The sequence below is a fragment of the Plecotus auritus genome (assembly GCF_963455305.1).
Source record: "Plecotus auritus genome assembly, chromosome: 2".
Lineage (NCBI taxonomy): Eukaryota > Metazoa > Chordata > Mammalia > Chiroptera > Vespertilionidae > Plecotus > Plecotus auritus.
Genome location: NC_137771.1, coordinates 88765954 through 88910132, shown reverse-complemented (window position 1 = coordinate 88910132; position 144179 = coordinate 88765954). Strand labels below are relative to the sequence as shown.

Here is a 144179-nt window from a genome sequence, read left to right as displayed (position 1 = left end):
GTTATATTCATCATAGTCTGTGATTTTGGGAAAAGGGCAGATTATGTTTTCAGCTAGAGGACATTGTGTCCTTTCATTTATATCTTTGCTCTCATTCCTCCAGAATGTCACTAGCCAGTCATTCAGATATTGCGCAACTTTTCTTTCCAGCGACTTACACCAAGGGCCAGCAAACTTTTTCTATAATGGACCCAATAATAAATATTTAAAGTTTTACAAGCCACATAGGGTCTGTTGTATAGTCTTTTTCTTTTTTAAATGTTAAAATTTACATGTAAAATGTTTTAAAAGTGTAAAATGCAAAAACCAGTTACCTTGCTGGCAATACAAAATAGGTCACAGGCTGATCTGGCATCTGGACCATGATTGCTGACCCTTGCTCTGATTCTACAATCATTGCTCTAACCTGGGACAAATGCCTCTCTTTCCTGTTGCTTAACATAAGTGGAGGATGAAAGAGAAGACTGAATTATCAGGTTTTTCATAGTTTATTTTTCCAACCAATTACTCTGGCATTTTCCCAGGGCTCCATCTTCTTGTGAGCCTTCCTTCTGCTTTGTAGCTTAATACAATCCCTGAACCCTTTCTACTCTAATCAGAATGCATTGATTCTATAAGCTTTAAACTTGGATTACACTCTTTTTTTTAATATATGTTTATTGATTTTAGAGAGGAAGGGAGAAGAAGAGAGAGATAGAAACATCAATGATAAGAGAGACTCATTGATTAGCTGCCTCCTGCATACTCCTTACTGGGATAGAGCCCACAACCCGGGCATGTACCCTTGACTGAAATCGAACCCTGGACCCTTCAGTCCACAGGCTGATGACTATCCACTGAGCCAAACCAGGTAGGGCTGGACTTATACTCTTAACACTGCTCCATCTGCTCTCTATCTTCCAAAGGACCATATAATATTACTCTTTCTTATTTTCCAGTGTTATAAATTATTAATTACTAGTGGCCCCGTGCACGGATTTGTGCACATTGAAAGGAAATAAATTAGAAGAAATATTTTAATATTGCTTTCGCCCTTTATAATAGAAGTATCAACCAAATTCATGATCAACAATGACAGATCGAAACACACACGTGCAATTGGTGCCAGCGAGAGAGCTTTATATGTATCACGCATGAGCAAGTCAACTTAGCCTTTTATATACATAGACTAGAGGTCTGGTACATGAAATTCATGCATGGGGGGATGTCCCTCAGCCAGCCTGCACCCTCTCCAATCTGGGACCCCTTGAGGGATATCCAACTGCCTGTTTAGGCCTGATCCCATTGGACATCCCTCTCACAATCCAGAACTGCTGGCTCCCAACAACTCACCTGCCTGCCTGCCTGATTGTCCCCTACCCACTCCCCTGCCAGCCCGATTACCCCTAACTGCCCTCCCCTGCAGGCCTGGTCACTCCTAACTGCCCTCCCCTGCTGGCCTGGTCCCCCCAACTGCCCTCCTATGCAGGCCTGGTCTCCCCCAACTGTCCTCCCCTACAGGCCTAGTCACCCCCAACTGCCCTCCTCAGCCAGCCCGATCACCCCTAACTGCCCTCCCCTGCAGGCCTGACCGCCCCCAACTGCCCTCCCCTGCTAGCCATCTTGTGGCGGCCATCTTGTGTCCACATGGAGGTGGCCATCTTGTATATTGGAGTTATGGTCAATTTGCATATTACCTCTTTATCATATAGGATAAACTTGTTTAATTAGACCTGCTTTCTGATTCAGCTAACTTTTTCCAACCCAGTGAAGCACCCCAACTTCTCTTTCAGGTAATTGTCAGCAACACAGCTGTAATATCAATATGAAGCAGATTATTATTGTATATCATGCAGAAAGAACAAAGAGTGAAATATTTAACTTCAGAAGTGTTTGACTATATTCTGTGCAGTGAGGAAACCTGAAGTCATTTTCAAGGTCCACCATTTCTTACTTCTTTTCAGTTGGGTGAAGTTTCTAAACTTTCTAAATCTTTGTTTTCCAGGTTAATGAAAAGAAACTAGGATTCTACCAAGTCTCCTATCTACCTACTCCAGACTTCTGTGAGGATCAAATGAGATGAGGCAAGTGAAAACGCTTCACAGACAATTGGATAAAGTGTAAAATGTTTGCACCTGGCTATAAAGCAAGTCGTGTTCCTGGGCTGAAGAAACTGCAAGGAGGCTAGTCACTAGGGAGAGGAAGCTAGGTGTTGCTACATGATGTCATTACCCAGCACCCACAGCCACCATTTCTGGGCTGGGCTGTGGGCCGCATTTTGCGCCATGGGGTCTTGGCAGCATTGGCTGCAATTTGGTGGGGTATCGCTCTGGGGTGGTGGCAGGGCCTGTGTCCCACTTGGGGGAAGCCTAGTGTTGCTTTGTGGGCGCCAGGTCCATGGTGCCATTTCTTTGTAAATGCCAGTGCACATCACAACAGCTCCTGCGTTAAGCGTCTGGCCCCTGATGATCAGTGCACGACATAGCGACCAGTCAGAAGGTCGGAGGGACACTTAGCATATTAGCCTTTTATATATATAGATGTCTAAAATCATATCTTCTCTAAGAGATAGATTTTTTTTTCTGTCACAGGTAGAAATTAGGGCAGAAGGGAGAATATCTCTACCTGTATTTTTAAAAATATTTTTTAATTGATTTCAGAGAGGAAGGGAGAGGGACAGAGAGACAGAAACATCGATGAGAGAGAATTATTGATTGGCTGCTTCCTGCATGCCCCCTACTCAGGAATGAGCCCACAATCCGGGCATGTGCCCTTGACCAGAATCTAACCTGGGACTCTTCAGTCTGCAGGCCAAACTAGCTAGGGCTCTACCTCTATTTTTTTTAAATATATTTTATTGATTTTTTACAGAGAGGAAGGGAGAGAGATAGAAAGTTAGAACCATTGATGAGAGAGAAACATTGATCAGCTGCCTCCTGCACACCCCCCACTGGGGATGTGCCCGCAACCAAGGTACATGCCCTTGACCGGAATCGAACCTGGGACCCCTCAGTCCACAGGCGGACGCTCTATCCACTGAGCCAAACCGGTCAGGACTCTACCTCTATTTTTGAGGAAAATTTTCTTCACAATTATCATGAGCCTCAAAGCTATGTAATCAACAAATACTTAAGAATTAACTATGAGGTTAACTTATTTCTGTTTGCTATTTTTCATTGCATTCCACTTCTCTCTTTCTTAGATAAATATTTTATGGAGTTGGAGTACATTCTTGAGTAATTATTTAATGGGTGTTCTGAAAGTGGTATAAACTATTTGCATTCTTGCATTTGATTTCACTCTCTGATAGATTATTTTTATCTTCTATTTTTCAATTATAGTTAACATACAATATTATATTAATTTCAGGTGTACAACATAATGATTAGACATTCATATAAATTAGAAAGTGATCACCCCAATAAAACTACACCCATTTTACACCATACTTAGTTAGCATAATATTATTGACTCTACTCTCTATTCTGTATTCATTTTTATTTATATGCCCTTCTATAATTATCATTTTAGAACCATGATTATCAAATAGTCCCTGTGCGTTATGTAAGTATTATGAGCTACTTCCCACTTTTCTTCAATGGAATCACTTGTGACTGTGTTGTCTGATTCTTGTTCTTTAGAGCTTCCCATCACTTGGAATCATCTTTCCTTTGAGAGCTAGGGGTCATATAGTTATATCTTTCTTGTTTTTCCTGAACTTTCTGAAATTTTCTTTTCTAAAGTCATGCCCCAGGGTCCTTCCTTCACTGTTAAGGACAGCTGTTTGCTAAAAGGCTCCTGACACTGCAAGTTCCTGGGGGAGGGGAGTGTCAGAACCACCACCAGCAGCATCACCTAGGAACTTTTTAGAATTGAAAATCTTCAGGACCCAAACATCATACTCAATGGGCAAAAACTAAAACCATTTCCCCTAAGAACAGAAATGAGACAGGGATGCCCACTTTTGTCACTCCTATTTGACATAGTACTGGAAGTGCTAGCCATAGCAATCAGACAAGAAGAAATAAAAGGCATCAAACTGGTAAAGAAGAAGTAAAATTGTCATTATTTTCAGATGACATGATATTGTACATAGAAAACCCCAAAGATTCCATCAAAAAACTACTAGACTTAATAAATTAAGCAAGTAGCAGAATACAAAATAAACACCCAGAAATCTATGGCTTTATTATACACCAATAATGAACTCACAGAAAGAGAAACTAAAAAAGAAAAATACCATTTACTACTGCAACAAAAAAAATTAAGATACCTACGTAAAGACCTATACTTAGAAAACTACAGGACATTGAAAAAAAGGGACAGAGAAAGACATAAACAAATGGAAGAATATACTGTGTTCATGGATTGGTAGAATCAACATCATTTAAATGTCCATACTACCCAAGGCAATCTATAGATTCAATGCAATCCCCATTAAAGTACCAATGGCATATTTACAAACCTAGGACAAACTCTCCAAAAATTCATATGGAATTAAAAAAAGACCTCAAATAGCCACAGCAATCCTGAGAAAGAATAACAAAGTTGGAGGGATGACGATACCGGATATCAAGCTATATTACAAAGCCACTGTTCCCAAAACTTCCTGGTACTAGCACAAGAACAGACATATGGAACAGAACAGAGAACCCAGAAATCGACCCAAGCCGTTATGTCAATTAATATTTGACAAGGGAGGCAAGAGCATACAATGGAGTCAAGATAGTCTCTTCGATAAAAGGTGTTGGGAAAATTGGACAGATACATGTAAAAAAATGAAACTAGACCACCAGCTTACACCATACACAAAAATACACTCAAAATGGATAAAGGACTTAAACATAAGATGGGAAACCATAAAAATCTTAGAAGAATCCATAGGCAGCAAAATATCAGACATATGTTGTAGCAATATCTTTACCGATACAGCTCCTAGGACAATGGAAACTAAGGAGAAAATAAACAAATGGGACTACATCAAAATAAAAAGCTTCTGCACAGCAAAAGAAACCATCAACAAAATAACAAGAAAGCCCACTGCATGGAAGAACATATTGGCCAAATGTTATAGCTGATAAGGGTTTAATTGCCAAAATTTACAGGTAACTCATACAACTTAACAAAAGGAAGATAAACAACCCAATCAAAAAATGGGCAAAGGACCTAAATAGACACTTTTTGAAAGAGGACATATAGAAGGCCAAGAGGGGCCCAGTGCACGAATTTGTGCACCTTGAAAGGAACGGTGGGCCACGAGGCTGTGGTGGGTACAGGGGTGGGTCTCGGCCATCTTCTGTGCCCTTCCCACCACGGCCCCCAGTCCCATATGCTGGCAGACCCATTCCTGCCACCGGCGCTCCCACACGCTAACAGCACCGGCCCTGCTCACACCCACTGACAGTGCGGAGCGATTAGGGCCGATGCCAGCAGCAGGTGCGAGCAGGGCCAGCGCTGTCAGCAGGTGTGAGTGGTGGCTGCCCTGATCACTCCTCAGGAGCAGGGGAAGATGGAGAAGCCCTCAGGGGCAATCAGGGCCAGCAGGCACTACTTGCACCCACTGATGGCGCCGAGCAATCAGGGCCAGCACTGGGCGCCAGCAGCGGGTCCAAGTGGCAGCTCTGGCACTGGCCACAGGTGTGAGCGGGGCTGGCGCTGGCAGCATGTGTGCGCTCTGGGTGGGACCGTGATGTGCAGGAGCAAAGAATTTTCAGTAATCACCAGAGGATCGGGCCTAAACCGGCAGTCGGACATCCCTCTTACAATCCGGGACTGCTGGCTCCTAACAATTCGCCTGCCTGCCTGCCTGATTGTCCCTAACCACTCCCCTGCCAGCCTGATTGACACCTAACCACTCCCCTGCTGGCATGATTTATGCTTAACTGCTCCCCTGCTGGCCTGATCGCTCCTAACTGCCCTCCCCCGAAGGCCTGGTCTTCCCCAACTGCCCTCTCCTGCCAGCCATCTTGTGACAATGTGGGGGTGGCCATCTTGTAATGACATGGGGGTGGCCATCTTGTGGTGGCCATCTTGTTACAAATTGGGGGAGGCCATCTTGTGGTGGCCATCTTGTTACAAATTGGGGGCGGCCATCTTGTGACAACATGGGGGTGGTCCCCAAAACACATGGATCTAGGAGGAGAGTGGATACAGGCATTATGGGGTGACCCGCAAGAGACGATCACCAGAGACAGAGATCAAAATTTATGAGCCTTTATTAAGCTGGCCAGCGACTACAGTTGCAGCACTTCACCGCGGTAAAGGCCGAACTGCAGTGCAGTCCACAGGTGTTACAGCAAATTTATACACGGGAACCACAAGAGGGAGTTAGGATAGTTACAATGACAACCCAAAGGTTACAAAAGCCATTTCAGCTGTTTCTAAGAAACTCAGGGCACAGGTGCAACGCCTGGGCACGCTTGGCCGGAGCGTGAACCACTGCCTCCCTCCAAACTCCAACTGACCCATTGTTCGGTGACCTGCTCCCTCTCCCTCTGTATCCTGCCCCCAGGCAACGGAGGAGCTGTGCAATGTTTGCAGCCCAGAACATTCCCTACTGGTCTTTACGGTGAATCAAATTGTTGATTCAGATTCCTCCCCTCCTTCCCCAGGGATTCACTGGTAATGGGTGTAATTTTGTCCCCATGGGACACTTGACAATGTTAGAGACATTTTGGATGTTACAACTTGAATGTAGAGGCTACTGGCATGCAGTGTAGAGGTCAGGACAATACACAGACAGTCCCCACAACAAAGAAGTATCTGGCCCAAAATGTCAACAGTGCCTGTGTTGAGAAACTCTGTCCTCTGCTATGAGGCACAGCAAGCTCCTTTAGAGCGGCTGCAGCCACCTGGCTCTCCACATTGCATTTAGCTCTTTGAACTTAGTTGGGACAAGGATTAGCATGTTTTAACCACTTGCAGAGCAGGAGAGAGTCTGACCAACTCTTCTAAGTAACAAGTCTTCAGGCCTTCAAGTCACCCAGATCAGTCCCAGGGGTCTCACTTAGTTATTTATCTCTGACAAAGCAATAAACATGACAATGTTTATCTTCAGGACAAAAAAAAGAGAACATCTTATATGATAAAAGCCTAATATGCAAATTGTCCCCTCAGGTGGTCATTTGACCAGGAGTTCAACCACTCACTATGATGTGCGCTGACCAACAGGGGGCAGCGCAGAACATGGTGGGCATCAGCGACACGGCGCTGGCAGCGGCGGCAGTAGAAGAGCTGCTTGCCCCAATGGGCCCCGATGAGAGCAGGACTGCAGTGGCATGGTGGAGCAGGTGAGCGGGTGGTGCCAGGTCAAGGCAGGCGCGAGCGGGGGACCCAATCGCCCCACAGATTGCCCTGCAGACAGCGACCAGTGTCGGCAGGAGGCGGGGCCGCCGCCTGGCTCCCAGGCGCTGATGGAGCCGGGCAGGGGACCTGGCCCCGATCAATCACCCCGCAGGCGGGATGGTGGAGCAGGTGAAGGGGCAGCACCAGGCCATGACAGGGTGCCAGGCAGGGAGCCAGGTGAAGCTGCAAGGCTGGGGGCGCAAGCTGGGCCTGATCTCCACAGGCCACCCCAAGGGACCCACCAATGCACGAAGTTGTGCACAGGGCTTCTAGTATTGTATAAAAGGCACAGTTAATACATACATTGAAGTTTCAGAAATGGCCTTTATGGGGGCCCAATTCCTCTCTTAGAAGACTGATAGGCAAACTTTTTCCATGCTTAGGAATTATTCTGTTCAATTGAAATGAGTGAGTCTCCACTGTCTGAGGGTCAGAAAATGGAGATCAAACATCCAAGTTCTGATCTACATTTCCTATACAAGATGCAGGCAAGAAACCTTGCATCTCTGTGCATATAAGAGTTTAACTTTAGAGGAAAGTAGCAAAGGCCAAATCAGTTCAGATCAGACCTATCACATATCTATTTTCAAATGTCTCACAGTGCAGCTTGTTCTACCATTACTTCATGTGGCACATCTCCTATATAACAAAAGCCTAACATGCTAAGTGTCCAACTGTTCATTCAACTGTTCGACCAGTCGCTATGACATGCACTGACCACCAGGGGGCAGACACTCCGACTGGTAGGTTAGCTTGCTGCTGAGGTCCAGCCAATCGGGACTGGGTGAGAGGGGCCGGACACGCCCTGGAGCCTTCCCGCGGTCCCTCCCCAGCCCTGATTGTGCACTGGTGGGGTCCCTTGGCCTGGCCTGAGCCTTCTAGCAATTTGGGACCCCTTGGGGGATATTGGAGAGCCAGTTTTGGCCCAATCGCTGCAGGCCAGGCCAAGGGACCCCACCGGTGCACGAATCCATGCACCAGGCCTCTAGTCTATATATATAAAAGGCTAATATGCTAAGTGTCCAATCATCCAACCAGTCACATACACTGACCACCAGGGGGCAGATGCTCAATGCAGGAGCTGCCATGACATGCACTGACCATTTACAGAGAAACAGCACAGTGGACCTGGCACCCACAAAGCAACACTCAGCTTTCCCCAAGTGGGACACAGGCCCCGCCACCACCCTGAAGTGACACCCCACCAAAATGCAGACAAGACCCCATGGTGCAAAATGCGGCTCACAGCCCAGCCCAGCTCAGAAATGGTGGCTGTGGGTGCCAGGTAATGACGTCACATAGCAACACCCAGCTTCCTCTCCCTAGCAAGTAGCCTCCTAGCAGTTTCTTCAGCCCAGGAACATGACTTGCTTTATACCCAGGTGCATTTTATACTTTAACCAAATGTCTGTGAAGCATTTTCCCATGCCTCATCTCATTTGATCCTCACAGAAGTCCTGGAGTAGGTAGATAGGAGACTCAGTGGAATCCTATTTTTTCATTAGCTGGGAAACGGAGATTTAGAAAGCTTAGAAACTTGACCCGACTGAAAAGAAATGGTGGACCTTGAAAATGACTTCAGGTTTTCTCACTGTGCAGAATATAGTCAAACACTGCTACAGTTAAATATTTTACCCTTTTTTCTCCCTGCATGATCTACAATAATAATCTGCTTCGTGTTGATATTTACTGCTGTGTTGCTGACAATTACCTGAAAGAGAAGTTGGGGTGCTTCACTGGGCTGGAAAAAGTTTATAGCTAAATCAGAAAGCATGTCTAATTAAGAAAGTTTATTCTATATCTATAAAAGGCTAAATATACAGGGAGATATTAGATTACATTTAATCAATTTATCAGTCATTGTTTTTATCAATGTTGTTTTTGTATCATTTTTAAAATATTTTTTATTGATTTTTTTACAGAGAGGAAGGGAGAGGGATAGAGAGTTAGAAACATCGATGGGAGAGAAACATCGATCAGCTGCCTCCTGCACACTCCCTTGTAGGTATGTGCCCATAACCAAGGTACATGCCCTTGACCAGAATCGAACCTGGGACCCTTCAGTCCACAGGCCGACGCTCTCTCCACTGAGCCAAACTGGTTAGGGCTTTATATCATGTTTTTGTTTTTATATCTTGTTTTTATATGTTTTTGTTTTCATATGTCTTTGTTGTTATATCATGTTATTTATTTATTTATAATTTTCATGTACATTTTACTAATTTTCTTTCATCTCTGACACTTCTATTATAGAGGAAGGGCGAATAGCAGTATTAAAATATTTCTTCTAATTAATTTCCTTTCAATGTGCATGAATCTGTGCACCGGGCCACTAGTCTAATATAACACACTTGCAGAAATGGATGTGGTGGTAAAGTTTATTTACATTATGTTCTGTTATTTCAATCACATTTGAGTCCTGGGAATTTGTATTTACATACAGAACCCAGTATATTCCTGGGAGAATTTTATTTTTTTGAAAAACAAAAACAGAACAGGATATAGTTTACATAATAATTGGGTAGCTTAATGAACATCTAGTTTCTGTGAGGTCTCATCTGGGATTTTAGAGTAAACTGTATCCAGAGGCTGCCAGTGGCAATTCATGAGAGAATCGTAAAGTTCTTCACTTTTCACCATAAATTCCTTGTTTAATTCCTCAATATTCAAATGAAGATTGGGATCTGTGGAAGCCAATAATGCATATGAAAAAAAAGAAAGTTTGACAAGACATATATCAGAAATAGTTTACAGTTTTTAAAAAACATTAGCAGGAAGTATTAAAGGCAATTAATGTTAACATTTTTAAAATGTGTGTTCCTTTCAATAAGGCTTAAAAATAGAAATTGAAGCCAAAAAAGGAGTAGTGCAACCAGACTCAACGAGCATCTGGATGGTGAATGAAAATGAAGAAATGGACAGAATCAAGAGAGGTTTTGGAGATAAGTAGGCAACATTTGGAGGTGGAGTCAATTTGGGGTAAAGGAGAAAGGGAGGGTCGCGGTTGACACCCGAGTTTCTGGCAGGAGCACTTGGGTAGATATGGTGCCAAACAGTGAGCCAGAACCAAGTCCTGGCTGGGACTTCGAAAAAATAACCATGCTGCTTTACCTGCTTAGTTAACAGACTGGTATGTGAATAAATTATATATATATATATATATATATATATATATATATATATATATATATATATATATATAACTAATTTAGAAAAAGAGAGGAGCCTGACCTTCCTTCTCTGAAACCTGAAACCCTGTGATAAGATGTGGTGTCATGTTATCATGAAAACATCAGAGCTAGATGTTCAGTTCAAGTTGCCAGGTTTCCAAGATCACCGACTTTTTAAATATAGTCCATTTTTTCTCCTCGTATTGAATGTAATTGAAGAAGCCTTTTCTGTTTTCCTTTATAACTTTTGCAAACCTTAGTTCATTTAGGGGCCATAATGTGCTTCCTAATATTCACATGTGTTCATGCTATTCACTCATATTTATTTACTAGAGTCCAGGTGCTGGCGCCCTGTCGAAGTCTGGGAGCCCTCAGGTAATGTCCGACTGCCTAAGCCTTCAGTTGGACATCCTTAGCGCTGCCATAGAGGCGGGAGAGGCTCCCGCCACTGCTGCTGCGCTCACCAGCCGTGAGCCCAGCTTCTGGCTGAGCGGCCCTCACCCTATGGGAGCCCACTGACCATCAGGAGGCAGCTCCTGTGTTGAGTGTCTGCCTCCTGGTGGTCAATGTGCATCATAGTAACCAGTAATTCCACCATTCGGTTGATTTGCATATTAGCCTTTTATTATATAGAATATGCCTGTTACAGACAGTTTGTGCCTCCCTGCCCCCCAAATTCACATGTTGAAACTCTTACTTCCAATTTGATGCTATTTGGAGATGGATGAGATGAGATTGTAAGGATAAAACCCTAGATCCATGGGCTTAGTGCCTTAAAAAAAGGACAGCAGAGCTCTAGAGCTCTCTTCCCTACCACATGAGGATATGAGAAGGTGGCCATCTACAGCCAGGAAGAGAGTCCTCACCAGAAACTGAATCAGCAGCACCTAATCTTGGACTTTTCACTGTCCAGAACCACAAAAAATAAATTTGCTGTTAAAGCTACCCAGTCTGCAATATTTTGTTATAGCAGCCTGAACTCACTAATGCAATGTCTTTTTGTATTTATCACTTTAGAACCAAGATCATCCAATAGCCCCTGCCCATCATATAGGTTTCATGAGCTACTTCTTATTTTTCTGCACTGGAGTCATTTGTTACTGTGTTGTCAGATTCTTGTTTGCTGGAGGCTAATTCCAGCATGTCATAAATGCAAGAAGTTTCATCAAAAGGTTGATGGAACCTTGAGGCTTTAGCAGGGCTGAAGATACATATTATTGTCTGCTGGAATAGCTGAAAGCATTTCCCCAAACCTGAAAATCTACACATTATTACCTGCTGCTGGCCAAACAGCTGTAGACATTTCCCCAAACCTGAAGATACATATGATTGCCTGCTGCCAGACAGCTGAGGGCAGTTCCCCCAACATGACAAGGTGTACTGTATACCAAACTTTACCTTTTGATATGTATATCTGCTTTGCTATAGGCCAAAATGTGGGAATAAAAATCCCTGGGTCCGGAGATAGAGAGAACTTGGTTACTATAGCTAAGTCTCCTCTGGCTCCCCCAAGTAATCCAAATTTATATTTCTAATCTCTTTATTAATTTACACGCAGCCCCTTCTCCAGATTCCTGAACCCTTTTAGATGCTGAGAAAGACCCCGGCACTTGTTCTTTAGAGTTTTTATCCCTTGGAACCATCTTTCCTTTGAGAGCTTCTAGTCATAAAATTAGATGTTTCTATTTTTCCCTGAATGTTCTGAAGTTTTTTTCCCTAAAGTCATGTCCTAGGTCCTTTACCTCTTTGTCTTGAGCAGTTGTTTGCTAAAAGGCTCCTGACTCTGCATGTTCCTGGTCAGGGGAGAGGTGTCAGGAGCGCATGCTTATGAGCACTCTCTCTTGTAACTGTGGTCTAGAAAACAAACGTCAGCTAGGAACCTAGATTAATGATCTAGGCCCTTCCAGTGATGCTGGCCATAGGGGCAATAGAAGCCTATAAAAGTCAAACTCATTATATCTTTCCTAAACCTGTGGGCCTTCTAGACTTATGTTGCAGCCACTAGCCAAGGGTGGGCAAACTTTTTGACTCGAGGGCCACAATGGGTTCTTAAACTGGACCGGAGGGCCGGAACAAAAGCATGGATGGAGTGTTTGTGTGAACTAATATAAATTCAAAGTAAAGGAGCGGAGGGGAGAGCAAGAGAACCGGATAGAACAGCCGGATCCGGCCCGCAGGCCGTAGTTTGCCCAAGGCTGCACTAGCCACATGTGGCTATCAAGCATTTGAAATGTGGCTAATCCTAGGTGAAATGTAATGTAAACATACATTGCATTGTGAAAACTTGGTATTAAAATTTTTTATGTCTCACTAAATGTTTATATTGATTACATGTTGAAATAATATTCTGACTATATTAGATTAAGGTTAAAAAATTTAAATTAATTTTCCCTGTCTCTTTTTGTTTCTTGAATTTGGGTAGATTTGTGTCTCCCATACATTTCTACTGGACAGAGCTGCTCCAGATCTGTGAATAGCTAACCCTCGGGTTATTATTATGTGCCCAAACCTGTTAAAACACTTTAGAGCTACTGCCCTCATTTCATAGGAGGTAGGTTTTAAATCCCATTTTACAGGTGGGAACACCAATGCACTGAAGATTACTTAATGTGGGATTACAGGGCCAGTAAGAGAGATCTGAACTCTGGCAGTCTGGCTCCAGAAAGCACAATCTTATTGTATGTCTTTCTCTGTTCTTTTTATAGACTGTTTCTGAAGAACTGATAAAAGCAGGGAGAATAGACACACTTTAGTCAGAATAAAATCTCCCCCTCTTTTCCCCAGAACTACAATATGCACCTGTTATTCATATTCCAATCAAGTACTACAAACTAGAACTGCCCCTAGTTTTCTTTTAAACATCAATTTCATTCCATTTACTAGTAAACACTGAACACCAACTAACAGGCAGACTTTGTATTGGTTCCTGGGACTACAAAGATGGATGCTCCCAGATTTGATAAAATTACAAAGGCAGTGGATTGTAGGGATGAGGTGAGGGTAGGGGAAGAGCCCAGATGGGCATGTGATAAGACAGACATTTGATAAGGAAACAGGCAAAAGTGTTCTGTGCATTTTGTTTCTATTCCTCTTTCCCATAACTTAAAATAAATAAAAGAAGCCAAATGTTTTCTTTTTTTCCTCGAATAAGACACATTCAGAAACAGGGTTCTTCTCCGGGCAGATACACTTTGCTCTTTTCAAAACAGATCAAGAACTACATGAAAAAACACCTGATTCTACAGAGGGGGCCTGCTGGGCCCCCCAGGAACCAATAACCCTAAGGGGAGTCAGGAAGCCAAGGTCACAGCAAGTGCCTCATGCTTTTCTCCTTAAAAATCTAAATTAAAACATAATTAATCCCCAAGTCTAAACTTATGGAGGAAACAAGATCTTAAAATCAACTGATCATCTTATTTTTTGGAAATGCCCCCATTTCCCAGTCCTTCATAAAGACCCAGAGAGGAGGTTTCACTAAAGCTGTTCCTACAGAGGCAATTTCCAAAAAGTAGATGAATTGTTAAAGAAAATGGCTTAGACAACCTATGCTGGTATTTTCCAGTAGGACCTTTCAGTTTCTAGCCATTGTTAAGTTTTGTTTTTAAGTACTGAAACACAAGGTTTATGTTACCTTCTAGTAGGTTTTCATCTTGGTTTCCTGCCAGAGCTGTGGTTTCCTACAATGAAAATCAGTATTTTAAGAAAAAAATAACTTCATTTAAAGGTTTACTATCACACAGGTTTTCTTAGAAAAATCTAGCTCTCACAAATAATATCTAAAACACTAAACTCTATTTAGGTTAAATTTATTTTTGAACTTTGATTAGAAGAATCTTTAAATGATATATTACAATTATGAAATGAATGAACTATATCAACAGAAGAAACCCCACAAAAAAGGAGCAAGCCCAACTAAGGCCTCTGGCCTCTCTGAAGCTTCTGAGAACGGGCATCCTAGGGCCTGCGATAAGCGTCTGACACAGGAATGTTGGCGTCCAGCTGCCATAGCCCCTGTACTAGAAAGAAGCCCAACTCTCTACCTGGAGCTCAGCCCTTCTTTCCACATGACAATCTGCAAAGTCTCCACATGCATATCCCCCACCAGGGCCTTCTAATCACACCACCAAATCCATGGCTCAGCCGAGGATGGGGAAGTAGGTGCTTAAGGAAATGCAGAGGGTACAGAAAAACCAATCAACCATCGCCTTACATACTGAGAGAAGTAAATTCCAGAAGTATTCCCCAAATAAATCTTGGCTGGTTAACCCAGACAGTTTGCTCTTTGGGGGCATAAGTTCCTGACTCTTCTTTATAAGCACCTGTTGGAAACCTGTTTTTGTTAAGGATGTACAGCTGTTCCAAGCAATCAGCCCATCCAGGAAGGCTGAGTTAGCTGGAGGCACTAATGACTTTAATTAAGCCTCCCCTGCTAATAAGGACATATTGCATTGAAAGCCAAAGATCCACTACCTCAGTGGTCAGCAAACTGCGGCTCGCGAGCCGCCGCGGTTTGCCGCTCTGTTGACTAACGAGTTTGCCGACCACTGGGATAGGGGCTTAATCACAAGGAACAACAACAGCCTGTCATTATTGGAATTGAGAGTCTAGGTCAGTGGTCGGCAAACTCATTAGTCAACAGAGTGGCAAACCGCGGCTCGAGAGCTGCATGTGGCTTGCGAGCAGCAGTTTGCCGACCACTGCACTACCTATTCTCTTCAATCTATCGGAAAGTATGCCTTCCTTTTGCTCTGAAATAGGTCCTGATTTGCAAAATAAATTATATGGTTACCATAAATGTAATCACACCACTGATTTTTTTTTTCCATTTAGAAATGACTAAAAAGCCAGAATCTGTGCTTAAATGAGGCTTTCTTTCTTTTTGTGTGTGTTTTCTAATCCTCACCTGAAGATATTTTTTCCATTGATTTCTAGAGAGAGTGGAAGGTAGGGAGGGGGGAGAGAAACATTGACATGAGAGAGACACATTGATTGGTTGCCTCTTGCACATGCCCCTACTAGGGCTGGGGAACATGCAACCGAGGTATGTGCCCTTGACCCTTTGGTCTGCAGGCCGACATTCTAACCATTGAGCCAAACTGGCCCAAACGATGAGACCTTTCTTTTAATACAACGTCCAAAGAACCTCACATTTCCTCCTTTTCCATGTGTACTCTGGTAAATGTGGATCCTGAATTAGGAGGATGTAGGGAGCAGGAGCTGTCTGGAGACAGAGCATTACAGAACGAGGTTCACCTGGAGAGTGTATGCTGCTGGTTGTCCTTAAAGAAGGGCACATCTATAAATGGTTTTCCTCTGTTAGAGGTAGTTTGGGCAAGTTGTGTTGATGGACACCCAAAGACCTATGAATCATCTTGAAGACATCCAGTTCCTGTAATCTTAAGCAGGACACAATGCCAAAATGGAGAGGCTAAACCCTTAATTTGGGGAGACAAGGGCTAGGGCTTCAGATGTGCTATAGTGGGGGAAGTGGGCAATAAAATTATGACATCTCATGGAGGGCGTACCTTATTAGGGAAGACTCAAGTGAAGATGTGTGAGTGAAAGACTCATTGGAGAGCCTTACGGTCTTGAGTTTTGCTGACCAAAACTCCCACCAACTTTCCTAACCGGGAACTCCCACCAAGAGAGCAGGCAGGTGGCACAAGTATGGTAACCACAGCCATGAAAGAGAATCCTATCCTATCTAATAAAGAGGGAATATGCTAATTGACCATCACTCTGTCACAAAGATGGCTGCACCCACAGCTGAGGTCAAGTTCCCTTAAGGCAGTGGTCGGCAAACTCATTAGTCAACAGAGCGGCAAACTGCGGCTTGTGAGGCAAACTGCGGCTTGTGAGCTGAATGTGGCTTGAGAGCCGCAGTTTGCCGACCACTGCCTTAAGGAGCCTTAACAAGCAATCAGCAGGGACCTGAGGCTACGCCCTCCCCTGCCCCTGTGGGGCTTGACAGGGGACCTCAGGCTGCACCCCCACCCGGCAGGGTTTGACAGAGGACCTCAAGGTGCACTTCCCGTTCTGGTGCTGGACTAGGGGACCTCAGGCTGCTCCCCCTGCCCCAGCGCCAGGCTGGGGGACCTCAGGCCATACCCCCTACCAGGTGGGGATTGACAGGGGACTTCAGGCCCCACCCCCCACCACGGCACCAAGCCAGGGGACCTCAGGCCGCACCCCCCACCCAGCGGGGCTTGACAGGGGACCTCAGGCCACATCCCCCACCCCAGCACTGGGCCTGGGGACCTGAGGCTACGCCCCCCCTGCCTGGCTGGGCTTGACAGAGGACCTCAGGCTGTGCCCCCCATCCAGCGGGGCTTGACAGGGGACCTCAAGGTGCACGCCCAGTGCTGGGTCGGGGGAACTCAGGCCGCACCCCTGCCCAGCGGGGCTTGAGGGGGGACCTGAGGCTGCGCCCCCCTCCCCGTGCTGGGCTGGGGGACCTGAGGCTGTGCGCCCCTGCCTGGCGGGGCTTGACGGGGGACCTCAGGCCATGCCCCCCACCCAGCGGGGCTTGACAGCGGATCTCAGGCTCTGTCCCCCACCAGGTGGGGCTTGATGGAGGACCTCAAGGCATGCCCCCACCCCGGTCTGGGCTGGGGGACCTCAGGCCATGTCCCCCATCCTGGCACTGGGCCAGGAGACCTGAGGCTACGCGCCCTGCCTGGCAGGTCTTGACAAGGGTGGGACTGGCTGGGTCTGGATCTAGCTCAATAGTGGGGGGGGCCGCCGTGTCTGGGTCTCATGTGATTTTGAGGTGCATGTGGGTGGGCGGGGACTTGACTCTGGGTCCCGTGGTGATGCCCCGAACTCTGACAGGAGGAAGGTTTTCATATACATTTTACTAATTTTCTTTCATCTCTGACACTTCTATTATAGAGAAAGGGCAAATAGTAATATTAAATTATTTCCTCTAATTAATCCCCTTTTAATGTGCATGAATTTCATGTACCGGGTCACTAGTGTATATATAACTCTTGAAGGAAAAACTGCATGTTATAATAAAAATTTGACTAGAGAATGAAATATTAAATATTAAATGTGTCAACACAAATGGGGAGAAAAAAGAAGGGAAGGGGTGGCAAGGAGAGAAAAAAAGTGTTAATTTCTTATTTATTCATGAGTGGAGAGATAAATAGTTTCATTTCTGGAGTTGGTAATATACTCAAACTGATACTTCTCTATTTAAGGATCTAAAGATAGCCACTAGAAGTCAGACCATCTATCTCTCAAAAAAATAAAAATAAAAAGAGGGTAAAAGAAAAAAAATGTGTTAAAATCTCAGGCAATGTAGCAAGATTTTTAAAAAATATATAATACTAGAGGCCCGTTGCACAACGTTCGGTACTGGGGGAAGTGGGGGAGGGGGTGGCCCTCAGCCTGACCTGTGCCTTCTTGCAGTCTGGGAGCTCTTGGGGGATGTCCGCCTGCTGGCAGTCAGACATCCCCCAGGGGTCCTTAGTGCTGCCATGGAGGCAGGAGAAGGAGAGGCTTCTGGCTGAGCAGCACTCCCCCTGTGGGAGCACACTGACCACCAGGAGCAACTCCTGCGTTGGCCGTCTGCCCCCTGCTGGTCAATGCACGTCACAGTGACCGGTAGAACAGCCATTGGGTCGATTTGCATATTACCCTTTTATTATATAGGAGGAGGAGGATGAAGCATCTGCTAAAAGGGTACAATCCAGGTTGGGTTTAAAAGAAAAAAATAGTGTGAAGTCTAACAGGATATTTTCTCTAAGAGGCACACCTGAAACAGACTTGCAAAACTGAAAATGAAAGTTTGGGCAAAAAAATTGCCAAGCAAATACAAGTTTTAAAAACAGGGCTTAGCTGTTCAATTCAACTCTGGTGTTAAGGCCAAGGCCATCACACAAAGTGACACTGTGCACATCAGGAAATAAACTGGGGAGAAAAACCTGTGACACTTTGACTGCAAAGGGCTAATTTCCCTAATATGTAAATACCTTATACCAGTGGTCGGCAAACTGCGGCTTGTGAGCCACATGCGGCTCTTTGGCCCCTTGAGTGTGGCTCTTCCACAAAATACCACGGCCTGGGCGAGTCTATTTTGAAGAAGTGGCGTTACAAGAAGTTTAAAAAATTTGGCTCTCAAAAGAAATTTCAGTCGTTGTACTGTTGATATTTGGCTCTGTTGACTAACGAGTTTGCCGACCACTGCCTTACACAGTCAAGAAAAAGGGGCACAACTCAACAGAAGGTAGGCAAAAAACGTCAACTAAGTCAGAAACGAATACCAATAAATACCTGAAAAAATATTTGCCCTCAATAATAGACAAATGGAGGAGAAACCAAGATGGCGGCATAGGTAAACACCTAAACTGCTGCCTCACACAACAATTTCAAAACTACAACTAAAAGACAAAACAGACATCATCCAGAACCACAGGAAGGATGGCTGAGTGGAAATTCTACAACTAGAAGGAAAGAGAAAAGCACACTGAGACTCAGAAGAGCTGCAGGAGGCAGAGGTACTGAGACGTGCGCATGGAGAGGACTGGCAACTGAGTGCGCGGCTGGCTTTCTCAGGCGGGAGGGAGACAAAAGCTCCCGACTGCACTGAACTCCAGTTCCAGGCGAGACTCTGGGGACCCAGACTCATATGGGGAGAAAATGGACTGTCTGACAGCGGGCAGAACTTGAGGGCGGCTTTCTCTCAGAGGTGCTTTCAGCGATTACCACGGGACACTGAGACACAGGGGCCAATTAGGGCAGAGCTGACAGGAAACAAATGCTGTCTGCTCCGCCCTGAGACTCCGCCCCATCCAAGCTGAGCACAGAGGCTTTTGCAAGTCTTATCTCATAAGGGTGTCTCCAGCACAGAAGTTCTCCCAGCATAGACACAGCTGATCCTCACAGCCAATTGGCCTGGAGGTCAATTCCTCCCAGTGATACCAACAACAATGAAAACTTAACTACAATAAGACTGTGCACACAGCCTACAGAAGGGTGCACCAAGAGTGTCCACCTCAGGTAATTGGGGAGTCTGAGCCACTGGACCCTATAGGACACCTAGCACACAGAGCCACTCTATCAACTCAGGGAAGCAGCCAAAATGCAGAGGCAAAAATGAAAGAAATGGAGGAAAGCAAACGACTGGATATAGAGTTCAAAACCACGGTTATAAGGTTTTTCAAGAATTTTCTAGAAAAGGCTGATAAATTTAGCGAGACCCTTGAGGATATGAAAAAGGACCAACTAGAAATTAAGCATACACTGACTGAAATAAAAAATATTATACAGAGATCTAACAGCAGACTAGAGGATCGCAAGAATTAAGTCAAAGATTTGAAATACAAAGAAGCAAAAAACAACCAGAAAAGCAAAAAGAATCCAAAAGTATGAAGATAGTGTAAGGAGCCTCTGGGACAACTTCAAGCATACCAACATCTGAATTATGGGGGTGCCAGAAGAAGAGAGAGAGCAAGAAACTGAAAACCTATTTGAAGAAATAATGACAGAAAACTTCCCCCACCTAGTGAAAGAAATAGACTTACAAGTCCAGGAAGCGCACAGAACCCCAAACAAAAGGAATCAAAGAGGACCACACCAAGACACATCATAACTAAAATGCGAAGAGCAAAAGACAAAGAGAGAATATTAAAAGCAGCAAGAAAAAAACAGTTACCTACAAGGGAGCACATACGACTGTCAGCTGATTTCTCAACAGAAACTATGCAGGCCAGACGGGAGTGGCAAGAAATATTCCATGTGATGAATAGCAAGAACCTACAACCAAGATTACTCTACCCAGCAAAGCTATCATTCAGAATTGAAGGGCAGATAAAGAGCTTCACAGATAAGAAAAAGCTAAAGGAGTTCATCACCACCAAACCAGTATTATATGAAATGCTGAAAGGTATTCTTTAAGAAGAAGAAGAAGAAGAAAAAGATAAAGATAAAAATTATGAACAACAAATACATATCAACAAGTGAATCTAAAAATCAAGGGAATAAAAAAATCTGAAGAACAGAATAAACTGGTGACTATAATAGAATCAGGGGCATAGAAAGTGAGTGGACTGACAATCCTCGGGAGGAAAGGGGTGTGGGGTGCGCGGGAAGAGACTGGACAAAAATCGTACACCTATGGATGAGGACAGTGGTGGGAGGTAAGGGCAGAGGGTGGGGTGGGAACCGGGTAGAGGGGAGCTATGGGGGAAAAAAGAGGAACAATTTTAATGATCTGAACAATAAAGATTAAATTTAAAAAAAAAAATAGACAAATGCCTTCCTCACTTGTCCAATTGGCTAATCACACAGAAAAAGAACAAAAAAAACAGAAGCAAGCACACCTACAAACAATAGTGGAAAGCGCAAACTGAGGCAGGATTTTGGTAAGTTGCTGTTTAAAATTTTAAATGATACATCCTTTAATCCAGATCTTCCATTTCCAGAGTTTGTTCTTAGCCAAAAAATAACAACACTCAAATGCCTGAAGATAAATAAGTAAAAGGAAGTTTGTTAAGGCACTAGAACATTTAAAATGTTAGTCAATAGTGGTGAGCTAAACTCACAGCACAATCAAATGGGCAGCTTTAAAGAAAGTTCTCCAGATGCAATCTATAAGCAGAAGCAAACAAGAAGCAAACAAGCATATATCACACAGTCCATTCCTGCCCAAGGTGCTCCCAACTCCCCAAACAGAAACAAAGTCCTATCACACTGAGTTAACAAGAGGACAGGGGAAAAGTCTAGAGGACAAGATCAACTTCAACAGCGTTCTCTTGAAAGTGGGGAGGGGAAGGGGAAGTGGGAGTGGGGGAGGTTTTCAGAAATAGGTTACTTTGAGTTACTTGATTAATCAAAATATTAAAGTATCTTTTTAAAAGTGTGTTGTTTACTGCTGTATCAAAACAATACAAAAAAAAACCTACCTCCTGTGCTATTTTAAGTGTTTAAGAGTAACATCTACTGAAAGATAATAATCTAAAATGTAGTAACAAGAAATTAGGCACAAGACCCCATCAGCCTGTTATTTTGTTTTTGGAAGAGAGTGGGGACTTACATCGTCTGCAAGTCAAAATTTCTGGGGTCATCAGTTTGTTGCTCTCTGGTGTTAAAATAGGGAGCCATGGCAGGATGTAGAGGTGTGAAGATAGGAAAAAGGTGTTTCACCTTGGGCACACCAACCGACGCAGGATTCATTTAGAGAGTGATACCTCAGGTGTAACGGGAGCGCCAGCCTGGTGTCCAGAGGTCCCACACGCAGAAAGGGTGTGCTCATTCCCAGCCACTTCAGGACCACAGCTGTAGCCAGAAAGAAGACAATAGCTGTGCTGCTGCTCATGCCCGTTGCCAAAGGGGTCCCTCTGGTGGAACTGGAATTTAGGGTTCACTCTAATAGTAGAGGGGAGACAATAGGAATTGCATCACCAACCAAGGCAGTCATCCAAAACCAGAGCTTTCTCCTTTCTCAAAAGTTACAAGTAAGTATGACTTCTGCTTTAACTCTTTAAGAACACCAATTTTCAAAGCAATCGTTTGTAAATTGCCCCCAAAATATGTACAAAATAGAACCTTCATTTTCACTCAGAGTAGGAAGAAACACCTCACCTTTGCCAGTACCAGTAATAATTATTTTGTTGAACTCTGTCAAAACCTGCAAAACTCTTCTGTCCAGCCATTTATCCAGAAACTTGATAAAAAGAGACAAAGAATCCAGAGTTTTTACTTCTGAGTCAAAAATTCCAGCTCCTGAGCTAAAACCTCTCAACCGGACAAACAGCTCTCACAACTGCCTTAATCCCTGCCTGGCAATTAACTGCTTGATTTTCAAGACAACGGGGTTAAGGCATGGGAGTCACCTGAAGGCCCTGCAGCAACTATTCAGCTGGCTTTGAGAGCCTCCAGCCCCTCTCCCAACTGTCAGGCCTGGGGAAGTTGTCCTGGGCGACAGAGAGGGAGTGTGTGTTGGGCAACTGCATCGGACCCTCTAGTCTCCACCCCACCTCCTATGTAAGAGTCACTTTTATTAATTAAAACTTTTAAGACAAGTACAATTTGATGTTCTCTTCTCAGTTATCTGCAAATAGAACCAGCACCTAGTGGACATTTTTCCTGCAGGTTGAAATCATCCCAACCAGCTGGTGGGAAGCACTGGTACATCACACACACACACACACACACACACACACACACACACACACCCCTACCTTAATTCGAGTGCAACACACACACACACACACACACACACACACACACACACACCCCTACCTTAATTCGAGTGCAACACACACACACACACACACACACACACACACACAGCTTAATTCGAGTGCAACACACACACACACACACACCCTACCTTAATTCGAGTGCAGAAAAAAAAAAATTCAAGTGCAGGGAAATCTGTGGTTCAGTGTATTTTTTTAAAGCATAATAAAGCTCCCAAAATTTTAATGCACATTCGCACTACCTGGGCATGTTGTTTAAAATGTAGGTTCTGATTCAATAGATTTGGAGTGGAGCCTCAGATTCTGCCCTTTCTAGCCAGCTCCGTGTACTTTAAGTAGCAAGGCTACACAAAGTGTCAAAATTTAAGAAGATAACTTGTGAGTCTAAGAAGGAACAGTTAGGGCCCAGTGGGAGTGGCTCACTTGGTTGAGCATTGTCCTGTGCATGGAAAGGTTGCTGGTTTGATTCCAGGTCAGGGCACATACATGGGTTGCAGGTTTGATCCCCAGGTCGGGGCAACTGATATGTTTTTCTCTCTTTCTTTCTTCCTTTCTCTCTTCTCTCCCTCCCCCTCCCTCCCCTGCTCCTCTCTCTCTCTCCCTCTTTCCCTTCCTCTCTCTAAGCATGTTCTCTGATGCCCTCGGGTGAGGATTAAAAACAAAACAAAACACATACTATGCTCTCAATAAACATTAACTATAATTACTATTTAAAAAAGAAACAGGGTTTGGCAATTTCCCTGAAGCTTTTTAATAACTAACAAGCTTATTAATTAATATTCCACTATTAATGAACTATTCCACTATTCAAGTGCTTGATGTATTCTATATGTATCTGTCTATATGTGCCTGTAATGAGAAAAATAACAATCATGATTAAATTAAATCTTTCACCCATTATTTACTGTCCCTACAAGGCAGATGGATGATTGGCACTGGTGATATAGTGGAACTTATACTAGTGGATTTCCCATGTCTTCAAGGGAGAGATCATTGATTAGCTGCTGTGGCACACATTGCAAAGTGCCACTCAATATTGATTCCTTTCATTTTCTTCCTTAATAAAAGAACCCTGATTTAATCTGGGGAAAGCAACAGGCCTCCCTAAAAGACTACATTTCCTGGCTTTCCCCTTGCAGGGAGATGTGGCCAGGTGACCAAAGGCTGGCTAATAAGATGTAAATAAGAACTATTATAAGGGGATTGAGGAAAGCTGTGTAGACAAAGGGAGCTTGCTTAGCTGGAAGGCCTCCTGGTCCTCCACCCTTTCCCCAAACCTAATGCTGAGATTACAGATATGATAGGCTGGAGCCAAAATAACTGGGCACCTATCTTGGCCTATGGGATGATATCAAGGAATAAGTCACACAAATACAGGATTGGAAATAAAGAACAGGTTTGGGTCCCAATGACTACGGACTGACCCGCTATACCAGCACTAGATTGGCCTACCTCCAGATTTCTTTTAAGAAATAAATGTCTTGTTTAAGCCACTATTGTTTTAAGTTATATGAAGTTAAACACAATTCTTAATAACTACAACAGCTTAGACATCAAATAAAACATCAGTTAGGGATTTTCTTTTTGTAAAAACTTTAATACCGGGTTTTTTTCCCCTCTATTTTGGGACTTTTTTTTTTTTTTTTTTTTTAGTAAAAAGAAAATCAGAATTTTGGCTATGAGGGTAAGAAAGACCACTGTAGCTGTGAAGGAGTTTGGGAGTTGAACACTGTAAGGATGGGAAAGGCCAATGTAGCATGTTAAAACCACCTGGGAAGCCCTGACTGGTTTGGCTCAGTGGATAGAGCGTCGGCCTGCGGACTCAAGGGTCCCAGGTTCGATTCCGGTCAAGGGCATGTGCCTTAGTTGCGGGCACATCCCCAGTGGGGAGGGTGCAGGGTGCAGCTGATAGATGTTTCTCTCTTATTGATGTTTCTTACTCTCTATCCCTCTCCCTTCCTCTCCGTAAAAAATCAATAAAATATATTTTTTTAAAAAAACCCACCTGGGAAAATGGCAGGAGTGACACACAAAGCACCTTGAGCAAGGCTCCAGAGATGAAGATAGACATTCAAGGGTTTTGTTGATGACAGTGACAAGGAAGAGTTCCTTTTCTGGACCTATTTCAGCATTTATGACCTTAGACTCCATTAATGTATTATAACTTCAATTAGGCCCTCTTAAAATACACACACACACACACACACACACACATATATATATAATTATTGATTTCAGAGAGAGAGGAAGGGAGAGGGAGAGAGAGAGAGAAACATCAAGCCCACAACCGGGGCATGTGCCCTGACCAGGAATCAAATAGTGATCTCAACCACTGAACCACACCAGCCAGGCCACAAATATTGTTTTACTTTTTAGGCATGTGGCCTGCTGGCTGTGAGTTTGACATGCTTGTTCTAAAAGCCTCAGGTCCAAGCTTCTCATATTTCACTTGGATTAGTCCCATGAAGCAGGTGAAGCAAATTTATATCAGGATAGACTATTGGCCAGTGTCCAGGTGAAAGAGCCCACTCTCTCAGCTTCCCTCAGCTTTATGTGCAAAAACCAAAGTCTTCTGGGAATACAAGTACATGCAACCGCTGTAGTCCTAAAATTTAACAGACTTGCTACCTGTTACACTGAGAAAGGAGGATAATTGGTCAGGAATATTAGACACATGATATTTCTAACAGGGCTGATTTTTCTCCACTGTCTCCATCTTTTAGCCCAGTATATCCACTTTGTCACTACCCCTAGCACCCCCAAAAGAAAAACTGGCTGTTTTTTCTTTAGCAAAACAAAGCAAGGCACTCAATAAATATCTATTGAAAGAATGAATAAATAGAAGCATTGCTTAAATGTAAAAAGTTTTCAACTTAATTTGAAAGCAAAACTAAAAATCCTGTTTTAGTGTTAATTAACTCTGAACAGTTGGTTGTTTCTTAGCAACTGTAGTTTTTACAAGAATGAGATTAAATGGCTTCTTACATCCTGTGTTTGGGAAAGAGAACAGGAGGTTTTGCAAGAAGTATGTTCCATTTGAATCCAGTTGAACAGGTATATAATTTTGTAGTTTTTCTTTAGACCAGGGGTGGGGAACATCTGGCCAGTAATCATTTGGTCTAGCCCTGCCAAGGCATTAGGGGTGAGTTAATGAAATGTTTGACCAAATATAACCAGCCAATTTTTAAGTTGATAACTTTGTATGGCCCTCGAATGATGTTATAAATATCCAAATGGCCCTTGGCAGAAAAAATGTTCCCCACCCCTTGCTTTAGACAGTGAAAAACCACTGTTCTTCTGTTAAAGAGAATGCCCAAGCCCAAGGAAACAGAAAAAGCAGCAGCAGCACTAGGTCTACTGTTACTTAGCTGTGTGGTTTGAAGAGTTCCTTTTCTGGACCTATTTCAGCATTTATGACCTTAGACTCCATTAATGTATTATAACCTCAATTAGGCCCTAATCTTTTAAAAAATGTAACAAAATTTTATCAATGCTCTCCTCCAAAAATGTACATACACAATTTTGCATATAATTTCAGGAATTCAAAACCTCCAAACCAATCTATGAACTCCCTAGTATTAACATCTGAACTAGATGCTAAGATCATCCGAGCTCTCTAATTGGTTCCACTAATTTCTAACAGTAAAAAAAAAAAAAAAAAAAAGTAAACCACTTTGAGTTATGTTTATGTTGCTTACACTACGGTTTTCATTCTAGAACCAACTATATTCTAAAGGATTGAAGCAAAATACTTTTTCAAGTTACAAGGTTCTTCTCTAAAATGTGTCAGCAGAACAGAGAACCCAGAAATTGGCCCAAGCCATTATGCTCAATTAGTATTTGATAAAGGAGGCAAGAGCATAAAATGGATTAAAAAAAAACACACCTATGATACATTTATGTGATGAAATACTATGCAGCTGTAAAAAAGAAGGATCTCTTACCCTTTGAGAAAGCATGGAGAGACCAAGAGAGTATTATACTAAGTGAAATAAATCAGTCAGAGAAAGACAAGTACCATGTGATCTCACTCAAATGTGGCATCTAATGAACAAAATAAACTAACAAAATAGGTCCAGAGACATGGAATCATGCAACAGACTGAGGATCTTCAGAGGGAGAGGGGGGAAGGGCGAGGGAAGAGATCAACTAAAGAACTTACATGCATATTAGTGGCCTGGTGCACAAAATTCATGCCCAGGGGGGGGGTGTCCCTCAGCCCGCCTGCACCCTCTCCAATCTGGGACCCCTCAAAGGATGCCGGTTTACAGGGATCAGGCCTAAACCAGCAATCTGGGACTGCTGGCTCCTAACCACTCACCTGCCTGCCTGATTGCCCCTAACCACTCTGCCTGCCAGCCTGCTTGCCCCCAAATGCCCCCCGCCGCCAGCCTGCTCGCCCTCAAATGCCCCCCCTCACCAGCCTGATCACGCCCAACTGCCCTCCATGCCAGCATGATCACCCCCAACTGCCCCCCCTGCTGGTCTGCTCACTCCCAACTGCCCCCCCCCCCACTGGCCTGATCACCCACAACTGCCATCCCCTCTTGGCTTCTAACCGCCTCTACCTCAGCCCCACCACCATGGCTTTGTCCAGAAGAACGTCGGAAGGTCTCCTGGAAGATCTCCCAGTCTAATTAGCATATTACCCTTTTATTAGTATAGATAGAGGCCTGGTGCACGGGTGGGGGCCAGCTGGTTTGCCCTGAAGGGTGTCCCGGATCAGGGTGGGGGTTCCCACTGGGGTGCCTGGCCAGCCTGGACGCGGGGCCTGTGGTGGTTTGCAGGCCACCCACACCCCCATGGGGTGAGGGTCCCCGCTGGGGGGGCATGGCCAGCCTGGGTGAGGGGCTGAGGGCTGTTTTCAGGCTGGCCACACCCCCTTCAGGGTGCGGGGGGGTCCCGCTGGTGCCTGGCCAGCTTGGGTGAGGGGCTGATGGCTGTTTGCAGGCTGGCCACACCCCCCAGAGGGGACTCTTACTACATGGGGGCCAGCCCGGGTAAGGGGCTGAGGGCCATTTTCAGACTGGCCACATCCCCTTCAGGGTGGGGGGTCCCCGCTGGGGTGCCTCACCAACCTGGGTGAGGGGCTGAGGGCCGTTTTCAGGCTGGTCACACCCCCTTCAGGGTGGGGGTCCCCAATGGGGTGCATGGCCAGCCTGGTTGAGGGACTGATGGCTGTTTGCAAGCTGGGCATGCCCCCCAGTGGGGACTCTTACTCCATGGGGGCGTGGCCAGCCTGGGTAAGGGGCTGAGGGCCGTTTTCAGGCTGGCCACACTCCCTGGCAACCCAGGCCCCCAGCCACTCCTTCAGTGGCAGCCAGGGAGGGCGGGAAGCTTGGCTTCCTCCGTCGCCAGGGGCAACCCAAGCCTCCTGTTCACTGCAGCTCCGTGGCCACCACCATCTTTGTTGGGTTAATTTGCATACTCGCTCCTTATTGGCTGGTGGGCATAGCAGAGGGACAGTCAATTTGCATGTTTCTCTTTTATTGGTGTAGATATGCATAACCCATGGACAGAGACAACAGTGGGGTGAAGGCCTGGGAAGGGGGACATCTATAATACTTTCAACAATAAAGATAAATTAAAAAATAAGTAAATAAATATGGACTTTCTTCAAGTTCCTAAAAAAATAAAATAAATGTGTCAAATACTTAAGCAGGTAAAAGTGTGACAATCTGGTAATAGATGCTGAATATAGCAATTATCCTGTTATTGTGATGTTAAAATACATTTAAAAAATATTTTAATTGATTTTTTAGAGAGAAACACTGAAGTGAGAAACATCTATCGGTTGACTCCTGTAGGCACCCCAACAAGGGACCAAAGCCACAACCTGCGTATGTGCCCCAACCAGGAATCAAACCAGCAACCTTTTGGTGCATGGGCTGACACTCAACCAACTGAGTCACACCAGCCATGGCTAAAATTAATTTTTAAAAATATTAAATAGATACTAATTCTTTTTAAAATATATTTTTATTGATTTCAGAGAGGAAGGGAGATAGAAACATAAATGATAAGAAACATTAATTGGCTGCATCCTGCGTGCCCCCTACTGGGGATCGAGCCCACAACATGGGCATGGGTCCTTGACCAGAATCAAACCAGAGACCCTCCAGTCCACAGGCTGAAGCTCTACCCACTGAGCCCAACCGGCCAGGGCAGTGAGTACTAATTCTTAAACAGCAGTTGAGATTTCCCTGGGGTAATGAGGCAGGGCACCAGGGGCATTCCAGAAGCAACAGGCTATACAAAGCACAGAATTTTCAAACAGTTTTATTCAAACATTTTTTTTTTCTTTTTGGATGAGAGAATACTACTTTCACATTAAAATAAACAGATATGTCATGGAGTAAAATGCAAAAAGACAGATTTTTTAAGATAAAATATGAGACTTCAAAGTAATGTCCTACTTACTCGTTCTTTCCCTTTTTAAATTTTTACCTACTGATATTTTAAAGAGAGGAAGGGAGTGAGAGAGAGAAACATTAATTTGTTGTTCCACTTATTTATGCATTCTTTGGTTGATTCTTGTATGTGCCCTAACTGGGGATCGAACCACAACCTTGGCCTATAGGTAGGATGCTCTAACCAACTGAGCTATCTGGCCAGGATCCTGCTTATTCCTTCTTTGTCCCATGCCCAGGGGACACACATTCAAGCAATTTACACTCCTCTGACCTTAGTGGTTCTTGGGAAGTAACAGTCAAGAAACAGTAAATAGGAAATAACTGAAATAGTAAAATAAATTCTGGCTTTTTGTAACATAAAAAGTAACTAGCTCAAAGCAAAGAAGTTACTACAAAACAGTGAATGACTACGCTGGTTTCCCAGAGACTGAGAATTAATTTACAGCATTTTTCAGTACCTGCGGTCTGTTTACATGGGGAGTCGCTCAAGTGCACAGAAGACAAGGCTCCTTGCGCTACAATGACAACCAAAGCAGCCCAAGTGAAGGCATTTCTACAAACCAAACACCCATGAAAACAAACCCAAGTTAAATACAAATATGTACGGACAACTCAGAACACCAGAGAGCATGTCCTTGGAAACAGAAGGGTGTGCTACAGAAGTAGCACTAAATGGGGTTTGAAGAATCGACATCTACCTCCTGCTGGTCAAATCCAGGTGCTATGACGTTTATGAGACGAGTTACACTCCAAGGTTTACTCTATTGGAAGTTGGTGCAAAGATGTAATTTCTAACACATCCCTGAAACTCCAAACCTCATGAAAATTTCAAATGTAAATGAAGGTCATCTTCCTTTTACTAATGTTTGGCTTTGCACCTAACCTGCGGAGGTGGTGGAACTTTGAGATTTTACTTCTGGAACGCTCATCAAGGATGGCTGCGCCTTTCTTCCTCAAGTAGTCTGTTTTCACACTTTCAGGCCAAGCGTTCTGCTCCCTCCCCAAGATTTGCCACAAAGCTGGCCAACTGCAGTCCCCGGGTAGGAAAGGTGTGCAGGGCGGGTTACCTGGCCGGAAGGCGGGGAGCTAATTTTCTGGCCTCAGACTCTCCCGCCTGCTGTTAACCGCGAACCCCAAATCCCACCTCCTCTTTGCCCTACTGTGAGAAAATGTGAGGGGAAAAAAGGCTCATTCCAGTGCTTCCAGCACAAAAAGGAAACCTACCACCCCGTCTGTCACAGGGCGCAGCAGAGAAGCGTCACAGACTAACATCACCTTATTGCCAGAAGTCCCGCCCAGGTCGGAAGCTGGCCAGCCCCTTCCTTAGACGTCCCGGAAATAAGGGGCTTCCGCCAAGGATGTCCCGCCCACTCCCCTAGGACGGCCTACTACACAGCTTCCTAGAATATGCCTGCTTATCCCAATTTTTTCCTCAGAGCAATAAGAAAATCTTCATGTGGCGTTCTTCCTTATTCTTCGCTTGTATGTCTCGCGTGATCTTCGAGCGCTGAAACCGTTTCACGGATGCAGGCGCTTTGGCAGCCCTGCGGTCTTGACGTCTATTTGCGCGCCGACAGCGGAAGGAAGGACCCCCTCCTCCTGCATGCACTTTAGGCTCCTCCCCGTACGCGGCTCGCAGATTGCAGAAGAGGCACATGTCCTACTGAATGGAGCTGGTCGCTGGTTGTTACGAGCAGGTCCTTTTTGGATTCTCTGTACACCCGGAGCCCAAGGCGAGCGGCGACCACCAGGTAAAAGCCGAGGGACCCCGAGAGGTGTGGGCGGGGGAAGGTCAGGTCTTGGTTCCTGCACGGCCTAGGTAAACACAAAACCAGAGGTGAACACACCGTCTGATTTCTTAGGAATTAATTGACGAATCAAACTCAGGAGACCTAAGTATAGGTTAGCTTTAAAAATCATGGAGTAGGCATTTCATAAAACGAGACTCTGTTTGGTAGATATTTCTTTTTACCACGGTACACAAAGAAAGCAGGCATTTCTGCAAACGGGCAAATGAATCGTAGATTATAGATTTAAGGGTCGCTCTCATAAATTCACAGCCAGTTTAGGTGTCCTCTTTCATTGAATTTCTGTCCTGGAGTTTTACATAATATTAGAGCTGGATCAGGATGAAACTAACTCATTATTATTGGATCTTTACTGTGGGGCCATTGCTTGCAGTGAAGGTGCAAAGAAGCCAAGGGTATGGATCCTGCACCAGAGACCTTCCCGACATAAGCGGGACAGGACTGGGAGACAAATGTATGGAGAGAAATTACAACAAAATATAAGTATTTTACTAGATGTATGAATAAAAAGTTAAGTAAATTGCCTGTAGTCTAACAGGTAATTGTGATATACCCAGGAGTAAAAAGAAGATCTTTTAGTCCAGCACTGTTTTTCCCCCTAATCACTCCTAAGTATCTCTTCAAAACCTGTTTCATTGAGTGGTTGGGTTTTGTTTTTTTTTTTAATCTTTACTGTTGAAAGTATTACCTATACCGCCCCCCGCCCATTGACCTCTCCTAGCCTGTCTCACCTCCCATCCCAGGCCTTCACCACACGATTGTCTACTGGTATGTCCATGGGTTAAGTACACACAAGTTCTTTGGTTGATTTCTTCCCACCCACCTGTACCGGCTTTCCCTCTGAGATTCCACAGTCCGTTCCATGCTTCTGTGTCTCTGAATCTATTTTGTTCATCAGTTTATTTTGTTCATTAGGTTCCACATATGAGTGAGATCATGTGATATTTGTCTTTCTCTGGTTTATTTTGCTTAGCATAATACTCTCCAGATCCCTCCATGCTGTCTCAAAGGGTAAGAGATCCTTCTTTTATACTGCTGCATAGTATTCCAGGGTGTAAATGTACCACAGCTTTTTCATCCACTCGTCTACTGACGGGCACTTTGGTTGTTTCCAAATCTTAGCTGTTGTAAATTGTGCTGCTGTGAACATAGGAGTGCATACATTCTTTCTGATTGGTGTTTCTCATTTTTGAGGATATAGTTCTAGAAGTGGGGTCACTGGGTCAAATGGCAGTTCCATACTTAATTTTTTGAGGAAACTCCATACTGTTTTCCATAATGGCTGCACCATTCTATATACCCACCAGCAGTGCACTAGGGTTCCTTTTTCTCCACACCCTCACCAGCACTTGTCATTTGTTGATTTGATGATGGTAGCCATTCTGACAAGTGTGAGGTGATACCTCATTGTCATTTTAATTTCCATCTCTGATGATCAGTGACTTTGAACCTTTTTTCATGTCTCTCCAATCTGTATGTCCACTTTGGAGAAGTGTCTATTTAGGTCCTTTGCCCATTTTTTTAATTGGATTGTTGGTCTTCCTTTTGTTAAATTGTATGAGTTCCATATACATTTTGGATATTAATCCTTTATCAGGTGTATCCTTGTCAATTATGTTCTCCTATACAGTGGGCTCCCCTTTCATTTTGTTGACGGTGTCTTTTGCTGTGCAGAAGCTCTTTATTTTGATGTAGTGCACTTGTTTATTTTCTCCTTAGTTTCCTTTGCCCTAGGACAGTGGTCGGCAAACTCATTAGTCAACAGAGCGAAATATCAACAGTACAATGATTGAAATTTCTTTTGAGAGCCAAATTTTTTAAACTTAAACTTCTTGTAATACCACTTCTTCAAAATAGACTCGCCCAGGCCATGGTATTTTGTGGAAGAGCCACACTCAAGGGGCCAAAGAGCTGCATGTGGCTCGCGAGCCACAGTTTGCCGACCGCTGCCCTAGGAGATGTATTGGTAATCATTGAGTACTTCTTAATGGAGAAGTCAAAGTGTCAGTCTTGAATTAACCAGAAAATTCGAAGTATGTGACTCGACTAATTGCTTTTGTTTACTTTGTTTTCTATTCTGGTTATTAATCTGTCTTTGGCTGAGAGGCGAAATGTTTGAATATTTAAAGATGGTGCTACTGATTGTGTTCTCTTTGTAATAATATTGCTTACCATGTTCCAGACAATCTTCTGAGGCTCACAGCAATCCTCTGAGGCAGATAGAGTATACCCATGTTCCAGATGAGGAACCTGACATTGAGATGATTAAGTGACTTGCTCAAGGTCACACAGTAGCCTGGGACTTAAATCCCCAGCTGTCTCTGATACTTGAAGCTCTTAACCATTACCCATACTGCTTCCACACCTAGACAGACAATAACATTTCTTCTGTAATACGACTGGCAAAGGTTATTCTTTTATTTATGGCCACAGTAGCCTCCCCAGGAATGTGTGTCCTTACTCAAAAGAGGCTCCCTGGTTTTTTATTGATGGAAGGACTATCGCTGTAGTTACTTAAGATTTAATTTGCAATAACACATTATAAATATATTCAAAGAAATTTGGTGGGGTTTTTTTTTCCCTTCCTTGGTTTGTTTTAGTAATACTTCTTGATGAGTCTTCTTTAATTTGAGAAGTGTGTGTGGATGTATTTAAGTGTAGAGTTCTTGAAATCTCATCATTGGTCAATCTCTAGGGCTTATTTTAGTACTAATGGAAACATACTATTAATCTTTTTTATTTTTTCTTTATAGGACTTGTGATTATAGTTATCTCTGTGCAACATTTTATTAGTTTGTTTCTCCCACAGGAATGGCAGCTCCATTAGAAAAAGGACTTTCATTTCTTGTGTTCACTGCTATATATCAACTGTCTAAAATGATGCCAGGCACATAGTAGTCACTTAGTTTTTGAGTGAATAAATTCAAAATTGAACATTTGAATGAATGAGCAGTATTTATTTAAATATATGTAAATTTAATAACGAGTTAAGGATTTAGCTGGGAACTTAAAGTTCCTGTAGTACACTCTTCATAACTGTTTTGGAATCATGATACTCATCATTACAGTCCTATCTTCTTATTTTATCTTCCTTATTCAATTATCAGGTTCTTTGTTTTAATCTACATATCATTGCATAGTTTTTTCTCCATTTGTAAGAGCTGTTGGTAGTTTTCAAGGAATGTGGAACCACTTATCTGTTTCTAGAGAACTATGATGAGATTGTGACATTGCTTGATTGTATGCATGTTTTACTCTTCAGCAGAAATGGACTCCTGTGGCTGATTTCACGCACCATGCCCACACGGCCTCTTTGTCAGCAGTGGCCTCAAATAGTCGTTTCGTAGTCACTGGGAGCAAAGATGAAACAATTCATATTTATGACATGAAAAAGAAGATAGACCATGGGGCTCTAGTGCATCACAATGGTAAGAAATTATATCCTTCAAGATAATAATGTTGAGGTATTATTACTTTACAGTTTTTTAGTTGCGCAATTCATTAAACAGATTCTGTGCTAGGAAATACAGAAATGAAAAAAAAGTGGTTCTTTGTCCTTAAGTTGTTCACAGTCTGTATTGAGAGACAGAAGGGAAGCGGTTAGCTCATTTCTGGTGGGGGAGAGGGGAGTGAAGGGAAGGAGGAAATGAATTTCCACTGAAAACTCCTTAAAAGAGAAATCTCAGTTGTTAGCCAGGTGGAGTTTGCAAAGAAAGAGGCATTCCTGCAGAGCAGGCAGCATTGAGGAGCACAAGTAGCAGCATCATGTAGATAGCTAACTTTACTGAAGGGGTAGCATGCACCCAGCAGTGTGCCTCCAAGGTACAGCCCTATTTTCAGTTTATAGAGGAGAAAACCTTGGTTCAAACATGTTACATGACTTGCCCAAGGTCACAATACAGTGGAACTAGAAGTTGAACCTTGTTCTAGAGCCCACGTTTTTAATCACTAGTGTGCATGGGAAACTGCAAGCAGGTCAGTATTAAAAGAAGGATAAAGTGAAGGTTGGGGTGGCTGGAGAAGTAGATGTGGCCAGATCCTGGTGGTCCTTGAGAGGAGGAGGTTATGGATTGAATGGGAGGGAGGAGTGATCTCGGTTTGAGGAAAGTGCTGGCAGTTGGGATATGAAAGAGGTGCTGACTAAGAACAAGCAAAAGGACTGATGAGAGCCGCCCAGTTGAATTCTGAGGCTGTGATTTGGTAACATCACTGCAGTAAGCTACAGGCATTTCTGTAGAGCAAGGCAAGTTATTTGGTTTGTGCAATGGAAGGACTAAGTTACAGGGGAATTGATTTTGGTGAAAGGATAGTTTAGGTTTTCAGCTTAGGGAAAATGGGTTGTTAAAGGTCTGCAGATCTCTGAACTAAGAAAGCAGGCAGAGTGTGAGTGATGGAAGGCATGAAAGGGCTGGGAAGATGTGAGTTGCGGTCTGAGAATAGTCTTAGAGTTCAAGAGTTCTGATGTGGAGCAGCTCTAGGTGGCAGCAGTGTTCAGGCTGTGGGTGTGAGAGACTAAAATACAGAGAAGGCAAAGGTCACTAAACTTGAAGAAGTCATGGTTGGGTTTTCCACACAGATGGTGCAATTGCTCAGGATAGTGGCAAGATCAAGCAATAGAAAGACTGAACAGGTTATTTTTTTTCTCAGTATTGAACATTGCACTGAGTGGCCAGATTATTATGATCTCTGAACGCATAATAATTTGGCCACTCAGTGTATACACACATATATATATATATATATATATATATATATATATATATATATATATATATATATATATATTTTAAAGGCCCAGTGCATGAATTCGTGCATGGGTGGGGTCGGCCAGCCTGGCCAGGGGGAGGGGACATAGGTGGTTGGCCGGCCTGCCTGCTGATCGAACTCCTGGTCAAGGGGACAATTTGCATATTAGCCTTTTATTATATAGGATATACACTGAGTGGCCAGATCATTATGTGTTCAGAGATCATAATAATCTGGCCACTCAGTGTATATTCTATTTTCATTGCATTTTCCCAGAAGACAAGGAATGATGGGTTCAACATGTATTCAAGAAAAGGGAATGGAAAAGAAGAATTCAAATTAATAGAATCAGTTGATATGTACTTAGTTTAAGGAAACTCAGCCAAGGAAGTTGGTTTCCTGCAATTAAGATAGGTACCCTTTTCCTATCCTGTCTTCATATATTTTAGAAGTTCCACCAAAGCATTGGAATCTAGTAATAAATTTGGAGAGATCAATTTCTGTCTTAAATTAGGTAGGCCTTAGCTACTTTGACAAGTGTCTTTTCAGTAGAAGCTAGGCTTTGAGCCCCTGAACACTGCTGCCACCTAGAGCTGCTCCACATCAGAACTCTTGAACTCTAAGACTATTCTCAGACCGCAACTCACATCTTCCCAGCCCTTTCATGCCTTCCATCACTCACACTCTGCCTGCTTTCTTAGTTCAGAGATCTGCAGACCCTTAACAGCCCATTTTCCCTAAGCTGAAAACCTAAACTATCCTTTCACCAAAATCAATTCCCCTGTAACTTAGTCCTTCCATTGCACAAACCAAATAACTTGCCTTGCTCTACAGAAATGCCTGTAGCTTACTGCAGTGATGTTACCAAATCACAGCCTCAGAATTCAACTGGGCGGCTCTCATCAGTCCTTTTGCTTGTTCTTAGTCAGCACCTCTTTCATATCCCAACTGCCAGCACTTTCCTCAAACCGAGATCACTCCTCCCTCCCATTCAATCCATAACCTCCTCCTCTCAAGGACCACCAGGATCTGGCCCCATCTACTTCTCTGTCTTATAAAGCCAGGTTATATAAGGAAGGCTTCTCTCTTTCTAAGCTTGGAAGAAGTAATTTAAACAAAACTCGTCTGTCCAAACCATCGGTACAGGTGTTCAACAATAAGAAAAGGACTTCCTTAGGTGAATGAAGTAGGGCCCCTAGTTTCCTATTTTCCTCATATGAATTCTGGTTTGCTCCCAGTTGATAATAGATAAGTTCTTTACCAGGGAGCAGAAGGAGTAGAAGATGTGGGAAAGCAAAATATCCAGAGTAAGAAATAGGATAATAGAGAAACAGGAAAACACTGGCAAAGATAGCTAAAGCCTCCCACTTTGAGAAGGTGGTGTGTGAGCCCATGTAGTCTTAGTGCAGGAAGGTGGGGTGGTGGTACAGAATTATTCCTCAGAGACTTTTGGCACTTTCTATCTTAGGGCAACGTGCAGGATTGACCAAGAAATGTGCAGATGAACAATAGTGGCCCAGGGGTTCACATTCTCATTCCATAAATGACAAAGCAGTAAATATTTAGGCTTGTGGCCATATGGTATTTGTTACAATTACTCACCTCTGCCGTTGTAGTGCCAAAGCAGCCGTAGGTGTCTTATAGCAGAATAAGTAAGGCTGTATTCCAGTAAAACTGCATTTACTCAAACTCTTCCGGCCAGATTTGGGCTGCTGACCCCTGAGCTATAGGGAAGTTAAGCTGGCTGACACAAGCTTCAAAGGATAGGGAATTTTACTTGAGGGTAAATGTATAATGGCCTGAACTGCTTTGAGGAGCTAGACTCTAGCTGCTAGAGGAATGTTGGATTATTCTATCAATTCACCTCCTTCAGCCTTTTGATATTTAAACTATGGGAGGATATAGAGGGCATAGTGGAGGAGTGTAACATTTAAGTTCTTTTTTTTTTTTTTTTAAATATATTTTATTGATTTTTTACAGAGAGGAAGGGAGAGGGATAGAAAGTTAGAAACATTGATGGGAGAGAAACATCGATCAGCTGCCTCCTACTGGGGATGTGCCCGCAACCAAGGTACATGCCCTTGACCAGAATTGAACCTGGGACTCCTCAGTCCACAGGCCGATGCTCTATCCCAGGGGTGGGCAAACTTTTTGACTCGAGGGCCACAATGGGTTCTTAAACTGGACCAGAGGGCCGGAACAAAAGCATGGATGGAGTGTTTGTGTGAACTAATATAAATTCAAAGTAAAGGAGCGGAGGGGAGAGCAAGAGAACCCTCCGCGGGCCGGATAGAACAGCCGAACGGGCCGGATCCGGCCCACAGGCCGTAGTTTGCCCACGGCTGCTCTATCCACTGAGCCAAACTGGTTAGGGCCATTAAGTTCTTATCATAGTGAATGAGAACTGTACAGAAGTCAGTTCAGAAACAACTCTGCAATGATAATAGGATTGTGGATGATTGGGTAGCTGACAGTTTAGCAACTAGAAGTCATATGCTGTATTAGTATATCTCAGCTTGTTCCCCCAGGTTAGCTGTTAGCTGGTTAATTTTGTTTGACTCCTCAAACATTCTTACCAGCTATGTTCTAAATTTATGATTATGGGAATGTAAAGCAAAAAAGTGAACTGGTCAGTTCAAATCTACTAGTATATCTAAAACTAGAAAAACTCTGCTGGAAATATTTGCATAGGCTTGAAACTATTATATTAAAAAAATTAATTTTTCCACAAGTCATTATGGTTTAATTCAGTAATACTTACATTGGATGTTTTACTTACCACAATACGGCCTTCAAACCAGAAGTGGATTTGCATTCAAAATATTAATTTTGAATATTAATTTTGCCTATTTTGTTTTTCCACAGGCACAATAACTTGCCTAAAATTCTACGGCAACAGGCACTTAATTAGTGGGGCAGAAGACGGACTCATTTGTGTCTGGGATGCAAAGAAATGGGAGTGCCTGAAGTCGATTAAGGCACACAAGTGAGTCCTGCCCTTTCTGGTTGGTGGTCTCCAGGTGCCAGTCAAGTTGGGGGCTAACTGTTGGTTTCCTTTTAGAGGACATGTGACCTTTCTTTCTATTCACCCATCTGGCAAGTTGGCCCTCTCTGTGGGGACAGATAAGACATTAAGGTAAGTCATTAATGCCCAAGAGCATCTCTACTTAGTTGTGGTCTTTGATCTCCAAGTACAACAGGAACCCAAAAAATATTGTGATATAAGGAAAGGTTGAAAGCTAGGGAACCTTTTCATAATGGGAGGGAAAAGTGACAAGCTCTGTGTTCAAACATATACATTACCTTTCAGTCATTGTAGGCTGAAGTAAAGAGCGTGGTCCTGAAAAGAAATGTTTTAGGAGGTGAAACCTTTTGAAACTATATTAAAGGGATGTAGGAATACCCCTTTGCTATAGGAAAGATGGCTATTCTTCTGAATAGCCACATATTTAGTAAATTGTCATTTGAGTAAGTCTTCATTATGCTTACCTTTATATTTAGTAAAAGTTAGTGATCATGCCATAAGTGAGCTTCTTGTTTTACAGAACATGGAATCTTGTGGAAGGAAGATCGGCGTTCATAAAAAATATAAAACAGAGTGAGTATTTTTGTTTGGAATGTGGAATGTGAATACACACACACATTAGTCTTTGCCTGCTTGATGGTGGTTACCTCTGAGAGCAAATGCTTTGGGTTATTTGCCCGAAACCTGGGCATGTGCCCTTGACTGGAATCGAACCCAGGACCCTTCAGTCCGCAGGCCAATTGCTCTATCCAAACCGGCTAGGGCTGCTTTCTTCATTTTAGATTGAGATTCCTGTGGCTCTGCCACCTACCAGCTCTCTAACCTTTAATGATTCTTTGAACTGAGTTCATTGTCTAAATTTGAACCCTCAAAATATGTATCATAAGTTAGTTGTGAGTGTTCAGCAGCATAATGGATGTGAAAATGTGCATTATAAATATTTGCTACTTTTATTATTACTCTGATCATTTTATTTTTTACTTATGAAATGAAAAGGTTTTGTTTTTTAACTTATAGATGCTCACATCGTAGAATGGTCCCCAAGAGGAGAGAAATATGTAGTTGTCATACTGAATAAAATAGACATCTATCACCTTGACACAGCAGCTGTTAGTGGCACCATCACAAACGAAAAGAGAGTATCTTCTGTTACGTTTCTTTCAGTAAGTAATCAGAAATCAGTGGTGGACGTTCAGTATGTATGTGATGGTCTGAATTGTTTGATATTCTGGATATTATTCTTTTTCTCTCTCTTAGGAGTCTGTCCTTGCAGTGGCTGGAGATGAAGAAGTTGTAAGGTTTTTTGACACTAATTCGTTAATGTGCCTCTGTGAATTTAAAGCTCATGAAAACAGGTATTTTTTTTAACCAATTTATTGTGTGTATGTGTACAGCCTCAACAAATACTATATGCAGTAGTTTCATAAAGCAGCATATATGTTTTATGAACAATTGCAGAGATATATGTATCTGTGTGTATGTGTGTGTATATATATATATATGACATCCAGAGTCTGAGAGAATGATGGAAGTGTCTTCGTGGCCTTAGTAAATGCAAAAGTGGTGAAATTGTGGCTAGGGTCGCCGAAGGAGGGACACACGAGGCCAAAGTGGTAAGGGATTATAAATTTATTAGCGCATGGGCTGAGCCCCAAAATGGCGCCAGCCCCCAAAGACGGTGGGTGAGTCAGAGGGTTTTAAAGGACCCTAGGCGGGCTTTTTCTGGGCAGAGAATTCTCTGTCCAGGTGTGGATTCTGGGAAACTCCGGAGGGGAGAGAGAATGGTCTTAGCAAGTGGAATGTCCATTGTGAAGTCCCAGGGGAGGGGTATTGATTCTATTATTTGATCAGACCTAACAATTGACATCAGGACTAGTCACTCTCACAAGATATTTTTTCAATAATTTAATTAGTCTTGGTGCCTGAAATCAACCATATTTGAACAGGGAAAAGTAATTAAACAATCTTGAGCTTTGCCCCTGACCACTCTTACCTTTGTACTTTATTCCCCTTGTCCACATCTTCCCTCTTTATACCCCAGTTGTTTTTCCTTCAGAAGAAATACTGGGCATTATAGACTTCTGTTTTGTGTCAGTCTCTTACCTCATACTGCTCACTGTATTTCTAGGGGTAGACTCTGAGTCTCAGAGTAAATAGTTAAGTGACTTTGCTATTACTCTTGGGGCCTGAAATCAACCATATTTTCACTGTTAGCTACTGGAGGTGGGATCCAAACCCGGTTCTATCTGACTCTGTCCCTGCTTTTCCCATTATAATTTTGAAAAAGCTGATAATGTAAAGAGTTATACTTTAATATGCTTCATTTGCATGTTCTACATCTTAAGTAAGTCTTAGTTCTTATTTTCAGAGTAATAGGTTTTAAGAGATCTCTCTTTGTAAATATAGTACTCAGAATACTGTGATCACTATACAGGCCTAGTTAACATAATCAGGAAAGGGGGAGTGGGACCCTAGGGATGAAAAAGGAACTGTTTTTTTAAATATATTTTTATTGACTTCAGAGAGGAAGGGAGAGGGAGAGAGAGAGAGAAACATCAATGATGAGAGAGAATCGTTGATCGCCTGCCTCCTGCACACCCCACACTGGGGATCCAGCCCACAACCCAGGCATGTCCCTCTGACCAGAACCAAATCCTGAACCCTTCAGTCTGCAGGTCGACACTCTATCCACAGAGCCAAACCGGCTAGGGCAGGAACTGTTTTTAAAAACAGGAAAGAACTGCTGTCACCGTGGTTGAGTGGGGAAAGAGCCTGGTGTAGTTCAGGAACAGATAGAAGGCCCGTGTTATTAGATCAGAGTGAGACAAATGGTACACGGCATTGGAGGACGTTGGGAAGATTTTGAATTTTATATTAAATGCCTTTTAGATTTTGTTGTGTTTATTTCTTATTATGGAAAAATTTAAAGGCAGATAAACCAGTTTAAGGAAGCAGCCCCTATAGACTGACCACCCAGCTTCAGCAGTTGTCAGTCTTGCTTCCTAAATATCCCCAACAATTTCCTCCTTTCCTGTGTTATTTTAATGCAGATCTTAGCTTTGTAGAATTTTAAGCCTGGGAGTAACATGATTTGATTTCATTTTTAAAAATTGTTAGGGGGACCTGGCCAGTGTTGCTCAGTGGTTGAGCATTGACCTATGAGCCAGGTCATGGTTTGATTCCCGGTCGGCACATGCCTGGGTTGTGGGCTTGGTCCCCTGTGGGGGGCATGTAGGAGGCAGCCGATCAGTGATTTGCATCATTGATGTTTCTGTCTCCCTCTCCCTTCTTCTCTGAAATCAATAAAAATATGTGGGTTTTTTTGGTTTGTTTGTTTTCTTTCTTTATTGTTCAGATTATTACAGTTGTTCCTCTTTTTTCCCCCCATAGCTCCCCTCCACCCGGTTCCCAACCCACCCCATGCCCTTACCACCCCCCGACCACTGTCCTCATCCATAGGTATCTCTTCGTCAGATTTTTTATTCACTTGATTTTTAGATTCACTTGTTGATAGATATGTATTTGTTTTTTTACCTTTTTCTTCTTCTTCCTCTTCTTAAAGAATACCTTTCAGCATTTCATATAATACTGGTTTGGAGGTGATGAACTCCTTTAGCTTTTTCTTATCTATGAAGCTCTTTATCTGCCCTTCAATTCTGAATGATAGCTTTTCTGGGTAAAGTAATCTTGGTTGTAGGTTCTTGCTATTCATCACTTTGAATATTTCTTGCCACTCCCGTCTGGCCTGCATAGTTTCTGTTAGAAATCAGCTGACAGTCGTATGGGTGCTCCCTTGTAGGTAACTGTTTTTCTCTTGCTGCTTTTAATATTCTCTCTTTGTCCTTTGTTCTTGGCATTTGAATTATGATGTGTCTTGGTGTGGTCCTCTTTGGATTCCTTTTGTTTGGGGTTCTCTGCGCTGCCTGAACTTGTAAGTCTATTTCTTTCACTGGGTGGGGGAAGTTTTCTGTCATTATTTCTTCAAATAGGTTTTCAGTATCTTGCTCTCTCTCTTCTTCTGGCACCCCCATAATTCGGATGTTGGTACGCTTGAAGTTGTACCAGAGGCTCCTTACACTATCTTCATATTTTTGGATTCTTTTTTCTTTTTGCTTTTCCGGTTGGGTGTTTTTTGCTTCTTTGTATTTCAAATCTTTGACTTGATTCTTGCAATCCTCTAGTCTGCTGTTGGGTCTCTGTATATTATTTTTTATTTCAGTCAGTGTATGCTTAATTTCTAGTTGGTCCTTTTTCATATCCTCGAGGGTCTCACTAAATTTTTCAGCCTTTTCTAGAAAATTCTTGAAAAACCTTATAACCATGGTTTTGAACTCTATATCCAGTCGTTTGCTTTCCTCCATTTCTTTTTTTTTTTTTTTTTTTTTTAAAATATATTTTATTGATATTTTACAGAGAGGAAGGGAGAGGGATAGAGAGCCAGAAACATCGATGAGAGAGAAACATCGATCAGCTGCCTCCTGCACACCTCCCACTGGGGATGTGCCCGCAACCAAGGTACATGCCCTTGACCGGAATCGAACCCGGGACCCTTCAGTCCGCAGGCCGACGCTCTATCCACTGAGCCAAACCGGTTTCGGCTGCTTTCCTCCATTTCTTTCATTTGTGATCTTTGTCTCCGCATTTTGGCTGCTTCCCTGAGTTGATAGAGTGGCTTTGTGTGCTAGGTGTCCTGTAGGGCCCAGTGGCTCAGACTCCCCAGTTACCTGAGGTGGACACTCTTGGTGCACCCCTTTGTGGGCTGTGTGCACAGTCTTGTAGTTAAGCCTTGATTGTTGTTGGTATCACTGGGAGGAATTGACCTCCAGGCCAATTGGCTGTGAGGATCAGCTGTGTCTGCGATGGGAGAACTTCTGTGCTGGAGACACCCTTATGGGGCAAGACTTGCTTCAGTGGGGCTTTGGTGCTCACTGAGTCTGCCCCCTGAGTGTGTCCCTTATGGATCTGAGGAGTTGTAATCTGGATGGTCCTACTCTGACCCCTGGGTACACAAGCTCTTGGATCTCTAAGGAGGTGCTAATTTAGCCTCTGCCTAAGGCCACCCAGCAGGAGGTACAGAGAGATCTGCAGATTCCTCTTCTTTGTTTGGGTTTTGGAGGTGGCCAGATGAGGCCCAGCTGTGAAGCAATGCAAGCTGCTGTGGGGCCTTGGGCCTTCTTTTGGATGTTCTGGGTCTCTCTGACTCAGCTACATTTTGTTAGGTAAGTTTAGATTTCAAAGGAACAGGCCATTCATATGCAAAAGCCTCTGCGCACAGCTTGGATGGGGCGGAGTCTCAGGGCAGAGCAAACAGCAATGGCTGACCGTCAGCCTTGCCCTAAGAGGACCCTGGGTCTCAGTGTCCCGTGGTAATTGCTGCAAGCACCTCTGAGAGAAAGTCACCCTCGAGTTCCGCCTGCTGCCAGACAGTCCAGTTTCTCCCCGTATGAGTCTGGGTCTCCAGGGTCTCATCCGGAACTGGAGTTCAGAGCAGTCGGGAGCTTGTGTCTCCCTGCAGATTGAAAAAGCCAGCCGCGTACTCAGTTGCCAGCCCTCTCTGCGCGCGCGTCTCCGTACCTCTGGACTTTACTTCCGCACCTCCTGTGAGTCTCAGTGTGCTTTTCTCTTCCCTTCTAGTTGTAGAATTTCCACTTAGCCAGCCTTCCTGTGGTTCTGGATTATGTCTGTTTTGTCTTTTAGTTGTAATTTTAAAGTGGTTGTGCGAGGCAGCAAGTTCAGGTGTTTACCTATGTCACCATCTTGGTTCCTCCCTGAAATCAATAAAAATACGTTTTAAAAAAAATTGTTAGGTGGCAAAAATGAAAGCAGAGAGGCCAACTAGGCTACTTCATAATTCAGGAAAAAAAGATAGTACCTTTAATTAATAGGGGATTTCTATGTTTTAATTAGCTGGGCAGTTGTGAAATACCTGAGGCCACCAGAGGAATCCCTCCTGTTTTGGCAAATTATTATTTTTTTTAATATATTTTATTGATATTTTACAGAGAGGAAGGGAGAGGGATAGAGAGCTAGAAACATCGATGAGAGAGAAACATCGATCAGCTGCCTCCTGCACACCCTCTACTGGGATGTGCCCGCAACCAAGGTACATGCCCTTGACCGGAATCGAACCCGGGACCCCTCAGTCCGACGCTCTATCCACTGAGCCAAACCGGTTTCGGCTGTTTTGGCAAATTAGATGAGGGATGGTGGCACTGGAATGACAGGAATGGATATACAGGAGGAAGTTTTGATTCATCTTTTTGTCTTACTTTTCTCTTTGTACTGAACCTGTAGTTTCTTGAGGAGAGGGGCTTTAATATTTTTATCTCCTTTGTGATAACCTGATTAAAGTTCTTTTTTCAACTTTTAAAGATATAATTAACCATCAGTTTTTTCTTAGAATTTAGACCCTGAAAAATGACTCACCGACTCATGGGAAGTAAAGTACAGTTCTTGAAAAATCAAGAGCCTGTGTGTGTAGAAGCTTATAACAGTACTAGAGGCCCAGTGCACGAAATTCGTGCACGGATGGGTGTTGTTCCTCAGCCCAGCCTGCACCCTCTCCAATCTGGGACCCCTCGAGGGATGTGCGACTGTCTGTTTAGGCCCGATCCCAGGCAGTTGCACATACCTCACAATCCAGGACTGCTGGCTCCCAACCACTCGCCTCTGCCTGCCTGATTGCCCCTAACTGCTTCTGCCTGCCAGCCTGATCACCCCCTAACCGCTCCCCTGCCAGCCTGATCGATGCCTAACTGCCCTCCCCTGCTGGCCCAATTGCCCCAACTGCCCTCCCCTGCCGGCCTGGACCCCTAACTGCACTCCCCTGCAGGCCTGGTCTCCCCCCAACTGCCCTCCCCTGCTGCCCTGGTCACCCCTAACTGTCCTCCCCTGCAGGCCTGATTGCCTCCAACTGCCCTCCCCTGCTCGCCCGGTCACCCCTAACTGCCCTCCCTTGCCAGCCTGGTCGCCCCCAACTGCCCTCCCCTGCCGGCCTGGTCCCCCCTAACTGCCCTCGCCTGCCAGCCTGGTTCCCCCCCAACTGCCCTCCCCTTTAGGCCTGGTTCCCCCCAACTGCCCTCCCCTGCAGGCCTGATCCCCCCGCAACTGCCCTCCCCTGCAGTCCTGATTCCCCCCCAACTGCCCTCCTCTGCCGGCCATCTTGTGTCCACATGGGGACAGCCATCTTTGACCACATGGGGGCGGCCATCTTGTGTGTTGGAGTGATGGTCAATTTGCATATTACCTCTTTATTATATAGGTTCGCACTATTTGAAGAAAGGATCATTTATGGTGTTAATGTTTCTATTCTAGGGTAAAAGACATGTTCAGTTTTGAAATTCCGGAGCATCATGTTATTGTTACGGCATCAAGTGATGGTTTCATCAAAATGTGGAGGCTTGCACAGGATAAGGTCCGTGCCGCAGCACACTATACATGCACTTTAATGCAAGTCTTACTGTCCGTGTGCCTGGAGTTAAATGAGAGAGAATTTTTCCTTAAGGGTCATAGAGTTCTTTAAGCTTTCTAAATCTCTTCCAGGCATGGGTGATATTCATGGTTTTAAAGTTAGGGTTCCACAGAGCTGCCTCGGGGAGGGCACTGGTGAGTCTGAGCTGGCAGGATCCCAGAACTCCTGCTTTTTCAAAGAAGTGTGCTTTCTTCTTTTTTGTATATTGATTTTTCTTTGTAAAATTTCATTAGATAAAATACTGCTGTTACTGGGTGGTGGGGGGGGAGGGGGAATTCCTGATTAATGATGGAACCAATAGTAGTTTTACATATATATATATATAATTTCAGAAAGGAAGGGAGAGAGAGAGAGAAAGAGATAGAAACATCAATGATGAGAGAGAATCATTGATCGGCTGCCTCCTGCACGTCCCTCACTGGGGATCAAATCTACAGCCAGGCATGTGCCCTTGACCAGAATTGAACCTGAGACCCTTCAGTCCACAGGCTGATGCTCTATCCACTGAGCCAAACCAGCTAGGGCCCAATAGTAGTTTTGAATCAGATACTTGGAAAATTAAATTCCCTTCAATGGTCTCCCTCTCAGAGACAGTCTTGGTTCTGTGAATATGGTCTGTTAAGTGCCTACTTGGTACAGAGTTATTTGTTAAAACCTAGAAATGAACAAGAGATGGTCCTGGCCCGTTCCTCGGTGAACTTACAGTTTCTGAGTTGTCACAGTTGCCTCTGGGAATGCATAGTCAAGCCAGTCATGAATCCAGATAATAGATTTCTTCTAAACAGCATATTTTATTATCCAAGAAAATACAATGTTTTAAGTTAAGGAGTTGATTATGGAAAAAGAAAAGTAATTATTTAAAATTCCCCTATGTTACAAATTTTTCTTGCTTGTTTCAGAAAGTTCCCCCATCTTTACTTTGTGAAGTAAATACTAACGCCAGGCTGACATGCCTTGGAGTGTGGCTAGACAGTGTGACAGACACGAAAGAAAGCCTCCCTCCCACTGCAGCGCCTTCTGCTGGTAAATGAAATTGTTCATTTTTTAAAAATGGATAATCTGTTACCTTTGAATTATTGAAGTGAAGGAGATCAGATAACTTCACTTTATTGTCAGCCTGTGATTTTTCCGAAAGGGGATAAACAATCTTAAATGCATTATCTCTTGTGTTTTAGTAAGTAAAGAACAACCCAAAGGCAGCAAAAAGAAATCGGGTGATGCAGTGCAGGAAGAAGCAAGGCAGTCAAAACCTAACACGAAGAAACGTGGTTTAACTCGTGTCAGTGAGGAGCCAACCAAAGGAAGTGGCCTGGTGGCAGCCAAGAAGAGGAGAGTGGGGGAAGTGTTGGAAAAGAAGAGAAAAAAGAAGAAAATAAGAGTAATGCAGTGAATCCCAAGTTTCTCCTAAGAGAAAAACTTTTTAGATGGACTCGTTCTTTTCCTATGTACCTAATCCCTCCCCTCCCCCCTCTTGCAAAAACTAGGAATGTCCTCTTTTGGAGAAAATGTACAGCTCTAAAATAAAATCACTAAAACTCAGTTTTTTGTTGTTGGGTTTAAAAAGAGTGTCAAAACATTTTCGTAGGAAATATATATCATGATATATATTATGTTAATGTGGAATATAATTTTTACTTTTGTGCAAAGCAAATAAAGATCTTTCTCAAAATAATGTAGCTTAAAATAACACAAAATCTTGAATGCATTCTTTACTGGAGTTAGATACAAGAGTTGTTTTTTAGATTGGTCACTTAAATTGGGAGAGAACGAAAACACTGCCTTATTTCAAATGGTTCTAGAAATTTTGATGTAGATTTTGTTCATTTTAGAGCAGAAAAGTGACATTTTCAGGTGGGGTTTTTTTGTCCTATTTCAGGCCATCAAAAAAATTCATCTAATTCAGCTAATCTAAGAAGTAGTTTTAAATTCAGCCTTTAATTATGTCATAATCTTTTCTTTCCTCATAGATTACTGGATAGTTTGAAGACACATTAATAGGGGATCTCTGTGTTTTAATTAGCTGGGCAGTTGTGAAATACCTGAGGCCACCAGAGGAATCCCTCCTGATTTGGCAAAATAAGATATTTGGACACTTGGACCCTGGAAGTGCCATTCCATCGGAGGAAATCTAGGAAATGAGCCAGTTGGGTGTCTGACATTTCAGTCTACCTCTGTTAACTTATTTTAGGCCTATAAACAAAGAGGAATATAATAAGAACAATTTTAGGGTTATACATTTGAGAGGAAGGTACAGATATTTCCCAATACCCCTGCCTACACACATGCATAGCCTCCATCATTACCAGCATCACTCACATAAATAGTATAATTTTTACTAAGGATTAATCTATGTTGACACATCATAATCAAGTTTTAACTTGGGGATCACTCTTGGTGTACATTCTGTGGGCTTGGACAAATACATAATAGCATATCAAAATTTACAAAGTATTTCACTGCCCTAAAACAACTGTCCCACCTAGTCATCTATCACCTCTGATAATCACTGGTATTTTATGTCTCAAGAGTTTTGCCTTTCCCATAATGTCATAGTTAGAATCATACAGTATTGTAGCCTTTTCAGATTGGCTTCTTCCATCTATATAACCTATATAATAAAAGGGTAATATGCAAATAGACCAAATGGCAGAACAACTGAACAACTAATCAAAGCATAATATGCTAATGATATGCTAAAACTGCTCAACAGCTTGCTATGACACGCACTGACCACGAGGGGGCAGTCAACTGGTGGACCAGTCGCTATGATGTGCACTCACTGACCACCAGGGGGCAGGTGCTCCAACCAGTAGGTTAGCTTGCTGCTGGGGTCCAGTCGATCAGGACTGAGTAACATGGGCCGGACACACCCTGGAGCCCTCTCGCAGTCCCTCCCGGGCTGGCCGACACTGATTGGCCCTGATCAGGACTGGGCAAGATGGGGCCGGACACGCCCTGGAGCCTTCCTGTGGCCCCTCCCTGGCCCGATCATGCACCGATGGGGTCCCTCAGCCTGGCCTGTGCCCTCTCGCAATCCAGGACCCCTCGGGGGATGTTGGAGAGCTGGTTTCAGCCCTATCCCGCAGGCCACTTCCCTTGGGAGGGCGCCAGACTGGTAGGGCTCATGGCTGGTGAGTGCTCGGGACTGATGGAGCATGAGCCTGCGGCAGGCACAGTGGGGCCGAGATAAGTGGGAGCGGCAGGTAGGAGCTGCAGGCAGCGTTGGACTGCGGGTTTCGGCCCAATCCCCGCAGGCCACCCAGAAGGACCCCACCTGTGCACGAATTTGTGCACCAAGCCTCTAGTATATATATATATATATATAAAAAGGCAGTGACCGTGATGACCGATTGACCGGTTGCTCAATGCAGGAGCTGCCCCCTGGTGGTCAGTGCATGGCCCTCCCACAGTGGTAGCAGCTGCTCAGAGGGCAGGTCCACAGCCACTGGGCTAACCGGGATGAATGGCGCTCCCACAGCAGGCTGATCCCCACAGGCTGCCCCTCACCAGTGCACAAATCACAGCACTAAAAGCTGGCGGTTACTAAGCACCGTCCTTGCGGCTGATGAAGGCCAAATACTCTCCACAGAATCTCAGATAATCCCAGAACCTGCCTCACAGGGTTGATCTAAGGGTTTCTATTCATAGCTTCCAGAATGGAATGAGATTTTCAGCTTTTAAGTAGTTGAGCGAAACACTCACTGCTCCTTTTTCATTCTCCCTCCTGCCTTCTTGCAAGAAAAGGAACAACTGTCTCCCAAGGCCCCGCCCTGAGCACTGTTAGGAGAGCTCACGGCCCTCGGCTCCCAGTGAGTCTGCCTTCCAATGGCCTTTACACCTAACACCGCTGCCTGAGTACCTCACTCAACCCATATCACCGACTGAGCACCCGCCGTGTCCTAGGCGGTGCCCGGGTGCTCACAGAGCAGCAGGGAGCCAGCCGCCCTGTCCTACAGAGCATGCGTTCAGTCAGGAGAGGACAGGGGTGTGGGGAGGAAACAGCCTCGGACAGACTTGAGGTGCAGCTGTCAGGGGGCACGGGCACCAGGAAAACATGGGAATGAAGCCACATAGGGGCTCCGCGAGGGAGGGGGAAAGGGAGGCTCCCTGGGGGAAACTGGACTGATGGAGGAGAGCCAGGCGGATGCCTGGAGAAGGGCATCGGGCAGAGGGGACAGCCTATGGAGGGGCAGAGGGGACAGCCTATGGAGGAGCAGAGGGGACAGCCTATGGATGAGCGGCAGGACGAGCAAGAGGCCGAATGGAAGGGGGTCAAGGCTGGGTCAGGGGGCACATCCTGCAGGGATTGAGGGCCCGTGAGAACCTGGCGTCCCCTGAGTGCAGGGGAGGCACCGGGGCTGTAGGTGAGGACCCGCTGGCTTCTGTGTCAGGAGCAGATGGAGGGGGAAGAGGAAGCAGGGAGACAGCAGGAGGTGACAGCACCCTCCCCGAGGGCGATGCGAGACAGTGGAAACTGGCAGCTGAGGTGGCGGCTTTGGGGTGTGCTGGAGGGAAGCCAGAGTGTGAGGAATGATTTGGGCAGGGGGTGGGAGGGCTGGAGGGGGGAGGAGGCCTCATGCTCCGCTCAGCCCCTGGGAAGGCAGGGTCTCCGGCAGCTGCTGGCAGGGGGCCGTCTGTTTTGAGGGTTTGACTGTAAAACCCAGACCTTAGTTTGAGCTCCACACAAGGGACGTGGAATGTTCAGGACCAGCCTCCCACCCTGAGGTCCAGGAGGCGGGTCATTCCCGGCTGGCTGCCCTAATCCCTCCACGCCCCGCCCCCTAGCTTTCTTCAGTGATGACAAGTACTTATTGGAAACAAGCAAATGTTTTCATTTTTGGTAAAAAACAAATAACAAAACAGAATGTACAGTATTATGGAAAGCAAACGTTGAAAACTAGGAAAATGAAGCTCCCTTTTGGACATGCAGATCAGCTGTGCCCAGAACGGGTCACGGGTGACACAAAAGGTCTCAGGTCCAATGCAAAGGGCTTGCCCAGGTGGTCTGACTCCGATCCCCGACTCCAGTTTCCAGAACAGAGAGGATCCCGCACCACAGAACAGAATGGCGGAGACCAGCCGCAAGTCCCGTGGCCAAAGGCAATGCTTGCGGTGCTTCCGGAGAGAGAAACGCTCCTGAGACACTGGCACTGGGCGATCAGCATGCAGATCACTGCCTCTAACTCCCACCCGGGGTCTGTGGTGCTCCCAGCTCTGCCCCTCCCTCCCTCTCCCACCCCCCACCCAGGTGAACCACAGATGGCCCTTCCCATCCCCCACCCTCTTCACTCTGATGGCGGGTAGGGAGAGTGGTGCGTCATGTGGGGAATCTGAGGACCTTGAGGAAGTGCTGCTTGAAGAGCAAGAGATAGTGTCTGTCCACCCGCCGCCCTGGATGAACCCATTAACACAGAGGCCTCATGAGTGTGTGTTTAGAACCGGTCCCCCTCCCTTCCTCCAACTCTGTCACTGCAAAACTTGGCTGTTTTAGGCAAGTCGACCTCTGGAGTGTTAATTCTCTGTCCTTTAAAATAAGAACAAGAGCCCAGTGGGTGTGGCTAAGTGGTTGAAAGTAGACCTATGACTCAGGAGGTCAAGGTTTGACTCCCTGTCAGGGCACATGCCGAGGTTGTGGTCTTGATTCCCAGTGTTGGGCATGCAGGAGGCAGCTGATCCATGAATCTCTCTTTGATGTTTCTCTCTCTCTCTCTCCCTCTATAATAAAATATTATATCCTATATAATAAAAGCCTAATATGCATATTGTCTCCTCAACCAGGAGTTCGACCACTCGCTATGATGTGTGCTGACCACCAGGCGGCGGCGCAGAACATGGTGGGCGTTGGCGACAAGGCACTGGCAGCAGACAGCAGTGGAGGTGCTGTCGGCCCCAATGGGCTTCCAAGACCGCAGGGGCCGGTCAGGCTCACCATGGGTTCGCGCAGGAGCCTGTCTGTAGAAGCCAGCTGGGAGAGAGCGTGCTGCCCACCTGGCTTCCATGCAGCGACACTGGACGACCCAGAGGCCCATGCTGCACCCTGGCCCACGGTGTCTAGCCACGCTTACCACATCTCCGCATGGGGACTCAGGCGCCATGACTCAGGCAGAGGGGGGAAAGAGGGGTCCAGGGGCCCTGGTGCTGCCCAGGGCCCAGAGGTCAGCTGGGACCTGCCCTTCCATGCCAGATACTCACGCTTCAATCGCCAGCCAGGCCTAGGGACTGTACCTGTGCACGATTTCATGCACCAGGCCTCTAGTACTAGTATAAAAGCCTAAGTGACTGTTCAACTGGTCACTATGACGTGCACTAACCACCAGGGGGCAGATGCTCAATGCAGGAGTTGCCCCCTGGTGGTCAGTGCGCTCCCACAGGGGGAGCACCGCTCAGCTGACTGATGGGCACCAGACAGAGCAGCTGCGGGTGGTGCGAGCCTCTCCCGCGGACATTCCCCCTGCACACACCTCCCCCATCCGGACTGGGACCAGGACCGGCATCGGACTGACTGGGCATGAGCTCGTGGCTGCTTCTTGGTCATGGGCGCGCTGGTATCACGCTAGGATGGGTGCGCAGAGACTGCAGGGGAGCAGCAGCGAGCCTACCGAGTGGTGGCGGTGGTGGCAGCAGGCGCAGCGGGGCTGGATGAGTGGGAGCGTCACGGCACCCGGGCTCTGCATACTACTATATCCCTCTGGGGTTGTTGGATTGCCTGTTTCGGCCGGATCCCTGCAGCCCACCCCAAGGGATTCCACCGGTGCGTGAATCCATGCACCAGGTCTCTAGTTTAGTAATGTGCATGTAAGCTTCCTCCACATATTTTCATTGCTTGATAGTACATCTCTTTTCAGTGCTTAATAATATTCCACTGTCTACATTCTACAGTTTACCATTAACTTACTGGAGAACATCTGGATTGCTTCCAAGTGTTGGCAATTATGAATAAAGTTACTAAATTCATTCGTGTGCAGGTTTTTGGGTGGACATGAGTTTTCATCTACTTTGGGGAAATAGTAAGGAATGTTTTTGCTGGACTATATGGTAAGAGTATGTTACGTTTTTGTAAGAAACTGCCAAACCATCTTCTAAAGCACTGTACCATTTTTTATTCCCAACAGCAATGTGAGAGTGATTGTTGCTCCACATCCTCACCAGTGTTAGGTGTTGTCAATGTTCCAGATTTTGGCCAATCAGTGAGTAGCAATGGTATCTCATTGTTTTAATTTGCACTTCCATGATGACATGATGTGGAACATCTTTTCATATGCTTACTTGCTAGCTGTGTATCTTCTGTGTAAGGTGTCTAAAGGTCTTTGGCCCAGCCCTAACCGGTTTGGCTCAGTGGATAGAGCATCGGCCTGCGGACTAAAGAGTCCCAGGTTTGATTCCTGTCAAGGGATGTACCTTAGTTGCGGGCATATCCCCAGTGGGGAGTGTGCAGGAGGCAGCTGATCGATGTTTCTCTCTCATCCTCATTGATGTTTCTAACTCTCTATCCCTCTCCCTTCCTCTCTGTAAAAAATCAATAAAATATATTTTAAAAAATAAATAAATTAAGGTCTTTGGCCCATTTTTTAATGTGATTGTTTTCTTACTGAACTTTCAAAGTTCTTTCTATATATAGGATAATGACCCTTTATCAACTGTGCCTTGAAGCTATTTTTCCCTGTCTGTGGCTTGTCTTGAGAGCATAAGTGTTTAGCTTTAATAAACTCCAGCTTATTTCTTTCATGGATTATGTCTTTAGTGTATCTAACAAAACAAGCTTCACCTTACCCAAGGTCATCTAGGTTTTCTCCTATGTTACCTTCTAGGAGTTTTATAGTTTTGCATTTACATTGAAACCTAAAATCCATTTTGAGTTAATTTTTGTAAAAGATTTAAGGTTTGAGTATGGATACATTTTTTGCATGTTTCTCTCACCATTTGTCACAAAGAGATTCTTTGCTTCATTTCGTTGCCTTTGTCCAAGATCAGTTGACTATATTTGTGGTGTTCTACTAACTGCTCCACTGATCTATTTTTTTGCCAAAACGACACTATCTTGATTACTATAGCTTTACAGCAAGTCGACATGAGGTGGCATCAGTTCTTCAACTTTGTTCTTCAATGTTGTGTTTGCTGTTCTGGGACTTAGGCCTCTCCATATAAACTTCACAGTCAGATTGTCGCTATACATAAGATAACTTGGGATTTACTTATTTTTTGTTCATCCTTACCCTAGGATATTTTGTCCATTGATTTTTAGAGTGAGTGCAAGGGAGGGAGGGAAGGACAGAGAAAAACATTGATGTGAGAGAGACACATCGATTGGTTACCTCCCACATGCACCTGACTGGGGCCAGGGATCCAACCTGCGACCCAGGTACGTGCCCTTGAGGAGGAATCAAACCCATCACCGTTCGGTGTGCAGGCCAATGCTCTAACTGGAAGCCACACCGGCCAGGGCTAATTAAGATTTTGATTGGGATTGTATTGAATCTATAGATCAATTTGGGAAGAACTGACTTCTTGACAATGTTGAGTCTTCCTATCCATAAATGTAGAATATCTCTCCATTTATTTGGTTCTTTTATTTCATTCATCAGAGTTTTTTAGTTTCCTCATACAGGTTTTGACAAATTTTGTTAAGATACCTGAGTATTTTATGGTGGGGGGTGCTAATGTAAATGGTATTATGTTTATAATATCAAATTCCACTTGTTGGTCTATAGGAAAGCAATTGACTGCATATTAACCTTGTATCCTGCAACCATTTAGCTTCAGTTTTTATGTCCATTCTTTCGATCATGTCATCGGTGAACAAAGACAGTTTTGTCTTCCCAATGTGTATACCTTTTATTTCCTTGCCTTGCCTTTTTGCATTAGCAGGGACTCCTTGAAAAGAAGTAGTGGATTTGGTTCTTTTTAAAATTCAACTTTTTATTCTGAGATCATTGTAGATTCACATGCAGTTGTAAGAAGTAATACGTAGAAATCCCATGTACGCTTTACCCAGTTACCCTCAATGGTAACATCTTAGAAACTATAGTGAAATACTACTAGTATATCTGGGATGTAGGAAATGATACAAGTAAGATGCAGAACATTCTATCATCACAGGGCTCCCTCACGTGGCCCTCCTATAGCTGCTTCCCTTCTGTACTTTTACTGCTACTCCCACCCGCTCCTCAACTCTTGGCAACTGCTAATCTGTTCTTCATCTCTGTAATTTTGACACAATACATGGGATTAAACGTTTTGTGGAGGTGAATTTTTTCACTCAGCATAATTCGCAAGGGTCCTCAAACTTTTTAAACAGGGGGCCAGTTCACTGTCCCTCAGACCGTTGGAGGGCCGGACTATAGTTTAAAAAAAAAAAACTATGAACAAATTCCTATGCGCACTTCGGGCCCATGACGAGTTGGCTGCTAAGCAGGACAGGCAGTGGCACCCGGCGGGCTGGATAAATGTCTTTGGCGGGCCGCATGTGGCCCGCGGGCTGTAGTTTGAGAACCCCTGTTAGAGTATTGATTCAGGTTATTGCATATTCTACGTTATGGTATGGATGTACCACAGTTACATATTAACCATCTGTTGAAGGACATCTGGTTATTTCCAGTTTTTAGAAATGGTGAATAAAGCCACTATACTAGGTGTACCGGTTAATAATGGCGGATTTTGTAATCAAAGAAAACACGATAATTTCAAGAGAAACATCAAAAGTGCTTTATTCAAAGTAATGTCCATTGCTAGTACACATTTCCCCCATCTTTGGGTAATTTGTGGATACCGTCCCAATAGAACTTTTCTTGTTTTGAGGCAAACCATTCAGAGACCCAATTTTCCACTTCTTTGTATGTTTTGAAGTGCTGCTCAGAAAGTGCGTGTGCCATCGATCAGAACAAGTGGTAATCTGAAGGAGCAAGGTCTGGTGAATACAGCGGGTGGGTTAATACTTCCCAGGCAAGATCTTTTAATGTGTCTTTAACTGGTTTTGAAGTGTGTGATGTTGCATCATCATGAAGCAAAATTACTTTGCCGTGTCTTCTGACACATTCTGGTTGTTTCACGATCAAATTATAGTTCAAATTGATTATTTGTTGTCAATAGCAATCAGTATTAATGGGTTCACCTGGTATTAGAAGCTCATAATACACCACACCTTCCTGATCCCACCAGATGCAGAGCATTGTCTTCTTTCCAAAGCGATTTGGCCTTGCAATCAATGTTGATGGTTGACCTGGATCAACCCATGATTTTGTGCATTTGGGATTCTCAAAATAAGTCCACTTTTCATTGCCAGTCACAAGTCGATGCAAAAAAGCCTTTCTTTAATGCCATTGAAGCAACATTTTACTGATGACTTTTCGGTTTTCCATTTGTCTTTCGTTCAGTTGATGTGGCACCCATTTTCCTTCCTTTAAAACCTTTCCCATTGCTTGTAAACAATCGGAAATTGTTTGCTGAGCAATGTTTAATCTTTCTGCAAGTTGTTTTTGAGTTTGACACACATCTTCATCCAATAATGCTTGTAATTGTTGGTCTTCAAACTGTTTTGGTTGCTCTGGACGTTCTTTGTCTTTCACATCGAAATCATCACTTTAAAGCATTTAAACCAGCATTCACAAGTATCTTGAGATGGAGCATGTTCACCATAAGCTTCCCGAAGTATTCAGCAGCACTTTTCTTCAAAATAATGAATTAAAAACTTCCCGCAAATGCTTTTTTTTTTGCACAAAATTTGACATTTAAAAAATATATATATATTTTATTGAGCTTTTACAGAGAGGAAGGGAGAGGGATAGAGAGTTAGAAACATCAGTGAAAGAGAAACATCGATCAGCTGCCTCTTGCACACCTCCTACTGGGGATGTGCCCGCAACCAAGGTACATGCCCATGACCAGAATCGAACCTGGGACCCTCCAGTCCGCAGGCCGACGCTCTATCCACTGAGCCAAACCAGTTAGGGCAAATTTGACATTTTTAAGTGTAAAAATATATATGATGTTAACTCCTTCAGAAATTTTGACACATGGAGTTTTGAAGCCTGTTGTCAATACAAAATAGCATACATATCAAATTGCATATATATCAACATACGTGTAACTCCATCTATTGAAAAAAGTCCGCATTATTAACCGGTACACCTAGTACATATTCCTGTTTAGGTTTAGGAGAGCTTTGCTGCTGGGAAGGGTCTCCTCTGAAGGGTCTCCACTGACACTGGTGGAGAGGGGACTTGTTATCAGCCAGTGGGGATGAGAGAATGAGCTCCTTACCTGGTCTTTTCTGACACCACCCAGCAAGAGTGTTGGACACATTACAGCCTCTTGAGAGAAAGTCGAGGCTCCCTCTAGGACTTTGTTGGCATGGAGTGGAGGGGGCTGGAGTTTTTTTCCTGGCTGTTTGGTTGGAATGGTTATTGTCTAAAAATGTTCTGTCTTGCAAGGCTGCAGGCTGCCCCTTTTGTGGTCCTGTGCCTAGAAAGAGCTGGATTTTTTTTGCAGCTTTTTTTTTTTTTTTTTTTTTTTTTTTTTATCTGCATTGTTGGCATTTTCAGGCTGCCAGTTTCTTTAGCTGAGACAATTTAGGGAATTCACTACCATATTGTTCCTCTGGTTCTGAGGTCATTAGTCGATTTGTTTTCTCTCAGCCTTACTGAATCTTGTATGTGATCTATATTTGATATCCATCATCTGGGTGTCCTCACAAAAAATAGGGGAAATTATATCTACCCCATCTTCCCAGAAATGGACATTCCCCGAAGAGAGTTTTTAGATTGAAAATGGATACAAATAATTTCCATTATGCCATTCTCTCCGGAATAATGCTGTGGGATTAGATTATAAAGAAGTTACTTGATGAAGCTTTCATATATTTAATTCCAGTGTCTAGGTAGAAAATGCACAATATTAGGACTGAGAATAATGCTAACATTCCCATCAGCTGTTAAACATTATTGGTGGGGCATGCTTCATTTTCGCCAAAGGCTGTGTTTCCCCGGGTGGAATTACAACATTAAAACTATCTTGTGGGACCAGAAGCTGGCTCAGTGGTTGGAGCAAAGCTGTCTCACCAAAGAGGGCTGAACTGCAACACGGAGGCCAGGGCCACCTCGCCCCAGGGCTGCCTCCACCTCTTTCCTGGTGCAGAGAAATGAGATGCACCTTCTATCTGACTCATTTATTTAGGAGATCCTTTGGTTCCAGGTTTCCAGAATCTTGGTACTCTCAGCCATCATCATATCCATCCTGGCAAAAAGGGGTGGTCTAGCTAGAAATGAGGTGCTAGTGATAAAGGTATATGAGATTGCTCTAAAAATAGAAAGGAGTTCAAGGCTCAGTGGAGGATGTTAAAGCCTAAAGAGTAAGGCTTCTTTCCAGCACTGATTTTGAACACTGCAGAAAGGAAAGATGGGGAGACAGTAAGTAGCGGAGGGAAGAGAGAAATGATCCTCCCCTTTTTAAAATCCTCACCCAGTCTACCCAAGGACATGTTTTTATTGATTTTAGGGAGAGAGAGAAAGGCAGGGAAGAGAGAGAAATATCGACGTGAAAGAGAAACATCAATGGGTTGCCTCATGTATGTGCCCCAACTGGGGGTTAAACCCGAAACCTAAATATGTGCCCTGACCAGGAATCGAACCTGTAACCTTTTGGTGTGCAGGAAGATGCTCCAACCAACTGAGCCACTGTTTTCCACAGTGGCTACACCATTTTACCTTCCCATCAGCAAAGCACAGGATTTCAATTTCTCAACACCTTCACTAACACTTATTTCTTATTATATCCATCCTAGGTGTGTAGTATATCATTGTACTTTTGATTTGTGTTTTTCTAATGACTGATGTCACACATCTTCATATATAGCACATTTATGTGCTTATTGGCCATATCATCTTTGGAGAAATGTCTATTTAAGTCCTTTGTCCATATTGTAGCTGGGTTGTTTGCCTTTTGTTGCCGAGTTGTAGGAGTTCTTTATATATTCTGGATGTTAAAATCTTATCAGATATCCTTTGCAAAAATTTCCCCCTATCATATGTTTTTAAAAAATGTATATTTTGATTAATGTTAGAGAGGAAGGAGAGGGAGAGAGAGAGAGAAACATCAATGATGAGAGAGAATCATTGATTGGCTGCCTCCTGCACACCCCTACTGGGGATCAAGCCCGAAACCTGGGCATGTGCTCCTGACTGGAATGGAACCTGGGACCCTTTAGTCCGCAGGCTGATGCTCTATCCAAACCAGTTAGGGCTCCTATCATATGCTTTTAATGCAACTCATTTATAAACTACTAGAGGCCCGGTGCACAAAATTCGTGCATGGGGGGGGGGGTGTCCCTCAGCCCAGCCTGCACCCTCTCCAATCTGGGACCCCTTGAGGGATGTCCAACTGCCCGTTTAGGAATCGGGCCTAAATGGGCAGTCGGACATCCCTCTCACAATCCAGGACTGCTGGCTCCCAACTGCTTGCCTGCCTCTGCCTGATTGCCCCTCACTGCTTCTGCCTGCCAGCCTGATCACCCCCTAACCACTCCACTGCCAGCCTGATCGATGCCAACTGCTCCCTGGCTGACCCGATTGCCCCTAACTGCCCTCCCCTGCAGGCCTGGTCACCCCTAACTGCCCTCCCCTACTGGCCTGGTTACCCCTAACTGTCCTCCCCTGCAGGCTTGCCTCCCAACCAACTGCCCTCCCCTGCAGGCCTGGTCTCCCCCAACTGCACTCCCCTGCTGGCCTGGTCTCCCCCAACTGCACTCCCCTGCTGGCCTGGTCTCCCCCAACTGCCCTCCTCTGCTGGCCCAGTCACCCCTAACTGCCCTCCCCTGCTGGCCTGGTCCCCCCACTGCCCTCCCCTGTAGGCCTGGGTCCCCCTCAACTGTCCTCCACTGCAGGCCTGGTCCCTCCCCAACTGCCCTCCCCTGCAGACTTGGTCTCCCCCAACTGCCCTCCTCTGCTGGCCTGGTCACCCCTAACTGCCCTGCCTGCTGGCCTGGTCACCCCCAACTGCCCTCCCCTGCTGGCCATCTTGTGGTGGCCATCTTGTGTCCACATGGGGTCAGCCATCTTGTGTCTTGGAGTGACGGTCAATTTGCATATTACTCTTTTATTAGATAGGATTGGGTTCTTTTTGACACTTCTTTCCCATGATAGCACCATTGCTTTTGCCTTCCTCTCTCATGCCTTCAATTGTGTGGCTCATGGTTGGTCTAAGGAAACCTGTTCTTCCTTTCAGTAGCAGCATGAGGGGCAGGACCAGGGTATCCTCCTGGGTGGAAGGTGATGTCAACACCTCACCTTCTATTTCAAGCCACTAGAATGTGCAAAGCCGTCACTAAATGTATTTGTTTTTTCTCACTTGAATGCCTTTACTAGGAATTCGGTTTTGCTCCAGAGTAAGTGTTTGATGGTCTAATGAAGAGGCTCGGATAGCCTCTAACTTTGACTATGGCAAAGGTAGCAGGGGTTTTTTTGTGGCATTGAAAAAAAATACAGTTGGAGTGGACATTTGCTTTTGAAGATATTTGAGTCTATTAAAGAAGATTACAGCATTTGTAAACCAGAGGAAAGCTTTTAGGATGAAAGTATAAATACGTAGTTAGTAAGCAGAGTTTGTTAAACATAGACAGAATTCATAAGATGGGTTAAGTAGTTAGTAAACAGAACATGTATTAAAGAAGGATAGAAAGGAATGGAAGGCCTAAGCTACCCAGTTTCCTATGACATATGAACACTAAATATTCCCAATACATGAACGACACGATTAGGCAGTAAAACCCGGCTCTTTTGCAGGCCACAGGCAAAGTCAGCTACTGACCAGGCTTACTTGTGCCTGCCTCTCTTCGCCGGGGCAAGTGTTTTTCATGGCTTGGGTGGTGGTGGGGTTCCCTCTGTAGCTCTGCTTGCTCAAACCTCTGGTCTTCAGAACCATCAGGAGGAAGGCTAATGTTGAGGAGAGGAGTCGGGGACATGAACACTGTGATGCATGGTTCTTGCACCTGGCTTGGAGCCTCTCCTATGGTATTTATCCCATCTCTTTCCCAATGCTTCTCCCATTGTTTTAAATTTAATTAATCATGTGATTAGAACATTTAAATTATGGTCTGTGAACTTTTCTGCTTCGTAACCTCTGGCAGATCTTGCTCGGTAATGTACGTGAAGGCCATTGCATTTCCCCCATGCTAACAGTTACCACTGAAATATGCAATTCATTATGGGAGAAGCAGGGGGATTTGTTTCCTGTTTCCTCCTAGGAATGTATTGTTTGCATATAGTCTTAACCATCTTAGGTATTGAATTATCTACTTTGATAATTCAATATGTATAAACAGATTCTCATTACAAATTCACTTATCAATATTTAGAATACCCTATATGCCACTCATATCTTCCCCTCATTTGTTTATTCGATAGCCATCTATTGAGGCTCACCATGTGCCAGGTACTATCCTGAACCGCATCCAGCATGGCCAGGGGTGAACCTGAGGAGGAGTGGTGAAGGATTAAAGAAAACAGATAAGAGAATACAGTTGGGACTAGATGGGACACTGTTCTCGGATGGAGAGAGTGCCACAGCCTGTAAGCCAAAGCTTTATTTTATAATCAGATCATACAAAGCAAAACAAGGGCAAAATGTTTACAGTGTTCTTGCAAATTTCAAATCTGCTTCTTTCCTGTTGTTGCCATTCTCTGAACTCTATCAAGGTTTGTTTAGGCAGCACCCCCACCCCTCACAGCTCACATCCCTTAGCTACCTAGGACTGCAGGGTCGGACTATAAGGTCAAGCCTACAACCACAGCCTTTTGGTTATAATTGTGCTGGGAAGGCTTTGCCCTCCAAGCTGGGACTTGTATGTGGCTTTGCCACAAGTCAGTCCGAGGCTTGAACCTGTCCAAACGCTATAGCCGCTCTCCACACTATCCCAGATTCTGGGAGCTAAAAGGAAAAAATACGATCCCTGCCCAAAGGACAAAAACTTTGTAAATAACTTATTGCATGCACTAATGACTTGAGGACTTCAGAAAAAGATGAGATTGAGTTTTTGAACAAGGACAAAAAGGCATTTCTGGCAGAATGAACAGAGTGCTGTCTTGATATCTCAATTAAGAAAGACTCTTCACTGCAAAATACAAAAACTAACTCTGGCTATCCAGAGAGGGTGGACTTATGACAAGAACACAGATATCTGACAGGAGCCAGGGCAGGAAGAGAACCAGAACTCTGAAGGGAAGGGTGTAGCCATGGCAACCTCTTCCTCTTATCTCCTACTCTTGCATGTTATCTTCATTCTCAACCCTCTGCAGACCAGCCTCTCACCACCCCACATCTACTCATCCATTTAGCTACTCATCCATTATGTGCAAGGCACTGTTCTAGGTGCTGCATAAAAACCCTCATTCTCAGGAATTTACCTTCTAGAGTGGGGAGGTGACATTTAGTAAATTATATAGCATATATCAGGAGGTAAGTGGCATGGAGAAAAGTGAGCTGTGGAGGGAAATGCAGATGAGCTGAAGTTTTAAATAAGATGATTCAGGAAGGCATGGTTGAAGTGATATAAAGACTTAAGGCCATGAGGGATTCGGCCAGGGGTGATCTGGGGAGAGGGCTTCTGGCAGATGAAGCAGCACATGCGGGTGCTTGAGTGCTTGCAGGTGGGAGCAAGGAGGCTGCAGCGTGAGCAAAGAGGCAGGAACGGGGGCTGAAACTAGGTGTGCAGGGCTTTGGGAGCCCCGCTGGAGGGTTCTGAGCGGAGGAAGGACACAATCGGACTTGTACCAGGGCTATTCTGGTCACCGTGTTGGGAAGAGACTAAGGAGTTAGGGCAGCTCTGCCATGTTAGACAACCTTCTTTTCCCTTCATTTCCTCGAAGTGTAAAAGCAGGAGGTAATAGTCTTTGTTGACAGGGTGGGTATGAGGAGTAAATGAGTTCGTCTATGTAAAGCACTTCACTCAGTGTCTGGCATATGATAAGCACACTGCATGTGTTTGCTAATATTATTATGGCTCTAACATGTGAAGTCCTAGAAACATGTGGCATATAGGACAGTTAGAAAAAGTAGGATTTTTTCCCATAATTTCACTTATTAATTTCTTGGAGAAAGGTTCATTGAATGGATGATATCATTCTTTAAACAAAATTACTCCTAAAAACCTAAAATTGTAAATGGAACTCATTTCCTCACACAATCTTGGTCACACCCCATTGACACATTTGTGGTTCAGGGTTCCAGTAATTCAGTGGGCTTCTAATTAAGAGCTTACATCACACTAAAAGGTTTTTGCACAATGAAGGAAACCATCTACAAAACAAAAATACAACCTACTGAATGGGAAAAGATAATCACAAATGATATCTATCTACATATATAAAAGCCTAAGCGACCGAATGACTGGTCGACCGGTCACTATGATGTGCACTGACCATCGGGACAGACGCTCAATGCACAGGATCGGGCTCCCTCTTTTCTGATCGGGCCTGCAGGAATCGGGCCAAAACCGGCTACCCGACATCCCCTGAGGGGTCCCAGATTGGGAGAGGGCACAGGCCAGGCCGAGGGACGCCCACCAGTGCAGAAATCCGTGCACTGGGCCTCTAGTCTTCATTAAGTGGTTAACATCCAAACTATATAAGGAACTTATACAACTCAACACCCCTCCCCCTCAAAAAAAAACAAAAAACCCAAACCCCAATCTAATTAAAAAATGGGGCCCTAGCTGGTTTGGTTCATTGGATAGAGTGTCGGCCTGCAGACTGAAGGGTTCCAGGTTTGATTCTGGTTAAAGGCACATACCCGAGTTGCAGGCTCAATCTCTGGCCTTAGTCGGGGCACATGGGGAGACAACCAATCAATGTGTCTCTCCCTCTCCCTTCCACTCTCTCTAAAATATCAATGGAAAAATATCCTCGGGTGAGGATTAACAACAACAAAAATAAAGTTAAAAATAAATAAATAAAAATAATTTTTTAAAAATGGGCAGAGGAACTGAATAGACATTTATTCAAAGAGAACATACAGATGGCCAACAGACATATGAAAAGGTGCTTAACATCACTAATCATCAGGGAAATGCAAATCAAAACACAATTGAGATTTTGCTCACAGGCATTTGTCCTCATTTTGGCTCAAATAAATTCTTATAAAAATGAAAAACAAAACAACAAAAAAACTCCATGAGATACCATCTCACACCTGTCAGAATGGCTATCACTAAAAAAAAAAAAAAATCAAGTGCTGGCCCTAGCCGGTTTTGCTCAGTGGATAGAGCTTCTGCCTGCAGACTGGAGAGTCCCAGGTTTGATTCTGCTCAAGGGCACATGTTGTGGGCTCCATCCCAAGTAGGGGGCGTGCAGGAGGCAGCCAGTCAATGATTCTCTCTCATCATTGATGCTTCTCTCTCTCTCTCTCTCTCTCTCTCTCTCTCTCTCTCTCTCTCTCTCTCTCTCTCTCCCTCTCCTTTCCTCTCTGAAATCAATAAAAATATATTTTAAAAAAATATCAAGTGCTGGCAAGGATGTGGACAAAAGGGAACCCCTGTGTACTGTGGTGGATTGTAAATTGGTGCAACCACTATGGAAAATAGTATGGAGATTCCTTGAAAAATTAAAAATGAAACTGCCGTCTGACCCAGCAATAGCACTTCTGGGTATTTATATGAAGAAAACAAAAACACTAATTTGAAAAGATATATGCAGCCCTATGTTCACTGCAGTGTTAGTTAGAAACAAGATATAGAAGCAACCTAGGTGTCCATTGATAGATACAGAGAACAAGCTGATGGTTGCCAAAGAGGAGGGGTAGGATGGTTGGAAAAAAATGCTGAGCTTCTTTTAAAATATATTAATGCCATTAGAAGCATTACTAAACACAAATCATTGTGTGGAACTAGTAGAAATAGAGCAGAAACCAGTTCTTTATTTATGATTTAAAAAAAACAACTTATGTGTGAGATATGGAATAAATTATATGGCAAGGTGAGTATAATGTGATTAGTCCAAATTGGACAGAATATGAGAAAGTTGTGGGAGATATCTTATACAATTCTTTTGGCTGCAATTCAGAGACCCTATTTTATATTTTATGATGGACTGCACACACACAGAAAAGCGTTGTGGTTTGGTTAAGGAATGACACAATAAGAGGCAGTGTAACATAGACATCCACACCTGAAACCTATATGTTTATGTTGACCAATGTCAACCCAATAAATTTAATTTTTAAGAAGAGGTAGCATAATGTAGAATTAAGGGTGTATGACACCTTATTTCAAATAACAGATCTACTAAGGACTAAGATTGTAGGAAATTCACTTAATTTTCTGTGGTTCAATTTCTTTAAGCCTAAAGGGCAGGGGCTGATCATGGGGGATAACTTAAGGTTTGAAACCTGCACCTGCATAGAGAGAAATGAATCTCTAAATCCATCCAGCTAGTTAAAACAAGTCCTGTCTTTGGTTTGTGACAACATGGATGGACCTAGAGATCCTAAGCTTTTCAGGGGAGTCTTCCATTAAGTTGATGAGGGTCTGGCAATTGCAGTAGGAACTGCTCAGAGTTCTCAGTCATTATCAGCTGCGGCTGTTTTAGAATCAGCTAATGGTAAACAAGCTAGATAGGAGCTGCTGCAAGTGGAAAGTTTTTCTTTAAAATTAGAGTACGTATGTGTTTCAATTTCCTTTTCACTGAAGATTGTATTTATAAGATTTATTCATGTTGATACTTGTAGGGGATGAAGAAGAGACATCACGGATGACATCCAGATTTTGGTGTACAGCAACTGAGTGAATGGTGCGGGAAAGGCAAGGAAGAGAAGCAGATCTGCAGTGGGAGTGGAGATAATGACTTGTGGGCAGTGGGACATAGCAGAGGAAGTTGTAAATTACATTTAACTTACCCTCTCTCCCCCTTTAAGGTGCTTCTCAAGTAGCCTCACTCTCGAAAACAAACAGCGAAGTGAGGCAATTATCTAGGTGGCCACCAAATTCTCTGCAGGTGAAAAGGAGTCCCTGTAGTAGGCAAACAACATGATCAGGCTCCTCCTGGATGGCCAGCAGCTAGCGTACACCTAGTCGCGTGCCCCTCCATTAATGGGGTCCTTGGGATCCAGCAGCAGACGTCTTCCTCCAGCTTCGGTGGCCTCCACTACCGGCCTGATCCATTCATTCCATCTCTTGCAAGACCCGACTCAAACTCTGGGTTTTCGGCTTCTAGCCACGCAGGTTGCTGGCTGGGACCTGCGCGGGAGGGAACTGTCCGCGGCCCGGCGGGACTCAGGGTCTTGCGCCACTCCCCTTCTCAAGCACCGTCCGCCCCGCCCCCCCGCGCGCCGCCCCGCCCCCCCGCGCGCCGCCCCGCCCCCCCGCGCGCCGCCCCGCCCCACCGCGCGCCGCCCCGCCCCACCGCGCGCCGCCCCGCCCCACCGCGCGCCGCCCCGCCCCTCCCACCGGGCGCCGGCCCCGCCTGCTTCCGCGACACCGAGCGCGCGTTGTGACATTTCCGGCGCCGGAGTCTCCGCCCACGGCTTGCTCGTCCTCCACCAGCGCAGACCTCTGGGAAAGCGGTTCGGTACTTGGCAATTATTTTTATGAACCTGTTGTGACTTGGGGATTATGAAGGGGGCTTTGCTGCCCGTGCTCTGCGTCCCCTGGATCCAGGCGGGGCTTTGGGCTGCGTCGCGGTTGCTTTTCTAGTCGCGCATTTTCTGCTTTCTTCAAAATAGGTTGTGAATCTTGTGGAAGCATTGAGTTCTTGAGGCAAATAGCGTAGTGCTGTTTAGTTTCCTGGAGGTTTTATTGCGTCCTCTCCTTAAAAATCTAGGTAACGCAGTGCCGCTTTGAATTAATGACCGGGCGGGACTCCACGCCCCCTCCTTTTATGCACACTGAATGGACCAAAGGTGGGGTGGGTGTTGCTTTCGGTCTTAGCCTCACTGGATGTCAGATGCATTTCTTTAAGAAATTAGGAGCTGCTTTAACAAGAGTGTATGTAATGTAATTATGACTTGAATTTTCCTATATTTTATCCTCCCTCTCCACCTATTGAGAACTGAGTCAGTAGCAAAAGTAAATAATCGTTTAAAAGTTTTACAAACGTTAAATATTGGAATAGTTTGGTTCTTGGAGCAAAGAAAAGCAGCACTCTTCCACCCTAAAAGGGACAACTTAAAATATTTGCTTTCCGTTTTAGTAATACATAACTTGATTAAGTGTTGAAAGGTTAACTCAGCCTGTGCAGAGCTGGCCAGTGAATTTTGTTCACTTTCCTGTGGGCCTATGTTATTAGAATTGAGGTTATTACAAAAATGATTGGTTCAGCACTTTTACTTATTATGCCAATTAATGCCCAGAGCAGCCCCAATAAATTTGTGCAGTTGTTATCCTCATGGGACAGTGAAGGAAACGGAATTTTAGGGAGGTTGGGTACTTGCCCACTACTTATTAGCTGCTAGGGGTGGAGCTGGGACTTGGACTCCCTTATTCCTGACTGGTAGAGTTGTGCTAGTCACTACCTCTGATCCAGACCCTCCTCTGCAGGTGCTGGCCGGTGTAGTCTCTTTTCTGGACAGAGCGAAAGAGAACAATGCAGAAGGACTCCGGCCCACTGTAAGTGCACAGTGAATGGGGGTGGAATAGCCAGGAGCTTCTCAAACCGTGTTTTTATCCCCATCTGGAAAGGGCTCTAACAGTAGACTGCTGGGGCAGAACTGGGTGCAGGAGGATGGACATACAGGTCACAGTTTGAGTCCCATCTCTGCCACTGACGAGTTGTGTGACTTTAGGTTAGTCATCTAACCTCTGGGCTTGGTTTTCATTTCTACAGTGACAGGATTATTCTGTAATGAAGACCTTTTCAGTCCCCGTCTATGATTGTGGGTCTTTGTTTTTTTAAAACATGGTTGGCACTGATTTCTTATTCTTGTTTTCAGAGTGCCTTTACATTGGATTGGCTTTGGCTATGCAGCACTGGTTGCTTCTGGCGGGATCATTGGCTATGCAAAAGCAGGTATGGTTTCTAGTTATTAACCTCTTAGGATCTTCACATTGTTCCTGATGAAGAGTGAGTCCCCAGGGTCCCCAAAGTGCAGTCTTATTTGAATGAGGCTTGCTTTAGGCCCTCTAGCTTGAGTTCAGGCTTATTGTCAGTCCTGTAGCAATTCCTGTGGTGGCTGCTCCTGCACTTGCCTTTGGGTTATCTGGCTGAGCTAAGCCAGGCTTCTTATCGAATCACTTGTTTTTGCCTCTTTGTCTAAAGGTGCTGGGCAGGAGTGGTAGCAGATTGTTATTATCATCAGCTACCATACATCAGCTTTGACCCCCGAGTGCCATCTCTGTACTCTTTTCTTTAAGTAGCAGGAAACTTCTAGTCTTCACATACTCAATTTTTGAAGTCTCCTTATTAAATTTGGCAAGGGTGTGTCAGAGAGCCCGCATATTTCTACACACACACACACACACACACACACACACACACACACACACACACCAGAATTCTTACTCTCCAAATATTTTTTTAATTTACTAACCCTGTTTCCTTCTCCTTTTGGGATTTCCCCAAGGTCCTGTCCATGGACAGTTTCAGTCCTTGATGGATTAATCAGGCCTGTTTAAGAGCCCTTCTTATTTTCCTTTCCTTTTTTTTTTTTTTTTTAGATCAAAATGTTTTTATTTGAGACAGAAAAATGCAAAATTGCTAAGATACTAAACATATTTTCTCACATGTTACAATACTGCCACTATGTACAAAAGATCTGATGATAAATGTGCACACATAAAAATACAGTATGCGTGGATAGTACATGTGTAAAATGTATGGCATTCAAACATGATATGGAATTGATTTCAGGGGTGCAAACAGCAAATACAAATACATGGACCCCAAATTGCCATTATTTTTTGTTTCTTAAATGGGTGCTTTAATAAGAAGTAGGAGCCTTTCTTATTAGGTGAAAGTACCCTCCCTACTAGAGGAGAGAGGAGTGGTATGGTGTGGTGTGTAATACGGTATGATCTGAGCCTTACTTCTCTGGTAATTTTACTTGAACTCTTTTAGCAAACTCCCTAAAACATTTTCATGCTTGAGAACTCGGTTGTGAACTGTGTTGGTAGTTTTCTTGCTATTTTCCTTCGTCAGAAAGGGAAGTCTGGTGGATTCTGTCAATGAATGAGGGTCTGACACTACAATATGACGTGTGTTTGCTTTCCTCCAGGTAGTGTCCCATCCCTGGCTGCTGGGCTCCTCTTCGGTGGCTTAGCAGGCCTGGGTGCTTATCAGCTGTCTCAGGATCCAAGGAACATTTGGGTTTTCCTAGGTATGTCAGCTTCACTCTCCCCAGTCAGTTATCTGTCCAGAATACTCTACCACAGGCCCTAGTTTGGTGGGATGTGTCAGGTTCCTCACATTAAGACAGTTTCACTGCTTCTGCCCAGTCCAAGGGAGGTTTTTAAATGGGGGGTGGGGAAGGGCATGGTTATGCTTGTTTCTGCTTTTATGTACAGAATGTGGAAAGGTTTTCATACCTCATGAATTTAGATTTACCCAGTGAAATTAGTATTAAACTTGTATAAGGCAAGTATATGTCTCTTAATCATTGTGATTGCCCATTAAAGACTGAGCATCACTAAAGGGTCACATGTCTGGGTTAAGTTTTATCAATATTGCATTTTCCCCATTTTCAAATCATTAGCCCTTTGCCGGTAAGCTAACCATGTAAGACATAGGCCTTGCCTTCAAGGAGCCTGTACATAAAAAGTGACTCTGTGGGGCTGTTGATATGCCCTGTGAGTAGCACAGACAGTGAGGAGTACAGGGAAGGGAAGATTACTTCCTATCAGGGTGGCTTTTGGTACCGTTTTATTGAGCTCCACCCATGTGTCTGACAGGCTGCTAGGAGTGTGGGTTCCTCACTGTCTCCACAAACCCATAGTATGAGAGAACATGCAGCTCTAACTCCCTTACAAGTGTGGTGGAGAACAAGCACGTTAACAGAGTGGTTTGTACAACTCTGCCTGGGTTGGGAAGGGAAGGCAACGATGGCTGGTGTGTGGTGCGCTGGGGAAGGAGGAGGTGCCCAGCTCTCAGCTCTGCCTAGCAGCTCCCTCACTCAAGCCCCAGAATGATTTGCAGACCTATTTTCCCAGTTGTGAGCCCACATCACTCTAGCAAATGACCATCATTGCCTACTTGAAGAAACAATAGCAGTCATCACATGGGGACTCTGAGTTTCATGCCATTAACCTCCACTCCTTCCCTGGCGCTATTTCTCTCCTCTCCAAGGCCAGTCCCTTCATCCTGGCTTTGGGTTTCTTCTGCCATACCTTCTTGGAACTTTACACTGTCACTGATGCCATCTCTTACTTGCATTTCACCTTGCAGTTGGATTCCTCTTATTAATGTATAAATGTGCTCATCTCACCCATTTTTTTAAAAAAGGACCTTTCGTGAACCTACTTCCTTTTTCAGTTGCTGCCATTCTTCTTCCCCTTCAGAAACTTCTCTAGAAAAAGTTGTTATACTTCCTGTCTTCATTTCCACACCTCTCATACTAGTACCTACTTGATCCACTTCAGTCTCCATTTCTGTCCCTTTTGTCCATGGAAATACGTAACTCTCTCTGAGGATGCCAGTGACCTGTATTTTTCAAAATCCAGTGTATATTTATTAGTCATTTTATTTGGCCTGTTAGCTGCTCTCAATACAGTATACCAATCCAATCCATTTTTCACTCTCCTGGTCTTCCTTTGTATTTTCTCATTCTCTTTTGTTGACACCCCCCCCCCTTTTTTTTTTCTTTCTTTCTTTCTTTTTCTTTTTTTTTTTTTTTGCCACTATGTATTAAAGTACTTAAGGCCTGGGCCTTTTTTAAATCTTCTTTATACTTTCTTGCTTGACAATGTCATTGAAGCCCAGGCCTTAAATTACACCAATATACAGTAACTCACAAATTTATCTCTCCTCCAAGTTTGACTCTTTAAAAAAAAAATTTTTTTTATTGATTTCAGAGAGAAAGGGAGAGGTAGATAGAGAAAGAAGCATCGTTGATGAGAGAGAACATTGATTGGCTGCCCCTGCATGCCCCCTTACCGGGGATTGAGCCCACAACCCGGCATGCATGTGCCCTTGACCAGAATCAAACCTGAAACCCCTGAGTCTGCAGGCCGAAGCTCTATCCACTGAGCAAAACTGGCTAGGGCCAAGCTTGACTCATATATGTACAGTTGTCTGCTTGAAATCTAGATGTCACATTGTGTCTTCTGATGTTCTCCCTCCATCCAGGTGTTGATTGCATTCTTCCCCTCCGTCTTATCAACACTACTTGCAACACATATCCCAGATTATCTCCTCTATCTCCATGGCCACTCTCCTCATCTCGGTCATCCCTCTCTTTCCCTGCATTCCTGAGGAAGTTTCTTAATTGATATCCCTACATGCTCCAGTTTCCTTGCAGTTTGCTCTCCATGGTATAGGTTGGCTGGGCCCGGACTGTGAGGGTCTTACCAGTATATCTAGTATTTGTGCTTAGTCTCTCAGGACGTGGGTATTGAAGCTCCCCAACTTGAGAGGTCTGAGATGAGGTCTGGCCCTTGAAAGAAGGGTGAGACTTTGTCACTTATTTTAGTTCTCCCAAATACAAGATGTAGTGATCTTTGCCTCTTTTTCTTTCCCATCAGTTACATCTGGAACCTTGGCTGGCATTATGGGAATGAGATTCTACCACTCTGGAAAATTTATGCCTGCGGGCTTAATTGCAGGTGCCAGGTACTTTCTGTTCTATTGCTGTTCTTCACCCAAATAGATTTTAGTTTAATGCTCATAATACTTTGTACACCCTCAGATTTACTTGTTTCAGTATACCTGATGCTGGGCATCAACTAAAATGATTTAATTTATTCACAAATAGGAGAAGCTGCGAAAATAGTAGCTGATTTAATGGCAAAGTGAAATATAGTCATTCATTATGGAAACAGTTTTGCTTTCACATTTGCTCTCTGGTCCATCCTGGCTCCTCCCTACAGAGGAAGAAGCCTCAGTGCTAAGCCATAACGGCAGCTCATTCAGTGTGTGTTCATATGTCTTAGTTGTATGGATGCCCTTTATTATAAAAAATTTTGCTAAAAGGGAATTTTTATTGACTCCTATTTTCTAATTAACTGATTATAAAATCCAAACCAGATTTTTTTAATGTAGTCCTAAGCATAATAAAGAGACACTGAAGATTAGGGGAATTTTTAAAACTCTGTTTTGGGAAAGGATTACTTACAGCTATGATTTTGGTTGTAGTTATAATGCTGTCAAGCAAAATGTGTTGTAGTCAGTGCAGACCGAGGTTGAGAGCAGTAAAGTAGGAGGCTGCAGATCCACCATTAGCTAGTTCTGTGACTGTGGGGCGGCCTTGGTTTTCCCAGCCTCCAGTTTTCTCATCTCTGAATTATTGGCAGTGAGATTAGGATCGCCAGCTGTACGTACTGTTTTAAGGCCTCAGCACAAGACTGCCCGCGGCATGTTTTTTCCTTGGTGCCCCCAGGGATGGAAGTTCCATCTCTGCCTGCTTGGTACCTGCTCACTGTGTGGTGAGAGACCCACAGAATCCTAATCCTTTAAAAAAATAGTCAAGGGCATGTTCTGTTCTTTACCTAACATTTTTGCTTTGTGTTGTTGTTTTTTAACAGTTTGCTGATGGTCGCCAAACTTGGAATTAGTGTGTTCAGCAGACCCCATTAGTCATAGTCATGTGCCAGCTTGGCCTCATGAAGAATTTAAGAACTTCTACTATTTTTAGTCTATTAGGAGAAATAAATGCAGCATTTTCACATATACTGACATTTTACTTAAAAAAAGAAAAGATACTGATCTCTGCAGGAGAAAATATTAGTCATTATTATTACAGCCCTAAAGAGGAGGGTATCCTACAACATAAACGCTTATTGTTATAATACCCTCATATAATTTGATTCTTGTATGTTGACATTATTCCTTCTTTTTGTATTTTTACATAAAGTCTCAAGGGGTAAATGTTAGGTGTCAACATTGGGGGCCCTGAAACCCCATACCCTACTTAGAGAAACTGTGTATCTGTTCTTTTGTTCATCTTAGAGCACAGACCTAACTTTGAAATTATGTTAAATGAAATATCAATGAAAATAAAATTTACTATAAATAATATTTTCTATTGTGTCTTCATTGCCAGGGCTGCCTGGAACATAAAGTGAGATGTGAATAGTAGGAAGATAGAGGAAAATGAAAATTTTAAAAATATCTTACTTAGGGGTTACCGTTTTAAAAAATTGAAGGACCAAGGGAAATAATTACTTGATTATACATTGCTTTGAAGCTGGTTTTAAAAATGAACTGTAGTAAGAATTTCTAAGATTAGGGCTGTGTAAACAAAAGAAAAAAATGAAAATTTGGTTAGCTAGTAATCTATAAATGTGAAACTAAAAGACTCATCTGGAACTTGAATTACCTAGGTGGGTCGCTGCTTTGGACATACTAACTGTATACTGGCACATCTTCAGTTCACTTTCTTTTTCAGCATTGAGAATTAACTCATTCTGGACTCCTTATTTTAGTTTCCCTCTCTTTAAAGAGGAGGGCATATTTGCTACTTACCTCCAACCTAACTGGTATTGGTTGGATTTAGAGTATAATTTAGTCATCTGTTAATTTTATGTATTTGCTTAAACTCCTTGAAGGGCGTCTTAGTTTTCTCTTCTTCATTTTATGTGACATGTCTGCCAGGGCCCATTCTTTTTTTTTTTTTTTTTTTTTTTCAAATTTTTATTAAGGTATTATATGTGTACATATCTTACCATTGCCCCCCACCCCCACCCAGCCAGGGCCCATTCTTACAGTATAGTGCCCAGGGCTGTACACAAGGGGTGTGACAAGAGCACTGTATTTTAGACCATTTCTGTTAATGCAACCAGGATCAAAATAAGGTTTTTGGACAGCCCCGTTTCAGCAATGACTCATTGAGCTTTGGTCTACTGAGACCCCAGTTCTTTTTCTCGAATACTGCTGCTAATGACTAATCATAGATCGTGAAAGGATTAGTGCCTGATGTCACATACTTGCAAACACTTAAAAAATTTTTTTTGCCATAATTCCTGGCATAGTGATTATATTTTATCATATAACTAGTGGCCTGGTGCATGAAATTTGTGCATGGAGGGGGTGGTTCCCTCAGCCCAGGCTGCACCCTCTCCAATCAGGGACCCCTTGGGGGACATCCCTATTGCAATCTGGGACTGCTGGCTCCTAACCACTCACCTGCCTGATCCCCTAACTGCCTCTGTCTGCCTGCCTGATTGCCCCTAACCCAGGGGTGGGCAAACTTTTTGACTCGAGGGCCACAATGGGTTCTTAAACTGGACCGGAGGGCCGGAACAAAAGCATGGATGGAGTGTTTGTGTGAACTAATATAAATTCAAAGTAAAGGAGCGGAGGGGAGAGCAAGAGAACCAGATAGAACAGCCGAATCCGGCTCGCGGGCCGTAGTTTGCCCAAGGCTGCCCTAACCCCTCTGCCTGCCTGCCTGATCACCCCTAACTGCCTCTGCCTGCCTACCTGATCACCCCTAATTGCCCTCCCCTGCTGGCCTGATCTTGCCCCCAACTGCCCTCTGCCGGCCAATTTGGTTCTGATTGGTCGGTTTCTATGCCAGTCAGCGTCAAAAGATCCACCTCCTAGCAACCATTGGCTCATCACAGTTGACCCAGATTTGGTTCTTTTTTTTTAAATTTTTTTTTTTTAGGGGGGAGGGTGGGCTGTTTATTAAGTGGTTATAACAGGGGTCAGACCACATAAGTTGTGCCAGCCCCGGGGAATGTGACCTCTCAATGTTGATCACAAAGGCCCGAAGGCTGGTCCTGGTGAGCCCCAAGGTAAGAAATGAAACTGAAAGGCCTCGGTCACATGCTGCTTCCAGGTGTCCAGGCTGGGCAGCAGGGAGATGCCCATGACGTGCCAGGTCTCCCCATCGGACACTACTGAGGTCTGGTAGGACAGCAGCTGCACACTTGCCTCTGCCATGAGCCCAATCATGGTAGGCAGCATGGCAGGGTTGGAGGGCTGAGCCCGGAACAGGAGCAGGGGCAGACCCCTGTGGAGAGGTACTTCTGGTCTGAAGGCAGCTCCACTGAGTGCCTGCAGTACAGGTCTGGTGCCCTGGACAAAGCCCACAGCATGGTAGCGGGTACCTGCCAGTGCCACACTCAGGAGGCCTTCCCCACATCCTTGCTCTCCTGGCACAGTGGGGTTATGGGAGGTGGTTACAATTGAGGCCAGCCTCCTTCACCAGCAGCTTGGCGTTCACCAAGTTCACATCCGCATGATTAGAAGTGTCTTTGAGGAGGCCGACAATGACTGAGGGGCTCAGGCAGTTCTCGGCATTCTTCAGGGTTAAGCCCTGCGTTACCACCTGGATGGTCCCTTTGGGGGACCCTGCCCAGGCTCACATCAGAGTCCCTAGAGCTTCTGCCAGACGGGTCCAAGGTTTGGTGTGTGGAGAGAAGGTGCTGGTAAGGGCCTGGGCATTCACGACCCCTGTGAGGGCTCTCCCCTTCACCATGTCCACAAACTGGACAGCGATCTCCCTGCAGCGGCTCTGGGCCTCCTTGGTGCTGGCGCCCAGGTGGGGGCAGCTGATGACATTCTCATGTCTACCAAGGCACGGTCCTGAGGCGGCTCCTCCGTGAACACGTCCAGCACTGCGCCCGCGCACTGCCCCGACTGCAGGGCCGGGAGCAGGGTTCCCTCATCCATGATCCCTCCGCGGGCACAGTTCACCATGCACATGCCCTTTTTGCACAGGGCGAAGGTGCTATCGTTCAGCAGGCCTGTGGTGGAGGGCAGGAGAGGGGTGTGCACAGTGATGAAGTCACAGAGGGGCCAGATCTCCTCCAGGGGGACGGCCACCTCTCTCTCAATCCTCCACTGGCCAAGAATTCCCAGGGTCTTTCCATTCAACTCAGTTCCCATGAACTTCTTTCGGTCCCATTTGCCATCCTTCATCGAAACCGTCGCCTGGGGAATCTGCCTGGCCAGACACATGATCATCCCACAGGTGAGCTCCACAGCACTAAAACTGTTCCCATTGGGAGTGTTCACGACCATGATGCCCTTCCTCGTGGTGGCCTCCAGATCCACATTGTCCATGCCGGTGCCAGCCCTGCCTACCACCTGGAGCTTCTCTGCTGCGTTGATGACATCCGGGGTCACCTTGGTGGCCAAGCAGAGGATAAGGCCTTCGCAGTCCTGCACCTCGGCTATCAGCTCCTTTTTGTTCAGGTTCTGCTTCTCCACCACCTGCAACCCTCCATCTTGCAGGATCTTCCAGCAGCAAGGGTCCAGGCTGTCACTGATGAGCACTTTCTGTAGATTTGCGAAGGTCATTGCTGGAGCCGGCCTCAGGATCAACCACTCTCCCTGGACAGAAACACCTCTAAGCCCCCAAATTTGGTTCTGATTGGTCAGTTTCTATGCCAGTCAGCATCAAAAGCTCCGCTTCCTAGGCAGCCATTGTTGGTTCCTCACACTTCACCCAGATTTGGTTCTGATTGGTCAGTTTCTATGCCAGTCAGCGTCTCTGGGCCTATCAATGGGGTCTGATCAGAAAGGCAGGGCTGATCTGCAGCCCTGGTGGAGTCCTGGAGAGAAATGGAGGCATGGTTGCTGGCCATGAAAGAGAGAAAGAGAGAGGCAAGTGCTGGTCAAAAGCTGCCACAGAGGTAACGGGTCAGTCCCTGCTTCTCTCTTCAGGCCTCTCTCTGGCCCTGATTCACAAACCCCTCAGCAGTCAGTGCTGGGGCACAGCATCTGCAGCCGAAGCAGTCAGCTCTGAGTTGCCACAGCAACCCAGCACTGAATTCCGGTCTGATTGAGCTTCGGTCCTAACGGTGTTACACCCTAGCTCTTTATTATAGAGACTAGGGACCTGGTGCACAAAATTCGTGCACATTAAAAGGGGATTAATTAGAGGAAATAATTTAATATTGCTATTTGCCCTTTCTCTGTAATAGAAGTGTCAGAGATTAAAGAAAATTAGTAAAATGTATATGAAAACCTTCCTCCTGTCAGAGTCTGGGGCACACCATGGGACCCAGAGTCAAGTCCCCGCCCACCACATGCACCTCAAAATCACGTGAGACCCAGACCCAGCCGGCCCCCTCCCCCCATTGGTCTAGATCCAGACACAGCCAGTCCCATCCTTGTCAAGCCCTGCCAGGCAGGGGGCATAGCCTTAGGTCCCCTGACCCGGCGCCAGGATGGGGGGCAATAGCCTGAGGTCCCCCAGCCCAGACCGGGGTGAGGGGCGTGCCTTGAGGTCCTCCATCAAGCCCTGCCAGGTGGGGGACATGGCCTGAGATCCTCTGTCAAGCCCCGCTGGGTGGGGGGCATGGCCTGAGGTCCCCCGTCAAGCCCCGCCAGGTGGGGGGGCGCAGCCTCAGGTCCCCTGTCAAGCCCTGCTGGACGGGGGTGTGGCCTGAGTTCCCCTGACCCAGCACTGGGGGTACACCTTGACATCCCCCGTCAAGCCCTGCTGGGGCAGGGGCGTGGCCTGAGGTCCCCTGTCAAGCCCTACCTTGTGCGGGGCACATGGCCTGAGGTCCCCCAGCCTGGTGCTGGGGCGGGGGGAGCAGCCTGAGGTCCCCTAGCCCAGCACCAGGACGGGAAGTGCACCTTGAGGAACCCCGTCAAGCCCCGCCGGGTGGGAGGCGTGGCCTGAGATACCCTGTCAAGCCCTGCTGGGTGGGGAATGTGGCCTGAGGTCCTCTGTCAAGCCCCACGGGGGGCGCAGGGAGGAGGGCATAGCCTCAGGTCCCTGCTGATTGCTTGTTAAGGCTCCTTATGGAAACTTGGCCTCAGCTGTGGGTGCAGCCATCTTTGTGATGGAGTGATGTTCAATTAGCATATTCCCTCTTTATTAATGTATTTAATAATCCTTGTCAATATTTTATATCCTTCAAACCTAGCCACATGTGCATGTATGCCTGTGACATGTGCATGTATGCATGTGTACACACACTAATCCTTGGCTGTTGACAATTAAGGGGACTTGTATTGTGATGATATAAGCATCAGAAGACCATAGACCAGGGGTGGGCAAACTTTTTGACTCAAGGGCCACAATGGGTTCTTAAACTGGACCGGAGGGCCGGAACAAAAGCATGGATGGAGTGTTTGTGTGAACTAATATAAATTCAAAGTAAAGGAGCGGAGGGGAGAGCAAGAGAACCCTCTGCTCTTTCGGCTCTGTGGGCCAGATAGAACAGCTGAACGGGCCGGATCCGGCCCGCGGGCCGTAGTTTGCCCACGGCTGCCATAGACCATCTAAAGCTACCATCCTTCCATAGATATTTTGAATCATGATGTTGCCCTGGTTTTTCATATGGCTGGAGTGTTTCCAGAGGGCATCAGTTTTGGCCTTCTATTCTAGGGGAGGGACACTAACATTAGACTGACAAGATTCCCTGAAGGTGGCATTAGGTTAGATCTAAAGTAGGTCACTACTGGTCAGTTCTGACAGTTCTAAGGTTGCTCACAGATTGGGATGGCGGGGCAGGGGACTGTGTGTGGGGAGGGGAGCATCATTGCCAGGCAGCCCTGACAATGCCCTTGCCAAGTGCCTCCCCTCTTCCTCAGCAACGTGTCCTGAGTACTTACTGTCCTGAGATTGTGCTGGGTCCTAGAAGGAAAAGATCAACATAGCTTGCATTCACGGAATCTAGTGGAGAAGACTGACATCTAAACAAAGTAATCTATATATATATATATATATATATAGAACCAGTGCATGAAATTCGTGCACAGGGGTTGTGTCCCTCAGCCCAGCCTGCACCCTCTCGCCAATCTGGGACCCCTCGAGGGATGTCCAACTGCCCGTTTAGGCCCGATCCAGGTAGGGAAAGTCCAATCGGGCTTTCCCTGGATCGGGCCTAAATGGGCAGTCGGACATCCCTCTCACAATCCAGGACTGCTGGCTCCCAACTGCTTGCTTGCCTGCCTTCCTGATTGCCCCTAACCATTCTGCCTGCCAGCCTGATCACCCCCTAACCACTCCCCTGCCAGCTTGATTGATGCCTAACTGCTCCCCTGCCAGCCTGTTTGCCCCTAACTGCCCTCCCCTGCAGGCCTGGTCACCCCTAACTGCCCTCCCCTGCAGGCCTGGTCACTGCTAACTGCCCTCCCCTTCAGGCCTGGTCACCCCTAACTGCCCTCCCCTGCAGGCCTGGTCACCCCTAACTGCCCTTCCCTGTAGGCCTGGTCCCCCCCAACTGCTCTCCCCTGCAGGCCTGGGTCCCCACCAACTGTCCTTCCCTGCAGGCCCGGTCGCCCCCAACTTCCCTTCCCTGCCGGCCTGGTTCCCCCCAACTGTCCTCCCCTTTAGGCCTGGTTCCCCCCAATTGCCCTCCCCTTTAGGCCTGGTTCCCCCCAATTGCCCTCCCCTTTAGGCCTGGTTCCCCCCAATTGCCCTCCCCTGCAGGCCATCCTGTGGCGGCCATCTTGTGTCCACATGGGGGCAGCCATCTTTGACCACATGGGGGTGGCCATCTTGTGTGTTGGAGTGACGGTCAACTTGCATATTATTCTTTTATTAGATAGGATAAAAAGCCAGCGACTGTAACAGCCATAACAACCTTAATGACCGGTCATTATGACGCCCACTGTGGCCAGCTAACCGGCTAGATCAGGGGGTGGGGCCGGCGGGCCAACCTCGCAGCCCTTTCCCCCTGCTGGCCTGCTCCTAATTGGACTTTTCCACCCCGATCAAGAGCAGGCCGGCAGGGAGAAACCAAGATGGCGGCATAGGTAAACACCTAAACTGCTGCCTCGCACAACAATTTCAAAACTACAACTAAAAGACAGAACGGACACCATCCAGAACCACAGGAAAGCTGGCTGAGTGGAAATTCTACAACTAGAAGGAAAGAGAAAAGCTCACAGAGAACTGGAGTTCAAGCGATATGTTAGTAAACTTGGAAGCAAGAGTACAGTTTTCAAAAAGAAGCATCAGATAATAGCTGAATTTAAAGCTGAGTTCGGTCTCTTACAGAGGACAGAAGAACTCCTTAAACAACATCTTGAAAATATTCAGCATCAACTGCAAACCACTGAGGAGAAAAAGGGTATATCTGGATATAGTTACACCCAAGAAGAGCTGGAGAGAGTGTCTGCACTGAAGAGTGAGTGAGGTTGGCGAAATGAAAGGACGGACCCTGGATGACATGTCTGAAATGGTAAGAAAACTGAATTCACTGGTATCTGAAAAGAAGTCAGCTCTAGCCCCAGTTATAAAAGAACTGCAACAACTGCGTCAAAAATGTCAAGAACTAACCCAGGAGTGTGATGAAAAGAAATCTCAGCATGATAGCCGTGCAGCAGGCCTCGAAAGCAATCGATCCAAATTGGAACCGGAAGTCAGAGGACTCCGTGAAGAATGTCTTCAAGAAGAAAGTAAATACCATTATACAAATTGTCTGATTAAGAACCTGGAAGTTCAACTTCATCGTGCTATTGATGAGATGAAGGCATATGTCTCTTCTGACCAACAAGAAAAAAGAAAGGCAATTAGGGAACAGTATACCAAAAATATTGCTGAACAAGAAAATCTTGGAAAGAAACTTCGGGAGAAACAAAAAGCTGTCCGAGAAAGTCACGGTCCAAATATGAAACAAGTGAAAATGTGGCGTGATTTTGAACAATTGATGGAATGTAAGAAACAGTGCTTTCTGAAGCAACAAAACCAAACTTCCATTGGTCAGGTAATTCAGGAGGGAGGAGAGGATCGGCTGATAACTCTGAATTCATGTGTCGTCCCTCGGGGTTTTAGCTGACACCACTTCTATAAGCATACTCCCGTGGTGTATTTCTTTTCTTGAAAGTGGTTTGTGCAACATATTGCTTTCGGATTAGCCATTCCCTATTAAGCTTTTTTGGAAAATAATGTTAAGACACATTTAGGTTTTAAAGTATTTAATATGAAAAAAAGCCTTTTATTTTTGCTTAGTTTAGACATCAGGGGAGTCTTCTGAGTTTTATGAGATGGGGGAAGAAGTTTACTATATGTAAATGTAAACATATGTCCATTAAGAAACATGTAGTTTTTTTCAAATGTAGTAACCCAATGGCTTAATGTTTTTCTTAATCTTTTTTTTAACTTTAGAAGAATCTTTTAGGAACTAATATCTCTTGTTTTGAAGAAACATTTATCTGAAGTTCAGCAATTCCTACAGTTTCACTTCAGTTTCTTTTTCTTCTATCAAATTCAAGAAAATTTAACATTTTGAGTAACATATTCATATTACTTAAAGGCAAATAAAATTTGGTGTACATATCATGGCTATTTATTTAAAAATTACATAGTGTCAAAATTTATTTTTTAAGTAACAGTTATAGTATGTATTAAATTTAAGGACTATCACTTATTTTCATTAAAAATCTAAAATAGTAAAAAAAAAAAAAGAGCAGGCCGGTAGGCCAAACGTCCTCTTTCTTCCCCCCCAGCCAGCCCCGCCTCCATCAGCCCGGCCCCCCCACGATAGGCCCGCAGCCCCTCTCCCCAACTGACCCAATAGGGGGTGGGGCCGGGCAGCCAACCTCCTGCAGTCCCTCCCCCTGGCCGCCCCACCCCTGATCGCACCCCCCACCCCAATAGGGGGTGGGGCTGGCCAGCCAACCTTTTGCAGCCCCTCCCCCAGCCAGTCACACCCCTAATGGGCCCCCACCACTCTGATCGGCCCACAGCCCCTCCCCTGGCTGGCCCTGCCCCTGATCACCCCCCCACCCCAATAGGGGGGAGGCTGCCTGCCAACCTCCTGAAGTCCCTTCCCCCACCTGGCCCCACCCCAAATCGGCCCCCCACCCCATCAGGGGCAGGGCCAGTTGGCCAACCATCCATGCGCCCCTCCCCCAGGCTGCTTGCTCCAATCCGCACGCCCTACCCCATTTTGGGGTGGAGCTGGCTGGCCCACCACACATAGTCCCTCCCCATGGCCGGCCCCACCCCCAATCAGCCCCCCAACCCCAATCGGGAGTGGGGCCCGCTGGCCAGTCACCCGCAGCCCCTTCCCCCAGCCAGCCCTGATCAGGCCCCGATCAGGCCCCCATCAGGGCAGACCAGCCAGCCAACCTCCCACTATCTCCTCCTCCTGACAGGCCCAGCCCCAATCTGCCCTGATTGGGGCCCGGCCGGCCAGACCCCACCTGTGCACAAATTCGTGCACTGGGCCTCTAGTGTAGAAATAAATGCATAACAGAGAAATATATACATTACCATGGGGCACAAAAAATGAGTGGTAAATTCTGTTTAGGGCAGTGATTTCCAACCTTTTTCATATCATGGCACACATAAATGAATTACTAAAATTCTGTGGCACACCAGAAAATTTATTTTTTGCCATTGTGACAAAAAAAGTAGGTATAATTTTGATTCATTCACATCATTGATTTAAATCTATCATCTATCTATCTATCTATAGATAGACTAGTGGCCTGGTGCATGAAATTCATGCATGGGGGGGGGGTGTCCCTCAGCCCAGCCTGCACCCTCTCCAATCTTGGACCCTTTGGGGGATGTCTGTCTGCCGGTTTAGGCCTGATCCTGGGATGTCCGACTGCCGGTTTGTCGTACATCCCTCTCACAATCCAGGACCACTTGCTCCCAACTGCTCACCTGACTGCCTTCCTGATTGCCCCTAACCGCTTCTGCCTGCCAGCCTGATCACCCCATAACCACTCCCCTGCCAGCCTGATTGCCCCTAACAGCTCCCCTGCCAGCCTGATTGCTCCCAACTGCCCTCCCCTGCTGGCCTGATCACCCCCAAGGCTTTTATTGGTATAGATATGACCATCACAGAAAATTTCACTAACCCTGCTTTACAACAAGGGCTTGACGATTGAATCATTGGGGCCAGACACTAAGATCTTCTTTCTTTGAATAGTGGAGGGAATAATTATCATGTCTTTAAGTTGCCCTGAACATCAAATGAGATAATGACTTAGAAAGTATAAAAGCACCATATAAAGACAACTGTCTTTTTCATGTACTGAAAAGACAATGAAGTGGTAAAATGAAAAACACTATTTTTATTTTCCCCCTCCTTCCTTTACAGCCTTTATTTAAACTTTGAAATTTACAAAAATTTCACTCCTATTTTCATTTCTTTACATTCAATATTATTTTGTATTAGTTTCAGGTTTTATATTAGTTACAGAATAGTGGTTAGACAATCATATACTTTACAAAGTGTTCCCCGATATTTCCAGTACCCACCTGCCATCATACCATCATTACAACACTATTGACTATATTCCTTATTTAAGTGACAATAGGTTTACAGGTTCCTTCCAATCTTTCTTTTGTGTTGCTTGCCCTTCCTTTTCTTTCTCACTTCCTCCCTCATTTTCTTTATATAGTATTTCAATTGGCCCTCAAAGCTCAGCGAAAGCACTGGGACAGGCTTAATCCATTTTACAAACCAGGAAACCGAGGCCAATTCCAGTTGGCTGAGGAGTGGACTCAGCACGCAGGGAGCCCTCAGAGCCATGCTCTCCGCCCTTCCAAGGGACATCCGTGGGGCAAACAGAACAAACCTCCCAGGAGGCTTCTGAGCCTTGTTCTCAAGCACCTCTTCATCGTGGATGCTCCATATTCTTTCCTCTCCCCCTCTCCCCACCCCCATTCTTTACTGCCCCCCCTCTGGGGAGCAGGGGGTAGGTTTCGCACTCACCGTGCAGGCGCGTGCCCCCGTGGGGCGGGGCGGGAATTGGGGGCGGGCGGGCGCAGGCTTGCTTTTGGGCCAAGGTGGGAGCAGGAGTCCAGGCCTCTCAAGTGCGCAGGCTGCAGCAAGGCCCGGTTTGCGCCGGGAGCGTCACCGAACCGCCGCAGTGGGGTACCTGGCAGTGCAGCGCCCCTAAACCCCTGCCGCAGGGCTATGGGTCCGCGCCCCTCAGCGCCGGCGTCCTTCCACGCCGGCAGTCATCGCCTCTTGTTTCCCGCCGGGCCGACCCACTGCAGAACCTCACACTCCGTGGGCGAGGCAGATCCCCGCCCGCCAGCACCCTGCCCCGGCCGAGCTCCCTCCAGTGCACCCCGCCTCGGGGCCGCTCTGCGCCCCTTGGGCTGCCCGCCTCCTGGCCGGCCACTTCGCCGAAGCCGCGGCGCTCGCCCAGGAGCTGCCCCTTAGGCGGAGGCCTGTCCGCGCCTGCGGCTCCTAGGAGGCCGGCCGGCCGCTTTGCCGAAGCTCCCTCTTCCTTCAGGCGCTCTCCTCAGACCCCCGGGAGCTTGTTTCCCGCGGCCCAGCCCCTCTGTGGCTCCCTGTAGCCCCCACTCTACTCGGCTCTCACGGGCCTGTCAGGACGCAGGGCGCCCTGCCGCTGGCAGCGCGGTCCCAGGCCAAGGTGTTGGGGTGTGGGGAGCAGCTCCAGTAGTTCAGTAAACCCCAGGTAGGTGATGGGATCCCTTGCGGGCTGTGGGGGAGTCTGCCTGGGCGGGACGAAATCAGCCACACCCACCCTGTGAACAGTTGTAATGTGATGGCATACTGGACAAATTTACATATTCCTCCATTATATATGTAGATAGATATATAAATATAGATAGATATATTTATATATACAGACAGTCCTCAGGTTACATGGTTACATCGCCATCTCCCATTTATTTATAAAAAAAAAAGTTCTGTCATTTTGAGGTATGTACATATGTGCTTTATGTTTTTTATTATTTATTTACCACAAGTAAAGGTCAGGAATTGTTATCTTTTAAATTTTTTTTACTGTTTTATTTAATTACCGCTGTGTATGTGCTCCATATGAGTGACATAGGTGCTTATGGGTTCCGACTTACGGGAAAATCGCGTTAGGAGGCGCCGTAGGAACGGATCTCCGACATAACCCGAAGACCTACTGTATATATAGATATATATATAGATATCAGAGAGGAAGGGAGAGGAAGAGATAGAAACATCAATGATAGGAGAGAATCTTTGATTGGCTGCCTCCTGCATGCACCACATTGGGGATCGAGCCCACACGCAAGCTGGGTATGGGCCCTGACTGGTAATCGAACCATCACCTCTTGGTTCATAGGTCAACACTCAACCACTGAGCCACACTGGCCGGGCCTGTGTTCTTTACTAATGCTATGTCATTCTTCGTGATTACTATATCTTATGCTGTTGAGTATCTTTGTCATCATTATTCTGAACTCTGTATCTGACAAATTTCTTATCTCCATTTCAATTATTTCTTCTTCTGGAGAATTCTCTTGTTCTTTCATTTGGGGCGTGTTTTTTGTCTCCCCATTTTGGCTGCCTGTTTGGGTTTGTGTCTATATATTAGGTAGATCTGCTAACGCTTTTAATCTCTAGTGCAGGACGATGTTTCTGACTGGCCCTGAGTACCCTGTTTGGAGCTATCAGCAAGTCACAGCTTGTGGCTCCCTCTGCTGGGGCTGGGTGTCTCTGCAAGGGACCAAGATGAGCATGCACCAAGGTCTGCTTTTCCTAGCCACAGGCCCAGAGATCAGGCAAAGACTCTCTTATTTCTTATTTTATACTTTTATCTTTAATTATTTTTTTTATTACTATTTTTTTCTAATTTTGTAAGCTAACTGGTCAAATTCAGCATATTTTCAGTGTTCCTTGGTTTTTTCCGTAAGTGGATCAAGTGTATACTTTTTCTCAGATCTATTTTGGCTGAATTTGACAAGTTTAAATACAGAAGTCTATCATTGTTCATTTCTAAGGGGTGTCTTTCATTTTTTATTTTGACTTTTCTTTTGGGAAGGTTTTGATTACTTATTCAGCCTTCTTTTTTTAAAAAAATATATATTTTATTGATTTCAGAGAGGAAGGGAGAGGGAGAGAGAGAAACATCAATGATGAGAGAGAAAATTCATTGATTGGCTGCCTCCTGTATGCACCTCCCCCCCCCCCACTGGGGATCGAGCCCACAACCCCGGGGATGTGCCCTTGACCAGAATTGAACCCAGGACCCTTTGGTCCACAGACTTATGCTCTATCCACTGAGCCAAACCAGCTAGGGTTTATTCAGCCTTCTTATTCATTATTGGTCTGTTTAGATTTTCTATTTCTTTCTGATTCAGTCTTGGAAGGTGTCTAGACATGTTTCCAGGAATTTATCCATTCTGTCTAGGTTGTCTAATTTGTTGGCATCCAGTTATTCATATAAATGGCTTTCTTATTCTTCTTTTCCTTGTTTATTCCTGTTCCACTAGACCCTCGGATAATAACATATTTATTCAACACAATTATGTATGCATCCAGCTTGGAGAGCAGGGCTGACCATTCTGACGCCCTGGCTACCCTAGGCCCCTCCTCCCAGTCATGGTCCCATACCAGGGGTGGGCAAACTTTTTGACTCGAGGGCCACAATGGGTTCTTAAACTGGACCGGAGGGCCGGAACAAAAGCATGGATGGAGTGTTTGTGTGAACTAATATAAATTCAAAGTAAAGGAGCGGAGGGGAGAGCAAGAGAACCCTCCGCTCTTTTGGCTCCGTGGGCCGGATAGAACAGCCGAACGGGCCGGATCTGGCCCGAGGGCCGTAGTTTGCCCACGGCTGCTAACCTTTGCTTTTAGATTATTAGATTTCGTCTTTGCTCTTGTATATCATCTGCGTTGCTTTTCCCAATTGATAGTTCTGTCGTAATGTAATAGTGTTTGAGAAGAAAGCCTCTATACTAAGATTATCTGGGCTCAACTTCCAGCTCTGCTGTCCGCTGAGATCTCTTCATCTTCATTCCCTCCTCTGAAAAAGGAAGAAACAGTAGTTTTCTAGGTATTGTGAAATGTAAATGAGATAAAATAGTGTCTCTAATGGCCAGAAGAGATTGGGGTTGGGGGCGGGTGTGGGGTGGGGCTGTTATTTAGGGCAGGAAGGGGATCTTTTGAAATTGTTTTAAAGCCTCTTTGGCTGTGCCCTCCTCTGTGCAGGTGAGTTCCATGATCACTCTTGACTGCAGCATACTGCAGGGGAACAGTGGACTATTATCCTATCTAATAAAGAGGGAATATGCTAATTGACCATCACTCCATCACAAAGATGGCTTCACCCACAGCTGAGGCCAAGTTCCCTTAAGGAGTCTTAACGAGCAATCAGTAGGGACCTGAGGCTACAACCTCCCCCGCCCCCGTGGGGCTTGACGGGGGACCTCAGGCCTCGCCCCCTGCCCCAGCACCAGGCTGGGGGACCTCAAGCCATGACCCCCGCCCCGGCGCCAGGCCAGGGGACCCAAGGCCATGCCCCCCCCACCCGGCGGAGCTTGATGGGGGACCTCAAGGTGCGCTTCCCATCCTGGTGCTGGGCTAGGGGACCTCAGGCTGATACCCCCGCCCCAGCGCCAGGCCGGGGGACCTCAGGCTGTGCCCCCCACCAGGTGGGGCTTGACAGAGGACTTCAGGCCAAGCCCGCACCCTGGCACCATGCTGGGGGACCTCAGGCTGCACCCCCCACCCCAGCACCGGGCCAGGGGAGCTGAGGCTGCGCCCCTCTGCCTGGCGCGGCTTAACAGGGGACCTCAGGCCATGCTCCCCACCCAGCGGGGCTTGACGGGGGACCTCAAGGTGCACCCCCAGTGCTGGGTCGGGGGAACTCAGGCCATGCCCCCCTGCCCAGCGGGGCTTGACGGGGGACCTGAGGCTGTGCCCCCCTGCCAGTGGGGCTTGACGGGGGCCTGAGGCTGCGCCCCCTGCCCAGCAGGGCTTGACAAGAATGGGACTGGCTGGGTCTGGATCTAGCCCAATGGGGGGGGGGTGGCCAGGTCTGGGTCTCACACAATTTTGAGGCGCATGTGGGTGGGCGGGGACTTGACTCTGGGTCCCCCTTTTAATGTGCACGAATTTCGTGCACCAGGCCACTAGTTTAGTGATAAACAGAAATGAGATATCAAGCCAAGAAAAGACATGGAGGAAACTTAAATGTATATTAATTGAAAGAAGCCAATCTGAAAAGGCTACATAGTGCATGATTCCAACTATATGGTATTGTAGATAAAGAGAAACTATAAAGGCAAATAAAAGGATCAGTGGTTGCCAGAGGTTTGAGTTGGGGAGGGAAGGATGAATGGGTAGAGCACCAGGGGTTTTTAAGGCAGTGAAACTATTCTGTATAGTACTATAATGGTGGATACATGTCATTATACATTTTTGTCAAAACCCATAGAATATACCACACAAAGCATTCACCCTAATGTAAGCTCTGGGCTTTAGTTAATAATGTATAAATATTGATTCATTGGTTATAACAAATGTCACCCACTAATGCAAGATGTTAATAATACGGGAAATTTGAGGAGGGGTTGATGAAGGAGTATATATGGAAACTCTGTACTTCCCAATCAATTTTTTTATAAACTTAAAACTGCTAAAAAAACCCCCAACACTTTACAGTTAGCTAACTAAAACAATAAATAGGCCTCAAAATATAAGTATGAAGTTTAAAAATGTAAAGAAAAGACACTAGTTAATCATATTAATTTTAATATCTTTTAAGAGTTTAAACAGTCCCAGCAAAATAATTTTTTAGCTTTGAGACAGTAATTAAAACTGTACAAATGTATATAACCCTTACCACCAACATAAATTATTCTTTAGATTTTAATATTTTTCAACAAGGAGAGCTGAGTCTTCTGTATAAAAATACCACATTATTACTATAATGTGCCTTTGGATAATGTTCACAAGATGATACGGATTACGTTAACATTTACTACAAAGTCATAAAATACATAAAATTATTAGCAGTTGATAACATTACTCTTTTAAAAGAATATACAGTACTAATATCCAGTCCATAAAATGGCAGGTTTAAATAAAGTTGTCATAAGTTCAAAATGTCTATTTTAAAAACCAATTTAGAAATAAAACTAAGACAAAAAATGGACTAAGTGAAAGCACTGCTATAGCAGCAGCTGAATGCATTTGCTCTTTAGAGCACATGTGAGTGCTATGAGTTAGTGCTGAGTCAATGATCAGCAGTGAGAGTTTGCTTTGGGGAACCAGCTGACATCCTATCACCCTTATGTCCAATAGGAACTCAGAAACAAACATATTTTGTAAGTCTGATGAACACACATCACAGTTTTATGAACTTTCTTGATGTGAACATGGGAGAACCTTGACTTGGTTCATTTGGGAATCGTCAAGCCATTGGGTTTGATAGTTACCATGAATTCATAGCAATTGTATTGGTCAAAATTAAATAATAGGCTCTTTTCCCACGAAAATCAGATGGCATAATTTTGAAATCTCTATGTTAAAGATAAATTTATTTCTAAGAAATACATTCTGCTCAAGATTGGCATTATCTTTGCTTCTGTAATTTCAAAGTAGAAAAACAAATGATAAGTTACCATGTTCCTGCCATTGTCGAAGTGGTAGGGTAGAGCCTTGGCCAAGTAAGAACTATAGCTGGCAGCCCACAGCACTACCTAATTGCTATAAAAAAACAAAAACACAACAAACCTCTGAGGCCAAATGATGAAATATTAAGTCGTTTAGGCAAATATACAACACATGAAAACTAAACACTTCTGGAGGCATTTTCAAAAAAGCTTCTTGTACTTAGTATCTATTAATTTGTATATCAAGTACTTGATACTTTGGCAAATAGTTTATTCAATACTTTGTAAAGTCCTACCCATATATCAGTCCTACCCATATATGGGCAACAAAGCCAAGAAAATGCATTTCATTTTTAGGAAAGAAAATAGGAGATGATTTTTGCTCTTCAAAGTACCACTATTACATAGTTCTTCCAGAACTCAGTAGAAGTAGACATCTGTAGACACTTCCCAGGGTCCGAGGACTCTGGGACAATGCTATGGGGCTTCACAGCGGCTCCTACCGGTGGCCTCCATACTTGGCCACCCAGTCTGTCCTCCCATGCACTGAGGGAACTGGCTGTGCACGGTTCACAATATTTATGTTCTTGGCTGTAGGATTGTAAGTAGGTCCTGAAAATTGCCCCCGGCCAGTTGTGTTCCAGGTATATTCTGAAAGAAATCAGAATTAGAAATTAGAATTTTTATTTGATAATTAAATTCAAAATAAAGTGATCATCCTCTCATTTTGTGGGGACATTTTGAAATTATCTTTAAAAGATTAATTTGGTGGTCTCTAAGGGTTTTTTAAATATTAAAACTAGAAATTCTAATGTAGTATTTTGTTGACACCAGTTGGAATTTTCAGTGGGTTCAGAGCTATTACTCCTGGTTTACAGTTCTGATACTGCTGCTCTTTCTGACTTGAGTTGCGACTGCCCATCACGTTTAGATAGGGAACACCCAACTAAGATGACCAAGTTCAAGTTCAATGAGCAGTATGCATAGTGTTAGTGGTTTCATAAAATTGCACTGTGGTAACATCTAGGTAATCTTCAAACACAGTATGACAGAAAATGTTTTCAGAATTGTTAATCCTGTAAAGTACTGGCTTCATGCAGTTACAAATAGATTTCTTTTTAAACATTAAAATGTAGTTTTTAGAGTCAAACTTAATTTTTTATTGGCTAAGGGATGGATGATAACAGAATCCCTCTAAAAGGTGAGCCATTCCTAGGATTCCAAACCTTTCATCACAAGGTTTGTTATACATTTGGCTGAGTAAAATTTTGTGAAACTTTATATTGTTGAACATTTGTTATCTGAACAATTTGTTAAAGTTGCTTGAACATCTCAAATGACAAAGCAGTAAGTCACTTTACAGGGAACTTCAGTATCTTCAGTCCCTCCTTCACCTCCTCCTCACTTCAAACTACGAGCTAGGTAGGTGTCAGGTATTCTCTCTAAGGAGGGTTGTTTGATCTTTCCATTTGGGATTTAAATCTCTTTTCACACTGTGTGGCTGCTGTCATTTTGGATTAAACTCTGAGTCTATTTTGAAGGGAGTCTGACCATTCTGTATACCTGACATAAATAGGTATACTCTACCTGTGCGGTGTCCCTGGTTTTTCTTTATTTCACTGTAAAATTTGGAATGTAGGAGGGACTTATGGAGCATGTGGGTCCTGATGTGCTGCTAACAGTTTAAAGGGGACAAAACATTAAGTGAGGAACCACCCTGGTGACAATTACTGTCTGCTGTGTAGTCTGGTTGGGACAGAGAGTCCAAGAGCCCTCCCCTTGGTGGTCGGACAGATCATTTCATTCTACTCTTAACTCGTTTTAAAATCCTCAAAGGTGAAGCCAATAAAAGCGACCTCACAAAGGCAGGGACAAGGTATCTAGAAGGCAGTTAAATACATCCTGGTGTCCAGGCCAGCCCTTTAGTTCGGACCCCCTAACAGCATCAGTTTGTTCATTCATCGAGCTGGTACCCCCGGCAGAGGAGAGAGCGAGCTGAGGGGATGGGAGTGGAGGGAGGAGGGAAAAAGAGGCCATGAGCCCAGGTGATTCAGAGAAGGGGAAAGGGGACCCATTCTTAAGTTAACATTGGTGGGAAGTGAGGGGCTTGGGGAATGAAAATCAGACAAGCTTTTTCCCAGGTCCTGACAGCCAAAGTTGGGTCCTCAGTGCATTTGAAGGAAACTGTGTCCAGGCAGAGATTTGTAACTGTCAAAAAAGGAATCATTTTGCCAAGAAGGCAAATGCTGACATTTAGGATTCCTTTCCAAGAAGTAATAGTTTTAAGACTCAAGTACCTTTGGTCAAGAACTAGTCACTGACAAAGGAGGCCAGATCACACGACAGGGAAAGAAATGTTTTTTGTGCCTTAGCTGGACCACGCTCTGCATGGCACCCCTCCTGGCAGGGGCACAGTCAGCCCCCTAATCCTTGTTGTGCATTTACTTTAAAAACTGCACGTGTCCTATTAAGGGCATTTCACTTCCTGTACACAATGTCTGCTGGAGGAAAAGTTGGCTACCTCTAGTTAAGGATTTAATCAGTGCCACTACTATATAACTTTTAACAAGACTAAAAAAAACCCTCTAAAATGGAGATCATACAGGGTAAGGGAAAAGCAGGTTTACAGTTGTTCGTATGGAAAATAATACAAGAATAAATAATATAAGAATAAACTCTGTGCTTTTTGTACTCATGACTATAAACCTACTTTTGCCCCACCCTGTAGTACCTTCTGTAACGGAGTCATTGGGAGGGTTAAATGAGGTGATATACTAGTATAGAGCTCTTAGAGCAGGGCCCTACAGGGTGGCTCTATATGAAAGAAATCACCCCTCAAGTCTGTGTTACTGTCAAGGCAGGGGGTGAGGAGGTTTTAGCAAGTTTGTGATGAGAGATTACATGGGGAGGAAGAAAGAAATTTGACTTTTTTCTCTCTCAAAATTTGAGAGTAAGGAAGAGAAACAGCAGAAAAGGAGACTATGAGAGGAATAGTTGAGTAAACATGGTAATGACCTGTTTGTTTTCCCGGGGAAACTGTGACACAGGTGGGAGGGCTGGAGGACACAGCTTACAGAACAGTGTTTCCTAAGGATCTGCACTGACCACTTGAGAATGATTAGTATTTACTTCTTTTTGTCCCTTTCCTCCTATCACCACCTGTAGGAAAATCTGATAAGCAGAGTAAATAAAGAGATGAAAAGTTACGAGGAAGCATTTACTTTAAAAATGAAAACAGGAATATGCATGCTAATCTGACAAAATAATTCACATAAAAAGGTCTTCAGTATCCTATAAAAATATGTTTAAAATACCCATTTTCATCCTCTAAAAGCAGGTACTCAGGTAACAAAATTAATTGTAACCTTAAGACTTTCTGCTTTTACATTAAAAATTGCTACTGCCTGGCTGGTGTGGCTCAATGATTGGGCATTGACCTATGAACCAGGAGGTCACAGTTCGATTCCTGGTCAGGGCACATGCCCAGGTTGCGGGCTCAATTCCCATTAGGGGGCATGCAGGAGGCAGCTGATCAAGGATTCTCTCTCATCATAATGCTTCTATCTCTCCTTCTCCCTTTCTCTCTGAAATCAATAAAAATATATTTTAAAAAATTTGCTACTAAGCCATGGCTAATAACTCATTATAAGGCTGGCTTAAAAATTTGAGGCTTCATAAAAATTATTGCTGTATATAAGATGTTTATATATTTTGTTTCAGCAGAGAGGTAATGAGGCAGTTCTTTCCACAGCTAAGGTAACTGAGTACTGTTTAAGCAGCTGTGATAAGAAATAAAAAATTACAAAAGTTCAATGCTTTTTACAATTTTAGCTCCATTAGTGTAAACTTTTAAGATTGGCAACTCCTACTGGAGTTTTCATATGAGATCCTGGTTAGGATAGGATGTGAGAATACTTGTGGAGTCAACTTTTAAACTAAACTACAACTAGTACTAGTATCTTACCAAACTTCTGATTATCCACCTTAGTGTTTATTTTAGGTGCTTTAATGTGGATATCTACTTTAGATGACCATAATTTAGAGAAAATTTTTAGTCAAATCTGGTCAGCTCAGTACAAAATCATCACCCCAATTTCATGAGCGTCCCCTGACTGTGGCTGTCACATGCCACACCACTGCAGAGCAGGTGACCTGGGAAGTCATACACACCCTGTCACCACCCGCAAAGCGAAAGCCAGTGAAAGCTCTGCCACAGTTCAGTTCCGGGCTCCCAAATGGGACCACAGAGGATGGCCTGTTAACGGATATGTAACAGACGCTCGGCATTCATTAAGCTTCCACGCTGGGCGGGCAGCTCTGAAAAATGCATCTTCTCACGTCTCATGATGCAGCACAGCACACTCTGTGGAATCAGACAGTTTCTACCCGGGCTCCATCACTCACTAGCTGTGTGGCCTCAGGTAAATTACTTAATGTCAATTCATTCCCTGGTCTGCAAAAGATCTACCACCAGGTCCTTATGAGGGTTGCATGGTACAGCCTGTGCATCTGGCTGAGTAACCACTTAATCAGAGGGAGCTCTTATGTATTGGACTCTCAAACCACAGCTTTGGGTAAAAAACAGGACATTTTGCCAAAAACAATTAGAGCTGTTGTTAATAAAGTGAGACCAGATTAAACGTCTTCACTAGGGAAAAGTGACTGTGGGAACATTGAAAAGCTGTCTGAGCATAATCCTCACACACACACCCGAAGCCATTCTTACCTGGAGCCACTGTGCTGAGAGGCGCTAAGTGTATCCTCTGGCCAGCTGACCCCACTTCTTTCTTGAGAAAGGAAGGAGCGTATCCTGACTGACCATAAGTAGCGTAACTTCCAGGATTTCCTAGTGATATGTCATAAAGTTTCACTGTCAGAAGGTGAATATTTTAAAGCACCAGAGAGCGTAACTTTGAATACTACCCCTACTAATTCTACATTCTATCTTTGAGCATCTGCTAGATTCCAGGCACAGCACTATCCTATTCAGTCCATATAACAACCCTCTTAGATGCTTATTATTATCCATACCTGCAGCTCTTAGACTTCGCCGAAGTTCTCACAGTTGACAAATGACCAAGCTAGAATCTTAACCAGAGGCTGAGTTCCCCTGAACATACCAGGTTTTTAGGCTCCAGTTCTTAACACGGGGATGTCTCCGGCCAGAAGCCCCTTCCCTGCGGTTCCCTGTGCTCCTCTTCATTTTGTAAAATCTCTGTGACAGTGAACTATCCTCGGGTTGTTGTAGGGACTGAATGAGATGCATGCAAAGCACTGAGCACAGAATCTGTGTTCAGCAAGTGTCAGCTGTCCTCTTCCTCCTCCTCAGCACTATTAGTGAATGACCAATCGAGGGGCAGCATAGGGATGGGTTGAAAGGGGAAAATCTAAGGCAGGAGACCAATTAGGAGGGCAATGCTAGAGCTGAAAGGGGAGATTACGAAGGTCTGAACTAACGCAGTCACAGAGGGGACGGAGAGGCAACTGAGTGGGTATATGGGGTGGGAGGGGAAGAGAGAAATATAAATGTCTGACATTTTGGTGACTAAGGCCAACAATATGAGGAGAATCAGGTGTTGGGGAAGATACGGGGCCTGTGGGGTATTCAAGTCGCAGAGATAGAGCAGGTGGGAGGTTTGGAGTGACCAAGTAAGGCGGTTATGGAGCTGCGGGCATGGAGGAGTCATCTCAGAAGGACTGCAAGAGGAGCCAAGACCCAGGGTAGAACCCCAGGGAGCACTAGCATTAGGGGAAGGAAGGGGCCCGGTGGAAGGGAGAGAATAAAAAAGGCAGATGGTAAGAAGAGCAGGCTCTGAAAACTCAAGAGAACACAGCGTGTGAAGACAGGAGGAGTTACAGACTAGGTGCAGAGGTCTGGAGGGACAGAACTGCCCACCGGATCTGGCCACCAGGATAATGTGGGAGCTGCTTCAGGAGCCTGAGGATAAACTCCAGGGAGTCCTGAGGATAAACTCCAGGAAGCTGAGCAACCTGAGAATATGAGGAAAAATGAACAGAGCTGCTCTTTTAAGGAGCATAGCTGTGCTGGACAGGAGACCTGGCAGAGAAAAGGTGAGTCTGTGCTCACAGCTTTGGGGCTTCAAAGAGCTGTTCATGTGGTAGCTACCACGGGAACACGCTTTACATGGTGTGATCTGTTCACCAGTCTGGACTCCGACCTTCCATGTCCCTGACGTCTGCCACGGGGCTGTAGGTTCGCAATAAGTGTTTGCTCTTGAACCAACAAATGTCAAACAACAATGCTACTTCTCAGACCCTAAAGGATTTTACACAGTAAAATCAGTTGATACAATTTTTAACAATACTGAATTTGGCATAAGCACCGCAGTCTTACTGGACATTTATTTGCCCTCCAGTACTCATTTTAAATCACAAGTCAGTCCTTTACTTCAAAAGACTTTTTGTAAGGAAGTTCAAGGCAGTGGTCACATTTAGTAGCAACTTCAGAACATCTCTCTTGCTTTTATCCTCATCGCCAGAGCAAACACTTATTAAACACTGTTTGACAAAAATCCTAGGAATGGCTATATAATAATACCTGGGTAAATACTATTTCCTCCATTTTATAGATGGGGACACTGATGTAGGGACCCTACGTAACTCGTCCAAAATGGCAAGGCTGGTGAGTAACAGAATGATGTGTGTCAGACTCTAACAGCTACACACTGAACATCCCAGGAGGCTTCTGCCTACTGGAGGAAGAAGTTGCTCAGGAAAAATGCATACAAAATGACCTAAACAGAAGTCTTCTTAAATTATTTTGGCTTATCACGTGACGTACCTTGTGAGCTGCCAATTTTCAGGTTGGTGCCAACAGTCACTACTGTTTAAAGCAGCAACACCGACTCTCTACAAAATGCACCATCTCTATTAACCTGGGCAACCTTTTCTTTTTAATGATTGTTAATGCTTAAGAAATAAGTTTCAGAACTTTAAAAAATACAGGAATATCTATTACAAAATTAGCAAATATCTTTTTCAGTAGGCTTACTTAATTTGTACAAATTGTCATAATTTAAGAAGACAAGCATAGAGCTTCAGAGCTCCAACTACTGCAGAGAGGTGTTCCTGATGTGGAATGTGTCCCTTCTCCACCTGATCTGGCTCCGAGAGCAGGAGACCTTGCCCTTCACAATGGCCTTTTATGACAAGATTTGGGGTAAATGTTGAGAAGAAAATTGAACAAGAGGTTCAAAGAACAAGTTGCACTCATCTATAATGCCCAGAATTTACCTTGTGGGTCCTCTAATTTCTCAGGGAAGCTTTCATTGCATGATAGTTTTTCAATGGGTTTAATTATGCTTTCTTCTACAGAGAAGGCAGATGGAAAGAAAGAATAATAAGGAAAATGTTTTAAGAAAAGTAGAGAAAAATGGATTAGATGATTAATAAAAGATCCATAAAGAACCCTTACTATGAAAAAAATCTTCTCATATGTTATCATAGCTTTCATTTGATGGCAAAGTTGCAGTGCTGTCATTTGCGCTGATTTGTATTTAAGTGGTTGGTTCAGTAAGTAGTATTTTTTTTTAAAACTGAGAAAAAAATAAGTAAGTTACAGTGCTGCAATGTTGACACCTGAGCACATGTTACATGGGGAACCTGAGTCTTCAAAGTGTCTGGAAAACTATAAAATGCCCAAAGTGAATTGATGTTGTATCGGAACTACTGAATTGCTACACAGTGATCCCCAAACTTTTTGATCCAAAACCACCTACTTTTTTAAAAAAGGATTCTTTACTTATTCACACACTTTAAGCTGATATCTAAAATTTTTCACCCTAAGTTTTAGTTTCAAAAGATGTAATTTATGGCATATTATACTTATAGACATTTAAAAATAAAACTATTACATCTCTTTAAATATAACCAAAGGAGTCTAAATATCATAGTGATTTTTATGCCTATCAATACTGACTTAAGAAACACATGAACAGGTTTTATTTCTAGAGGCTGGAAATTTCATAATAATCCCTTTTCTCTCTAGAGTTTTACTTTGATTCATAACTCCCAAATTTTACCCAAATAATTATTTTAGGCTTAAGAGCCTTTAAGTTGTAAATTGAAATCTTTAAAAACTTTCTTGAAACCATAAGCATATTAAAATACTTTTTTCTGCATTAAGTTAGTAATAATGCTTTACTGCATATAATTAACAAAAAGATTAATATCTAAATTTTGATTACTACACATGAAAAGTAATTTTTGGGGAAATTAATCTATTAACTTCCCCCCAAAATTAAGAGAGAAATATGGGACCTTTTTTAAGTCTTCATGTATCCACAAATGAATACTACTTATTGCTAAAATCAGACAGCATTCAATATCAATTCTATTGTTTTTTTTTTAATTTTGGGGGATGGAAGTCCTAAAAAACTATATTGTAAACCAATAGTTGGGAACGAAAGGTGTTTTATTACAGCTTTATCACTGTAGTCTTTGAATTTATTAAAGTTATAGACCAAAAGTCATATAGTGATCTCATAAAAAGTGATTTTTACTTACCTGTGAGCTAATAACTCATTTAGGTTCTCCTTCAATTTTTTGAAAGTTAAGAATTGGAAACCACTTGACTTAACAAGGCTTTGTTCCCCAATCATGTTCTCAACACTGACACCAATACATCAAACTATCCCTTTCATAGCCACCCCAGATATTTTTACACTTTGGGGAAATAGGAAACACACCATAGTAGACAGTGAGAAGTCTTCTTTTCTTTTGTAAAGTAGGAGAACAGAAACACTTGCTCAGGCAGATTCATTTTAGGAAAGAATCCATATGGAAGTTGAGATCTGGCAAAGGATTCCCTTAAAACTATCTGTGCTCAAGCACCAGGTGGAAACCCTTTGTGTTCCCCCAAGGGTATCTTGGTTGGAAGGAGGCAGCTGCAATATATTTAAAAGTAAATATCTGCAGAAGAAAAACAATGAAAATTTATACTTTAAATGTATTCTTGCTTTACCTGCGTTACTCCTTTTGAAAGCAAGTTCTGCCCCAATGGGTCCCAATGACTTAGGAAATAATTGATTACTCCAAGTATATGGATTTATATCCTTTCCACTGGCTATCAAGGACACGTTCTTAGGATTTACACCTTAGAAGAACAAAATAGTCATTTCAAAGTTTAGAGTGTGATCATAAACTTGAAGGAAAAAATACATTATACATACAAAGATTAGAAATAACTTGGGGGAAGAGAATGGAAATAACTTTTGTTTACAGTATCACAAATACTTGCTTTTTTCTGAGTCTTAACATGATCCTAAGCCCTAATAAGCACAATCACCTGAAATCCTCACAGTTTGTTTCATAAACATATTTTCTAAAACACAATAATTAAACTTTGGATTTTTTTTTTTTTTTTTTTTTTTTTTTTTTACTAAAATGTCTGGTAAAAATTACAGTGGTACAAAAATTTTCTTCAAAAAGATATTTCCAAGTCATCACTTATTTTGAGTGTGTGCTCTGTGCCAGACCCTCAAGGACGAGAGTGTGGCTGGGAAAACAGACACATGGCCAAGAACGCTGGGAGCCTGGAAGTTCAGAATAGACATGTAAAGATTTGTCTGTGAAGCTTGCTTGTATATTAGAATAAAATCTAAACAGTTAAATTATTTCTGATTTTCTGAAATCTGAAATGTGGAGTCAACCTCAGGCTTTGGTACCAGTGATCAAAAGGTGTTATTTTAACCCACTTTTAAGAGATTGAAACCTTCTTGACTTGCTTTCTTTTTACTGACAATTAAATTGGACAAATAAGTAGGAGGCACTAGAGACATAACACAATCTAAAGCTCTGGGACACACCTGTGGCGTTTCCTTTAGCTAGCACCGTGGTCAGCAAACTCATTAGTCAACAGAGCCAAATATCAACAGTACAACGATTGAAATTTCTTTTGAGAGCCAAATGTTTTAAACTTAAACTTCTTCTAACGCCACTTCTTCAAAATAGACTCGTCCAGGCCGTGCTATTTTGTGGAAGAGCCACACTCAAGGGGCCAAAGAGCCGCATGTGGCTCGCGAGCCACGGTTTGCCGACCACTGAGCTAGCACAATAGACATCCTCACTGAGGACTGCCAACACTGCAGGAAGTTAGCAACTGTTTCCAGGTAGTCTGAGCTTTTGCTTTTCACAAAGGGAATTCCTCAGCAGGGTTTCACATTTATGAAACATATAATTGTAGCCTTGTTTTGAAGCCAGAAACAAGCCTGCTTTTCTGTACCAAGCTTCAAGATGACCTATCATCAGTTTTCTAAGGAAAACACTCCATCAGGTAAATAATTTTCCTTTCTTATAGGATGTAACTCCTTATGGATTTTGGTTTCTAACAGAACACCTACAAATAGAACTACAATAGGCTGTATTACCTGACAATAAAGAAAATACACTAGGTAGCAATTACTCATTAAAAACATTTTTACAATAAAAAAATCTTTATTCAAAAATGAAGTGCAAAACCTTTCTAAACCCTTTCCTCTTTCATTCTTTTCTCTCCTCAACTAGTGGCCCAGTGCACGAAATTCATGCACATTAAAAGGGGATTAATTAGAGGAAACAATTTAATATTGCTATTTGCCCTTTCTCTATAATAGAAGTGTCAGAAATGAAAGAAAATTAGTAAAATGTATATGAAAACCTTCTTCCTGTCAGAGTCTGGGGCACACCATGGGACCCAGAGTCAAGTCCCTGCCCACCCACATGCGCCTCAAAATCTTGTGAGACCCAGACCTGGCCGGCCCTCCCCCCCTCATTGGGATAGATCCAGACCTGGATAGCCCCTCCCTGTCAAGCCCCGCCAGGCAGGGAACATAGCCTCAGGTCCCCTGGCCCAGCGCCAGGACAGGGGGTATGGCCTGAGGTCCCCCAGCCCAGACCAAGGTGGGGGGGTGTGCCTTGAGGTCCCTGTCAAGCCCCACCAGGTGTGGGACATGGCCTGAGATCCCCTGTCAAGCCCCACTGGGTGGGGGGCGTGGCCTGAGGTCCCCCGTCAAGGAATGCCAGGTGGGGGGGGGGGCGGCGGGGGCGGTGGGGGCACAGCCTCAGGTCCCCTGGCCCGGCACCGGGAGGGGGGAACAGCCTCAGGTCCCCTGTCAAGCCCCATTGGCAGGGGGTTGCAGCCTCAGGTCCCCCCTGGGCGGGGGGCATGGCCTGAGTTCCCCTGACCCAGCACTGGGGGTGCACCTTGAGGTCCCCTGTCAAGCCCCGCCAGGCAGGGGGGCGCAGCCTCAGGTCCCCTGGCTCGGTGCTGGGACAGGGGGTGCAGCCTGAAGTCCCCTGTCAAGCCCCACCTGGTGGGGAGTGTGGCCTGAGGTCCCCCAGCCTGGTGCTGGGGCCAGGGAGCAGCCTGAGGTCCCCTAGCCCAGCACCAGGACAGGAAGCGCACCTTGAGGTCCCCCGTCAAGCCCCACTGGGTGGGGGACGTGGCCTGAGGTCCTCTGTCAAGCCCTGCCAGGTGGGGGGCATGGCCTGAGGTCCCCCAGCCTGGCGCTGGGGCAGGGGGAGCAGCCTGAGGTCCCTTAGCATAGCACCAGGACGGGAAGCGCACCTTGAGGTCCCCTATCAAGCCCTGCTGGGTGTGGAAGGCGGCCTGAGATCCCCTGTCAAGCCCTGCTGGCCTGAGGTCCCATGTCAAGCTCCACGAGGGCGGGGGAGGGCATAGCCTCAGGTCCCTGCTGATTGCTTGTTAAGGCTCCTTATGGGAACTTGGCCTCAGCTGTGGGTGCAGCCATCTTTGTGACAGAGTGATGGTTAATTAGCATATTCCCTCTTTATTAGATAAGATTATTGACAACAGGAGTGGGTCCTTATTGGATTCCTAGAACTGAAATTTATATTGTTGCCTAAAAGGTAAACAGAAAAATACGTTACGCATCAATCTCTTGCTACCAGTCTAGTCTCAACCTCTTCTCTCATCTTCCTTACCCTTCCCAAACAAGCTTCTGGGAAGTAAAGACGTGGCTTACTTCTGGAGGCTGCGGTGTGGAAAGTGAACCTTCCTTAGATGAACCCAGTGGCCTGCTTATTACATTCAGAAAGCTGTAAATGACTATGCCCATGACAGCACAAAAGAAAAAGACCATCTCCTCCTCCTGCTGGACTAAAGATGTATCTGTATAGATAAACAGTGATTTAAAAATCGATTCCCTTTAGACTTAATTGAATTTTAAACTTTTAAAAGTGGATTTTGAAGAGAAAATTCTACAACATAAACTCCCCACCATCTTTCTAGATCTTTTCCCTAAGCTCCAGATTAATACACCCAATTGTCTATTAGATACATCAACTCAGATGTATAATAGGCATCCCAACCTTAACTCCTGATTCTCTACTTCCACACTCCAGTCCTCTCTTAATCTTCCCTTTCTCAGTTAAAGTCACCACCATCCAACCAGTTGCCAAGTCAAAAACCCAGAAGCCAACACTAACTCCTTCCATTCTTTACCATTAACCATGCTAATCTATCAGCAAGTCCTATCAGTTCCACTACTGAAATACATCTAGATTTTACCCAGTTCTTTATCTGCCTTTACAACTATGGAACACACCATTATCCTCTCTATCCAGACATATACAATGGCTTCTTGACCAATCTCCTTGCATGTCTTGAGCCTCTAGCACAGTGGTTCCCAACCTTTTTCGGCCATGCCCCACCCAAGCATCTCTAAAATCCTGATGCGGCCCCCCCGCCACGTTGTGACATATAATTCTTATTATTAAAAAAGTAAACTCCTATTCATGTGGAGGAAGCCTAAAAGGCCATTAACTTGGTCTAAACAAGCTTCCAAAAGAACATGGCGTCCATGAAAGAGAAAAATAAAAGAACAAAAGGACAGTTGAAAATCACTAAGAAATTGTTAAAAAAATATGAAGTGATATGAAAAAATAGCAAATAAAGTTTCAAAACATGTAACAGAGAATTGAAATGTATAAATATGTCACAATATGTATTTATATACTCTATATGAAGCCCCTAGAACCATAAGAAACACAAAAAATTCACTGTTAATAACTCATTCTTGAATTGCCCCCCTTAAAAATCAAATTGCCCCCCTGTGGGAACCACTGCTCTAGCATGTTATACTCAGTAGCCCAAATGATCTTTCAAAAGCATAAATCAGATCATTAGGGAAACAGTATAAACATTCTACATTTTCTAAAAAGCTGTAATGGGGGTGTAAGCATTGTTTTAATAAAATGTAGCATTTCCTAACTTAACGGCCTAGCTTTGCTGGGGGAAGGGTGCTATTTTCTTGAGTCATATTCTTCATCTTGAGTTTTGTCTGCTAGGCACTTCTAGGGCAGTCTTCACAGAGGCAGGAGGCCCAGAAAAGCACTTGGTAACAAGTACTGACAAGGCTGAGCCAGCAAAGAGCATGTGATTGTATTATTTCACGGGTGCCCTTTCTACAAGATTCTAAGACAAGTGAGCCTGACTTATCTATATTGTTGTTAGCAGTAAACATTTTATTTTCTCCACTTACCTGGAAGGTACCTTGATTGTTTTAAGTAGTACTGTTTAGCTGTTGAAGCCGTTGATAATTTGGAATCAGATTTTAGGGAAAGAGCAGCAGGTAAGCTCTTGTTTTCCACTGCTGAGTGGTTGGAGCCTGAGGGTACTGACTCTGGAAGCCTTGAAAATTAAAAAAAGGCAGCATTACAGAGTGAAGAGTGAGAAGATGACACTATTTCTCACCCAGCCTTTGCACACCTTTTCAATACTGTCAAGGTGACCTCACAAATGGTTTCCATCAGTCTTTTTGCTGGTAGGAACACTAACTGACAACCTTTACCCCCAATAAATATAGGAAGTGCATAGAATCATTTCTAATACTAGACATTATGTGACAGAAAGCTTTCTAACTGAGCAGCAAATTGCCTGTGTATATGTTTCTACTTTCCCTACAGTTGCTATAGTTGTGGATTTATAATGTGGGAAGACATGTGGAAAGGGAAGGCAATCACAGCCATGTCAACTGTCTACTAAAGTATATACTATATAAAGTAAGTTTTTTTGGGACTCTGTTGGAGACGGACACTGACTTGGCTGCCCTTTGAATGGCTGGCTACCCCAGCTCACTTTAGGAGAACCCTAGACACAGGTAGGCCCCTCATTAGAAACAGTGCCACCCATTTCTGATGTCTTTCCCTTCCCCTCATCCCACTGTAGTTACACCAACTGCTGAAATTCTACTAATTTTCAACATGGTTACTTTAAAAAGTCTTTCCTCTCAGCAACTAACCCACTGATAACAGTTACACAAAACATTCTAGTACACTTAAAACAAAAAGCATCTCTAGGTTCTGGTCCTTCAAGTGGTTCGGAATTTCCATGCTTTCCAACACATACTGAAATACCCTATTTGTAACACAGGCTTTTCCTCTTAGGAGAAATATGCATAAGACAAGGATAGACAGAAAGCCTTTTGAATTAATTGAAGGTGCGAGTCTTCTGATTTCTTCCTTTGTTTAGCACCATTCAGGTTATTATACCCTTATGCCATGCAAGATTTGAAATGGCTGAGAGGTGACTCTCTGGCAAAGTGAGAAATAGATTAAGCAGGTTTATTCTCCAGCTCATATATTTTAGGGAAGTATACTATGGCACTCTAAGAATTATCCAAGCAGGCCCTGGCCAGGTAGCTCATTGATTATTGTCCTGAGATGCCAAGGTTGTATGTTCAATCCCCAGTCAGGGCACATATAAGAATCAACCAATGAATACATAAATAAGTGAACAACACATCCATGCTTCTCTCTCTCTCTCTCTCAAATCAATAAAAATTAATTTGAAAAAGAATTATCCAAGCAGGTATCCCCTTTAGAGAGTCTTCATGCACCTTCACAGGTATGTGTACTCCAAAATGAAGATTTCAGCAATATATAATAATACCAAACAGCGATTAGATAAATTTTCCTGATTCATGCCACATCTTTTCTCCCTGTTTCTCTTCTGATCCAAAGAGGGGAGAAAAAGAAAATATTATCCCAAAACGTTCATTAAAACTTAACCCACCCTCATTTCAAAGTTGAATAAAGTGCTCATGATTATTCAACTAATAAAAAGGGACTGACAGCCCTAGCCAGTTTTGCTCAGTGGATAGAGCATCGGCCTGCAGACTGAAGGGTCCCAGGTTCAATTCCTGTCAAGGGCACATGCCCGGGTTGCGGGCTTGGTCCCCAGTGGGGCGTGCAGGAGGCAGCCGATCATGATTCTCTCTCATCATTGATGCCTCTCTCTTTCTTTCTCTTTCCATCTCCCTTCCTCTCTGAAATCAATAAAAATATATTTTTTTAAAAAGGGACTGCCAGAGATATTAAAATTCCAGAAAAAGCTCAGGAAATGATAAAAAAAAGTTTAGAATAGCAAGCAAATAGTTGGATCTGGACACCATCTGAATATGCTTTGCTTTCTACAAGTAGGCATGTGAATTTCAAATGGGAATAATGGTGATCATAATTCAAGAGGGCACACTAAAAATTTAACAAGAACCCCTTCCTCCATCCACCCACAGCACCCAGCCATCAGTACTGAGAATTATTACTGTGAGAAGTCAAGTATTACATTTTTAGAGGTAAGTTAGTTTTAAGCTATTTATTATCTTTTAATATCTACATTCATTTATACTTAAGGAATAAAATAAGGTTGATGCATAATAAAAATATACTTTCCAGAGGAATCTGAAATCTTACCGAAATGGAGAATCTTTTCTCCTCTTTTCTCTGAAAACACTCATGCTTGGTTTCTTGGTTTGGGAGGTTCCAAAATCACTGTCCTCAAAGTCTTCCCAACTATCTCCAGACTTGAACACAGTCTGACCCCAACGCCTCCTCATGCTCTTGTGCCCCAGCATGCTGCTTGGCTTCTGTGGTGGAAAATCTGTCATCAGCATCTTTGATCATTTGCTGAATGCTTTTATGTACAAGCTATTATATATGATACTAAGTGTCCCCATTCTTAAGGAGCTTTCCTATAGTTAAGGAAATAATATACATATATATACATACATACATTTAAAAGTATTACCAAAAACAGAGGTAGCACATGCTAAAAATACAGCAGGAATTGAGAGAAGGGAGAGATCTTTGTAAACTTGATTTGGAGGGAGACTTGAAGACTTAGGATCAAAACTGACTCTTCATGATGTATAATTTGGAAAACTGCCATGTGTTGGCTGTCTCTCTTTAAGAAGTGACAACTTCTCAAAGCCTTAGTTTCTTCCTCCTTAAATGGGAACATATAGTATTTATCTAACTTGGTGTTTATTAATTTAATAGTAAAATACATTGAAAGTCCTTAGGATAGGGCCTCACACATAAGACTTTCTAAAGGTTAGGTATTATTGCTGTTGTTGTTATTGTTATTAGTTTGGAAGAGGACATGTATAAAGTATGGCTTTTTAATAGGAAAGGGCCAGAGTTTGTTCCAGGAAAAAAGGGTAGACTAAGTTTACAGAAGCAGGTGGTTTGTGCTGAAGTAGTGGAGGACAGGGTTACAAAGACAGATGGATACTACATTATGAAGGGCCTTCAATGTCTGCCTAAGAAATTGCAGCTACCCTGTGGGTAATAGAGAACAATAGAAGAAAAAAAAGAACACCCACACAAAACAATGTGATAAAGGCAGCATGATAGAAAGGTCAGGTTCAAATAGGAGGCCTTTAAAGTTACAGTGGCATGGAGTGACAGGGGCAACAGATTCATAGTGTTTGGAATGCTCAGGAAAGAATACATTTGCTATCAATAAGGGAAAAAAAAGTCTGGATTTTATGTCTATCTCAAAAGAGGTCAAAGGACCATGTGGCAGACACTGCTAGTTGCCCACCCAGTAGCCATCCTACCTTCTTCCTTATTAATATTTTGTTCAATGCAGCAATATGCCCAGTTAAAATATCCAAAATTCCAGCCTCCCTTGCAGCTATATGAAGACATGTGACATAATCTAGCTAGTGAGCTGTAAGTACAAGTCTATTGGGAGGGACTTCCAGGAAAGACATTTTTAGACCTTGCTAGCATGTGCCAGTGTTTTTCACTCTTCCCCTTCTCAAAGGCAGATGCAACCCTACAGGAGCAACAATCATCTTATGTCCATAGGAATAAACGCTGCCTGCTAAGGCATAGAACAGGAAGACAAAAGCAGTCTGGCCACTTTTACCAGCAGCACCAGTCCTGGCTTGCCCACCACCTGACTTCTTATGAGAGAAAAACAACCACTTATTGTTTAAGCCACAGTGGTCAGGTTTCTGTCAGTCACTACATGTAATCCTAGTGGACACAGAGAAAGAAAGGCCAGGACACTTTAAAAGTTTGAGCCCGACCATTTCAGAATGGTGATTCTTTTAATAGAAATAATGCTGTGGTAAAAAAGAAGGAATTCTTACCATTTGCAACAGCATGGATGGAACTGGAGAGCATTACGCTATGCAAAATAAGCCAGTCAGAGAAAGATAAATATCACATGATCTCACTCATTTATGGAAAATAATGAACAACATAAACTGATGAACAAAAACAGATCCAGAGACAGAGAAGCATCTTTCAGACCATCAAACCTCAGAGGCAAGGTAGGGGAGGGTGGGGGGAAGGGGGTGAGATCAACCAAAGGACTGGTATGCATGCATATAAGCCTAATCAATGGACACAGAAAACAGGGGGGTGAGGGCATGAGTGGGGGGCGGGGGTTGGAGGGCAATGGTGAGATAAGGACACATATGTAATACCTTAATCAATAAAAAAAAAAAAGAATTAGGAAGAAGACCTGGCTTAAGCAGACAATGAGTTTTTTCTATTAAAATTTACATGGGGTTGTCTGAGGACACGTAAACTAAAAAATCCAAAAGGCAATTGAAAAGTAGGGAATTTGAAAGCAAGGTCAGCAAATACAGCTATGTTGGGAGCAAGAAGATGCTTAAAGAATGGATATGCTATTACTTGAAGTTGATGGAGTCACAGTGATGGAGGATGACAAAAAGTGTTATTTGCCAGATTCTATCATACCATTGTTTTCTTTGCCAGGGAGCATGAGCTCCAGACTAAGGAGAATAAAAAGATTTAAAGCCTCAGATGAGTAGAGTTAATCAAAGGCTATACTTAGCTGAGTTTAAGACTTTTATTTCAGCTGAATTGTATTTTAGGGAGCTGATGTTGTATGCTGCTAAACAATGTCAGTTATATGAAGTAGTCTTATATGTCTGCAAAAACTGGAAAGGGGCAACATAAATCATTTTTATAAAGTAGAGGATGGATTTTTACAAACTGCATATTAATAAGGTTGGTATAGGATGAGGGAAAAGGTTCTAAAATTAGTTATAAAAGAAAAGTTTTTGAGCACGGAGTAAAAAAAAGTGGTAGATCATATAGGCCACCATGTGGTCTACATGGACTTCAGCACAGCAGGTGACAGGGTCTTTCATGCTATCAACAAAATGAAGGAATGAAAAGACAACAAATGTGCATCAGTACTGTTATGAACTGAATGTTTACATCCCCCCAAATTTATGTTGAAATTTATATGTCCCCCAACTTTATATGTTGAAATCTGTATGTCCCCCCAAAAGTTATGCTCCATTGTGATGTATTTGGAAATGGGGACTTTAGGAGGTAATTGGGGATTATATATGAGGCCATGAAGGTGAGGCCCTTGTGATAGGATTAGTGCCTTTATAAGAAGAGACATTAGCCCTAGTTTGGTTCAGTGGATAGAGCGTCGGCCGGTGGACTGAAGGGTCCCTGGTTCAATTCCTGTCTAGGGCACATACCTGGGTTGCAGGCCCAATCCCCAGTAGGGGGCGTGCAGGAGACAGTTGTTCAATGTTTCTCTCTCATCACTGATGTTTCTATCTCTCTCCCCCTCTCCCTTCCTCTCTGAAATCAATAAAAAATATATTTTAAAAATATTTTTTTGGAAAAGAGAGACATTAGAGAGCTTGCTTTCTCTCTCTCTGCCACATAAGGGCAAGGCAAGAAGTATTGTCTATGAACCAGGAAGAGGGTTCTCACCAGAAATCAAATTGGTTTCCTCAATAATTGACTTCCCAGATTCCAGAAGTGTGAGAAAATAAATTTCTGTTGTTTAAGCCACCCAGTATTTTGTTATGGCAGCCCTAGCAGAATGAGTACTTAATTCAATAATCTGACTAAGAGTACTGCTTAATGGATCAGTGTCATCTAGAAGAAGGTTCGAGTGGTCTGCCCAAAGGCTCATTGTTCGTCATAAAGGTAAAGGAGAAAAAACAAATGAACAACTAAATGAATCCATAGCTGGTGACAAGCTGGATAGAATGGTTAAACCGAGAAGACAAAATAAGGGTTTAAGAACACTTATTAGAAATTTGAGAGGTAAAAATAAGGTATTGTAATTTTTTTAATCCAGGAGATCAAGTACACAAAGAAAGGTACAGAATATGTGATTTAGCACTTGTAAAAAATAATCTTAGGAATTTTAGTTGACAGAATGCTCAATCCCAACTCTGGAACTTATTAGCTATCTAAAAATTTAGGATGAGGTTATTGGTTACTTTAACTTAGTGAATGCATGCCAGGGGGTGCCTAGCAGAGTGCATGACAGTAGTTATTCAATAAATATCAATGTCCTTTCCTTGTCTCTCCCTATGAGTTAACATTTGATGTTCATTCCAAGAAAAATAAACAAAAACAGAAATGTAATCCTTAGTGGCACAAGTGAACATACGGCTCTGGAATGTTGGAGGTTTTTCCCTCCTTACCTGTTTTTCCCTCCTTACCTGCTGTCTGCCTCTAGTTCTGGCAGCCTCATTTTACATGGGAAGTAGGTGGTGAGGGGACTCAAAGGCTCCTTCATACACAGGAACCAAAGGTTACTCAGCCACTGGTGAACAATGTCATATGTGGAGTATGTGAGGGAACGGGGGATGCTTCTCCTAGAGCCGTGGTCGGCAAACTGCGGCTCGCGAGCCACAGGCGGCTCTTTGGCCTCTTGAGTGTGGCTCTTCCACAAAATACCAAGGCCTGGGCAAGTCTATTTTGAAGAAGTGGCGTTAGAAGAAGTTTAAGTTTAAAAAATTTGGCTCTCAAAAGAAATTTCAATCGTTGTACTGCTGATATTTGTCTCTGTTGACTACTGAGTTTGCCGACCACTGTCCTAGAGAAAAGGGTAGATGATGAAGGGCTATTTTCAAACATCTGAAAGGCTGCCTTCTAGAAAAGTGCTTAACCTTTGTTAAAAGCTACAGAAAACCAGATTTTAGCTCAGTATAAAGAACTTTCTTAGAAAGTATGGCTTCCTCAAGACCCTGGAAGTTGCTCAAAGATAGTGTGGACATACATTCACTCACCAGCTATTTGTTGAGAATTTACCATGTGCCAGTTCCCATTTTGGTTTTTGGGTCTGTATTGATAAATAAAACAAACATCCCTGACTTTATGGAGTTTAAATTCTTAGAGGAAGAGCAAGAAAATAAACAATACACATAAGAAACAAGTAATCAATAGTACGTTAGAATGTTGTTGCTATTGGGGGCAGGGCTTACTTATATCAGGCCCACAGGACTGGATAAGGAATTAGACACTGTTCTTTAAGATCTCTTTCAGTTCTAAAATCCGCAAATACAATGCATTTGGGAGTATAGCATACATCTTGAGGAGACAGTTAAAATATATGGCACCTGACAAGCTCCCTGAAATGAACAAAAGAAGTGGGAAGAGGAAGTTTTATATTATGCCTGACACTTTAAAAAACCCATTCTGTTCATGTTCATCAACATTTAAAAACAGAATAAAATTACTATTAAAATCCTTATCAGCTCTCTTTTGTCCCAGAGTTCTTGTGCATTTAAGTAACTTAAGAAAAGTCTGTAGCATACAAACTTTATTATGTTCATTCTGAGGTTTTCTTTTTAGAATTTTATCTCTGGCCAAGCTCTTGCCAGAGAAAGTAGAGGCTTTAACACAGAATAATCTTTTGTGTCTTCCCTGACATTTTCAGGAATGCCTAGAAATGAAATCCCAATTGAACTAGCCAAACTATTGCATCTCAAGCACTATGGGCTACTTACGGTTGGCATGTTCCTGACAATACTTGGAAACAGTGTTTGAGGCTGTTTCTGTTGGCTTTGCTGCTTTGGCGCTTGCTGGACACTCATGTTCTGTGGCGGCTGGATGGACTGCAGTGGCTGGTGGCTTTTTGACTGGGGCTGTCCAGCAGTCTGATCATTTATGTCTGGCAGAGGCGTAGGTTCTAGATCAATTAAAGATGGCTTCGATTCTAGTGGTTGTACCTGCTTATGTAAAGGCTGTTTCGATTCCAGATGATGTGAGGAAGGGCCTAATACCTGACCAACTTGAAAATACGGGTGTTTCAACGCCTATAAAAAGCATGGAAATAACAAATGGAAAATGGTTTCACCTAAATTTATTGCATATAAACTGCTGTTTGACATTGGACTAGGCATATATCACTAGCCTAGATAAGTTTCAAAAATTTAGAGAGCATCCAATTTCTACCATGTGGTGACTTTAAAAAGATAACCAGGAAAAAATGATGTGAGAAATAAATTTCTCATGAGAAATAAAGCACAAGTTAGTAGAAAGAATGTAAAACTCACTTGTAATTTTAACATCAAGGCAAAGCAACTCTTCTATTTAAGATTTTATATGAAGACAAAATCTAGCTTATAAGCACTGGTAAATTTAATGTGATCAATTCAAACTAAAATGCTAGATACTGATAATGGTTTAGAGTCCATCCTAAGGCACTAAGAAATGAGTTAGAAAACCTATGTAGATTATTTAAAACTAGAGGCCTGGTGCATAAAATTCATGCACTCGGCGGTGGGGGAGGGGTTCCCTCAGCCTGGCCTGTGCCCTCTTGCAGTGGGGGAGCCCTCAGGGGATGTCCAACTGACAGCTTAGGCCCGCTCCCTGAGCTGCTGCAGAGGCGGGAGAGGCTCCCGCCACCACCCCTGAGCTCGTCAGCCATGAGCCAGGCTCAGGGCTTCTGGCTGAGCAGCGCTCCCCCTGTAGGAGTGCACTGACCACCAGGGGGCAGCTCCTGCATTGAGTGTCTGCCCCCTGGTGGTAAGTGCGATCATAGTGACCTGTTGTTCTGCAGTTCGGTCGATTTGCATGTTAGCCTTTTATTCTATAGGATGATTAACTATAACATATATAAAATTCAGGGCTACTCTTAGCCTAAGTATAACAACATATTTACTAGCAATAAAAAATTCTAAGAAAGAAGATTATAAATGCATACATGTTAAAGCTTATGTATCTATATATTGGCAAAGAGATGATATTTATGGGAAGAAAATATAAAACTACTAATGAAAATGATCACGGTTTGGGTTTTCACTAGATCATGTCATCCAACTGCTGCTATTGTATGGGGTTGGAGGTGTGGAGCCTGGTGACCATTTGGGTGACAATCTAGAGCAGTACTTCTCGCCTGTGGGTGATTTTGCCCCCCAGGAGACATCTGGCAATGTCTGGAGACATTTTTTGTCATGACATGGGGGGGGGTAGGAAATGCTAATCACATCTGGGCATGCTGCCAGGAATGCGCTTAACATCCTACGTGAACACAACAGTCCCCACAGCAAAGTTATCTGGTCAGAACTGTCAGTGCCAAGGTTGATGAAACTTGGTCTAGACAAGCGGTTATCAACCGGTGGTCCGTGGACCACTGGTGGTCCATGAGGTCCGAAAGGTTGGTGACCACTGGTCTAGACAATGTCTAAAGCCTTCTGTGCAGCTCAGCTGTGGATGCTGATCCTCCTATCAGTGTCATATGCCTGGATGAAGGAGGGAAGTGCCCAGTTCTGCTGAGTTTCTATCTGGGGGACAGTGGGGAGCCTCCATAAGATAGCCAAGCTGTTTTCCCGCACTTCCTACCCTATGTGAGCAAAACCCCAACGCAGAGTTAACTTCTCAGGTGTGTAAGGGAAGGAGGCAGCTCTCTACATGGGCCCTGTATCCTATAACTTAATCCTTCCCTATCTAGGTCTCCTTACTTACACTAAAAAGCATGGCTATGAAATAGTGAACAAGAAAATGGTTGAGTAGGGAGGAATATTTTGGCAGGGGTGAAAAGAGTTATTAAGATGTCCCTTGCCCTAACCAGTTTGGCTCAGTGGATAGAGCATCGGCCTGCGGACTGAAGGGTCCCAGGTTCGATTCTGGTCAAGGGCACGGACTTTGGTTGCGGGCACATCCCCAATAGGGGGTATGCAGGAGGCAGCTGATTGATGTTTCTCTCTCATCGATGTTTATAACTAATCTCTCCCTTCCTCTCTGTAAAAAATCAATTATATATATATATATATATATATATATATATATATATATATAATCAATTATATATATATATATATATATATATATATATATATATATATGTTGTCCCTTACCACAACTGATGTATGTGTTAATTATACTGACATTGCTAAGTGGAACTCAACAAATATAGATAATTTAAATATATCAGTACCTGACACACAGTCTCACCCAGTCCCATTGAGTGGGGCTGCTGGGGCTGCAGGCCGGGACCTGGGGGCCTGCTGGCTGCCAGACAGGGCCTGCTGGACGGGGCCAGAGGGATGGGGGGAGGGACAGCGGAATGTTTGCTGGCCGGGGGGAGGGACTGAGGGAGGTTGCCTGGCTGTGAGAGGTTGGCTGTGGGAGCACACTGACCACCAGGGGGCAGCTCTTGCATTAAGCGTCTGCCCCCTGGTGGTCAGTGTATGTCATAGCGAGCGGTTGAGTGGCCTTAGCATATTATTAGCATATTACACTTCGATTGGTTGAACGGACGACCAGATGACCGGACACTTAGCATATTAGGCTTTTATTATATAGGATGGATTTTCAGCTTTAATGTACACCCCCTTGCCTAAATTAGTTCCTCATATCGAGGTTTTACTGTATGTCAATACTCCTAAATTAATAATGCATATTTTGGAGCTAGAACCTTTATGAATCTGTTTTGTAAGTTCAAAGCTTCATCTCTAACAACTTTTCATCTTTAAGATACCAGCTACCTTTCTTCAAGAGAATCTTTTTAAAAAGTAATTTTTTTCCTGTTTATTAACTGAATATTTGACCATTGCTTTGTATAAGGAATGTACAGAAAGTTGTCAAGAAGAAATTAAAACCATCTTTAATGCCAACATCAAGAGAAAACTACTGCTCACATTTGAATGTTTTTCTGAGCAGTATTTTTTTAGTTATATATCATATACATTTAAAAAATAAAACCCTATTATACATACAATGTAGCTTACTTTTACACTTAGCACTTGAGAATTCTCTGAAATGGTTACTTTCTTTTAAAAATTTCATTTTTAATGGTGGCATCATAGTTCATAAGGATGTATATACTTTGAATGTTCCCCTAGAAACATTTAGATTTATACTTCCAATGGATAGTTTTAAATTAGCTTTGAATATCTATGGGCATATTCTTTATCAAACTTTCTGGTTGTTTTTTAAGGTTCTTTATATACATTGTAAAATTGCTTCCCATTAGTACTTAAAGAAATAGCCTTTAAACTATCTTTATTTTTTGTTAATTTGATAGGTAAAAAATTGTACTTAATTTTCATTTGCATTTTATGATAGTGAACAAGGGTTGCACATTAAAAAATATTTTTGGAATTTAAATTTCTTTTTCTGTGATTTTTTTTTTTCATGTCTCATGCCCACTTTTTTTTTTTTTTGTAAACATACTTCTATTGATTTCAGAGAGGAAGGGAGAGAGAGAGAGAGAGAGAGAGAGAGAGAGAGAGAGAGAGAGAGAGAGAGACAAACATCAATGATGAGAATCATCAATCGGCTGCCTTCTGCACGTCCCCTACTGGGGATAGAGCCCACAACCTGGGCATGTGCCTTGACCAGGAATCGAACTGGTGAACTCTTGGTTCCTGGGTCAGTTGATGCTCAACTGCTGAGCCCCACTCAGCTGGGTCCCACTTTTCTAAGTAAATTTTAAAGACTTTTTTCTTTTATTACTTTTATACCTATATTTTTCTTATCTTGAAATCAAATATTCATCCATACTTCCTTTAATTCTTAATAGTTTAGTTACCCCCTCCATTATGTAAACCTGTGATTTACTTGTAAAGTATGGTAAAAAATAAAACCTAAATTTACTTTTCCCCTAAGAGTTAACTGTTTGTTGTCTCAGTAACATTCACTGAACAGTCCCCCCTCTCCCCTCCCCCCTCCAATTTGTGATGCCATGTTTACCTTACACTGACTTACAGTCTTTGCAACTCTGAGCTATTGTCAATTCTCATGCTAGTACCCTCACTGTTGTCATTATCATCACTTTAGACTATTTTATATTTGATAGGGCAAGCTGTCCACTCCTACACCAGCTTCCAATTATTTATTTTTGTTCAAACCTGTTTTGACTATCCTTTCCCATTTGTTCTTTCAGATGACCTTTAGAAAACATTTTCTCAAGTTAAAACTTGTTTAAAAGCCAAATAATGTTTTGGTAATTTTAATGCTGAATTTATATTTAAATGATAATAAGAACAAAATAATCTTAATATGACATTTTAATTTAAGCCTTTTAAAATTAAAGCCCATGTTTTTAATTTAAAACCATGGTGTTTTAAAGACCCTGAAACTTCACATATAATACAATACAGGCCATCCTCGGGTTATGTCGGACTCGAGGTACATCGTTTCGGAAAAAAAATGTTCCGTCATTTCGACGTATGTACATATGTGCTTTATGTTTTTTTATTATTTATTTACCACAAGTAAAGGTCAGGAATTATCTTTCTTTTAATTTTTTTTTACTGTTTCACTTCATTACTGCTGTGTATGTGCTCCATGTGAGTGACGCAGGTGCTTATGTAGGTGGGTTCCCACTTACAGCGAAAATTGCGTTACATCGCACCATAGGAATGGATCTCCAATGTAACCTGAGAATCTACGGTACAAGGTGTAGTCACAAAGGAGCCAAGCATGAGTGCCACGTGCTGCTCTCTTGTGGGAGAGTGAACAAGAATCCACCTCAAAGGTAAGCATTGGAAAGTCAATTACATCCCATGACTGGAGAGATGCCTTTTTACTACCATGACTAGTTTCTTCCAAACTAGCCTGTCACATACATGAATTTTTTATCTTTAGAGATTTATTTTTTTCAGCCTTAACTTCATAGTATTGTTCATTTGAACCACAAAACACATAAACTCACTAGCTATTTTTGCAATTTTCCCAAGGATCTTAGATGCCTAGAAATTAAATCATTATATATTCTGGGTGCCTTAAGGCATTAGGGCTTAATTCTCTTGGTAAACCCTGGTTGAGAATAGACTTATCTTTGCAAAAGAAAATATCCCTGATATTGTAAATCCTCAACATTTAACAAAAATATACCAGGGAGATTCATTTTACCTGGCTTGCTGTTGGTCGTTTTTTTGGATCCCAATTCAACATTTCAGTCATAAGCTGAATAGCTTCATTACTGGCATTGGGAATAAGAGTTTTTAAGTTTATAGGAACACACTGGGGAAAACGGAAATTCATCGAGGATGCAAGCTGATACCCTTCTGGCCAGTCACTCTGTTTAAGAAATATGTAAGTTGTGGGGAGAGCAAAAAGAAATTAGCAATCAATTTAAAAACATAGTAATAATACACAAATCTCATGTGAAAATTTCAATGTTGATTCATATAAATAAATGTGAGAATGAAATATCAGGCCATATATACAATTCAGTGCTACAAACAGTATATTAAAAACATTGAACTGAGAGTTAGGGAAAAATGAGAAGGCACTTTTATAAATTTCAAAATATTAAACTCTTATCTAGTATTTGGATGATGATGATGATGATGATGACACCCCAGTGACTTTAAACAAATAAGGACACCTGCTTTACAAAGTGTCTGATTATGACAAAGATCCTCATTATATGTTACACGTTGCATCCAATGTTAAAAATTGCACATAGCTGGGAAATAGCAATTACCTTAAAAAGCTTTAATAGCTACTGTTAACCATAAGGCACACACTAATTGAATTAGGCTATAATTATGTATATTTAAACTTATTAAGTATATCCCAGAAAGTAAGATCTAGCTTAAGGAAATAATTAATTGAATAGTATTCAGTTCAGCCCAGCCAGTCTGGCTCAGCAGTTGAGCATCGACCCAGGAACCAAGGGATCACTGGTTCGATGCTCAGTCAGGGCACATGCCCAGGTTGCAGGCTACATCCCCAGTAGGGGGCGTGCAGGAGGCAGCCAGTGGATGATGTTTCTCTCTCATCAATGTTTCTCTCTATCTCAATCCCTTCCTCTCTCAAAAAAAAAAATCAATAAAAATACATTTAAAAAAAGAAAAGAAAAGTATTGAGTTCAAGAGATCAAATGTCCATGGCAGAGGTATATAAAAGGAAACAAGAAAAGGTTAAGAGAAAATAAGATCCAGGACACCTGGGGTAATGGACATTCACAGAGCAAGTAGGAAAGTTTCTAAGCAAGAACGTCTATGTAATTGTCAGTTGATCATCAACCCAAAGTTAAATATACAGAATTCTAAATATAAAGCATTTTCCCTTTGGTTCTTAAACAAATGCAAGCACCTTTTTTCTTCAGTCTGGTGGGATTCTTGCTTTTTATTGTCCTCATTCCATCCCAATTTAAGAAAAATTAAGAATTATAAGAAAATTAACCATTAAATCCTAAGCCTACCTGAAAATGAAAATATCAGATAGCTAGGTAAAAGTTATAAATAATCAAAAGTTATAACAACTTAAGGACAAGAGTACTTACTTTTTTTGGAGTCCCTAAAACTTGGCAAATTTTAAAGATTTCATCAACCTCACTTGTCCCTGGGAAAAGTGGTCTTAATGTATATAGTTCAGCCATTATACTCCCAACAGCCCACACATCAATGGGAGAGCTATAAACTGAAGATCTTAATAAAACTTCAGGAGCACGGTACCTGTGAAAATAGAAAACAAAATGAAACAGACTATTTTGATTGTGGTTTCAAAGATGGAGTGGCAGTAGGATTCTACTCTGTTGGGTCAAGCTTTTCAGTCACAGAACAGGTATTAAATGCCTTCTGTGCATCAGGCACTTGCACAATGTGCTGGGGTTAAATTGGACATCACACGTTTTCCCAGACCACAAAAATCAGTAAAGCTGGAGACTAATGTAAATGAATTATCCAAACAGTCTACAATAGGAACTCAAATGAATAAATATGGAAATGCAGTATGTGATATATTAAAAAAGGGGTGGGAGCTCTGAATGGAAGCAGATATATTCTGAATGGCTACAGTTGCATAATTTTACAAAGCATTATATCTGTGATATAACCCTATGAAGAATAAAAAAAACCAAAAGATTAACCAAGATTATTCCTGAATAGTGTTTGAAAAAATGTCATTGGGATTGTGATGGGGATTGCATTAAATCTGCATATTCTTTGGGTAATATGAACATTTTATGTTGATTCTTTCAATCCATGAACACAAAGTATCTTCCCATTTCATTGTCTTTTAAACTTTTATTTCAAAATGCTTTGTAGTTTTCAGTATATAAGTCCTTCACATCCCTTATGTTTATTCCTAGGTATTTTATTCTTTTTGTTGCAATTGCAAAAGGAATTTTTAAAAATTTCTTTTCCTGAAATTCCATTATTAGTATATAGGAGTGTAGTGGATTTTTGTACATTGATTTTGTATACCTGAAACTTTACTGTATTTATTTATTGTTTCTAATAGTTTTTTTTTTTTTTTGCTGGAGTCTTTAGGGTTTTCTATATAAAGAATTTGACTCCAATGGCAAGGGAAGTAAAGGCAAAAATAAATGAATGGGACTATATCAAAATAAAAAGCTTCTGCATCACAAAAGAAACTGACAACAAAATAAAAAGGCAACCAACCAAATGGGAGAAGATATTTGCAAACAACAGCTCCAACAAGGGGATAATATCCAAAATATATGGAGAACTCATACAACTCAATACTAAACAATCCAATTTAAAAATGGGCAACCCAGCTGGTATGGCTCAGTGGTTGAGCGTCAACCTATGAACCAGGAGGTCACAGTTCAATTTCCAGTCAGGGCACATGCCTGAGCTGCAGACTCGATCCCCAGTGGGGGCATGCAGGAGGCAGCTGATCAATGATTCTCTCTCATCATTGATGTTTCTATCTCCCTCTCACTCTCCCTCTCCCTCTCCCTCTCTGAAATCAATACAAATATATTTAAGTAATAAAATAAAAATGGGCATAGGATCTGAGCAGACACTTCTGCCAAGAAAACATACAAATGACCAACAGATATATGAAAAACTGCTCAACTTCACTAGCAATTAGGGAAGTGCAAATCAAAACTACAATGAGATACAGCCTTGCACTTTTTAGAATGGTTATTATCAACAAAACAAGTAATAACAAGTGTGAAGAGGTTGTGGGAAAAAAGGAACCCTCATTCACTGCTGGTGGGGATGTAAACTTGTACAGCCACTATGGAAAACAGTATGAAAGTTCCTCAAAATAGAGTTAAGAATAGAGTTACCATATGATCCAGCAACCCCTCTTTTCTGTATCTACCTGAAAAATTTGAAAACATTTATTCACAAAGACATATGCACCCCTATGTTCATTGCAACATTATTCACAATAGCCAAAACATGGAAACAACTTAATTGTCCTTTGCTAAATGATTGAGTAAAGAAGACATGATATATACAATGGAATACTTAGCCCTAAAAAAGATGAAACACTGCCATTTGTGATAACATGGATGAATCTTGAGAGTATCATGCTAAGCAAAATAAGTGAGAGAAAAAGTTAAGAACCATATGATTTCACTTACATGAGGGATAGAAAACTGAAAGCAACAAATGAAGAAATAAGAAAAACAAACAAAAACTCATAGACACAGACAACAGTATTGTGGTTACCAGAGGGAAGGGGGTGGGGAAGTAGTAAAGGATAAAGAGGGAAAATATATGGTAATGGAAGATTTGACTATGGGTGGTGGGTATACAATGCAATATGAAGATAATATATCACAGAAACCTACATAATCTTATTAACCAATGTTACCCCAATATCCTATATAATAAAGGGCTAATAGGCAAATCGACCTAACGGCAGAACAACTGGTCGCTATGACACGCACTGACCACCAGAAGGCAGATGCTCAACACAGGAGCTGCCTCCTGGTGGTCAGTGCACTCCCACAGGAGGAGCGCTGCTCAGCCAGAAGCCGGGTGCAGCGGCGGTGGTGGGAGCCTCTCCCTCCTCTGCCGGCAGCACTAAGGATGTCTGACTGATGGCAGGGAGCGGGCCTAAGCCATCAGTCGGACATCACCTGAGGGCTCCCAGACTGCAAGAGGGTGCAGGCCAGGCTGAGGGACCCCCTCCACACCCCCTTGTGTGTACAAATTTTGTGCACCGGGCCTCTAGTATTTAATAAAGAGAAAAGGAAAACAGGCATTGGCTGAGACTGTCCTGGGCAAACAGGGACAAATTGTTACTCTATCTAGCTCAGTCTTCTGAACTCTTCTTTTCTCTAACTACATTTTTTCCCCTTAGTGACTTCATTAAATCTTGTGCTTTTTAACATTGAGGTCTTCTAACTTTACATCTTCAGCCCAGATCTCTCTCCTAAACTACAGATCATAGATCCAGCTATCTACTTGGACATCTCCCCGTTTGTCTCATATACATTCACTCACCCAAAACTGAACTGTGCTTCCTCCACCTCCCTCACCATTCCCTAGTATTCCCTATCTCAATTAGTCCTAACTCCATCATTCCAGTTATTCAGGGGGAAAACTTGGAGTCTTGACTCCCTTATATTATAGCCCCACATCTGATTTATCAGGAACTCATGTTTGCTCTACTTTAAAAACATACGCAGCATCCTACACCTCTCAATACCTCCACAGCCACCAGATCCAAGTCACTATCATTTCCTTCTCAAATTATTAGAACAGTTTCCCTGCTTCTGTCCTTGCTCCTCTATAATCTATTTTCTTTATTATTATTATTATTATTATTATTATTTAATCCTCAACTGAGGGTATTTTTTCATTGGTTTTTAGCGAGAGTGGAAGGGAGAGGGAGAGGGAGAGGGAGAGGGAGAGGGAGAGGGAGGGAGAGAGAGAGAGAGAGAGAGAGAGAGAGAGAGAGAGAGAGAGAGAAAGAGAGAGAAGCATCAATGTGAGAGAGACACATTGATTGGTTGCCTCCTGCATGTGGCCCTAGGGCAGGGAGCCTGCAACTGAGGCATGTGCCCTTGACCGGAATTGAACCTGGGGCCTTTTAGTCCTCAGGCCAATGCTCTATCCATTGAGCCAAACCAGCTAGGGCTAAAATCTATTTTCAATACAACAGCTAGAGTGATACTTTTAAAACATGTCAGATCATGTCTAACATCTTCTCAAAATCCTGCAAGTGTTCCCCAGTCACTCAGATTAAAAAGCCATTACAGTCCTTTCATTGACCTATGACAGTGGTCAGCAAATTGCGGCTCACGAGCCGCGGTTTGCCACTCTGTTGACTAATGAGTTTGCTGACCACTGACCTATGAGATCTGCCGTCCCCAAACACTCACCTCATTTCCTACTACCACCCTCCTTATTCATTCTGTTTTGCAGAATCCACACATGGCGCTCCGGCATCAAGGCCTTTCCCCTCAGCATTTTCTCTCCCAGAAAAGCTCCTGCTTACCAGGCATGTCTTCCCAGGTTCTTCTCAGCAAGACCCTCTATTTACAATAGCAGCATTCTCTTTCTCCCCTTATCTCCCCCAACTCCCTGTCCCTTTCCATATTTTATTTTTCTACATTTGATATACAAATATTCTTATTCTTACTGGAGTATAACATATATACAGAAAAATGTACATATCGTAAGATTACAGACTGATTTCTTTTTACAAACAAAACACCCATGGTCCCAGAACCCAGATCAAGAAGCTGAATATTATCAGCATCCCAGAAGGCCCCTCTTCTGCAAGCTTCCAGTCACTACTACCCTTCCCACCTCTGCCATATAACTGCTATCCTGACTTATTTAACAGCATAGATTCGTTTTCTTTATTTTTACACTTTATATAAACTAGAGGCCTGGTGCATGAAATTTGTGCACGGCAGGGGTGGGGGGGGCGGGTCTCAGTCCGGGCTGCACCCTCTCCAATCTGGGACCCCTCGGGGAATGTCCGACTGCCGGTTTGTGCCCACACTTTTAACAGATGACAGTTCCATTGTTGTTTCTTTCTTTTCATGCTTAAACCCATTGGAATTAGTAGGTATTCAAAGTGTGTATACATTTTGGGGGGACACCCTGTATTTCTCAAGTCAGCAGTGAAAGGAACCAATGGCGGATTTGGAACCCCCAGACAGGGAACCTCGCTCACTCCCTGCATGTCTCCTCACTCTGCTTTTCACCTTCACGGGCAGCGGGAGAATCAATGTTTTCTGTCATTAACTTGGAAAAGCACGTCCTGTCACCCGCTGCCCGGCAGGAGTGCGCTAGGCCCCAAGCAAGCGAGGCTCAATCAGGGCAGCCTTTGCTCATGGGTGCCGGCACCCAAAGTGCACATTCCTCCTCTGCAGTTGCCCCAACTATCCCACCATTTCACTGAGAGGATGGAACTCCTCGCCTCCTCTGGTTTCCCAATCTTGAACGCTGACTGAAGGCACCTCAGCGAGGGCCACCCGCACCCACCAGGTGTGTCTGTCCACACCTGCTCCTGCCTCAGCACCTGCATTAGCCCCACAGAGGTGATCTCGTCGCCATACTGGCCTCCGCAGGAACAGGGCATCACCACTCCGCCCTGTCACTGTCATCTCACAGGCGCCCAACCTCAGCACCCAGAACATGCAAACACTCTCCAAAGGATGTGAGCATGCCAGAGGGGACATGCGTATGTCCTATGAGGGATGTAGGCATGCTGGGGTTGACGGAAGTGTGGCGGAGGGGTGGGGGGAGAACTGGCACGTGACATGGTCTGGGACTGTTGCAAGCGCATGTGGGTGACAGCGCACTGGGGGACATTCACATGGTGCAGGGCGGGGGAGAGGATACACGCACCGGAGGCTTGTGGCTGCGCAGATCCTCAAACCCCCATGGCGCGGCCAGGAGGACGTCAATCTGGCCCGCCACGGTGGCTGTCCCTGCGATCGCACACCTTCTGGGCAAGGAGGCGGGACTTGCACAGCCACTCCTCGGCAGTGATGGCCTGCAGGCGCTACTTCAGCTCAGCCCGCAGGCTCTGCTTGGCATGCTCATGGCTGCTGCTGCCATGTGGGGAGTACAGACCACCTTCTGCCAGCCTGCCTCCCCAACCCAGAGGCTCTCCGCGGTCCACAGGCTCTCTGTGCGTCACGCCCCGCCCCGGCTGCTCCACTCCTCCGCGCCTGCGTGCTGCCCACAGGCCCTCCACGGGCAGGGTGGGGCGGAATGCCTGCGTTGTTGCTGTGGCAATGAACAAGTGTCTGGCCTGGCCACCGCCATCTTTGTTGCAGAGTGACCCTCAACTTACATATTCCCTCCTTCCTGGCTGTGGGCCCACCTTATTTGCCACAGAGTGATGGTCAATTTGCATATTCCCTCTTTAGGATGGGTCATAGAGTATGGTCTCTTGCTCTCAATATTATATCTGGAAGATTCATCCATATTGTTGCATGTAGTTATAGACCTTTCATTTTCATGGCTGTAAAGCATTTCACTGGGTGAATATATCATGCCACTGGTGATAGGAGTAGTTTGAAGTTTGGGACTATTACATGTGTTTTGATGAACACGTGTTATGTCTTTCTGTTGGTAATTCATGATATTTGTAACTTATTTATGTATGAGGCAGGGTTTTTTTTTTTCTGTTTAGTTCACTTCTGTGTTCCTATAGTGCCTAAGATAGTATCTGGCACATAGTAGGTGTTCAATAAATATTTGCTGAATGAATGAATGAAATCCTTTTTCCTTCTCTTTTTTCATAATTTAGTATACTCTGAACCAATCCTTTTTCTCCAAAGAATACAAAGTCACTTCTTTATTTTGTTTTAAATACTGGATATGAAACCTCCAAATGATGTCACAATCCATTGGAGGAAAACTTCAACATAGACATTTGCCTCTGGAGAGTTACATGAAACTACTCACCATCGGGTAGATACATAATCAGTGTATGGTGGCTGGGATCTTAATTCTCTTGCAAGTCCAAAATCAGCAATTTTCACAAGTTCTGGACCCATACAAAGTAAGTTTTCTGGCTTCATATCCCTATGAAAAAAACCTGATAATAACAGTAATAAGTTATCATATTTAAATGTATTTGACTTATAAACAAATAGAACTGAGCCTCTCTATTATAACTAGGAATGTGAACTGGGCGGTGGGAGGTGGGTAGGGAACAACCATGTTTATTGTCTAAAAAGTGATGGGAAGTAGAGACTCTGCTTTCAAAATAATTTGGCAAGTAAGTACACACATATAAGGTCATTAAAAATGGCATGCATTTCTATTGTGAATCCAGTAAATTCAGGCACTGGCTAGATACTGTCACATTATGATAATCTCCATTAATTTGCAAAACAAACTTAAGGTGGTTTATGATCACTGTTTGTAACAGATGAGGAGATTGAGGCCCCGAGAGAAGTAGCCCAATTAAAGCTTGAGGAGGGCTGTGTAATCAGGCTTCAGTTGATAAAGCTGCTCTTTCTACTGGTCTATCACATTTAACATGAGAATCCTTGAGTATAATCATTTACTGGAAAAGTCCACTAAACAAAAATAGAACTCCACACATTTTAACCAATTTCTTAATTAAAAAATATTTTATTTAATAGCGCAATTCTTCCCTGGGAGCTTCTTTATTGAAAAATATGATAATCAAAATGCTTATTTAGCCCGGCTGGCGTAGCTTGGTGGTTGAGCATTGACCTATGAACCAGGAGGTTGTCAGTTCAATTCCCGGTCAGGGCACATGCCCGGGTTGAGGGCTTGATCCCCAGTGGAGGATGTGCAGCTGATCAGTGATTCTCTCTCACCATTGATGTCTTTATCTCTCTCTCCCTCTCCCTTCCTCTCTCTGAAATGAATAAAAACATATTTAAAAATATTTTAAAAAATGCTTATTTACCAAACAGTCTTAGCTAATAAAAGAGTAAAATGCAAATTAACTGTCACTTTGCGATAAAGATGGTAGCACAGCCAATAAGGAGGGAATATGCAAATTGATGTGACAAAGATGGCGGCGCTGGCTGGAGCCATGGAGCCGGCTGGAGCTGGCTGGAGGCTTGACTTCCGTGGCTGCTGCCCAGACAAAGCCATAGTGGCAGGGCCGAGGCAGAGGCGGTTAGGGGTGATCAGGCCAGGAGTGGAGGGCAGTTGGGGGTGATCAGGCCAGCAGGGGGGGCAATTGGGGGCGAGCAGGCCAGCAGGGGGCCCAGTTGGGGGTGAGTAGACTGGCAGGGGGGGCAGTTGGGGGCAATCAGGCTGGTGGGGGGGGCACTTGGGGATGAGCAGGCCAGCAGGGGGGCAGTTGGGGGTGATCAGGAATGCAAGGGGGGCAGTTGGGGGCTAGCAGGCCAGCAATGGGGGGCAGTTGGGTGTGATCAGGCCAGTGGGAGGGGCAGTTTGGGGCAAGCATGCCAGCAGGGGGGGCAGTTGGGGCCGAGCAGGCCAGGGGGGCAGTAGGGGGTGAGCAGGCCAGTAGGAGAGGGCAGTAGGTGGAGAGCAGGCCAGCAGGGGGAGCAGTTGGGGGCGATCAGGCTGGCAGGCAGGTGAGCGGTTAGGAGCCAGTGGTCCCAGATTGCAAGAGGGATGTCCGACTGCTGGTTTAGGCCCGATCCTATGGGATCGGGCCTAAACCAGCAGTCGGACATCCCCCAAGGGGTCCCAGATTGGAGAGGGTGCAGGCCGGTCTGAGGGACCCCTCCCATGCACAAATTTTGTGCACTGGACCACTATCTATACTAATAAGAGGGTAATATGCTAATTAGACCAGGAGACCTTCTGGGAGACCTTTCAGACAAAGCCATGGTGGCGGGGCTGAGGCAGATGTGGTTAGGGGCGACCAGGCCAGGAGGGGAGGGCAGTTGAGGGCGATCAGGAGGGCAGGGAGGGGGAGTTGGGGGTGAGCAGGTCAGCAGTGGGGAGCAGTTGGGGGCGATCAGGCCAGTGGGGGGGTAGTTGTAGGTGAGCAGGCCGGTGGGGGGGGGCAGTTGGGGGCAAGCAGTCTGGCAGGGGGGGCAGTTGGGGGTGAGCAGGCTGGCAGGTGGGGAGTTGAGGTGATCAGGCCGGTGAGGGGACAGTTGAGGGCGAGCAGGCTGGCAGGGGGGAGAGTTGGGTGGTGATCAGGATGGCGGGGGGGGGGACAGTTGGGGGCGAGAAGGCTGGCGGGGGGCAGTTGGGGGTGAGCAGGCCAGCAGGCAGAGTGGTTAGGGGCAATCAGGCAGGCAGGCAGGCAGGTGAGCGGTTAGGAGCCAGCGGTCCCGGATTGTGAGAGGGATGTCCAACTGCTGGTTTAGGTCCTGTGGGATTGGGCCTAAACCGGCATTGGACCTCCCCTGAGGGGTCCCAGATTGGAGAGGGTGCTGGCCCGTCTGAGGGACACCCCCCTGTGCATGAATTTTGTGCACCGGGCCACTAGTCCTATATAATAAAAGGCCAATATGCAAATCTACCAAACAGTGGAACGATTGGTCGCTATGACATGCACTGACCACCAGGGGGCAGATGCTCAAGGCAGGAGCTGACCCCTGGTGGTCAGTGCACTCCCACAGGTGGAGCACCACTCAGCCAGATGTTGGGCTCACGGCTGTCTGGCAAGCTCAGCAGCAGCGGCAAGAGCCTCTCCTGCCTCCGTGGCAGTTGGACATCCCCTGAGGGCTCCTGGACTGCAAGAAGGCACAGGCCAGGCTGAGGGAGGCTGAGGGACACCCTCCCCCCGCCCAAGTGCATAATTTTCATGCACTGGGCCTCTAGTATATAAAATAAATGATTAGCTATGGAAGATAGAAGGTAGCCCAATAAAAATGAGGCAGAAAGCCCAGGAAGAAGAAAAACATGAAAGCCCTCTTTGCAAATTTCTATGGGAGATCTAAAGCACACTGCTTGTACACAGATGTGTTCTAATGTCCTTGAAACATGGTCATCGGTTGTAGTGATCATCATGAGAGGGTTTTCACGTAGCTTTGGGCTAGGGAGACTGTTTGAGCCTAAACTCTCTTAATTCCATCAAAGCCAGTGTGGGTTCTATATTTGTGAAATCCCAACAGTTCTGAACTCAGTTTACCTGGTACTTCTTACTCAAAATAGTTGTTACAATCCATTTCACTAACTTCCAAGAGAAATATATTGCACTTTTATAATATGAAGACAGGAATGGGAACACATGTGATGGTATAGTGACATTAATCCATAAAATCATAGAATAAAACCAATTATATATTTGGACAGTTCACATTTTCCCCATCCTCATTAATCCTATCTAATAAAGAAGGAATATGCTAATTGACCATCACTCCATCACAAAGATGGCTGTACCCACAGCTGAGGCCAAGTTCCCATAAGGAGCCTTAACAAGCAATCAGCAGGGACCTGAGGCTATGCCCTCCCCCACCCCTGTGGGGCTTGACAGGGGACCTCAGGCCACACCCCAGCCCCAGTGCCAGGCCAGGGGACCTGAGGCCACGCCCCCCGGGGCTTGACAGGGGACCTCAAGGTGCGCTTCCCATCCTGGTGCTGGGCTAGGAGACCTCAGACTGCTCCCCCCCGCCCCAGCGCCAGGCCAGGGGACCTCAGGCCATGCCCCCCACCAGGTGGGGCTTGACAGGGGACTTCAGGCCACACCCCCCACCCCAGAACCAGGCTGGGGCTCCTCAGACTGCACCCCTGCCTGGCGGGGCTTGACAAGGGACCTCAAGGTGCACTTCCCATCCTGTTGCTGGGCTAGGGGACCTCAGGCTGCTCCCCCCACCCAAGCACCAGGCCAGGGGATCTCAGGCTGCATCCCCCTACCCGGCAGGGCTTTACAGGGGACCTCAGGCCACACCCCCTGCCCCAGCACCGGGCCAGGGGACCTGAGGCTGCGCCCCCCATGCCCCCCCACCCAGTGGGGCTTGACGGGAGACCTCAAGGTGTACCCCCAGTGCTGGGTCAAGGGAACTCAGGCCACGCCCCCACCCAGTGTGGCTTGACGGGGGACCTGAGGCTGCACCCCCCTCTCGGTGCTGGGCCAGGGGACCTGAGGCTGCGCCCCCCCACCTGGGGGGGCTTGATGGGGGGGGGAAACCTCAGGCCATGCCTCCTACCCAGCGGGGCTTGACAGGGGATCTCAGGCTGTGTCCCCCACCTGGCGGGGCTTGACGGAGGACCTCAAGGCATGCCCCCCGCCCCAGTCTGGGCTGGGGGTCCTCAGACTATGCCTCCCATCCTGGTGCCGGGCTAGGGGACCTGAGGCTACGCCCCCTGCCCGGCAAGGCTTGACAAGGGTGGGACTGGCCGGGTCTGGATCTAGCTCAATGTAGGGGGGCCGGCCGGGTCTGGGTCTCACAAGATTTTGAGGTGCATGTGGGTGGGCGGGGACTTGACTCTGGGTCCCGTGGTGAGGCCCAGACTCTGACAGGAGGAAGGTTTTCATATACATTTTACTAATTTTCTTTCATCTCTGACACTTCTATTATAGAGAAAGGGCAAACAGCAATATTAAATTATTTCCTCTAATTAATCCCCTTTTAATGTGCACAAATTTCGTGCACCAGGTCACTAGTATAAATATATTTGAAACTTGGTCCTAGTTAAAAAGTGTTTTCTCAAAATATTGCATCTGCGATGGTTATCAACTACAGTGAAATAAAGTTTTGTTAAAAGTTCTATTATTCTTTTAAAATATATTTTTATTGATTTGAGAGAGGAAGGAAGAGGGAGAGAGAGAGAGAGAAACATCAAGGATGAGAGAGAATGATTGATTGGCTACCTCCTGCATGTCCCCCACTGGGGATCAAGCCCACAGCCAGGGCATGTGCCCTGACCAGGAATTGAACTGTGACCTCCTGGTTCATAGGTCAACACTCAACCACTGAACAACACTGGCAAGACAAGAGCTCTATTAATTTTAGAGTCCAGTTTTCCAAATCACTGTGTAGTCAATTATATAGCTAACTCTAGATTATTCATGTTTTTACTTTCAGCAGAAATTTTAAAATCTCAAGCTAACTTTCTTCAATCCCTTGTCCTCTGAAGTTGCTGATAGTATATATACATCCAAAGAAACTAAAACAATTGTATTACTAGCCTAATAGTTAATATATATCCAAGGAAAGGAAAATAATTTTATTACTAGCCTGTATTTTATTACAATAAAACAGAAAACTCTTTCCAAAAATCAAACAATCCATGAGGCTTTTGATTATCCATATCACTGGCTTCAGTAGCATAAAGTAACTCAGGCAAATAGCAAGAGTTAACATGCTGAGCAGTTTCAGTGGCATGTTATATTCACCCAGTTCTATATTTTGGGTTGAAGATCAGGAATCTATCATGAAAAACTAAAATAGCATATACACTGTTTATTTCCATGTAATTAACAAACAACTGACTTTTACCAATGGGTTGTAGTATGTTAGCATGGGTTTTAGACTTTTAAAATCCTTAAGACAAACAACTGGGGATTCAGTAATGTTCTTACAATGCTTCTATGGAATTCCACATCACATTTTTAGAAAATAAATTATTTCCTGTAACAGTTAAAGAAAATATAAAATATGGAATGAAACATGAAAGGAGACTAATGATGGTGTTTTTCGAATGCTTATGTGTAGAATGCAGCAATGGTATAGCAAAAACCTTTCTAATTTAATATCCACATATCTAGTGATTCTAAACAAATGTTTGCTGATTTTTTTAAAATAATACCATACTATGTTTTTGGAGTAATTGTTCTGGTTTGCTAGATACACAAAAAACTATATAAATTAAGATTACATAAATAAGAAATTCATAAAAATAAGATCACTTGCTTTAATCTCACTCAAAGAATAGAGACAACTAAATGTAAATACCAAGGGAAACTATAAATTATCATAGCATGGGTTATTTAAACTACTTAAACATTAATAATTGGTCTTGGTAGATGGAAGCATTCCCATCTTTTCCAAAAGTGGGGCCATATATATGTATCCTATATAATAAAAGGCTAATATGCAAATTGTCCCCTCAACCAGGAGTTCGACCAGCAGGTAGGCCGGCCAACCGCCCATGTCCCCTCCCCCTAGCCAGGCTGGCTGGACCCCACACATGCATGAATTCATGCACCGGGCCTCTAATATATACAAATATATATATATATGTATATGTATATGCGCGCGCGCACACACACACACACACACACACACACACTGAGTGGCCAGATTATTAAGCATTCAGAGATCATAGTAATCTGGCCACTTAGTATACACACACACACATATATATATGTATATGCATATATATATAAAATTTTTCAAAATGTATTTTATTAATTTTTAGAGAGGAATGGAGAGGGAGAGAGAGATAGAAACATCAATGATGAGAGAGAATCACTGATTGGCTGCCTCCTGCATGCCCCATACTGGGGATTGAGCTCGCAACCCAGGCATGTGCCCCCGGCCAGAATTGAACCTGGGACCCTTCAGTCCACAGGCCGACGCTCCATCCACTGAGTCAAACCAGCCAGGGCTAATTTTTTTATTTCTATGGTAAAATTAGGGGGAATAAGGTTGCAGGATGAGTTTATGATGACAGACTAAAGGCTGAAGATGATCAAACTGTTAAAAAATTCTACTATAAAGGAAGATAATTATAGATTATAGAAATTTTATTTTATATAGAATAAAAATTCTAAATTACTTAAACAAAATATCAGTATGTGTAGGCACATACATACTCCAAACTTGTAGTTATCCAAATATAACAGTGTTTAACAGTTATATACAATTCCTGTGCATAATCTTGACAATAATCCAAAGAGGCAGGAAGTGAAACTTAAAAGACACCTACCATGTTTATGGATAAATGCCAGCCCTTGTAATATTTGATACATAATATTTCTGATGACTGACTCAGGGAACAACTTGTTTCTGTGAAGAAATGAAACAAACAGTCATCTAACGCTTCTAACCAACCAACCAAAAGCAATAAGAGGGTTCCTCCTCCCTTGAAGCCCCTGTGGCCTCATAATACTGGATAAAGGTATGATGTACAATTTCATAGTGCTAAAGATCATAAATTTCAAAAGTGAAAATTAAAATTGTTTCTGTTTCACTGGGTGGTAAAAACTCAAATAGCTCAATTCTATAGCTAAATTCTAAATTGTCTCAAGAGGAGCAAAGTAAATTGGAAAACTCATAACTATCAGAGAAGCCAAGTATGCAAATCTGTACCATGTATGTAGGCTTTGAGTTTTAAGGACATAACTGCTTCAGTTGTACAGTGTGCATTGGTACTGTCCAATCCTATATAATAAAGAGGTAATATGCAAATTGACCCTCATGTCCTCGCGCAAGATGGCCGCTCCCATGTGGTCAAAGATTGCTGCCACAAGATGGCCGGCAGGGGAGGGTAGTTGTGAGCAATCAGGCCTGCAGGGGAGGGCAGTTGGGGGCGACCGGGCTGGCAGGAGAGGGCAGTTGGGGGCAATCGGGCCGGCAGGAGAACAGTTAGGAGTCGATCAGGCTGGCAGGGGAGTGGTTAGGGGGTGATCAGGCTGGCAGGCAGGCAAGGGGTTGGGAGCCAGCAGTCCCGGATTGTGAGAGGGACATCGCCCGAGGGGTCCCAGATTGGAGAGGGTGCAGGCTGGGCTGAGGGACCCCCCCAGTGCACGAATTTCATGCACCGGGCCTCTAGTAAAAATATAATGAGACACAAATGAGAACCACTTACGTGTTTAACAATGTTTTACTTAACCCAATATATACAAAATATTACTTTAATATGCAATCAATATAAATAAATTACTAATGAATTTTCATTCTATCTTTTGTTCTAAGTTTTTAAAATCTGATGTGTATTTTACACTTATAGCTCAATCCAGACTAGCCACACTTCAAAATGGCCATATGTGACTAGTAGCTATTGCATTGGACAGTGCAGCTTAAATGGTATTTACACAAGGCCCAAAGTAAGATCCAAATAAAAGCTAAATTAAGGCTGACAAATATTAATCAATAGTATACCACAAATTAATGTGACCAACATTAATTATTTGGTGCTGAATTAATTATTTGGTGCTGAATTCTTCTTTGACCCTGAAGCCATACTATGTTTTAGAAATAATCATTTTAAAGTTTTTCAACTTTATTGTAATTTCAACATTTTCTAACATCTTTATTTCAGCATGATTGACTGGATTAATTTAGAATGTTTATTTGAGCGTTCAACATATGGGAAAAGGCCTATTTTTTTAACATTATATTATTAACTGTATTATATGTTTATGTAGTATTTTAAAATGTCCAACCAAATGGGCTAGAAGCAAACAATAGAGAAAGATAAACACTGATCAAATTTGGAAATAGTATTTAAAAATTTTTTTATTTGGGAAGGAACCCATAATCTTGGCATAATGGGGCGATGCTCTAACCAACTGAGCTACCCAGCCAGGGCTTAAAAATGCTATTGATCATATAGTATTGAAATATTTTTAAAACTCACTTTCATAAACTATACATTTTAAAAGAAACAAAATATTTTTATCTTTGCCAATAATTTAATTTTGCAAAAAGAATGCTATATGCTGAAGGTATAGTTTATAGTATCAGAACAAAGGTTAATGTATACTGGTCTCCAATTGAAATGGAAATGTTTACTTGAACAAAAAAAGGCTTTTAAATTAATCTGGATCCACAAAACAATGTTTCAGGAAGTTAAGCTACCAAAAACCAAGTGTAAAATTACCACTTAATCTCAAACAGCCCTTTACCATATACACTTGTTAATGATTAAATTTGTACCTTTGATAGTGAATAATTTTCTAAATATCACTTTTATTTCCACTTAATTTAGAAAAGCAGAATTGAATAATGAAATTCCAAAGTTGATTCTTTTTAGTGTTCATTTGCTATTACATTAACCACTTCCACTGACATATATTTATATGTACTTGATTTTTTTCTTCAATTAAGTACATTTCAATATATCACCCATATGTTTATCATTTCATATATTTTAAACAGCATAATTAGAAGCCAAAAAGTTTAGATTACCCATAATTTCACCACCTAATTAAGAAACTATTTTGATTTTTCAGTATTCTAATGCAATTCTAATCCATTTGCATGTATAACTTTTATACTGTGTGAATGTTACATAGATACAATTTTGATTTCTGATTTTTATCTACTTATAAGCATTTTCATAATCTTATATAATTATTTTTAATGGCTGCAAAATAATTCTATCAATATTATGCACTATAATTACCAACCTATTCTACCATTGATTGTTATTTCTTTTAAAATAGTTTAGAACTAACTAAAGCTTGGTATATTTAACAGAACATACTGTAATTATGAAGATTATATATCAGCATTAAAAAATGCCTGTAAGTGAATGAATCAAATAAAATAGTATCACCACTAAAATTACAATATGCAAAAATCATGCATGCTTGTATAGAAGAGCTAGAAAGAACTCTAGAAAATAAATACTGATTTGGGAGGTAGAAATCTTTTTACTTTTACTTTAACTGCTATTAATGTTATGATGATATCAGCTTGGAAAATCATAGGCATTCAATCAGTATTTTTTTGAATGACAGAAAAATATGATTAAAGAAAAATTCCCTCATCATCCTGAGGCCTTGACTATGTGTGTACGAAAGAAATACCAAGAAAGAAATCAACATCGTTCTACTGGGAAATTTATTTCTAAAGTATCTGAAGATTGTTTGTTCAACTCTGGCTTTAAAAGCAGGCAAAATTTTGGACATTAATCTCTCAGATGTGACTGGCAGCTACCTCCAAAATATTATCCTCCCCACCCTGCCTGTGTGGCTCTGTGGTTGAGTGCCAGGAGGTCATGGTTCGATTCTATGGTCAGGGCACATGCCCAGGTTGTGGGTTGTGGGCTCAGTCCCCAGTGGGGGGAAGCGGGGGTGGGCATACAGAAGGCAGCCAATCAATGATTCTCTCTCCTCATTGATGTTTCATCTCTCTGTCTCCTTCTCCTTCCCTCTCTGAAGTCAATAAAAATATATTTAAAAAAATAAAATATTAATCTCCGAAGCTCATGGCAGATGACTGAAGCTTTCCTCTTTAGATTCTGTTCACAGGCTTAAAAATTAAAATGAGAATTTCCTTGGGATGGGCAACATTAAGTTTTATCATTCACTTAAGCATTCTAATTAATGAGTTTATTAGATCCTTTTTAGAAAGCTACCCATTCCTCCATCCATTCTTTCATTAACCTTTCACAAGATACTTGGGAGAGCAATAAAGATAATTTTCTCAATTTTGCCCAAGACCAGTTTTACTACTGAGTATTAAATTATAAATAGATCTTTGTTTCAAAAAGTATAGACAGATAGTATGTGTGTTTTTATGAAACATTAATTTTGACTTTTAAAAGATTATAGCAGAAAAAAATGGTGGCTATGTCATAGCTAGTTCTTCAATGTTAGATATTATCCTTTGATGATGATAACTAATTAATTTAAATCCACCTTTTGGAGAGATAAATCTGAACATTTTAAAGTGTGACATATTGAAGGGATCTGAAATTTATGGAGTATCGAGATAATGGGGAAAATATAATTTTCATAAAATACAGACATACCTGTCTTTCATTAATTGATAGAGGTTTTCTTTCATATATTCAAATATAAAATAAAGATGGTCATTTTCTCTGATAACTTCTTTTAGTTTAATCACGTTGGCATGATTAAGTTTCTTCAGAGACTGCAACACAGCAAATAAGCAATAACATTCTTATAGCAAAGTTATAGAAGTTGGCAAAATCTCATCAATGCTAGGTATGATAATGATCTTAAGTAATAGTCTATTTCTTATGCATTCATTAATGAATTTTTAACATCTACAATATTTATGTCTAAAAAATCTTAGAACACCTATTTAAAGTAAGCAGTTAACTGTTTTAAGCAATGAATGTAAGTGTGAAAATAAACCAAGTCAACAATATGTCACTTTTTTCTCGGTCTATTAACTAGGTTTACCTTTGTTCTGATTTTACTATCTAAAATCCCATGCAAAAGTCTCCAAAAAATTTATAGAAGTCATACAGCATAAAATATAAAGAAATGGTATATAGTGAACTAAAAAGTTGTCTTTCCTTTGATAATATAAGTTAAAATGCTCTTTTACAAGTGAGAGTGTACTTTCAAATATATGGTTATAGTTATTTTCTATTCTCTACTGACATTCTGATGAGAAATGAGAAATTACTTTAGAAAGATAAAGGAAAAAGTAAAAAATACAATTATTGTTGTACTGCTTCCTACAGAGAGAATAGTCTCCTTAGCCACCATCCTCAGAAATGAGAGAGGTGTGAGGTAGAGCTAAGGCCTTCTCCTGTTCGTTTCACCTCTAGGATTTTACCTTAACTTCTCTCAAGTTCATACATTCATCCCAAGAATAGAACTTTCTCTTCATCCTGAAATTTAAAAAAGTTAGTTTAGTGTACGGGGATTAAGAACTTGAAAACACAAATTACACCGTTGGCTTTCTTACTGGTATTAGTTCACTTTGGGCAAGCTATGGTATTGCTCTTCCCTCCTCCTTAAAAACAAATCACCTCCCTTCTATATATCTCAAGGCTATTTTTGGTACAAGTTTGCGACTTTGTCATATCTGAAATTCTGCTTTAACACAAAGGTGAAAGAATTAATCTTCCTTTCTGGATGAATTCTTACATTTCTCTAATCATTTTTATTGTGCTTCTCTTGAAGGGCTCCTTCCAAAAGTCCCTTCCTCCTTCTAGAACTTAAAACATAAATATGAAATACTGTAATTAGATGGAGTAGGGAAAGAAATGACAAATTTTGGCAGCAAATTTAGTAAAATATTTTGTCTGACAACTTGTATATCATTACCTCAGCTTTCAACAAGAGGCCCATAAAGTTAACTGATTTATTTAAATCAACAATAATTCAGAAGTAACCAAACTTTAGAAATAGCTTTCTTGAATTTTGTTTTTACTTCCCTTCTTCCATGCTAATGTTGGTTACCATCCTATATAATAAGAAAGGAATATGCTAATTATCCGTTACGCTCTGAAGCGTAACAACCAACCAACCAACTGACCAACTGCATAATGCCCAGATCTGCAGAAGGGTGGGGCAGCGAACTACAAGCGGGCGGCAAAAAGCTAAGGAGGGAGCAGGGCAGCAAGCTATGGCGGGGGGGGGGGGGGGGGGCGGGAAGCTACAGGAAGGTGGGGCAGCAGGCAGAGAGCTACAGGAGGGCTGCAGAGAGCTACTGGCGCACGGATTCGTGCACAGGGCTACTAGTTAGAGATAAATCTATAAATAGTGAATTTAGGGTAATAAAGTAATTCCACTATATATACCATAGATAGAGATTATATTATTTATATGAATGTATTTTTAGTCACCATACAAAATGGGAAACAAGAAAAAATAGGATTCATGTTCTAAAAAATGTTGCTTCAGGTGTAGAAATTACAAGGCTGGATAATGAAAAATAAAAACCCTATATGCCCTACTGTTTTCATTTAGTATTATAATTTCCTATTGAGATGTCCTAGAAGATTCCTGGGAAGCTTAGAGTTTTCCTTATTTATTAAACTAACCCATAGAGATTATTCTGAGCCTCTACAAGAGTGTAATACACAGGGGTAAGGAAATAAATAAAGGAAAGGCAGCATAAAGAATTAGCAACACATCATGGTAGTCAAGAATGTAGCTGTGGAACTGTTCTGCCTGGATTCAAATCCTCACTCAGCAGCTCACTGATTAATGACCTTGGAGAGATTACTTAATAACCTCTCTGTGCCTTAAATTCCTTAGCTATAAAGTAGAAACTACTGTATAAGAAAAGCTTATTATAAACTGCTTAGTTTAGCACTCATTAAATACTAGATGTACTAAAATATATGATCGTCTATATAAGACATGTATTCGCAAGCACACAAAGGAAAAGAAAGATGGGCTTCAAAGGTAAACTTTGCAGGATCCTATATGGTACCTTTTGATGGCCACCAGCTCCCCAGATTCATTACTCTTGCCCATCAGCACACTCCCATAGGTGCCATCCCCCAGCTGTCGCATGGTCGTGTACCGGTTCATCTTGGAAAAATAATGCAGCAGAAGTTGTTGATTGCAATAGCTTCTTTGTTGAAAATAAATTTAAATGCTTCTTTATTTTTATTTGTTTTTGCTGTTAGACTGTTGTTGCTATACTGGTAACAGGTTTGTCATTATTAAACACAGGCTCTTCCCCAAGATTATGTAGGTTCATGAGCTACAGCAATAAGGAATGTGGCAAGGAAACAGTGCATCCATTCTTATGAACACCCTATAAAAACAAGAATAAAAACAATTTTCATTAAAGAATCTCTTTAAAAAGTTATTGGTAATCTATAGCACAGGGGAAAATTATAAATAATATAAATACCAATGTGTTAAACATTTGTTAGCAAATCATTTGTGCCTTTTAGAATGAAGTTCACATTTAGCAGAATAACACTCATTTGGCGATTGCTGCATTTACATGGTACTGTGCTATCTATCCCATGAGTGTTCAATAAATATCGGCCAAATGATGTGTGTGATTCCTTTTTTATTGAATATAATCTATATTATTCCAAAACAGACCTTGGAAAATCAGACACCTATACTATATCAATTATTTGAATCAATGTCTGCATCATATTTAATCTGACCCACAATCCCTTATGTGAAACTCCTAGGCCAGATTTGTTTGGAATCCAGGAGTTTTCATATTTTAGAAAAGTAATATGCTGCATATACCATACTAGAGGCCCAGTGCATGAAATTTGCGCACTTGCGGGGTTGTGTCCCTCAGCCTGGCCTGCGCCCTCTCGTAGTCCGGGAGCCCTCTGGGGAAGTCCGACTGATGCAGAGGTAGGAGAGGCTCCCACCACAGCTGCTGTGCTCACCAGCCGTGAGCCTGGCTTCTGGCTGAGCGGTGTTCCCCCTGTGGGAGCGCACTGACCACCCAGGGGGCCGCCCTGCATTGAGCGTCTGTTCCTTGGTGGTCACTTCACGTCATAGCGACCGGTTGTTCCACTGTTCGGTTGATTTACATATTAGCCTTTTATTATATAGGATGTTATATAATGCCTCCCATTAGCCTCTTAACCATACCTACAGGAAAATGTATGAAAAGTATACTAACTAAAATAAAGACTATGAATGGCCTCACATCATTCAGGTCATATTTTGTTGCAAATGAGTTTGCACAAATTTATTTTTAAAATTTCATCTTTCAGAAGTTTATGGATTTTAAAACTACAAATAAGGGATTGTGGACCTGCATATATTTGAAGGGTACAGGTTCTAATAGATTCTGATTTTATTACTATAATTACAGAAAAACAAAGCACTAGCCTTAGTGTTTACTTCATTACAACATTTGTTTCCTCCATTGTTCTCTCATAGTTCCACATTTAAAGGAACTATTTCTTAATTCATATCTATTTTTCATTCTTATTTTGCTTTTTAATATCTCTATTACTTACAAGGCTTTATGCTTATTACAGAATTTTGGCACCATTATAATAGAGTGTTTCAAAAGTCCTTTTAGAAAAAATAAAAATAAATAAATAAAATGCCCTCCCTTTATAATTTGGTACTTCATTAAAAAAGTATTCTCCTTTCATTATAGCACTGTTTCATTTCTACAGAATCAAATCAAATCATCGAAATTGTTTGTCTATTACATCCATAAATTTAGGATCAATAAGGAATGATGTCGTTCTCAAAGTACCTAAGTTTTCCAATGACAGGTTTTCTGGAGAAAGAACAAGTATAGAGAAGTACAGTAAAACTAGTCGTTTCATATATTCAGGAATGTATTTGTTCACAGGAAACTTTGGAAGAACCCTTTGGGGCTTTTCAATAAGAGGGAGTGTGTATTAATTTATCATTTATTTTGCTTCATACACGATTTCCACCCCTTCAAAGCCACAAGGGAAATCACTTAGGCTATGTTAATTCTGTGGCCAAGATCTGGAAAAAGAGATCATGATAGTAGCTTCCAGTTCTATTTAGGGGTTCCTTCATTTTTTTCTCAGCTTAGGTCAAAGCAAATGGTTTTATCAAAGGCCAGTAAATGATTCCATTTATGTAGTTTTTTTGCAAGTGGCCTTATACAGACACAGATTCTAAATATTAAGGTACTAATATAGAAAAAGGCAATATCCCTTTGCAGGGTACCTGACCAAAACATGTATTTACTTTTATTAATTTTTACTTTATCTGTATAAGGAAATATAATTTTGAAAGCTCTCTTGGGTTGTTTGTTTCATACTATGTGCTATGATTAAACTATGGACTGAAATGCATTTCCTTTGATCATTTAGAATTTTATTAAATCAGTATTTTGCAATTTACTATCAACATGTTAAATTACTTGACATTCTTTTCTAGCTACCCTATTTAAGGTAACATACTCTTTTTTAAGGAAATGGTGCTCTCTATAGGTTTACTGCATAAATAACAATACTGAGAATATATTTGTCCAAAAGGACATGATGGCCATCATACCAGTAAAATTATAAAATAAAAAAAACACAGAATTAAATAACCTATCTATGATCAATCAGATAATCAAAGATGGAGTCAGACTAATACTTGCATTAGCCTGAAACTGTGGGTTTTTAAAATATTTTTTTGTTGATTTCAGAGAAAGGGAGAGAGAGATAGAAACAGCAATGATGAGAGAGAATCATTGATTGATTGGTTGCCTCCTGCATGCCCCACACTAGGGATCAAGCCCACAACCCAGACATGTGCCCTGGAGAATTGAACTGTGATCTCTTGGTTCATAGGTTGATGCTCAACCACTGAGCAACACTGGCCAGGCTGAAACTGTGTTTTTTTACTGTAGTCCCTAACTTCTAAACAATCCATTCTTATTGTCTTTTACAATCACTGATAGAGCCGAGTGCAAGAAACCACTCCTCTTTCTCCCAAAACCATTCAGAATTACCCTACAACAAAAGCTACCCCCACCTTCAGATTCCTAACCCAACTCTTTACCCTAAAACACCAAGATGCTACTGACAAACTGGAAAGTACAAGTCGTGTTCATCAATTAACAAAATCCTGGGGCTACATCTGGCTTATCCTATGCCTGAAGGACATAGTAAAAATAATAGGCCAGAAACAGTGAGGGGGAAGAAAATGTAAGGGAGAAAGGCATCTACCTGGGGCTCCCCTCATGAAAATTTTATGTTTTACTTCACCCTGAAAAATATTCAATTAATATAATTAATAGGATAATAGCATTATCTCTCCTTTGACAATTTGTTGCACACACAACAATTGTTTTCATGTTAACACCACATTGCTTGAGAAAGAAATTAAAGAGGGAGCTGCCGCCGAAACCGGTTTGGCTCAGTGGATAGAGCGTCGGCCTGCGGACTGAAAGGTCCCAGGTTCGATTCCGGTCGAGGGCATGTACCTTGGTTGCGGGCACATCCCCAGGCGGGGGTGTGCAGGAGGCAGCTGATCGATGTTTCTCTCTCATCGATGTTTCTAATTCTCTATTCCTCTCCCTTCCTCTCTGTAAAAAATCAATAAAATATATTTAAAAAAAAAAAATAAAAAAAAATAAAGAGGGAGCTGCCCAGGTGGGAACAGTTCAGAGGTAAGAGGGTGTCAGAAACAGTAGTCAAAACTTTACCTTGCAGGACTTAATAGCCTGTAAAAGTGGAACTAATTGGCTTTCTTTTCCACTATTAAGACCATGAACCACCACCATTACCAGTGCTATTAGCACAACAGATCATTCAGTCATCAATCACTTTCCAAATTTGGCCTCAAAGCCCAAACAGTTTAGAGTGGTTGTTGGAAACTTCGTTTCAGGCCTGACCAACTGACTTTCAAATGTACACTGGGAATACAAAGTCTGTTTCAAGTGAGATGGCTATAGGATAGGGCCATGGTTGGCAAACTGCAGCTTTCGAGCCACATGCGGCTCTTTGGCCCCTTGAGTGTGGCTCTTCCACAAAATACCACAGCCTGGGCGAGTCTATTTTGAAGAAGTGGCGTTAGAAGTTTAAGTTTAAAAAATTTGGCTCTCAAAAGAAATTTCAATTGTTGTACTGTTGATTATGTGGCTCTGTTGACTAATGAGTTTGCCGACCACTGGCAATAGGGTATACTTACATTCAGGGAAGAATAAATTGGACATGGCCATTTCCCAGCTTCTTTCATGGGGGGGGAGGGGGAAGGGTAGAATGGTGAAAATCATGGGTATGACCCTACCTGACCTTTTAGTAAAACAAATTTACATACTATGCTCCCAAACAAAAATTTTGGAAAGGCCTCTTTTGATTCATATAATTACAAAATAAATAGCTTTCCAGGGTGAGATGCTAACCATTTCAGCTGTCCCCTTACAATGGCCTAATGTGAAGAGGCATAGACATAAAGTTTTTTTTTAAATAAAATCATTATTCCCATGTACCTACTCACAGAAACAACTACTTTTATAAGTGTAGCAGAGCAAGGTCCTAAACTGATTATTAGTCAAAAGAAATATATGTAATTTAAGAAACATAGACTGCCTATGGGTCCCCAGTTCACACACTACACTATTTCTCTACAAGTTACATATATTCTTCTCTGTCGACCTATGGAAAGATAAATCTGCAAAATAGGCAGGTAATAACATGATTTCTTATGTACATGAATATTTCCATACATATTTATTTCCATATATGCAACAAGGCAAAACACAAGTACAGGCAATGTAACTGGTCCTCAACTTAACAGAACTGTTAGAAACCTGGAATTTTCTACAATCAAGCTACAATATTTACTTACTTTCCTATGGGTTAACAAACCTTATATTCTGATTTCATGAAAAAGACATTTATTTAGAGGCTTAATTATATATCTACATTAAATAAAATACCCATATAATCTCTCTCCCATTCTCTTTTTCATCTTTTTATTTAAGTGCACAATTACTGTAAACTTAGCTTTATTCTGAACAGCTTCTGCCAGTTAAGCTGGGATTTAGCTAGGATTAAAGAAGATTAACATAGAGGGCAAAAGGAGGGTAAGACTTGTGTCTGCCAGCCACTGAACAGATATCGTTTGGATATCTTCAACTTGTCTATGTAGAAACTGCTGTAATGATACCACTTCAAGGCTGGCATTAACATTTGTTTTTTAAAAAGTAATGTCTTAAAAATCACTAAATTGTTTAAAAAGCAAAACAGAAAAATGATTCCAAACTAACTAATATGTTTACAGAAATTAAAAGGGCAGCTTTTACAATGGGAAAACAAAGATTCTGTATTAAAATATAAAAGCATGAGTGCTTTGTGCTAATATTCACAAATCATTTTAAAACTAAACAAAACCAAAACCCCGACGAAGAGATCAAACATCCTTGTCCAAGACCAGCCTCGCATAGGCAGTAGCCTCCTTCCGAGAAAGTATCTCCCTTCCCCATCAAGCAGTGAACTGGGGGGTGGGGGACATAAAGGAAGGCCCAAAGACTGAAAAGTAACTTTGTCTCCACCACTATTTGGACTCAATGGGTTGTCTGTCTGATTAAAATAAGTCTGATAACTTTGACTCTATGGAATTCCGTTATCATTAGAACAAATGTTCGCTCATTTAAAAAATTATCTAAACACAATTACATGAATCTCTCCTTTTAGAATTGAGGTTACAAATCACTAAAAACCAGTTTTATTTTTCCCCCCACCTTCCAACCCATCTTATTTGCAGTAAAGAAACGGTTTTCGTTACACCGATGCTCTGAGCCTTTTTCTGCAAACCTTGAAAGACTTCTCCCTTTTTTATGTTGTAGTATGTAATCTGAACTCAATTCGCTGCCTTCGCGAGACCCCGCCCGCCTTCACTCCTGAAAGTAATTTCCTCTCGAGCCAAGTAGTAGAGGGAGCGGCGGCGATGTGAGTGTGTGTATGTGTTTGCGGGGGGGGGGGGGGGGGCGGAGGAGGACTAAGGAAGAGGTTTGGGGGAGGGGTCCCTCAGATCATGGGTGTCCCGCCGTCACCCTCCCACCTGGGACCAAACCTCGCTGTCTAGGAGCGCAGGAAAGTGATGGGGAGCTTCGGAGAGCAGGACCGCGTTGGCGCAGGCCGCCCGCCCCGCCCCTCCCGGCCTCCTCCCGCTACCGGCGTCCGGGCCCCTTCTCTCCTTGGAGGTTGGCCCTGGTAGGATTGGGCGTCGAGGGGACATGTCGGGCCGGCCTCGCACGACAGGTTCGGACTGGGCTGGGCGGAGGGTGGAGGCCCCGCAGCCGGCTCAGGAATACCTGCCCGCGCCGGCCGCTTACCTCTTCTGCTCGGGTGTGAGGCTCCGGCGTCTTGTGTGTTTCATCTCCTAGGAAACGGCAGGGGTGCGCCAGCTCCTGCGCATCCGGCCGGTTTACACCCGCCCAGAGAGGGGCGTGGCCTAGACGACAGGCCCCTCCCACCCTGCCAGCCCCGCCCCACCCTGCGCAGCTCGGCTCCCTGAAGGGCGGGGCTTCCGGGAACATCTGGGCGTCCTTTGAGCTCATTTACATTTCTGCCTTTTGGGTCTCTGCCATTTAGATTTGGGGTTTGGGAGAGTCTTGATTACCTTTTCAGTTCTCTATAGAAAGTTGATTGGTTTGCCTTTTATTTTGTTTGGTTTTGCTCCAATTCATTCTACCAAGTCTTGATTCACTAAATCTGGTACCCAGACGTGGGAAGGGCAAGATAAAGCATATTTTGGCTCTTCTATTGCATTTCCTCTTATATTGGTCAATTCCTCCAGTGTGTGTTATCTCTTAGGCCACACTTGTAAGTTTGTTTTTATTTATTCATTCAGAGAACCTACTCAGTTGCAGTCACAGTGTTAGATGGTGGTATTTACAAGATAAATGAATGAATGTGTGAATAAATGAGTAAACAGTAGCAACTAAACTAGAGTTCAAGAAGAGGATACCAGTACACTTAGGTTACTGCCAAAAAAACCAAAAACAACACCCTTCAGACTGACTAGCTAAAAGGGTCTATAAATCAGAAGCATGACACATGAGGCAGTGATATATCTATTTAGTAGTTATCTATTAGGTGTCAGGCTCTAGGCTTGGCACTGAGAATAATAGCAAGGTAGCAAGATAAATGCTCATGGCCCTCTCACAGCTTAAAGTGACATAGACAGGCAAAGTAAAAAGCATAAATCAGATTATGGAGATCTTATATGCACCATTATGAAGACTAAGCCAAACCATTCTGCAATAGTGGACCTCTGAAGAATTTTCCACAGAGGAGTGACAAAATTCACATTTGTGTTTTAGAAAGATCACAAGAGCAGCGGTGGATAGGTGGATTTGAGCAGTGAGTCTGGAGGCAAGAGAAAGAAAAAGGGGCTACTGTAGTTTGTCAAGAGAAATTTGAGGATCCAGCTATAGCAGTGATGATGGAAATAGGACTGAGAAGGACAGATTTCAAGAGATATTTAGGAGTTAAAATTGACCGGATTA

General features: G+C 43.4%; 5 protein-coding genes and 1 pseudogene across 8 annotated transcripts; 3 read left to right on the top strand and 3 right to left on the bottom strand.

Annotated features, from left to right (window-relative positions):
* Positions 1 to 9849: 9849 nt before the first annotated feature.
* On the bottom strand, positions 9850 to 22150 carry LOC308241643 (uncharacterized protein C6orf52; the record flags this gene model as incomplete). Its single annotated transcript, XM_080655149.1, has 4 exons — positions 9850 to 10007; positions 14125 to 14170; positions 21686 to 21863; positions 22080 to 22150. The coding sequence occupies 4 exons, from the start codon at positions 22148 to 22150 to the stop codon at positions 9850 to 9852; spliced, it is 453 nt and encodes a 150-aa protein (XP_080511275.1).
* An 8327-nt stretch (positions 22151 to 30477) lies between these two features.
* On the top strand, positions 30478 to 47842 carry PAK1IP1 (PAK1 interacting protein 1). Of its 3 annotated transcripts, XM_080654215.1 has the most exons (11): positions 30743 to 30863; positions 31894 to 31931; positions 34186 to 34348; positions 38532 to 38652; positions 38728 to 38802; positions 39212 to 39264; positions 39709 to 39854; positions 39949 to 40046; positions 46006 to 46105; positions 47062 to 47185; positions 47338 to 47842. In XM_080654215.1, the coding sequence occupies exons 2-11, from the start codon at positions 31917 to 31919 to the stop codon at positions 47550 to 47552; spliced, it is 1110 nt and encodes a 369-aa protein (XP_080510341.1). In that variant the 5' UTR covers positions 30743 to 30863; positions 31894 to 31916; the 3' UTR covers positions 47553 to 47842. The 3 variants fall into 3 exon arrangements, with proteins under 3 accessions (XP_080510340.1, XP_080510339.1, XP_080510341.1); XM_080654214.1 differs by lacking the exon at positions 31894 to 31931 and having other exon boundaries at positions 30478 to 30863; XM_080654213.1 differs by lacking the exon at positions 31894 to 31931 and having other exon boundaries at positions 30500 to 30863; positions 34183 to 34348.
* Positions 47843 to 66610: 18768 nt separating this feature from the next.
* TMEM14C (transmembrane protein 14C) lies at positions 66611 to 73301 on the top strand. The gene is made up of 6 exons (XM_080654621.1): positions 66611 to 66708; positions 67677 to 67745; positions 68069 to 68145; positions 69350 to 69451; positions 71811 to 71898; positions 72810 to 73301. The coding sequence occupies exons 2-6, from the start codon at positions 67723 to 67725 to the stop codon at positions 72859 to 72861; spliced, it is 342 nt and encodes a 113-aa protein (XP_080510747.1). The 5' UTR covers positions 66611 to 66708; positions 67677 to 67722; the 3' UTR covers positions 72862 to 73301.
* A 1684-nt stretch (positions 73302 to 74985) lies between these two features.
* On the bottom strand, positions 74986 to 76657 carry LOC308241133 (D-3-phosphoglycerate dehydrogenase-like; annotated as a pseudogene). The gene has a single exon. The product of its transcript is annotated as a D-3-phosphoglycerate dehydrogenase-like (transcript).
* A 148-nt stretch (positions 76658 to 76805) lies between these two features.
* Positions 76806 to 80975, top strand: LOC308241132 (intraflagellar transport protein 81 homolog; the record flags this gene model as incomplete). The annotated part of the gene is given in 3 exon segments (XM_080654657.1): positions 76806 to 76839; positions 80064 to 80326; positions 80328 to 80975. Coding segments are annotated over 3 exon segments (945 nt in total).
* A 7653-nt stretch (positions 80976 to 88628) lies between these two features.
* MAK (male germ cell associated kinase) lies at positions 88629 to 143113 on the bottom strand. The gene is made up of 14 exons (XM_080655207.1): positions 143004 to 143113; positions 136686 to 137015; positions 135078 to 135132; positions 134299 to 134420; positions 130525 to 130604; positions 123646 to 123778; positions 117291 to 117462; positions 115910 to 116077; positions 110557 to 110865; positions 105218 to 105390; positions 103009 to 103157; positions 98490 to 98621; positions 94233 to 94376; positions 88629 to 90157 (listed from the first exon to the last, which is right to left on the bottom strand). Exons 2-14 carry the CDS (start codon positions 136784 to 136786, stop codon positions 90006 to 90008), a joined length of 1890 nt encoding a protein of 629 aa, XP_080511333.1. The 5' UTR covers positions 136787 to 137015; positions 143004 to 143113; the 3' UTR covers positions 88629 to 90005.
* Positions 143114 to 144179: the final 1066 nt, after the last annotated feature.

Excerpts from the sequence above, each read along its gene's own strand:
- PAK1IP1 (XM_080654213.1), top strand. The coding sequence starts at position 30,780 with ATGGAGCTGGTCGCTGGTTGTTACGAGCAGGTCCTTTTTGGATTCTCT. Across the intron at positions 39,855-39,948 it reads CTTCTGTTACGTTTCTTTCA|GAGTCTGTCCTTGCAGTGGC; the intron begins GTAAGTAATCAG and ends TCTCTCTCTTAG. Across the intron at positions 46,106-47,061 it reads GGAGGCTTGCACAGGATAAG|AAAGTTCCCCCATCTTTACT; the intron begins GTCCGTGCCGCA and ends TGCTTGTTTCAG.
- MAK (XM_080655207.1), bottom strand. The coding sequence starts at position 136,786 with ATGAACCGGTACACGACCATGCGACAGCTGGGGGATGGCACCTATGGG. Across the intron at positions 134,421-135,077 it reads TGAACTTGAGAGAAGTTAAG|TCTCTGAAGAAACTTAATCA; the intron begins GTAAAATCCTAG and ends GCTGTGTTGCAG. Across the intron at positions 90,158-94,232 it reads TCTCAGCACAGTGGCTCCAG|AATATACCTGGAACACAACT; the intron begins GTAAGAATGGCT and ends GATTTCTTTCAG.
- TMEM14C (XM_080654621.1), top strand. The coding sequence starts at position 67,723 with ATGCAGAAGGACTCCGGCCCACT. Across the intron at positions 67,746-68,068 it reads CAGAAGGACTCCGGCCCACT|AGTGCCTTTACATTGGATTG; the intron begins GTAAGTGCACAG and ends TCTTGTTTTCAG. Across the intron at positions 69,452-71,810 it reads GAACATTTGGGTTTTCCTAG|TTACATCTGGAACCTTGGCT; the intron begins GTATGTCAGCTT and ends CTTTCCCATCAG.